Source organism: Engraulis encrasicolus, chromosome 16, assembly GCF_034702125.1.
Source record: "Engraulis encrasicolus isolate BLACKSEA-1 chromosome 16, IST_EnEncr_1.0, whole genome shotgun sequence".
NCBI classification, from domain to species: Eukaryota; Metazoa; Chordata; class Actinopteri; order Clupeiformes; family Engraulidae; genus Engraulis; species Engraulis encrasicolus.
In genome coordinates this window covers 28,365,634-28,482,634 of record NC_085872.1, presented here as the reverse complement: position 1 = coordinate 28,482,634, position 117,001 = coordinate 28,365,634, and the positions used below count along the sequence as shown (strand labels likewise).

Below are 117,001 nucleotides of genomic sequence, written 5' to 3'. Positions count from 1 at the left end.
GACCAAGAAGGCTTTATCAAAGGTGTGAAGACGTATTTTACTCATGCATGCGCCGTTGTATGTTTAGAGGAGATAGACGTTGAGCGGACAGAGAGAGAGAAAGAGAGCGAGAGAGCGAGATGCTCCGCCTGCCCAAATTCTTACACCAGCCTGAAATCGCCACGCTCTAATAAGGGAGTGTCGTAAGTCGGGCGAACGTTGAGGTCGATGTGGATATCTAAGCAGCATTTCTTCCCCGCATTGACCGCCAGCCTAGCGAAAACATGCTCCATTTCAGCCTCTGCATCCATGCGCGCTCTTGACAAAATGTCAAATCACAAAACCAAACAAAGGACAACGTGCATGTTGCATAGTGAGAACATAACCGAGGTTCATTTCGAGTTTTGTTTGTCGTGTGCGCGCTGCTGCACGATCAAAAAAGTTACAAAAACATTAATCATCAAAATTAAGTGTTGCATTTCTGTAAGTAACTTAATAGCCTACAACATGTTTCCTGACAAAATATGACCAGTGTTGTTTTCAGTTAATGTTTGGATATTAATTAGATAATGTTTGATAATGTGAGACAGTTGTTATAGGCTACCTATTGGAACCCTGACCCTTCTTTCTCCCTCTCACACACACACCCTCTCATGCATCTCAGCATGATGTGATCTAACCCTATTATTAATAAGCATATTTTCCCTTGGTGAACATCCCTTATTTGTCTGTGTTCTGCTTTGATGTCAACACTTGGGGAACAGATTGCAGTGATATATCTGCAATATCTAGGCCTAGACCTACAAAATTAATGTAGGCAGGTAAATGAAAAAGAAATCATATATGTATGATCTCTTTTTCATTGCATAATTTTTTACATTTATTATTTTTTAAATAATTTTTTTCCTTTAAAAAAATAAATCGTGGGGCGTATCGAACCGTGGGTCATATATCGTGATGCAAACCGAATCGTGGGTTGGGTGTATCGTTACAGCCTTAAGGTTAGATTAGACTTCAGCAACTGCGAGCGTGAAAAGTCGCGTGGGAGTGGCCACGAACCAATTTTGTATTCATGCATCTGCGAGCTCTGCGAGGTCCGAGGTCTCGTTGCCAGCCACATTTGAAATTGCGCGATTAGGCTACTTTCACTACATTGTAAGCACTGCGGTCATTATTAAGCAATGTTGCTTTCTATCCCGGTTAGCTAGGTATTTTCACACAAATTGCAAAGGCAATGCAGTGGTATCATTATTTGACATACCCAGTCTGTTTTCACGAGCAGAAAATGCAAGCATGTAAAGACAGTTGATTCTGCCGATGTGTGTTTACATTCGGTGGAGGAACGGTAGTAAAACCGCAGGCATTGTGCCACGAGTGTTCAACTGATGCATTGTTTGTTACTTAGCTTAGCTTCGTGTATTTACACACATTTACACACAAGGCATTAATAAAGTTTTTAACAGAATACAGCTCTGCTCTCGCAAACTACTGGCATTGCGCTGCCACAAGAACAGAACAAGGAAGTAGCGAGACGACCAATCATAGTGCCTTTTTGTCTGCGTACTCCGCGTCCGTCCGACGGATAGTTAGAATTTTTTCGAGGCGCTAGACGACGGGCGCAGAGCCTCTGAGAGGGGGGCGTGGACTCGCATAGACAGAAAACGGACGGACGCAGATTCTATGCGAGCGAAGCATAAATCTAGCTTTAGTGGTTACTCGTCACCACAGAAGCCATCATATCTACTAGAGAATTTAAAACCATACCAAAATGATCGTGTGTATATATGTGTAGTAAGAAGACAATGTGGAACTCATAGGATTACAAGAATGTGAAGATATGCGAAGAACTTGCGTTCGTTCGCGTTCATTTGTTTCTCTGTGTTGTCAACGAGGCGCGAAGCACAGCATGCTGGGAGCTGTAGTCCGTTTCCGACCAGATTGGCACAATTTCTATTTTTCTTAAAAGGGCAAAAAATGACTTGAGATTTTCACAGGTAGTAGTTCATGCTATTGCGTACGCTGAAAAATGACTTGTCTATGGGAGTTTCAATAGGATCACCCTGGTGTTTGGAACGTAACCGCTAGGATCGCTGTTTTCCACTTTCCCTCCCAATGCAAGTCAATGGAGAACACGCCCACCCCTGTCAAGAAATTAACTAAAACTGTGTAGATATGAAGTAACACTTTAATCAAAGACCAGATTTGAAATGTCAGGCTAAATATCTACTTAAATCATATGAGTCGATAAAATACATTTAAAAATCAAATAATATATTTTATGAACATAGTTAGCAACACACTTCAACTATTGTCCTTGTATAGTGTGTTGATGGACATTTTCACATGATTAAGCCATTTTTGACAGAGGTGAGCCTCGTTCTCCGTTAATTTCCATTTCTCTGATCTACCTACAGATAATGGCCGCTACAGATTGCCGTAAAAAGGGGGGCGGGGTCCTCTCTAGTGTTATTTTCTACCTCTATGCCTGATGCCCTGTAGCAACCCAATGTAAGTAAGCTGCCGGATGTGAGTGCCCGGATATCCGCCCGAGTATCTGCGTGCATTTGCATTCATTTCCACCATCAGGAATGCTTTGCGGCACCACAGCTACCCTATGTGAGTCGCGCTGTGTCATGAAGAACGTGCATCACATTATTTAAACAGCTCTCGTAAACAGTTATCCTGAGTGCCTGTGTCTTTTTGGAGATCGGAGGCTTGATGAGCAGAGAGATGGTAGAGAAATTAGTTGTGCGCGCGCGCACACACATCTGCACAATACCCACCGGACACGAAGTTACTGGCTCCAATATTTCAGCGTCCCGTTTGATTTTGTATTGACACTTTTAAGTTTACGTAGCACAATCAAATGAATAGGCTATGTCTAAATTATAGGCTGTAGTCTCCAATGTGCCTAGTTTCACGTGTGGTTGGCATCACCAAATAATCTGCACAATATGCGGCATAACTTTTCGAGTGCTACATTTAGACCGGGTAAAGTATCGAGCATGGTCTGTCCCTTCAATAATATTAAGAGTGTCCCGTAACAACTCGGTCTCGGCCCCCGCCGCAAGTAGGCTATCCTCCACCACGAAGGTCCTCTGATGTTGTGACCGTTTTAGGATATTTTCATACAGAAAGGATAGGATAGGATAGGATAGGATTTAGGATATTTTTATACAGAAATAAGAGCGTGCGCGCGCCTCTGACTGTATCTAGACACGGAGGGAGAATGGCTCCAATATTCAGTATTCAGCGCCCAGTTTAATTCTCCACAGCCACTTTTAAATGTACATGGCACAATAAAATGAGTAGGCTATGTCTAAATGTAGGTTACTAGGCAGGCTCTAGTCACCAATCTGGCTTTGTTGTTTCGGCATCACCAATAATGGCACAATATGCGGCATGGTTTCGCGTGTTGTTTTTGCACCACCAAATAATAACTAGCCTACAAAATATGCGGCATAGCTGCTGTTTTCCAACTCAGAGAGAAGGATATGCCCAGATATTCTTTTAACTTGTAGGATATCCTGATGTTATGTTTCACTAATGTAAGGAGTAAAACTCAGAAACTTCCAGAAACTAAACTACATTTAGACTGGGTAAACTCGTGACTTTAATGCCTTCCGAAACGGGCTATTCTGTCTGTGACAGTGTATCTATTTTAGGCTATAGTCTTGTGCAAAACCTTTTATTTAACATTGCGAATGGGCAGGATGATTTGCTTAGACACGCACGTGCTTCAGAGCAGCTAGAACTGTGCAAGGTGACTGCTGCAGTTTTCAGCTCAGTCCTCCTGGATAATAAAAACAAAATAATGCAGACGAGAAAGTAACGCCGTTATCTTTTGATGCCCTTTGGGTGCCCGGTTGAGGCAGTTTAATTTTCACACCCAAATCAATTCGGATTTAAGTTATAATTTCATTTTATTATTTTTTTTTATTATTTTGATGTTATTGGTCACCGGGCCTATTCTTTTGATTGGGAGATCAAGGAACTCTCTGGTGTCGCCGAAACGGCGATGTGCTGTGGGCTCTTTACGCACTATGTCCCTTCCATCTTCAGTCAGACTCAAATCGGACCGAAATCAAGTAGCTGAGGTTAAACTGTCGTAAATACACGACCGAAATCGAGTAGCTGAGGTAAAATAGACGTAAATACTCGGGCGGATATCCGGGCACTCACATCCGGCAGCCTACTTACATTGGGTTGCTACAAGGCCTAAGCACCATCCGGCGGTAGCAGGAAGTCAGCCATCAATGCATTTGCTCCATAGGGAAACTTACAAAGCATACCACGACGATCGTTTAACAAAACACACAAGTTGTTTTACTTCAAGACAAAGATATTGCCTTAAGAAACACGTTTTACTTGCGATTTTGAAAATGTAATGCAAAATGTTGAAATTATGATCTCGTAAAAAATGCATTGAAGTGAATGGAGAAATGGTCCAATTGTAGTAATGGACCCATATATTCAAATTACACATCAAAAATGAATAATGATCTATATTACACTCATAAATAGGTTGTTAAGCATTTGATCAGCTATGTTTTTACATAGATTTTAAAAAATTACCCAACCAGGCTGTGGGAAATGTAAAATATGGTCCTGCTAAAACAAGGATAGGCTTAAAAAAATGGCAGGATCTCACTAAATATTTAAAGATAATCCTCAAATTAAATTGTCTGACAACTTTTTTAAATTAAAAAAAAGATGCAAATGCATTAAAAGTCATTTTTCAATGGTCATGAAATTGGAATTTTCATTCCCTTTAAAGCCTGATGCATCATATATGATGCATCAAATATCTCAGTGACCTTAACAAAATTTTGATTTTTTTTTTAACATTTCTTATAAGGGACCAATATTGAAGCAAATTCCAAAAAAATATAATTTTCTCTCATTGCTTTCATGGTTCAGGTTTCACAGGGTTAAAATAATATCTGGGAACACCAAAAACACTTCAGTACACCTCAAACTAAATTACAGTATGTGGAATCAGTCTGTAAAATCACATTTCCCTGTGTGAATACACTTTTTCAAGCATCAGTTAATAGAAATTGTAATTCTTCCTTTTGTTATTTTAGATTTCCTTTCTTTAGCAGTAGACTCTCAATGTGCAACTATAAAAAAGAAAGCACTTTACATATTACAAAATAGGTGCGGACCACTCTGCATTGCAGACAACTCAGACAAAAGGGCTCGATGGACTAAATAGGGCAGAGGTGGAAAGAGTACAGAAAAATTGTAGGGCCTCAGGTAAAAATATCTTTACTAGCTTAAATTCTACTAATCCAGTGATTCTCAAAGTGTGGTCCGCGACAGAGCTCAGGTGGTCCACAGGGGGATTTCTACTTTTCCAAGACAAGCTAGTAAAAGGCTATATGCTATTTGTAAAATTATATGTCATATTTTCACCGCAATAAGGCATGAATAAAAAGTAAGGGATGTGTATCAAAATTAACAGTGCTGAATAAGCACCCGTCAACTGTCAATTCAGTTGAGAGGTGGTCCCTGAATATTTTTTGGGGGACAAAGTGGTCCTGAAAAAGTTTGAGAGTCACTATACTAAGGTAAAAGTATACCACATAACAATGGAGTCACATGTTAAGGGGCATGAGAGTCATTACAGGTACACTACCGGCTCACATCCGCCAGGTTTTATTTTTTCTTCAAATGAGATTATGAGCATCACTTGTTTATGTCATAGAGACACTCTGAGAGTCTGGATGTGTTCCTTCAAGGCTGTCCTTGACAAGAACTTGGGCATCTCTGCTGGATTTGCAAAGCACAGTATAGGTGGGAATAACAAGAAACCATGCAACTGTTATAGGCCTATTTCTTCTCTGAAGTTAAGCGCTGATAATATCTATTTTGCCAAAAGTCAGTTGAGTTGTGTGTGTGTGTGTGTGTGTGTGTGTGTGTGTGTGTGTGTGTGTGTGTGTGTGTGTGTGTGCGCGCGTGTGTTCTTTTATAGGCAGTTTGTCCATTTGGAGACGAAGATGCCATATTTATCCATAAATATTGGACTGAATAACTGCATGATCATTGCTATTTTAATGTGCTGCGATCCAAATAAAGTTACTAAACTTTGTGTGTGTGTGTGTGTGTGTGTGTGTGTGTGTGTGTGTGTGTGTGTGTGTGTGTGTGTGTGTGTGTGTGTGTGTGTGTCTGTTCAGCAACTCACATTTCAGTGTTTGTTATAGCCGAATGACATAGCAAATTTATTTGGATGTTGCACAACAAAAGACAGTAAAACCACCAGTTCTGAGTTAGTTGTGAATCAAGCAGTGGCTCTGACATCTGAGGATTTTCACAGAAATGAATACTTTGGAAGTTTTGACGTTTGCTTCCATAATCCTGCTGGTTACCGCTAGTGGACTGGATTCTTATAATGACAATGACAAGCAAATCATTAATCGCCTGATCAAATTAGCTAACGAAAAGTCCGACTTCAAAATGCATTTAGATTATTCACAACGCCTGGCACATGATGAGGTATGATGCTTTGTGATCATTTAAGCAATGTTTTATATACTTTATTATAAATTTGGCCAACAACTGATTTTTTTTTTATTGCAGCATCCCAGAGCACATTTGCGAATAGAGCTGAAACCAACCAAATGCCCAAAGAAAACTTCAGCACAATTCCACCACCATCCAGACTGTCATGTCCAGACTGGAGCACACATAGTAAGTATCATGAAAACGTGATTTGATCCTGTAAACTTGAGCCTAATTTTTTTTAATAGGACTGTGATTGTCTGGCTTTGCTCTTTTGTAGCCAGAAATTGACTGCATTGCCTGTCCTGACTTTGACCATTGTGTGCCTAAACCTCAACTGTCACAGGTGAGATTTATGACTGAGGGTTTCCACAATGAAGTGTTCATGATAATTAATTCTGAAATTGAAGATTTACCTTATGTCATATGCATAAATGTGGTCTGTCAACAAACACTAGACATGTTTTTATTGGCCTTCAAACCATGCTGCTGGACTTAATGGACTTCAGAAATATTCTCTGTTTTCAGACTTGGAGACAGAGAGCAGAAAGGTGTGGCAGCGACCTTATTGGAATTTATGGATCTGCACGGCATAGACAGAGTCTGAAGAATTAAAATTCAACCGTGTCTAATGTCCTCTGGATCATCAATTATGTTTTCGCTACCATATGTTCTTCTGTTAAGCTAATGGCAAGTAATAAAAGTATAGCAAAAGAAAAAGTGAGCCGTCTGTCTTCATGGTCTTGGTGTATGTGGTGAATGTTAGGCTATATAATGTATTGCCATTATGGCAGCCAGTCCCGTCATTATGCAGACGTCCACCAGTCAGTCCTTAAGTCAAGTCAAGTCGGTTTTATTGTCAATTTATTTACACATAGCATGTCACATATTACCCAGGGCACAACATGTAAACAGCTTACCCTCAGTGCAGTGCAGTACAAGCCTTTCCCCCAGCGTGACAAAAATGCATTGTGTGCCGTTTTGAGCAGCTATTAGATGTGCCAAGCAGGAGGCAGTTTGAATACACCTGTACTGCTAATAAAAAAGGGAACACCAAAACAACTCAGTACAGTAGCCTATAGCTTAAACTAAATTACACTATGTGAAATCAAGCCGTGAAATCACATTTCACTATGTGAATAATACACATTTTCAAGCATCAGTAATCTAGGAATTGTAATTCTTCCTTCTGTTATTTTAGATTTCCCTTATTTAGCAGTAGGCCTATTAATATAATGAAGGGCCTATATACTTTTGTGGTTTCCAAATGAGGCCCACCATTTCCCGGTGCGTCCTTTACAATGACATGGAGCACACAGGTCTAGAAGAAACTCAACTGTACGGTGAGCTGCCCATTTTTAAAAACAAATATTTTGGGTGGTTTAAAGGACGGAATTGGACATGCCCGACCACCGTTAATAACAATAATAATAATAATAATAACAGTAATAATAATAATAGATCAGTTTTATATATCGCTTTTCTTGGTACTCAAAGCCACTTTACTGAAAAAAAAACACACATGATTGCGCACACACACACACACACACACACACACACACACACACACACAAAAGCAGACAGACAAAGGTCAGCAGGGCAATGTGTTAAGTGTTATAGGCAGAGTTGAAGAGGTGGGTCTCGAGATGCCGTTTGAAGGAATGCAGAGAATCAGAGTCACGGATGCTCAGGGGGAGAGAGTTCCAGAGGGTGGGGGCAGCGATGGAAAAGGCTCTGTCTCCAAGGCAGGGGCGGTTCCAGACATTTATTCTTGGGGTGGCAAAAGGGTGGCGAAGTGTATTTCAGGGGGACATGCTCCTACACTAAGGAAAAATTATAAACACTATATAATCCACACACACACTTATGTGATACAGTGAATCCCTTAAAGTGAAACCCTGCAACCTAAAGTTCTATGTCTGAAATGATGTCAAGCATTAAGGTTATTGGTCACAATCAGGGCTCTTTAATTAGGGTGGCAAATCATATTTATGGGGGGGCAAATGCCACCCCTTAGAACCGACCCTGCTCCAATGGCCCGGTATTCGGTCGAGGTGGTGTAGGTGAGGAGGTTGGCGTCGATGGAGCAGAGTTGGCGGGGCGGTGCAGGAGGTCAGACAGATATGACAGGGCGGGGTTGTTTAGGGCAGTGTTTCTCAACCAGGGGTACGTGTACCACTAGGGGTACGCGAGCACACCTCAGGGGGTACGCCTACTTGAAAAAATGTATGTACAACAAATATAATGGAGTGTAGTGACATTGGGATAGAGGAACAGATATAGAGCATGGGGGAGGGGGGTACTCATCATGTGACAAAATTGCTTAGGGGGTACGCAGGACAAAAAAGGTTGGGAAACACTGGTTTAGGGCCTTGTATGTGGTGAGATAGCTGCGAATTTGCGAATAGAGCTGAAACCAACCAACTGCACAAGGAAAACTTCAGCACATTTCCACCATCATCCAGAATGTGGTGTTCAGACTGGAGCAAACATAGTAAGTATCATGAAAATGTGATTTTATCCTATAAATATTTCATTTCATTTTTTGAATAGAACTGTGATTGTTTTGCTTTGATCTTTTGTAGAAGAAAGAAATTGACTGCATTGCCTGCCCTGACTTTGACGATTGTGTGCATAAAGAACACCTGAAACAGGTGAGATTTATGACTGAGGGTTTCCACATTTAAGTTAATAATTTAAATAAGTCTGAAATTGATTCACCTTATTTCATATGCATAAATGTGGTCCAAAACATTTGCACACTTAATAAAAAAAAACATCCATTCTTCCGCAAACGCTAGACATGTTTTCGTTGACCTTCATATGTTTTGCTGGATCTCAGAAATATTCTCTGCTTTCAGGCTTGGGAAGAGAGAAAACAAAGGTGTGGCAGTGACATTATTGACATAAATGGATGGATAGTGGATCTGTATTAAAATTCAACTGTGTTTAATGTCCTCTGGATTACCAATTGTGTTTTCACTTATTCTTCAGATAATTGCAAATAATAATAAAGAAGCAACAGAAAAATAAGCCACCTGTCTTCATGGTTCTGATGTATTGTGGTGAATGTTATTGTCATGAACTGGACAGACGAGGACCCAAGTGCATCACTTTTTCAGAGTTTATTCAATATTGGGAAAGGGAGTTGGGAGCATGAATCCTTGAGCGTGTGTGTGTGTGTCCCAGTGGCAGAGGAGCGTCTGGAGCAGGTGGTGGAGGGTCCGGAAGTCCTGGGGGGGAACACACACACAACAGGGCAGATGAAACGCGGCAGAAGTACAGTTCTGGGTAATCGTGGTTGAAATGACAGAAGGCAGGTCAGAGTTACCGGAGCAGGAGAGCAGAGGTTGTCAAACAGGTCCAGGTCAATCACGGGGATTCAGGCAGAGAGGGTTTGGATGCAGATCGGGGAAGGAACAGATACTGGAACAGGAACAGGGTCAGGAGCAGGAATCGGATCAGGACAACAGACAGACAGAGAGAGACAGGCAGAGAGAGAGGGAGAGAGACAGGCAGACAGAGAGAGAGTGAGAGAGGCACAGAGAGAGAGAGCGACAGAGAGAGCGAAATAAGTAAAGGGTCAAGAGCTCAAAAGAAGGATGCCAGGGAGCGAGCTCATGACAGCTATATATAATGGATTGCCATTATGTATTGTGTGCCGTTTTGGGCAGCTAACAGATGTGCCAAGTATGAGGCAGTTTGATAGAAATACACCTGTACTGCTAATTTTAAAAAAACATGGAACACCAAAATAACTCAGTACAGTAAACCTCAATCTAAATTACACTTTATGGAATCAGGCTGTAAAATCACATTCCACTGTGTGAGTAATACAGTACACTTTCAAGCATCAGGAATTACAACTCTTCCTTTTGTTATTTTAGATTTCCCTTCTTTAGCAGTCGGCCTATTGAAGGCTCTTCATGTGCAACAATATAGAAAAGGAGAGCACTTAACAGCTTTACAGCAATGAAAAATATATATATATATTTTTTTTGGCTTTAAACAGAACCCGTGATGCCCTGGATTCATCATTAGGCCTACCTGGATTTGGAACACCGTTATGCATTTAGTAGGATCATCTGTCAATACACTCATCACGATACGGCTGCCAATAACACCTATAAATCAATAGGCCCTCTGAAAGGCATTGACACGCAGCAAGTCATTGCTTGGACATGGTCAGTGTATGTAATTGGGTCCATAAACATTGACACACTTTTCATATTTTTGTTTCTATACACGATGCCCATGGATTTGAAATGAAATAAACAAAATGTTTTATAACTGCAGACTTTCATCTTTAATATGATGATATTTACATCCAAATCGGCTGAACCATATACTCTTTTCTTCCCATGACTGTTGTTCAATTAGATTTTTGTCTCATCTGTCCATAGGAGTTCCAGACCTGTGTCTTTGTAGTTTGGCAAAACTGTGTCTGCATTTGCTATTTTTGATGCTCAACAGTTGTTTACCTCTTGCAGTGAACCATCTGATGAAGTGTTCTTCTTGATCTTGTTCTTGATTGTTGACTATGGCATGCATACCTCCTGGATTCTGTTTTACATCCAGCCAATTGTTGGAAAATGGGTTTTTGTTCGCTTCGACCGTCATCCACAACATTTGCTTTTCATGTTTGCTCTGTATTTTGGTGTTGCTCTGTATCGATTTTTTTCTCATCTCTTGAATGGGTTTTTCATCTCTCGAATGGATTTGTTTAGATTTTGCAATGATACTTTAATGACTGATGATGACAGGGGGACTTTGGATCTAGTGGAGATTCCGTAACAAAACAATGCAAACGAAACACTTACAATGAACTACAATAAACATCTTTTATTTAGGCCTACATCTTGTTGTTGGGAAAACAAGGGAATAACACACACCTGACTGCAGGAATAGCTGAACAGCTTGTCCAATTACTTTTGATCCCCCAGTACAAATTGGTGCTATTTCTATTCAATTTGATTTGGACGTAAACAACAGATTAATGCTGAGAGTCTACAGCTCTGTCCATATATTTCTTGGCCTAGCAGTAAGTCACAAAATGAAGCCTACTAACTGGCTTCAACGGGTGTGTCTGATAGTCTGGTGGTCCATCAAATATAGAACATGTAAAATATAGAATATAGGCCTATTTTGAGAGGAAGAGGCTGGAGCACACTGCAGGTTAGTTTTCAAGACTTGTGCACACACCCGACTAACATTTCGGTGTTGCTACAGCTTCTTCAGAGACTATATTTTATTTGTCATTGTAACAAGTACAACGGAACTGATTATAGCTTGTTGATTGAAGCAAAAAAAGAATTATATGAAAATTAGACTTTGGCAGCAGAATTGAATGCAGTAATGGCTGCTGGGTAAAAGCTGCTTTTCAGTCTATTTGTCCTGGTTTTCTTGGACCTGTCACTACTAGATGGTAGCAGTTCAAACAGGTTGTGACCTGGGTGTGATGTGTCTATTAGAATAGATGTCTGTTTCAGGCACCGGGCGCTGTGAAGGTCCTCCAGAAAGGGAAGAGGGCAGCCAACGATGTTCTCTGCTGCCTTTATGACTCCTTCTTGCAGAACATATCTTGGTGACTCCCCACTGCACGTGTGTGCGTGTGTGCGTGTGTGTGTGTGTGTGTGTGTGTGTGTGTGTGTGTGTGTGTGTGTGTGTGTGTGTGTGTGTCTGTGTGAGTGTGTGAGTGTGTGTGTGAGTGTGTGAGAGTGTGTGAGAGAGAGAGAGAGAGAGAGAGAGAGAGAGAGAGAGAGAGAGAGAGAGAGAGAGAGACCTGTCGCACGAGATGTGTCGTGTTTCCACGAAATGAAATTAATCTATAAATGGGCCATCAATCGTAAATCAACCCCCAGTTGGGCAGGCCATTCAAATGCATTGGCCGCGGAAGTGTGGCCCAACCACACAAAATGGGGCTTTATCGTGACGGCACCACGAACGTTATAGATTATAGATCGGCGATTCGTGGCCGATATATCGTGCGATACAGTTGGATACAGCACGCGCACGCGCGCGCGCGCGCGCGTGTGTGTGTGTGTGTGTGTGTGTGTGTGTGTGTGTGTGTGTGTGTGTGTGTGTGTGTGTGTGTAAATACTGCTTAATATCTGCAGTTATAAGGAGCATGTTCATCTGGAAAAGAATATGTTTCCTGTATCCGACCTTAATGATGCATTCCCATAACAGTGTTTGTTGGTCAAAATAGTTGTTGGATTATTCATCATATTTGGTTCCTATTGATATTAACTTAATATTAACTTATAATGTGGAATCAAATAAAGTACATAATGTGTGTGTGTGTGTGTGTGTGTGTGTGTGTGTGTGTGTGTGTGTGTGTGTGTGTGTGTGTGTGTTTGTGTTTCATATGAGCAAAGGAACCTTAATTGTTATTTTTAGATGAATTAATTAGCCATTTAATCCCACTTAAAATCTTTGGACACTTATCTTTAATTCAGCCAGTGTTGTGAGTGTCGCTTACAAAACACTGTGCAAAATGCTGAGTCTCATGTTGGTGTGTTCCACTAACTACCGTATATCGTAATTCAGAATAAGGGTGCATTCATGATGATTGCAGTAGTGTTGTCCTGACTCGTCACAACTTTCAGTAATCTCTTAGGTCATATAAGGCGGTACTCCACCCATTCCGGTCCTTGACAGGAACTTGACATTGACAGTTTTACGATCAATGCCCATTTCGAAATGGTTTCCAGCATGCAGACGGAAATACCTGATCATTGTCAGTTTTCCTCAGCAAAGTAATGTAGCAGCAAATGAACTAAAGAAGAGCCCTGTTTAACCTGATATTCAGCTCGGTTCACCCTGACTGCCAGGACACATGTTTGTACACAGGTGACTTTGGTTTCATATATGTGACGGAGGTCATCTTGCACCTGTTCACCCCCCTCGGGGATCGAACGTGCGACCTCGTCAACTACAACGGTTCGGCAATGGGAGACACAGTACGATACCGCTGGGCCAAGAGACTAGTCTCTCGGCCCAACGGCACGAGACTGTATGAGGCTATCGGAGGGAGGTTTACCAACGTTCCACGCCAACTCTGTGCTAGTTAGCCTCCGTTACATATACAGTAGTTCCAGAAGCTAGTTCATGCTGTTGCGGTCTTTCATTTACATGTGGTGCATAGGCTATACACGTGTGTTTTTGCTCCTTTTGAAAGCATCTCCCTTCCTAAAGTGCCTGCTTTTTTGCCATTTTCATTCTACAGTCCTGTTTTATCGCATCGGAATTTGTGAGTCAAAAATAAACTGAATTAAAAAATGTTCCTTCGTTTTGCCGCCGCAAATGACACTGTACAATGTATGCATACCCCCTTTTTGCGCCCCTGACTCAGACGCAGTATGTCAATGTGGCAGATAGCGACTACGCCAGGGGTAGAGGTGGAAATCTGCCAGTTCAGACTTTTGTCCCTCCATGGTGCACAGTGATCAAATACAATTTACAAACGTGCAGGAACCACGGGAATGACATTGCGAATCGAGGCGATCGCTCAGTCTACCTTTACAAAGACAAAGAAACAAACCCAAAATAACCCAAAACAACTGTTGTCAGTGGTTATGTACATCCTGCCAAGTACGCCAAATGTAGCAGAGTGGGGTATTGTAGCAACTACACCAGGGTTAGACATGGAAATCTACCACCAATAATTACTTTACTTGACAGAAGGCTACCAAATAGTCGGGTAAACTATGTTGAGACAGATGTGTTCGTTCAGTTTTTTGGGGGGATTTGTAAAACTAATGTCTGTGCACGCCACTGACTCTGAGAGTCAGAATGTGTTCCTTCAAGGCTGTCCTTGACAAGAACTTGGACATCTCTGCTGGCTTTGCAAAGCACAGATGGGAGTCACAACAAACCATGCAACTGCTATATGCTTATTTCTTCTCTGAAGTTAAGCGCTGATCATATCTTTGCCAAAAGTCAGTTACGTTGAGACCTCTGTGTGTGTGGGTGTGTGTGTTCAGCCCGTTCAGCAACTCAAGGTTAAGCGTTTGTTTCCTACAGCTCAATGACATAGCAAATTAATTTGTAAGTTGCACAAGAACAGACAGTTCAACGGTCAGCTCTGAGTTAGTTGTGAATCAAACAGTGGCTCCAACATCTGAGGATTCACACAGAAATGAATGCTCTTGGAGTTTTGATGTTTGCTTCCATAATCCTGGTGGTTACAGCTAGTGGACTGGACTCTTATAATGACAATGACAAGCAAATCATTAATAGCCTGATCAAATTAGCTAACAAAAAGTTAGCTCACTTCAGGATGCATCTAGATTATTCACAACGCCTGGCACATGATGAGGTATGATGCTTTTGTGATCATTTAGAGGCAATGTTTTGTATACTTTTTAAAAAAATACTTTATTGTTTGAAACAATGTATTCATTTAGCATTTTCTGTTGTTACATCTCACAGATATCACACATTTTCCCCCCTTTTTTATATCTCACCCAGAAATATATAACAAAATAACAAAACAACAAGAAACACATCCATGTATGTCTCACCCTATGTGTAGAAAATTGATAGCTATCAATGATAACTATCAATGTTTTAGGCTATATATACGCATAAAATTGGCAGACAATGTTTTTTTAATTGCAGCATCCCAGAGCTCATTTGCGAATAGAGCTGAAACCAACTTACTGCACAAGGAAAACTTCAGCACACTTCCACCATCATCCAGAATGTCATGTCCAGACTGGAGCACATATAGTAAGTATCATGAAAATGCAATTTTATCCTATGAAAGCTCATTTCATTTTTAACAGCACTCTGATTATCTTGTTTTGCTCGTTTGTAGCCAGAAATTGACTGCATTGCCTGCCCTGACTTTGCTGAGTGTGTGCCTAAAAGGCACCTGAAACAGGTGAGATTTATGACTGAGGGTTTCCACCTTAAGATAAGTCTGAAATTGAAGATTCACCTTATGTCACATGCATAAATGTGCTCCAAAACATTTGCACACTTTTAAATAAAAAAATAATCCCCTCTGTAGCAAATGCTTGTTTTCTTTGGCCTTCAAATGCATGTTGCTGGACTTAGTGGACTTAAGAAATAGGGTCATTTCACGTGAAATCAGACACTTTGGGACCCGACCGACCCGGATTTCAATCATACTTGGTGTGCCTTTTTAGTAGCAAGGTAGCACCCCAGAACTGCATTGGTTTGAATCTGACACTAATATTAAGGGAGAAACAGACTAGGAAAGGTTCACATGTGAGGGTAGGACACTATACATTCAGCATTGATTATATCAGTCAGTGTTAGTCACATGGAGATGCCTGTGGTGTTGTTTGAAAGCTCTTTTCTGGCTCTACATATTACACAATCAGCTTGGAATACAACAACTCTCAGAATATGAATTATTATTATTATTATTAATTGAAAAATTAAAAATTGAATATCTAAAAAAACTATATTTTAAAATGGCCAGTTCCTTGTCCAAACGTAGCCGGCAATGTCATTAGCAACACCTCAAATGCTGGTGTTCGGTTCTTTATTCATTTCAGAGAGAATTTGACTCACAAATATGGCATCATACAGACCACTTACTAATAATATGGTAATACCATAGTAGCATCACATGACAAAACAAAAACAAAACAAAAATGGTCAGTTTCCATGGTCCCAGGTTTCAGAAACTAAGGCAGATGTCCATTTATACACACCAAATGATGATATGTGAATGTTTGAACATTCCTTCTCTGTGTACCTGTGTCATCTTCCCTTTACCGTACTTTAAAGAGATAATCAATGGCTACACTCTCATTTTGTACTCTACCAGTGCATTTGAAGCAGCAGCTGTGTCTTTTGTAGATAATGTACAAGTACGTCCCGTTGCAGTTACAGGTTCCACTACCAGAAGCACATCCTGATGATCCATGACAAGTCTATCTGGTCTGAAGGGAAAAGTGAAGGATGGAGATGGTCCATGAGGATGGCAGGAAGTTCAGTTTCACCTCTCCAGTTGCTCGGCATACATGTCTCAACACATGCTAGCCACCAGTTGCCATCATATACAGCTACAACATACCCTTTGATGCTTGAAAATGTAACACATTCCTTTACTGAGCTCACTCTTTCAACTCTGCCTTCTCTGAATGCTGAAAATGGCATAACTTCCACTGTGTCCATTGACAATGGGCAGAAGCTGTGTAGTTTTTGAGTACCTGGAATAGTTCTTGCAGATTCCAACCTTTTCAACAGGTTCTCAGCTTCATGATGGTACATCTCTGTTGTGGCAAACTGGCAATGGATGTTCTTGAGAGAGATGCACCATCATGAAGCTGAGAACCTGTTGAAGAGGTTTGAATCTGCAAGAACTATTCCAGGTACTCAAAAACTACACCGCTTCTGCCCATTGTTAATGGACATTAGGCCATTTTCCGCATTCAGAGAAGGAGTTGAAAGAGTGAGCTCAGTAAAGGAATGTGTTACATTTTCAAGCATCAAAGGGTATGTTGTAGCTGTATATGATGGCAACTGGTGGCTAGCATGTGTTGAGAAATGTATGCTGAGCACTGGAGAGGTGAAACTGAACTTCCTTGCATCCTCATGGACCATCTCCATCCTTCACTTTTCCCTTCAGACCAGATAGACTTGTCATGGATCATCAGGATGTGCTTCTGGTAGTGGAACCTAACTGCAACGGGACGTACTTAAACATACAAAAGACACAGCTGCTGCTTCAAATGTACTGGTAGAGTACAAAATGAGAGTGTAGCCATTGATTATCTCTTTAAAGTACGGTAAAGGGAAGATGACACAGGTACACAGAGAAGGAATGTTCAAACATTCACATATCATCATTTGGTGTGTATAAATGGACATCTGCCTTAGTTTCTGAAACCTGGGACCATGGAAACTGACCATTTTTGTTTTGTTTTTGTTTTGTCATGTGATGCTACTATGGTATTACCATATTATTAGTAAGTGGTCTGTATGATGCCATATTTGTGAGTCAAATTCTCTCTGAAATGAATAAAGAACCGAACACCAGCATTTGAGGTGTTGCTAATGACATTGCCGGCTACGTTTGGACAAGGAACTGGCCATTTTAAAATATAGTTTTTTAAGATATTCAATTTTTAATTTTTCAATTTATCATAATTCATATTCTGAGAGTTGTTGTATTCCAAGCTGATTGTGTAATATGTAGAGCCAGAAAAGAGCTTTCAAACAATACCACAGGCATCTTTATGTGACTAACACTGACTGATATATTCAAGGCTGAATGTATAGTGTCCTACCCTAAAATGTGAACCTTTCCTAGTCTGTTTCTCCCTTAATATTAGTGTCAGATTCAAACCAATGCAGTTCTGGGGTGCTACCTTGCTACTAAAAAGGCACACCAAGTATGATTGAAATCCGGATCGGTCGGGTCCCAAAATGTCTGATTTCACGTGAAATGACCCTATATTCTCTGTTTTCAGACTTGGAGAAGGAGAGCAGAAGCGTGTGGTGACCACATTTATGGAACAGTTGAAGTTCTTGACGGCCTGGTTTGATAGGCTACAAATCCAACTGTGTCTAATGTGTCGTCTGGATCATCATTTTTTTCCCCTACCACATCTTATTCTTATGTTACACTGATTGCAAATAGCCTAATAATAAAGAAGCAACAGAAAAAATAAACCACCTGTCTTCATGTTCCTGATGTATTGTGGTGAATGTTTTATAATGGATTGCCATTATGTATTGTGTGCCTTTTGAGCAGCTAACAGATGTGCCAAATATGAGGCAGTTTGATTACAAATACACCTGTACTGCTTAGAAAATACAGGGAACATCAAAAAAACTCAGTACACCTCAAACTAAATGACAGTATAGAATCACCGACTGACAGAGAAGTATCAGGGAAAGGAAAAGAGAAATGGTGAGGTGGTACAACTGATGGGATGGGGTTATACTCAACTGCCGAGACCTGCCACAAATCAGTCATCAACAATAAGTAGCCTACAAAACAAAAAAACAGGTTTGCTTTAAAAAATAAAGAATTTGTTTTATTTGTCATTGTAACAAAACGAAACTGAGCTTGTTGATTGAAGCAAAAAAAAAAGAATTAAAATAAGATTGGAAAAGTACAAGTAAACCAGTGTTCTCTGCTGCCTTTATGACACCTCCTTGCAGAACACATGGTGCCTTCACAGACTCGAGAGCTCTTGGGACAGCTGACGAGACTGCTGACGAGACAACCGATTTCTGGGCTTTGGCGCTTGAACGACACAGATCCCGGAACACTCGGGAATCATGTGTGTTTTGTTTTGGTTCTCCTTTCTTTTTTTCACCTCCACTTGAGCCTCCATATCCACGACATATCATTTTAGCTTAACCCATTGACGCCTAAGGTACCTGCAAAAAAGGGATGCTGAATGCCTGAGCCCTTTTTAAGAAAAGCTGCCCTCAGCCTATAAAAACCTAAATATCTCAGCTTCTGAAGCACATAAAAATATGCAGTAAGTTGCATTTAAACGCTAAGACCATCATCTTTCATTAGAATGTGTTCATTCATCTCAAACAAACAGATATTTTAATGATTTAATGTCTCAAATCTCATGAGCCTGAATGTTGCGTAATGCAGCTCCAGGCACCAGGGCCAATGTTGCGCAATGCAACATCAGGCATCAATTGCTTAAGTATGCTAAATTAAACAGTCAGAGACCATTACTGACATACAGCATGTGCATCTGCAATTGAATGACATTAACTGGTGTTGTTGATAGTGAATACAAGAAGATATTTTAGAATTTGTGATATTGTGCTTACATGCCAGTTGCGTGCATGGGCACCATGTTGGTGATGCCGCGTGTGTTGTCACTGAAAACGTCAACTCGGAAACAGTGGCGGACTTAGCAATTTGGGGGCCTAAGGCGAAGTTAGCTAGGGGGCCCATCGGCCCATCGGCCCATCGGCCCACCGGCCCACCCAAGTGTGTACCCCCCCTTGAAAAATAATAATAGGCCTAATAATAGCCTAATAGGCTTGCTTAGAGATGCTTAGCTAACTGGATCATCTGTTAATCACAGATCACATTTCAAAAAACTAAGCTCTATACAACAGTAGAAGACTCCTGAACATATGTGCTTGGGCCAAGTTTGTGCTTTAGACATTTGACAGCATTCAATGTTGACATATTCAACATTGCAATTTCACAAGACATAAATCAATTACACATGGGCATCAAGGTTCTCTCTCTTCTCTCTCTCTCTCTACCCAGACATTGCAGTGGCAAAACACCGGTGGTTAGATGGGACACTCCAAACTGAGATCGCTCTACGGACGTGTAGTCCCAGGTTTTTTCTATCACTCCCGGAGTGTAGTCCCACCCGATGAATTGCAGTATTATTCATACACTGACACATCAAGAATTTAGGGTTTAGGTTTAGGTTTAGGGTTAGGTTTAGGGTTAGAAACAAAAAACTAACATCAAAAAAGATAACTAGCTCGTTATTGGCGGTGGGGCCTATAGTTGCTAGTGGGGAGCGAGCCGACGGGGAGGGCGTCCTGCGTTGGGAGGTCCAATCAGGGAATCCAAACAAGAGCAAAGTTCAACGACACAAATAAAAATAGGACGAGTAAGACTTGCAGTGTTTATTTTGCCCAATTGCACCACCGACCAACAACCACCAACTGGTGTGCACATGAGGTATATGGACGGCGAGCAGCATGCATTTTCAATGAATTGGCTACAAAACAAAACACCACGGCGGAGTGAATTCCCAAACAACCAACTGAGGCTAGTAGTACAAGCACACTAGCGCGCGCGCGCACACACACACAATCAATGTGAACTTACTAAGAGTAGGTTTTGGAAGTGCGCTGTTTTTTGTCACTCACGTCGCGTTTTCCAGGCTGAACTCCACATCACTCTAGTTAGCATCCAGAAACTAGCCAGCAATATCGCCACGTAACGCTGTTCATTATTAAAAACTCCGCATATCTACTGGAGCTATGGCTGCATGTCAGCTAATTCTGCGATTTTCTAAATCTCGCCCACTTCGCATCAAAGGTACAGAATGTTCCTTGAAAGCTGCATGATGTTTAAGCCTATAAAATTTCGGCAGCATGTTTCTGAAATCATTTCAGAGAGATTGAGATGTTGTTTGCTGATACAGTAACCGAATGCACGTCCTGCAAGCGCTTAAAGACTAGCTGTTCTTTTCAATGGAATAACTTACTCGAGCCTATTCCGTTCACATCTAGAGGAAATGTAATAACGCTTTTTGAAACCCAGATCTCAGAGGTATTCATTTCAACAAAACTTGTGGGGGTTCTCAGTGCGGGCTTCAGAGAACCATTCATTGGGGATAGACAGTAGTTGACCTGCTAGGCGTACAGTGTAGGGCACCGTTTCCTTGTCGCTGTCCGATCCACGGAGGCTAGCTCCTAGTGTTAATATCTCTAACCTTTCCAGTTTTGGTGCCTTCAGAGTCCCACTACGTGCACAAGAGTGACGAGTTAGGTAGTGATAGTGAATAGATACAAAACTGACAATCAGGGTGAGTTCCCGGACTGCCGTAAGGATTGACCAATCACCGTTTTAAGCTAGTCAGCATCACGGACTATTACGCTCAGCCTATGTTGTGTTGCTGTGTGACTCCAAGCGCAAACTCGATGTCTGTTCACCTCGTGATGCAGCCACTAGTCGAGGGTCGAGTCGCTCTCGCTTGAGCGCTTGCCTCGCTTCAGGCAGCAGTGTCAGCGGATGGGACCCGCTGCGATATAAGGGCGAGCAAGGGCGCACTCACAGTGCGTGCTCGCTCGCGCGCTCGTTCTCTGTGCAGAACCCCTCTCGAACGCGCGAACTATAAACCCCCCTTAATCTTTAGTGCAAGATAGTTGCGCCGATTGTTGGCTGACGTTGTCATGTACGCTTATGTCGCTCGCATTGCGTAGTCCGCGGTCCTTATTTGATAAGATGCCTATCCTCCTTTAGCCGCTTCATGCAGATGATGTCGCACTGGTAGTGTGTCGCTGAGGAACGTAAGGAATGTTTTGGAACTGTCTGCGCACATGGCGATGCATGGGTGGAATATTCCATTTTGAGACACGAAAGAGAGGGGCAGAAACGATTTGCACACAGCAATGTGGGCTGATATATTGTATTGTCTGCCAACTAGACCATTTCATCTGAGTGAGTCGTCGTTAGACCGCATTTCTTTCTAACGGCATTGATGCCAATAAACTCGATACAGACACATACACACGCACGTCCTACACAGCATACGCACACACACTGTAGCATCTTTCCTCTGTGTTCTGCTCTCTCTCTCTCTTCTGCTGGTTTTGGATTGGCGAACTCCTTGCTCGTCTCTTCTCTCTCTCTCTACGTCTGTCTTCTCTCTGCTCTCTCTTCCTTCCTCCTCTCTCTCTCTCGCTGTTCTTCTCTCGTCTTCTCTCTGCTGCTCTCTCTGCTCTCGGCGTAGGGCTGACTCTCTCTCTCTCTCTCTCTCTGTGGGGTCGGCGGTGGAATGTCATGGTTTGTCTGGTTGCTTCATTCTCACTCTCCAAGGTTTTTGCGTGACGCCATCTCCCCTCTGCTGCTCTCTCTCTCATTCTGAGTCTCTGTTTCCTCGTGAATCTAATAAGGATTGATGAGAGTTCTTTGCCATCATCATTGCTCTGAGGTTATAGTGCTGCGGTCTCTGCAGCGATAAAGTGGAGAGGAGATTGCTGTGCTCATATCGTGCCGACTTACAGCTTCTGCTCATTTAGGGTCCCCCAGTGTAGGTGGAATGGGCGATCATCATGCAACAACACCCGCATCGCACTGGTGTATGGTGCGCAGGTTAGTTTGTGCGTATCGCTATACAAGTATTTGCTGTTTTTGTGGTGTGTGCGTGTGTGGTGTGTGTGATGTGGGTGTGTGTGGTGTGTGTGTGTGGTGCAACGGAAAAAAAATAATCTGTATTTGTTTGTATGTATTGTGTGTTTTTTCCAATTAAACATACAAAATTCATTATTTATGAAAATTACAAACTTATGTTGTGAATTACTGTCCAAAGGGGCCCCAATTACTATGTGAAATTTTCCGCTCCCAGTCAGAGGGGGCCCCTAAATTTGGGGGGCTAAGGCGGGGCCTAAGGCGGTTGCCTAGCAACGCCTCTATGCCAGAATCGCGCCTGCTCGGAAACCCGTTGTTATACTTCCGCCTGAGATCAACCTCGAGAAATCTCGACCTGACTTTGCGTCACCAAATGTTCACGCCCACTTTTCCTGAGTTTAAGGTCGGGTTTCTTGGGATTCTCGACATTTTGAACGAGCCAATAGTCCTGGTGATTCCCCACTCCGTGTGTGTGTGTGAGTGTGTGTGTGTGTGTGTGTTTCAAATGAGCGAAGGAACCTTAAAACGAAGGTTCTTTGGAGTAGATTCACCCTAATGCCATTTGAACCGTACCACGCACTGATTTAGGCTTGATAGCCGAAACGCGTTTGCTTTTTGGACATGGTGGTAATATAAATAAATAATGAGACGCAGTTTTGTGAGTGCGGATTTTTCTTCCTTAATTTGAACCGTGACATCCATCCAGTAGTCAACCCGAAGTGTTTTCTGGCCTGGGCGAACATTAGCAGAGTTACAGAGTTATTATATGGTTATTCCGACTAGCTTGGCACAAGCACGAATGGATCCTGGCAGTATCTCTAAACTTACTCCACAAAAATCACGTCATGACACCAAACGAAGCATTTGGAAGTTACTTCCGTTCCGTCATCTGAGACAAGCCCGTAAAAGTCCTCAGATTTGAGATGTTGAGGTGACAAAATTAATGTCTCATGGCCACACATGCTATTCAGAGATTACTACCCATCAGTCATGACTGAAAGCGTAATTTTGAATGCTGAATCCACCAAACAGTAGGTAGGCCTACACACAACACAGTCATTTTTGTAGCGACCACAATCAATGGTAACAACTCATGAACTAAAATAATTGGAAAGATAATTATTGCAAAGGTGGTTTTGAATGCGGTTTTGAGTCGTGGCCATGGGGCCAAGTTGGCCTGGCCCTTTGAGACCTTTGCCTTGGCCCCCTCACCCTCAGACCTGACTTGGCCTATATGGGTTAGCACATGAAGCACCAAAGAGTATTATTGCAAAGGTGGTTTTGAAGGCCGGTTTGGGTCTTGGCCGCGGGGCAAAGTTGCCCTGGCCCCTTGGGGCCTCTGACCCTCTGGCCCTCTTGGGGCCCCTGACCTGGCTTGGCCAAGGGACTAAACCAGTTCATTGTACATATTGGCTGGCACAGCACCTTGCAAAGATTATTATTGCAAAGTTGGTTTTGAAGGCTGGTTTGGGTCCTGGCTGTGGGGCCAAGTTGGCCTGACCCCTTGGGGCCATAGGCCCATGCATTAATCCACCCCTGTGTGTGGGACGTTGACCATGTTGGCTTGTTTTGTCTACAGCAGTGATTCTCAAAGTGTGGTCCGGGGACCACTAGTGGTCCGTGACAGAGCTCAGGTGGTCCGTAAGGGAATTTCTATTTTACCAAGACAAGGTAGCTATATTTGTAACATTATTACAAAGCTAAGCATAACATTTTCACTACAATAAGACAGGCTTGTAAATGTGGATGAAAAAGTAAGTGATCTACATCGTAATTAGCAGTGTCAAATTAGCACCCATCATCTGTCAATTCAGTTGACAGGTGGTCCCTGAACATATTTAGGGGGGCAAAGTGGTCCTCGGTCTGAAAAAGTTTGAGAAACATTGGTCTACAGTAAAGCTGGGTTAATTTAACCTTATTTCATCCAAAAAGCGTGGTGCTCGGCCAAGTTGTTGCGTCATCATGAAAATGTGTTACCATAGCCTATGATTCTATATTAAAGGCTTTGTATGTTACAATTGCTTTATGGATAGCCTGCGAATTAATTTCCATTCATGGAAAATCAATGATTTCACTGTGCCAGTTTTGGCGAGGATCGTGAGTTTGATCTGGGATCATTTTCCAGGGACCCGATTGCTCATTTTCGCGCGAGATCTGGCAACACATTGCCCCTATCTGGTAACCCTGTCACACCGGAAAGATGGCTGACACCGGGGACCCTGGCTACAGTTTCAAGTACTGTCAGTGTGGATAATCGTCGTTCGCAAATATTCTGAGAGCATTGGAGGTTATGACGGCACATGCGTTTCATGACAACTTTTTAGGCTAGGAGTTCTTTCCGTTTCTAGCTTGCTGAGAGTGATTTCGCTCGCGCACAACGTTGGAAACGCTTGCTATAACACTGCGCCCAACGAACTGTCTACTTTGCATTCAGCAGTGTTTAATGCAAACTGTTAATACATGCTAGCTAACATCGTTTGTTTTAAAAGTCGTAACATAGTTTAACTATGTAACCGTAGTCTTGTGTGTCGTAACACTTGCACGCTAATAGTGGCTGTGTGCGTTTGTGTGCAATATGTATCAACGGTTGGCAAAGTAACGCAATATCGTCAGTGTATATTTTGCAAGGTTTTCGTCTAAATTGGTGACCCTTAACCTAGCTAGCATTGGCTAGCAACGCTGCGAAAGTATCATTCACTTGACTACATAGCTTAGCGTGCAGTTGGTGATACAAGTGAACTGCCGAGTGAGCTGCTAAGCCAGGGCAACATTTCTTAGCATGCTAGCTGTGCTGGACTGTTGTCAGGCCTAAATAGAAATAAAAATCAAAACGGCGACGATGACATAAGACATATGTGTATGTAACATTTAGTTCTACACCTTAAATGTTTGATTTAATTATGTAATCACTAAATGTTGCTTCAATGAGAAGTTGGACTCATTTGGCCAGTTGCCGTTCTTGACCATATATCTGCATAGCAAGCAAGCAAGCTAGCTGGATGTAAAAATGCTGTAGTTTGACCAGTTGTGTTTGCAAGACGTTCATCCACCCTGGACTTTACTCCAAAGTTACTATCGAAGATGTAAGTACAAAGCCAAGACTTACTTGGCAATGCATACGGTAACTTGTTAGCTATCATCTGTGAAGAGGGCGTAGTTGTGTCGCGGTTAGATTCCTACACTAGGTGTGTGTTTCAGACATTACCCGAAAGACTGTCTGTCAGACTAAATCCACTTATAAAACGAACATTTATTTAAATTAACGCAGAGATGTTACCTCCGCCATACCCAAAACTAGAGAATCAGATTAAGGCGGTTGTTTAAAATGTCACCACCCCACCCCCCAAACGACATGCTTATGCACCCCTGTGTGCAGCATTAGCCACAGGTGTGCTTGTGTGTGTGTCATCATTCAACACATTGCTGTGCGACTTTTTATATCCGTCCAACGAAGCCTCCATCCTTGATGACCTGCTACACATATCTTTAGTTTGAATAGACAGCAGGCCTATTTCATCTTTTAACGACATTTTTGCTGGTGAGGTGGTCCGCCACGCAACACAGCTGCGCTTGCCGAAAGCGTCAGCGTCAAGAAGGACTCTAGAGGAGTATTTTGACAGACGGTAATAGCTAGAACTAGTCAATTCACTATCGCTGACAGCCGGTGACCTGAGGGTGAGGGACCCAGAGCTACACCTCAGCTGTCCAAAGACAATTCAAATATGTTATCAGACAAACTCAAATTAACTTCTACCCCATTTGTCTAACCAGGTTAGAGTCTACTATTTATACTTGATGTGTTAACTCTAGTTTGTGACTGTACATGAAAAAAACAACCGTCAACGTAGATATTGGCATTCAGTGTTGTGGTCCGGTTTAAAAAAAGCATACAGTAAGTGTATGAGCATGGCAGACAAAACTGGTGTCATGCGACATGTACACACGTCTGGTCATTTCGCATTTACATGGCAATTCCTCTCAGCTTAAGAGTGGGGAAGGGAGGCTGTGTGTGGTGAGCAGTATTTGAGTCTTTCGTCCAATATGAAAAGTCATAGATGTTGTGTACTTGGATATATTGGAGCTTTTAAATAAATAGTATAGTGGAGCAGTAAGTGTTCATCTCCCTCTTTGATGTGGCCAGTATTGCTTTGGGTTAGCTGGTATAAAGCTCTGAGATGTACATGACCGTAACATTATGTATTTTACTTGATAGGTGTGATGTCTTTTGGCTCAGTGCTGGACCACCCTACGTACCATGCTGTGGCTGCCTTCCCGACTTGGCTTCATAACGTTTGGCAGACTCTGCTTGTCCCTCCAGGACCGTAGCCTGCCTACTGTTCTGGCCCCAGGTCTCAAAGCCAGCATGTACACCACACGTCTGTACAGCGGTAGTGGGAGCAAGCCAGGGCGGCGGATTGGCCTTGTGGGGGCAGGAGGACCACCCATGCTGGAGAATCACCATCACCACCACCACCACCAACAACACCACCATCCACTTCCCCACCATGCCACGGTGCCGCCCCCTCAGACCTTCCCACCTGTGTATCCTGGTCGTCTGGAAGGGCACCGGCCCCACTACCAGGCCCTCCACCAGCACTACCACTCTCACCTCCAACCGCCACACCTGCCCTCTCAACACTACCAGCAGAGTGCACACATCCACCACGGAAAAAAGAAGACTTGGAACTTCATACACGAGAAGATGAGCTACGACACCTTTTTCACCATGAAGCGACTCATCGACCGGTCGCGAGGTGTGGACGAGGTCCTCCGCTGGGTCACCCAGAACCCGGGCAAGATCTCGCACAACCATTACCCCATTGCTCTGCAGAAGATTGGACAGCTCCTGCTGGTGCAACAGGCTGGGGCCGCGGCAGCTGGGCTGGTGGGCGCTGGGGCTGTGGAGGGTTCCCTGGTCGCCTCTCCCACTGCATCGAATGGGGAAAACCCCTGTCGTCAGATTCTAGACAATCCCGACTTCCAAGCACTCTGCAATGCTATCGTGAACGAGTGCTCCAAATTTGACAACTTCAGCATTGTTAACTGCCTTTATGCGGTTGCAGCACTAGGTGAGTGAGTGCTTCATGAAGTTGGATATCTTGGGTTTGTTGCTGTTGTTGGGGATGTTTGGCTCAGCGGCAACTTTTGCTTTTGCAGTAATGTCCTATGCTTTTTGAGGGCTGAGTTAAATGTCTACATTAAACATTTTTCTAGTTGCTATTATTACTGCTACCTGGCATCTGCCTGAATACTCCATGAAAGTACTGTCTCTGTCCTTGACACTGTGTGTGTGTGTGTGTAAGTGTAATGTAACGCATTATGATTCTGATCAGTCCTTACCGACTGCTATGAAATTTGCTTCCACCACTCTTTGGATCTGTAATGCTGCCCTACTGATGAGATCCAAATAAAAGTATTAAACTGTGTGTGTGTGTCCGTCCCATACTACTGATCTTTTTCCAGGGTTGCCCAGTGACTCTCAGATCGTGCAGGTTCTGGAGGCAGAGTCTCAGGGCCGTCTGTCCCAGTTCAACCAGAAGGACATCTCCATGGTGTTCAGCAGCAGCATGAAGCTGCACCCCTCCAGCCAGCACGCGCTGATCGAGGCCTGCCTGGCCAGCCTGGAGAAGAACATCGAGCGGGAGCGGCACCCCCAGACCCTGTTCCTGCTGCTGTCCTACTACCGCACCAAGTGCCGGGCGCTGCAGGCGGCGGCGGGGGACGCGCCCGTGCCCGTGCCCGTGCCCTCCCCAGAGCAGCTGCTGCTGAACCGCAAGATCCTGCGACTGGTGAAGCACACGCTGGCCAGCGTGAGCAGCGTGCGCGACCACGAGATGGCCCTGCTGGACGACATGCTGTCGGCCTGTGCGCGCGAGGCCAGCAACAAGAGCCTGGAGCTCATCTTCAGCTCGCACCTGTTCTACCAGAACAGGCAGGAGAAGTTCATCGTCAGCCTCGCTGGTGAGTGGGTGCATGTGCATGTGCATGGCAGGCATGTTGTAAAGGGGAGTCCGTAATTCATCATTCATTCTGCCCAAAAAAGACTCAACAGGGGTCCAAGTGTTTATTGTGGATTTAACTTTATTTTATCTGGAGGGATGTGTACACATTTACTCATTTAAAAAAATACATCCTGCCCGGGAGTATTGGTGAAGTCTGATTGTGTCCTTTTTTTCCCCCCCACCAACAGAGGAACTTCCCAAAAAAGCAGACAGCATTACGCCCTATACCATGGCGCTCATCTCCAAATATGTTGCACGTCACCGACTTAGAGAGACCCGATTACTTGATACCATTGCCGATTTCCTCGTGAAGAAGGGCGAGTATCTGGACAGCAAGGTCAGTGATTTTTCTTATTCTTTACTAGGATAAGTACTTGGATAAAGGCTGATAGTGAATTAGTTTCTGCTTTTTCCTTATCTTAGTCATTCTCTGTATGTATGTCGTCTGCTTTTAGCACAAGCTGTATGGATGTTACTGCTGCAACACATGAATTTCCCCACTGTGGGATAATAAAGGGCATACTTACTTACTGACTCAAAGGTTTTTAACTTTTTAGAATGTATTGATGTTAAAAAAAGCGTATTTAATCTCTTTCTTTATATGGTTGCTAGTTTTGTAAATGTGATATGTTTTTTTTAGGACTGGGACTCGATTAAAATTTTTAATCGCATTAATCTATAGTCTTTGAAATTAATTAATCGAATTAATCGCATTTAAACATCTGACTTGAGAACAGTGAAAAATATATTTTTTCACATGGTATTTGAATAATTAAAATAAATAAGCTTAATCTAAAAATATTATTCATTTTTAAAAGAGAGAACTCCTCTCAATTTCAGCAGGCTGTTCACCATCAGGCGTAATACTGCCCTCCACTGGTCTGATCCAGAACTATGTAGCTATATTACACTGTGATTAATTTTTAAAATTGCATTAATTAATTAATTGAATCACGCGATAAATTAATCGAAATTAATGCATTAATGTCCCAGCCCTATTTTTTTTCTATCTGTATTGGCCTTGATATAGCCATAGCTGCTGAAATGGCAGTAAATGTAAACAATCACTTACTCTCTCAACGTGTGGTGATCCATCCTTATTCATGCAGGTCATCCAAAAGCTGGTGTTCCCCTTCAGCCGCATGAGCTACAGGCCGGCCAACGAGGGCCAGTTCTTCTCCAAGCTGGAGGCGGTGCTGGAGCTGAAGGCTCTGAGCTCTCCACTGGCGACGGTCAACATCCTCATGTCGCTCTTCCAGCTTGGACATTTCCCAGGCCTCGTGCTGCACCGCGTGTTCTCCACACCTTTCATCAGCAACGTTACTAGTAAGATTATAAGCCTTGACTCTTTTTTTTTGGGGGGGGGGGGTATTTGAATTTCCCACAGTAACCTATGCTGGTCACTAAATGTCATGGGACCACTGGTGTGGTCAAGTGTTGTCATTCTCATGGTATGGATGCAGCGCCAAGGTAGCCAAATGTGTCTTTGTGGTTCAAAGGATAATTTTGAGTATTTCTCTGGGTCGTAGAACTCCATCCTCCTCATTTGATTACTGTATCTAGTTAGTATATGGTTTCCTAAATTCATAAGCCTCCTCCTTTCTCGTTTTGCTATTGACATTTAAAATGATGTCCCTTTTTTAACCTTTATTTAACCAGAAAACCCATGTCCCTGAGGTTAGGCAAATGAGCTCAGTAATCAGAAGTGAACTTTTTTTACATGTTTTCCTTTTCTTTGTTTGTTTTCTATAGACAGCCCCTATGCGCTCATTGTGCGGCGGTACTTGTCCCTGCTGGATGCTGCTGTTGAGCTTGAGTACCGGGACTACAGTGGACCGCGCTTGCAGGACACTCACAAAGTACTCATGTTCGACCACGCGTTAACAGCAGATGAGGTCAACCGCAAGTACAGGTCAGTGTCCCGGTCACGGGTCACTGTCACCCTACATGGCCAGTCACGGTACTCAAGCAATGGGTTGTTAAAAGCCTAATTTGCCCTGTCTGCTTTGTGAAAATATGATGACTGAAGAAGAGCGTCTTCCTCCTCCTCCTTTTTTCAGAGGATTTCATGTAATAACTTGATGTGCCTGAGGATCATGCAGGCAGTATGAAATGTCCTAACCTGTCAACATAAGTGCCAGCCATGAGGAAAATTAGAGCAGGAGATTTGTAGATATACAGTGCCCTCCATAATTATTGGCACCCCTGGTTGAGATGTGTTTTTTAGCTTCCAATTATTATTATTTTTTTCTAAATAATATGGGACCTTAATGGAAAAAAAGAGAAAAATCCAACCTTCAATACAAGTGCATTTATTCAGTGGGGAAAAAAATCCCACATAAAGAAATAATTATTTGACATCAAATAATGTGTGTCACAATTATTAGCACCCCTGTTGTTAATATTTTGTACAACCCCCTTTTGCCAACAAAACAGCACCTAATCTTCTCCTATAATGTTTCACAAGATGGGAAAAGACAGAAAGAGGGATCTTCAGCCATTCCTCTTTGCAGAATCTCTCTAAATCATCCAGAGACCTGGGTCCTCTCCTCTGTACTCTCCTCTTCAGCTCGCCCCACAGGTTCTCAATGGGGTTGAGGTCTGGGGACTGAGATGGCCATGGGAGGAGCTTGATTTTGTGTCTGGAGAACCATTTCTGTGTAGATTTGGCCATATGTTTAGGGTCATTGTCTTGCTGAAAGACCCAGTGACGGCCCATCTTCAGCTTTCGGGCAGAGGGCAACAGATTTTGATTTAAAATGTCCTAGTATTTCAAAGCATTCATGATGCCATGCACCCTAACAAGCTTCCCAGGGCCTTTGGAAGCGAAACAGCCCCACAGCATCACTGACCCACCCCCATACTTCACAGTGGGTATGAGGTGCTTTTCAGCATGCGCATCTTTCGTGGCACACCAGACCCACTTAGAGTGTTTGTTCCCAAAAAGCTCAATCTTGGTCTCATCTGACCAAAGCACACGGTCCCAGTTGAAGCCCCAATACCGCTGGGCGAACTCCAGACATTTGCGTTTATGATTGTGGGTGAGGAAAGGTTTTCTCTGTGCATGCCTCCGAAACAGCTTGTTGGCGTGTAGACAGCGCCTGATGGTTGATTTGGAGACTTTGTGGCCCCAGGATGCTACCATTTGTTGTAATTCTGTAACAGTGAGCCTTGGAGATCTTTTGATTTCTCTTACCATCCTCCTCACTGTGCGTGGTGGCAAAATAAACTTGGGTCCTCGTCCAGGCTTGTTTACCACTGTTCCAGTTGTTTTGAACTTCTTAATTATTCCTCTCACAGTGGATATGGGCAGCTGCAGTTGAGTGGCAATCTTCTTGTAGCCTCGACCTGACCTGTGAAGGTCGGCGCACATCTGCCTCACTTGTATGCTGTGTTCCTTTGTCTTTCCCATGTTTAAGAGTGGATAAGAGAAATGGCCTCGGTGTCGCATCATATTTATACCCCAGGGAAACAGGAAGTGATGAATTACTAATTAAATGTTCCTACATACTCTGGTAAACTTTGTAAACTACTGTAGAAATGACAGAAATGCTTCAATTATATTTATTTCCTGGGAATTGTTAAGGGTGCCAATAATTGTGGAACAGGTGATTTAATGAAAAATAATTATTTTTTAGTCAGGGATTTTTTTATTTTCCTACAATTCATTTGAGTTGAAGGCTACATTTTCCTAACATTTTCAGTGTGACAGTATTCTTCTGCAATAAACACTGAATTTATTTTAAGGCTTTTAACACATCTCAACCAGGGGTGCCAATAATTATGGAGGGCACTGTACATAACAGGCTATGAGTCTGGGCTGCGAAAATCACATCAAATTTCTCCCCACACAGAAAGGGTAGTTGGAATAGTAAAATTCCGGATACAATTATATCTGTAAGATAAGATATGAAACTTCATTGTCTGTTTGCACAGAATTTTGTCTTGACACTTCTCCACAATCCACATGCAAACGCACATTAAAGACACACAAAACACAATATGACCTATAGAGTCTAGTCATCGAGGTTTATAAGGTTTTAGGGCAGCACAGTCCAATAAAATGTAAAAGTTACTACTTAAGTAATATTATAGCAAAATGTTCATTTCTATAATGGCAGTGTTGTGCTGGTGGAATAGCTGTGACTTGACTCTGATTCCTACAGCTACAAGGGGCTGGTGGCTGAGGCACTTAGACAACTGGTGGGAGAGCATGGCTACAAGCAAGATGAAGTGTTGGCCCCAGGATACTACACGGGTAACAGAAAACAACCAGCTCATGAAGCACAATATCAGTTTATGTCAGTGGTTCCCAAACTTTTTTTCCTTGCGCGTCCCCTTGTACATTTCAATGTTGCACATTTCAGTGTGGTTCATGCACCCCCTAAGCGAATGTGTTGGTGTGTTGATTGCCAGTCAAATATGGCTTCACTGCACAAATCATTGCACATTGTGCAATATGTAGGGCCATGTGGGGAATTCTCATTTCCAATTCAACTTGATGTTTTTTCAAATATACAAAGCACCATACAATTAAAAACTAATTAATGTTCATGAATGCTGTATAAAAACACACATATTCGCCATTGCTCAATTCAGCACGCGCACGCACGCCAGTTTGGGAAACCCTGGGTTATATTAATAGATTCTACAATTGTCTGTCTCTTCCTTCTAGAACATATTTACAGTAACTCTGTCACTTTGCTTTTGCTGTTTTGCAGATTTCCTCTTGCTGATTGACCACTCGGGTCGGGTTCTCCCCATTCGAGCGTCTGGGAACGTGACTCTGGCCGTGGCCTCCAAGACTTTGGAGGGTTCCAGCCCAGTGGCAGTGCTCACCTCCGACTTCCAGAAGTTCTCCCCTTTCACCGCATCGTTGGAGGACGGGGGCGACCAGCAGCCGGGCGACGAGTCGGCGGCGTACCTGTCTCCACACATGCGCCCCGCACCCCAGCCTGCAGGCGCCCAGCGTGCCGGTGGCGCCAACGGAGGCATGCCCCTCGAGTACACCCAGTACTACGCGCCCACAGATTACTACTCCAGCCTGGCCAAGGAGCACTCCCTGGAGAGTCAGGACAGCTCCACCCTCAGCAGCCCCTCGGACTGCCTCACCCAGGCGGGGCCCGTTAGCACCGGCCCCGCTGGCGGCCCGGACTCCCTCTTCCAGTTCTCCATCGGGAAAATCCTGGATGACGAAACGGGAGGAGCGCCCATCCCAGCAGGAACTGCCCCTGGGGCAGACTGTGAGCTGCCAGCTTTCTATGAGGGTGTGGCATACCCAGAGGGGGGCGAGGGGGAGATGGTGCCCACGTCTCAACCCCAGCTACACCCCACGGACTGCCCAGACGCGCAGAGAGGGGCTGCAGATCCTCAGGTCAAGAGGTGTGTTTGGGCTGCAGCAGTCTTAGACAGTTTTGACCTACTATGTGGTCAGCAGTTGTATGAGAAAACTTTGCCTTGTGTTTGTGCTGACTAATTTTTCTATTCTTTGTATCGTCATCATCAGGGTCATCATGTCGGTTAATGACAAGTGGCACTACTGCCACAACTCGGACGTGCTGGTGGGCTCGAGAGCCATGAGAGACCGTCACCTGCAGCTGTTGGGCTACATAATTCTTCAGGTGGGCAAAGCCAACACACTCTAAATCAAGCCTACTTCAAAGCAGTGTTTCTCAACTTTTTTTGTGTTACGGGTGATTCCGCCGAATCGGTACATATTCCCTGTCCCTCACAATAAAAAGTTATCTTTCATTCTTTTATTTGTTGATTATAGATGAAATCACATTATTTTCACATTGTTATGTTGTTCTAGGAGTAATGTAGCAGTTAGCAATGTTGTCAACATGCAATATTCTTTCAAACTTTATGGCTAGGAGCAAATAAGCCTGAAATTGTCCTTCCTGTTACCAGGTCCCAGCTAGCTAATGTGCAAGGTCACAAGAGCAGACATCATATAGTTTGAAAGAATATTACTTTTGAACTTGGTGAACATCAATATAGAAACTGAAAAGGATTTGGGAATATTTACCGATTCGGCAGAATCACCCTTACATATCCCCTAAGCCTTTTTTGTCATACTTGAGTAAGTCAAGTCAAGTAGGTTTTATTGTCAATTTCTTTACATGCACTGGTCATACAAAGAATTTGAAATTACATTTCTTGCTTTCCCATTAGACATAGACTAATCTAGGTAAGGACATAGACAGTATAGACATAGACAGTACTTATACATGGACTTAAGACAGTATGGACATTAATGAGTAACCACTCACTATTGCAAGTCTTCATACATTTATCATCATTTTTTCCTCCACCTTCAACCTTGCAGTGTGTACTAGTAAATCTTTTGGTACACATACACCTGGTTGGGAAAGACTGCTTTAGAGAATTGTGTATTCTGCAAAATCGTATCCCTTTCCACCCTTGAGGCCTTGTTCGACGGTGCATTCTTCTACATTTAAGGGTCTGTCACCCCTGTGTATTATGCAAGGCTCCTGATGGCTGACATGTTTTTTGTACTTGGATCACTTGCATTTAAGTGCCCCTACAACATGGATCAAGTTCCAAAAAGAGGGATCCCAAAGGGAAGAGGGAAGTGATTGGGATTGGAGGAAGGGTTTGCTATCCTTTTGTGCCAGACCTCCAACAGTGCTGTACTAGACTAACTTGTCAGGCAGAAGTATTTTTTGCTGCTGGGCAGGTTCATCTAGTTTACTAGGCTAGTCCACCAGTACAACTCCATCAAACAGAAAGGAATTGGATTTAGTTATAAGGATTTTAGGACTCTACTTTTACTACTCTACTACTTTTTTATTGTTATTCAAATGATGAATGTTTTCTCAGCAGTAAGCTTAGACCTGATTCATGTGGTAGTTTCACTTTGATCACCCACCTTCTCTCTCTCTCTCTCTCTCTCTCTCTCTCTCTCTCTCTCTCTCTCTCTCTCTCTCTCTCTCTCTCTCTCTGCTTTGCAGCTACCCTATCTGGAGTTGGAGAAGCTAAATGGAATTGAGGAGGTGAAGCAGTATCTTCACAAAAAGCTGCTGGAGGTGCCCTTATGACAGTGGAGATCAGAGAGGGCTGTGTGTGTCCGAGCGTGTATGAATTAGAGACACCGGGTGAGAGAAAGAGAGAGAGAGAGAGAACGAAAGAAAGAGAAAGAAAGTGTGGCATTGTGCTTTGAGAGGAACGTTTGAGTTGAAATCATTTATTATTTGGGATGACAGTGTGAGATGTTTGTGGGAATGTGTGTTTGAGAGTGGGGAAACTTGGTCCTTTATATGGCCAACAAACTATTTGGTGCCAGGACACTAACTAGCCGTTACACTAACATAGTTGTAGGGCCAAGCTGTTTTTGTTTCAGAATGGGTATAAAGCAAGCCTTGAAATGATTTTTTATGTACTTTCTGATTTTTACAGTTTGTCTATACAGTGCAGAGGTTATGTTACCAAGTCATCATAAGAGCCAACTAATGGCAACTGTCTAAGAAACGAAGCAATCTCTGACACTTTTGACATTAATTTTTTATTTATGTCAGACAAGGTACTGTTACTTAATGCCTTTGCTATAGGGAAGGAATGGGTGTATACAATTTCTGGTGGTGCTGTTTCTTTTTCTTTTTTTTTCTTTCTTTTGTCGTCCATCTAGAGAGCATGGAGATGGGAATTGATGATGCTGCTTTTTGATAGGCTAAAGGGATATCTACTCCTGTGCACCACAAATATTGTCTAAGTTGCAATTTATTCTAGTAATTTCTTCAGAATACTTGACCAGAGAGAAGAAAAAAAAACAATTGGCCACCAAGACTGGCTTTGTAACCAAATATTTAGTGAGTGGGGTGTAATGACATTATTGATACAAAAATGAATTTCCTTTTGCAGGTTTAAATGAGGAATCTGCAGCATAGACTTTCAGAATGTTTTATGTTGTATTATATAGCAGAGTGCCACTTTTATGTTTCAAAAAAATGGATGATATTTATTTTAATTTCCTCAGAAATGCATTCTGCACTCAGCTGTCATTTAAAAGAAAGGCTCAATAAACCACCCAGTGGATTATAGAACTGTCACCCAGCCTTCTCAGTTTTCAGATCCTATTATAGTTCTAAGCTTTATAATTTCCTTAAAAATCTTGGGTATGTGCACTTCTGTGCAGTGACGTGTGCTTGAAATGACTTAAAAGTACAACACATACACATGCCTCTGATATTAATCTTGTTCGGGTATATGTGAACATTCGAAGTTCTTGGAATTTGAGTTTGCCTTGTACCTGGTAGGGTGGCTGACTGTGTTATCCATAATGAGGAATGTGTTAATGGAGAGGACACAGTATGTACATGAACATCCTTGACAAGACCCAATGGCCATGTATACAGACATTGTTAAATCATGTACATGAATCATACAATTAGTGTCAAGTTTGCCTTTTGTGTACTTTGACAATAAATATGAGAGTCGGTTTTAAGACTTGAGTAGAAAAAGGAAACATTTTCCTGCCATTGTTGCTGTTTGCTTTGCTTAGCGTTGCTTTGTTTAAAGGACCTTTTACTCAGCTATGTGGGAAAGAGATTATTTATTTGAAGATGGTGTTCTTTTGAATGTATGGTCTGGGGCTGGGTGTATGTGTTGGGATGAAGGCCAGGGTGGGAAAGTTTGTTTATACATATAAAATGGATATGTTAAAAAAACAAAAAAACATTATTAAATAATATAAAACTCAATCTTGAAACCTTTTCTCTTTTGTCATCGTGTTTCTATTCAGCAGCACACAAAACTTACCACATAACTGCTAGTTGAACGGCTCATCCTGTGGCATAACATACTGAACTACATTTCCCAGTCAGACTCAACTTTGAATCACTTCCGGCCTGGCAACAATCAGGAAGTGCTACCAAAAGTGGAGCAGAGAGAAATGTATTTACGATGATGCGGCTTGAAGTGTCAACAGTAAGTTGTGATATTTATTACACTGTAGTATTATTTTACTAGTCTCATAGCTTTGTGATCAAATGCATCAACTGTTGTCTAGAACGTACGTGTTTTTACTGCACACAACTGGCTTTAGGGCGCAGCAGTGAGCTTTTTTATTTTTGGAAAACTGTTCGACTACGTAGCTAGCCAGTTTGCTAATTAGCTAGTTATTACTCCGATTCTTTCTACATCAAAACAGTGTCCTATGACATGAAGTAAAGGATGCAATGTACATTTTGACATTAGCCATTGGTATGCCAGTGACACACATCACCAGCATTTCCAACAGAATGCATGTTGTGATCCCTGTGCGTTTACCCGGCTAATTTTGTGTTCGTTGCAGGGCTTCTTGAAACCATAGTAGGCAATGCCTTTCTGACGTTTTTCCTTTTCAAGTTTTTTTCTCATTGCGTTTACACAATTTATCAACTGCTTGAAGGTCAGGCTTATGTGGTTCAAATGGCCAGCTTGGGTGTCAGTACACCTGTCATGACGCCGCTTCGCATGATGTCCCTCGATAACCAGCTGTGGCTGGCTGGCTCGCAGTTGAGACGGCATAAATTGTTTGAAATATGAATTTAAACAAGGTGTTTGTCCTGCTGTCGTCTTTTGTTTCTGTAAGCAATGCTTATACACATTGCAGTTGTAAGAACCTGGTAGGATACTGATACGGAAATGGATTTGTGTTTTTGTCAAACGTATTTGTACAAAGGTGGGCTGCTTGAATCTCAGCAGATTAACCAAACGATTAATGCTGACCTAGTTGCTGACGCACAGAAAAGGTTCATTCAGTTGAAAATGTCACTTATTACCCAAGCAGACTGGTTTCAGGAAAAGTTTTCAAACAGACCACTAACTCTAATGTTTATATATCTGCCAGATGACAGGCCTAGCACTTGTGCTTGGAAGGATCAGAACGCTTGAACCCATTTAGGTTCTTGCTTCATGTGAAAGCTTGTTTTATTGCTATGAGTTTAATGTTTTGCTTTACCGTACAGGTGCCTAGCCTAGCGTTGCCTTAATCAGGGGACGCAGCCAAGCATGGCTCTGATTGAGGGTGTGGGGGACGAGGTCACCCTGCTCTTCGGGGTGGTGTTCCTGGTGCTGGTACTGGTCCTAGCCTGGGTATCCACACACACGGCAGACCCCCCGGAGCACCTCCTCCAGCCTGGCCCCGGCATTGCCTCCCCCAGAGAGACTGAGAGCCAGGAGCCCCTCCCTCCCAGCGACATCGCCCCTACGCCCAGCAGCCTGACGGAGCAGGGGAAGCCGGAGCGAGGGCTACAGGCTGGAGCCGAGGGGCCGACGTCCAGCAGCACCGGAGAGCAGGGGGAAGGGGACACGGGGCTCCTACAGGAGGGCGATATCGGTAGAGATGGGCTCAGGCATAGGGAGACTGCCACCTCGCCCCTCTCCTCCTCGGTGGGAACTACAGCAAGTGCCTCTGTTCCCGGGCAGCCACCACCAGCCAACACCCCCAACAATCACACCCAAAGAAACATGGTTCTGAGGCTCAAGTTCCTCAATGACACAGAGAGGACCGCTCAAGTGAATCCGGATGACACTATTGGGTACATTAAAAGGTAGGCCTAATAGGCACCACTCTTTTGAAACAACAGACCAGGCACCTTCCACCAATGGCAGTCATGAAAGGTAGTTTAGGTTCAGTTCAAGGCAGTTCAGCTTGTCTAATGTATGCCTTTATTTATAAAATTCTTCTTTATTCTCTTGGAGTATCCATGTTAACAAGGGTAGAGATATACTAGCACTTTTATTTCTGGTAGGGGCTGGGTTTTGTGCCCAGAACAGAAGGCTGTAGAAAGATCATTTTAAATGATAAAACTAGCATGTGTTTTTATGTGTTTGCACCAGTGCTCTAAATTAACACCTGCCAACCAGCCAAATGCTGGTGAAATTTCAGTTTGGCTGGTAGAAGACAAAAATACCAACTTACCAGCCACTTTAACCCATTAGTGCAGAGGTGGTGGGGAACCTTTTTCATTCGAGGGGCCACTTCAAATTCCTCCAAGGGCCGTAAAATTCCTCCAAGGGCCATACTATGAACACAAACCAGGATTTCCCCCTGCACTTAATGCCTGTATGGAAGGCAGCCACCTTTAAAGGTGCTGCCTATGTCCCCAAAATATAACTTCATTGTATTGTGAATGTAATTTCTAAGATTCCTTTACAAGATATGCATAACATTACAATTATATCGGGGGCTGGATAAAACGGCCGCATAGGTTCCCCACCCCTGCATTAGTGAGGATTTGGAGAAGTTAATCCATGCTTTTTATTACCTGTAGAGTTGACTATTGCAATACGCTACTTATAGGTCTCCCCCAAAAGTCACTCAGGCAGGTGCAACTAATCCAAAATGCTGCAGCAAGAATTCTGACTAAAACAAAGACAAGAGACCACATCACTCCAGTATTTAGGTCATTGCACTGGCTTCCAGTGACACTTAAAATTCAGTTTACTCTTCTGATAGTTTATAAGTCACTGAATGGCTTAGGCCCTTAATACATTGTAAATATGCTTGAGCAATTGTAACCTGCTGACGTATTATTGCGCACTGCGTCCCCCTCGGGGGTGCGTACTCGCCATCATGTCAATGGGAGTCACAGTACGATACCGCTGGACTACAGGATCAGTTCCCTACCCCAGCACTACCGATACTGTATGAGGCTTCGGGAGGGAGGTTTACTAACGTTCCACACCAACTGTGCTAGTTAGCCTCCGTTACACAATATCATCCTAATAGATGTCTTAGGTCTTCAGAATGTCCTCTACTGGTTGTGCCCAGGGTCAGGTCTAAACAGGGTGAAATGGCATTTAGTCATTATGCTGCAAAATGCTGGAACCAACTTCCTGTCCAAATTAGAACTACCCCAACAATATCTTGTTTTAAAAGGAAATTAAAAATGGCTTTATACTCATCTGCCTTTGGTGATGGTTAATTACACACTATCTATAACACAATATAGTTTTTTCTTATCTTTTCTCTATTCTTTAGCACAGTGGTTCCCAACCTATGGGCCGGGACCCACCTTATGGGTCGCCAAAGATCCACAGGGGGTCGCGGAGCCCTCTTGAGTTTTAAGGGGTTTCATTTTAATACCATATGTAGCCCATGTTGAATAAATGACAAATGCATAGAAGCAACAAAATGTAAGTGCTACATTAAACATTTATTCTGTTTTTGAACAAAGACGAATTGAGGAATAAAATGATGACTAAAATGAGTTTTCGGAGGAGACAGAGCGTATCAAGTGACTTCCTCTCATGTGGGCGCTGGGTCACCAAAGCTTACAATAGTAAAAACATGGGTCCCTGAAGAAAAAGGTTGGGAACCACTGCTTTAGCACATTGAATGACATTTATGTATGATAATGTGCTATATAAATATTTTTGATTGATTGATTGCTTTTAGCTAGTAAGATTAACATCTACCATTTTGGCTGGTGATGGACAAAAAAATAATAAATAGCCCTGGTTTGCAGGCAGGCTATATTATTATTGCTCCTTTTTATGTACATACCGTATGTATTTATTTGGCTTCCTTGAATTTTGTTTAACTTTCATGTTTGTTTTCTGTGTGCCCTGAGAGCAAAGAAACAGTAGCTTTGGCCACTTCATATTGCTCTGTCTTGTGTGTTGTTCATGTTTACTTGTACCTTCTGGGCCCCAACTGGCCTGTAGAAAGGAATAAGATGATGTCAGAGACGGTCTATTAGGACTAAGAAAATGTGTATTACAATATGAGACATGTAGGCAGCCGTGGCCTTGTGGTTAGAGAGTTGGTCTTTCAATCTAGGGGTTGCAGGTTCAGATCCCCCCTGACCCCTCCCTACATCTCCATCCATGGCTGAAGTGCCCTTGAGCGAGGCACCTAACCCCACATTGCTCCAGGGATTGTAGCCAATACCCTGAAAAAATAATAACTCTTAGTCTTAGTCTAACTCTTTGAATAAATGAAAGTGTCAGCTAAGTGCAATGTAATGTAATGTAATGTTGATGAGGAAAGTGACGGACAGTTGTGTTTGATGGGACGTTTGTTGCTTGCCCCCACAGGACGTACTTCGCCGGGCAGGAGCACCAGGTGCGGCTGATCTACCAGGGCCAGCTGCTGCAGGACGACGCGCAGACGCTCTCCTCCCTCAACCTTGCCGACAACTGCGTCCTGCACTGCCACATCTCCCAGCATGCAACGCGAGCGATGCCAGCCGGGGCCAGGGCGGCAGACCAGGTGCACGTGGCACTGAACCTGGGCAGCCTGATGCTGCCGATGTTCGTGCTCATGCTGTCCGTGCTCTGGTACTTCCAGATCCAGTACCGGCAGTTTTTCACGGCACCCGCGACAGCCTCCCTTGTGGGCATCACCATATTTTTCAGCTTTGTGGCATTTGGGATGTACCGCCGTTGAGGCGAGTTCTGTTTGTTTAGTGATCCCTCGATGCACGCCACTTAAATATATATATAGTATTCACATAATTACATACACACACACACACACACACACACACACACACACACACATACACACAGACACAAATTCACAAGTGTATCCACATACTCACCTCCGCCTACACATGGACTTTTAAGATGGATCTCTGAACTCTTGAAGCTGTTTCCGATTGAGATACCGGATAATTTAATGAAGTGTCTGAATTAGTTTTATTTTTTTCCTCAGTGTGCTTTCAGTATGTCTGTCTGTCATTTTTGTCATTTTGTCTGGCTGAGCACATTTTTGTGTTTCTGTTATCCAGGTTACTTGCCATTACTGTCAGACGTACAACACATTTTTATCCGTCAAAGACTAACCGTGTAATTTCCTAGAATTCATTTTTTTGTTTGTTTTTAAATGAGATGCTTATTGTGCCTATCCCAATTGCTCTCTCGTCACACACTCACGCAAGCATTCAGTGAGGAGCTGAAGCTTGCCCCCGGCGCGCGGTTAGGTGGAAGTGGGAAAGATGGCTGGTCCTGTGACTGTCTAAGCTGCTGGAATGCCCATCTGCCTGTCCGTCTCACACAGGGTGGTCGAGCAGTCAAGACAGCATTACTGTTGAAATGTCAAGACAGTAAGAATAATTTGTGTAAAATACGGCTTTTGAAACAAAGACAAAATCTATTAAATCATTGTTTTATTTATCTGTTTTCTGGGTTGTGTTTTGTATTGAATTTAGTGTCTATCCACTGGTTTAGATTCAAAAAAGTTTTCACCATCTTGTACCTTTACAATTGTTTGAGGTAGCCTACTCAATGAGCAGTCTGAAGCTCTTATGCTTTTACTTTCTTTTTACTTTTGTAACAATGGGGCCATAGCTCTGATAGCTGTGTAGTCAGTCGGAACAGTCTTCCACGTCTACATTTGCTGGCTTGCCATAGCAGTGTAGAAAGCAAGCGTGACGACGTTCCCTTTAAACCGACTAAATAAATACACGGATGGGGATTGCGCGTGCGCCGACAGGACTGTCGCACTACAACATAACTGTAACCGGCTGGTCTTGGAGACACGGGGCCTTTGTGGCCAGCATCCTTCCATCCCGTTTTAAGTCCTAGGGGAGGGGTGTCACGGTGTTTGAAACGCCGAAGAAGTTCTGCGTACCGGACATAACGGTGCTTTTATTTTTTTTCCACTGCAGATTCCACTTTGCAGCAAACTCGCCGCAATGGAAAGAAAGGTAGGATTATAACGCCAGCGCATCAGTTACCGCGTCATCAACCGTTTCCTCTTGATTTCCTCGCAAGAATCTACCAGGGTGGCAGGAATGCGCGCGGTCTGAGCGCACCTGGCCACGACGTGTGAGACTAGCATCTCCGGGGGCGGCTGAAGTAAAGAAAACCAAACTGTTTTCCGTTAGGCTGATACTGGATACGTCCAAATAGCAAAGCTATTCAAATAGCTATACATTATTTTGGCCTCGTATTGTATTTGCACTATTTCTAGTTTACCAAAATACAATGGCAGACACTGACGGTTCGAGAGAACCTCCATAGTGTAGGTTCTATCTTAAACTATTACAAGAGCAAATGTCTGCCTTAATCGGGGCCAGACATAAGTAGGCTATATGTTATGCCTACTTCCATTCCATCCATGGAGATGCAAGATGCAGTCATCTGACATCCTTTTCTACACTTCAGGATAAAGGTGGGCAAACAAAGCTGCCTTTCTTGGCCAAGCACACGTCTCTGGTCAAACGCTGTCTGGCCCTTGCTAAGATAGCAGCACCTCATAACATTTGGAGTGATTCATATGCTCACGTGTACTCTCGCAGTTTGGTTATTGCCAAAACGGGCTTTTCCACAAGGGGGCAATATTGACCCAGTTTAGACAGCCGTGAATGTAGAGGAAAGAAGACTGTTGAGCAGAGGCATTAGGTAATGGTCTATGGCAGTGATTCTCAAACGGTGGGCCCTGAAGGTAGTCCAAGTGGACCTTGAAATCCTTTTCTAAAAATCAAAATACTATGTGTGTGTGTTGCTGTTGACTATGCATTTATTTAATGTTTATTGGGCCAGAGGTGGCGGGCCCTAAACATTTGTGAAATTTCAAGTGGGCCCCAAATTGGAAAAGGTTGGGGAACCCCTATTCCATGGGAATATAGCCTATATGACTGCTTTATGAAAACAATTAAAAAAATGAAACACTATTTAAAAAAACAACAATGCAGATGTGCTATTGTTTTTAATAAGTCAAAACACATACTAGGCCACAAGTTGTGCGCCTTTGTATAGGAGCGGCTTCAAAATAAATTGAATGGACAGAGTCGCACTGGGATTTTCAGGAGGACTTGCAGCCCTGAATTCTCCACCTTTTCTTCTGTTTCAATGGGACATTCCCATTCCTCATTTGCCTTTTCGTTTGAAGGGGGTCTTCTACATTCCAAATGGGTCTTTCACTCCAGATTCAGAAGCATGTTCATGTACTTGAATATAAATAAAATGCACAGAGAACTGACCAAAACTCAGTGCCATTTAGGAAAATTGACATTGTTCCATTCTAGGGGTGTAAATAATAATCAAAATGTATATATATATCGCGATATAATCTGACGATTGAATCGCATCGCATCGTGGGGCATTCTTAAGTGTCGAAAATAATCGAATCGCTGGCCCCTGCCCAATGCCCTATCTCCATAACATAATAGAAGTGGAAAAGTAATTGGAAAAAACTTGTATCGAATCGTATTGTACCATATCGTGAGGCATTTTTAAGTATCGAAAATAATGTAATCGTATCGCATCGAATAATAAGATATCGATATTGAATCGTATTGTCTTGGAGGCTGTGATTTACACCCCTATCCCATTCCCTAACCCCATGTGTGTTTGCAACAAACCATGTGGTGTGTGTGTACAAATAAATCCCCAGGCGTACACTAAATTGTCCCATTTTTGCCCCATTTCCCAGATCGGACCCTTGGCGACCATTCAGTTCAAACTTCCTGTGTCATACCCCAGGGTCCACCACTCCAGTAGTATACTCATTTCAAATTAAACCTCATTTTAGCATGCAGACACAGTAAATGTTGCAGTGTTAATTCAACACTTAAAGAGTTCATTTGAGTCCAAATGATGTCAAATCAACTCTCCAAGTGTTAAATGAGCACTGCAGAATTTACTGTGCAGGCCCTGGTGTGTATGTACAATGTTTTTTTGTGTTGGCTAAGGTGTCATCTAAATCTAATCCAGCGTTCATGCTTCGTTTCAGTTGTACTTTTTTCAAGACAGCAGAGACTGTGAAGCAGATCGTGGACATTGAATAGTTCTGTACCACCAATCAGAAGCATGCATTCTAGTCGTTGGAGGCGGTTGCTGTCTCTCTGGCTGGTCGGTGAGAGCTGTTGCTGTTTTGGCTCTACTCTGCTGCCTGCTTATTAATGGTGTTGAGCAGCTGCATGCTCGTGTGTCTGTGGAGTGGGCCATCAGAAGCCTCCTCACTGGACCCCCACCCACTTCTCCCTCCACTCTCTGTGTGTGAAGTAGAGTAGTGAGAGAGCGAGAGATAGAGAGAGAGAGAGAGAGAGAGAGAGGGAGGGAGAGGGAGCATGTGCAGTCATAGACTTGACTTGGACCACACGCTGACTCGGTTTTTGAAGGGAGAACGGAGAGAGGGTGGGAGCAGGACTATTGCAAAGCCAGGGCCAGGGAGGAGGGTCACTTCTTTAGAGAAAGGGGAAAGTGTGTGTGTGTGTGTGTGTGAGAGAGAGAGAGCGATAGAGAGGGGGAAGAGAAGCTGAGAGGAGAGTGAATTCTGGGAGAGGTGCCTTTTTCTTGTTCTGATTGGAAATGGAGGATTCCGCCGGAGGAGCTCGCAAAGCAACCAAGAGTAAACTGTTTGAGTTCCTTGTCCATGGAGTGGTAAGAGCATGACCAATGTCTTCTCTCTCTCTCTGTGTGTGTATTGTCTCTGCTTGTGACTGTGCATGGGTATGTACGTGTGACAGAGACAGAGAGAAAGAGGGGAAGGGGACAGACAGTGAGAGCATGCCTGTGTGTTTATAGATTCTGAAAGCTCTGGGTGAGGCACACAGAGATAGATTGTTGCTTGGCAGCCTTAATGATAGAAGAACAAGGAGGAAGAAGATGAGAATGGAGATGTATACTGCTGCCACCTGTCTAACTGTTTTAGGGTGGAAGGGAGGGAGTTTGATAGACAAGAAGGCAGGAAAGGAGAGCAGAAAGCAAAGAAGCAAAGAAGAGGGGGAAGCGTTGTATCCTTTGATGCAGAATAAGCAGCATGCGAAGGAATGGGAGGGAATCCTGAAGAAGAGCTTTTAACCGTACATTTATAATGCTTGTACAAGTGGAGCCTCCTTTTACCATGGTCATCTCAAGCTCGGTCTTTATATTGTATCACGAGAGGGCCTAAGTAGTCAAAAGGAGTTGAGATCCAACTGCCATTGTTTGGAAGGACTTGTGGGGGGGAGAACAAGGACGTGCGAAAATCAGTTGACCTGGTATTGAGATGCTGTTGAAACTGAATGGCATCGGCAAGTATGCACTTTAGAGCTTGTTGACGGGAGATGTCAGTGAACTCCAAAGAATTCTTTATCCGTAGCTCTCATATTCAGATCCTGCCATAATGGCACTATTTCATCAGTTCATCCTTCTAGAGGTCATGCCTGGCATTCGGCAGAGCAAGCTCTCAGAGACCTCCTTATATTTACTATGCCCTATATCTTCCCAACTAAGTTGTAGTATCTGCTCTCTATGTGACTACATGACACTTTCACTTTGCAATTTCAGGTATTATCCAATTGAACACAGGTCATGGTAGCGGGTCGTAGACATACCCACTGAACGTATCAGCAGGTCACCTGATACTTCCCCTGGCAAGCCTTACTGTTTAGTCTGGTTTGAATACAAACTTTACATCTTAGTGTCCCCCTTAGAACAAAATAGAACTGATTGGGTAAAAAAAAATATATCGTGGCTATGTTTTCTGCTCTAAATGAAAGTGCAGATTTATTATTAACATATTTGTCTTCACAAAGTCAAACCGTGCCTTGCCTTAATCCTCTTCGCTCCGAGTGGAGCATAGGGCTTCTACTAACTGCCTATGGAGGCAATGTCAAACCGTATGTGTTCAAAATTTTGTCTAGTTTTATAGACGATGTATGGTGTTGTATGGTGAGTGAGTCAGTGAAGCATTTTGAAAGTAGCTCCGTTTGGAATGCCTTCGTTTGACTCAGGGAATTTGTGGACTCCTGTGCTCATCTTTCATTACAGTGGTATGCTCCGCTTTTTCACGATGCCAACCAACAAAAGGGCAGGCTCTGTCTGCGCGCATAGCACACAAGTGACATTGAAACAGAAATGAAAAGAATCTGTAACAAGCTTCTCTCTCCCCAACAGTAAGGAGAGGATGTGGAGGTGTTGTTGCCTTTGACAGTATCGTATTGGCACTAACCTTCGACAAAGAAAGCAAGTCCCACCAATTTGGGTTTTTACAGGGATTATCTGTGCCGTGGCTGCCGGTAACTCTGGATGGCAGACAGACAGGCTGTTGCAGCCGCAGCCGCAGCCCATGTTGTGGCCTCCCTCTGTGGCCCTTTACTCCTCCACTGCGACCTTGAAAGCGAGAGATAGCCGGACAGGTGTTGGGAGATGTATGGCTGCCCTGTTCCCAGATCCTGCTGTGTCCACATGTTCCTCTCCAGATCCTGCCCACCGGCCCAGGGCTCCCCCGTGGTTCGCCCGCTCTGAGACCAGGGTCGAGAGGGGGACTGACTTCGCCCCCATTGACCTAGGGGTAGGGCTGGGGGGCTAAAGGACTTATTGGGGGCAGGGGTTGGCAGTTGTGCAGGGTGATGAAGGGAGGTGATTGGAGGGTTGGGGGGTGGCAGTTGTGGAGCTGATTGTTCATTGTGACTGGGAAGAGCAGGTGTTCCAGGGGAGGTTCTCTCCTGACAGGCAGGCTGCTAGTGGCGGTGGCTTAGTGCTTGTGTGATCCTGCTCTGCGCTCGTGTCACATGGCACACTCAGCAGCTGTTGGCTCCTGACTGACAGGCACAGGTGTACGAGGGGCTCTGGTCTGGCCCACATTTACAGTAATGCTGCTGGTGCAGTGGACCGCAGTGTACCAGCCACCCTGGACATGTAATCTTCTACCAGATGGTGTTGTGTCGCTGAACTGCATACTGAATTTGTGTGCATGTACAGTGTGTCTTATTTTTAATCAAATAAAAAAACAGACATGATGGAATTATATTCTTCTCGTTTAAATATTATGGGAATATTAATGTTTATTTACCGGCATACAGACTTAGTTATGGTCAGCCTCACCTTATAAAATATTCATTATGTTTGAATTGTGTGAAATTGTTCACCTTTGTCACTGAACACTTCACAAAATAGTTTGAGATGATGAAACAGTTAGTCATTGCATATAACTAAAACAAAACTGTTTTTTTGTTTGTCTGTCATTCACCCGCAGCGGCCAGGGATGGCGTCAGGGGCCCGGATGCCGCATCAGGGGGCACCAATGGGGCCGCCAGGCCCGCCATACGGAGGAGCGGCCTCTGCACGTCCTGGGCTCCCCAATCCGGCGCTGGACCCCAGCCGGAAACGTCCAGCCCCCACCCAGCAGGCCCAGCAGCAGCAGCAGCAGCAGCAGCAGATCCAACAGCAGCAGCAGATCCAACAGCAGCAGCAGCAGCAGCCTGCTCTGCCGCCGCCGCAGCCAGCCATGCCGTCCCGGCCCAGGAAGTGAGTGAGGCCAGCAGCTGGCCGTCTCTCTGCTGCCCTCTGCCCTTATCTCTCCTTCTAGGGCTGCCGAGTCCTCCCTCTCCCCCTCCGTCTGCCGCTGACTACTCTGTCAGTTGCTGTGCCAGAGCAACTGCCTTCCCTGAGACACGAGTGTTTATTCCAAACACTTCCCTGCCCTATAGCACTCTTGGCAGCAGACAGTGGTTTAGTAGTGTGATGATGATTGCTATCGGTTTGCACTCCTGCAGTCATGTTGTGGTGCCGCTGCCGCCTGCTGAGGTGACCCCTAGTGGCAGTACTGTGTAGTAGCCATCCCCCCCGGGTCTTCCTGGTGGAAGTACTCTGTAGCCGCCCCCCTGGGTCTTCCTAGTGGAAGTACTCTGTAGCCGCCCCCCCCTGGGTCTTCCTAGTGTCCGTACTGTGAAGCCGCCCCCCCTGGGTCTTCCTAGTGGAAGTACTGTGAAGCGCCCCCCCGGGTCTTCCTAGTGGAAGTACTCTGTAGCCGCCCCCCCTGGGTCTTCCTAGTGTCCGTATTGTGAAGCCGCCCCCCCTGGGTCTTCCTAGTGTCCGTACTGTGAAGCCGCCCCCCTGGGTCTTCCTAGTGGAAGTACTGTGAAGCGCCCCCCCGGGTCTTCCTAGTGGAAGTACTCTGTAGCCTCCGTAGTCCTAGTGGAGAGGCATGCAGCAGACAGCAACACGATTCTATACAAAACATTAGCGATGCATGCTCTGAGAAGCGTAGCAGTACAACACTGCTATACCGTATCCTCCTGAGCATTGGTGGTCCATGTAAGAGACTTCAGCTGTTTCACCTGATAAATAAGGATGTACCTTGTTATCACAAGTCTTTCATAATGAAATGTGCTGTGTATGTGCGTCACTGTTTGTCTTGTTACCCAGCCTGTTTTGGTCCTTGTTTTGCTTCATTGTTATTATTGTGCAGTGTGTGTGTGTGTGTGTGTGTGTGTGTGTGTGTGTGTGTGTGTGTGTGTGTGTGTGTGTGTGTGTGTGTGTGTGTGTGTGTGTGTGTGTGTGTGTGTGAGAGAGAAGAATAATGGACAGTCTAAACATAATGATTTCCCACCAGAGAGAAACAATGTCCCTCTCCCCAAATAAAAGCATCTTACATTCTTGTGAAAGATGGATGCACATGCCAGTGATTGCTCTTAAACCATGTCAAGCCATTACTTACTTAGGACTCCTTCAAACCCCTCGACCTGTAGGAAACCTGTGGGATTTCCAGGAGCCAATGAGATGGCCCCGAGACAGATCGACATGCGAGAGGCCCAATCAGATCCGCCAATTGGATCCAAGTAGGCGTTTTCTTGTGCTGCTGCTGCATGCCACTTAATAATGCGTGTGTATCTGCCTGTGAGATTTTGATTTTATAAACCCAGCCCTTTAGCTTAGTCTCACATGCCCCCTGTCCCAGTAATCATTCTGCATGTACAGCATGTAATGAAAATATGACTTGGTGTGGACCCAGTGCTGTCATGTGGTGACGCGGCCAGGTCATTTCCAGTGATGACCAGCAGCTGCTATGGCAAGTACGTAATGTTGAGGAGAGGAGATGAGGAGGCCTGTGCATTGTGCATGTCTACTGGTGTGTGTGTGTGTGTGTGTGTGTGTGTGTGTGTGTGTGTGTGTGTGTGTGTGTGTGTGTGTGTATGTGTGTGTGTGATGGTTGGGTTGCATGAACTTTTTACATCTCCCAATCTGTTTACGTTTCCTTTTCTTTTACTTTTTTACATGTGCGCCCATCACGGTTTCTTTAGCTCTTTTGTTTATTATCTCATTCGTGAATAATGACTTGCCCCCAAATACTGCAGTTGTCAAACTCTCTCTGTGTTTTGGTTTTGTATGGAATGATTGGCTCCATCTTCGTCATACTGCCCTCTCATCATCATCATCGCGACCCCCATCACCCTATCCCCCACCCTATCCCCACTTCCCCTGCCCTCCCCCATGGTCCCCGAGGAGCAGTGTGGTTTGAGATGGAAACAGCTGACCATGAGAAAGTTTATCCACAGCTGAAGGGGGCACTTCCAGATCTCAGCGGCAAGAAAATTGTTCAGCTGAGAATTTCATGTCTGGAAGCCCTTGGTGGTGGTACATGACTGGTTAAAAGAATATCATTTGCATCCGGGGAGGAAGTTTGGGGTAGGGGTTGTGTTGAGGGGGGTGGGTGGGAAGATGAAGGCAGTTTCGGGTGCAGGGCACAGAGGAAGGTTGACTTTGCATTGTGACTGGTACGGTAGATAAAAGGTTGGTTTAGTGCTTTTCTTTTGCTTTTGATTACATTTTGATGAGTACCTGGGTGTGTGTGCCTTAAATCTGTGTGAGTGTGTGTACAGTATGTGGAAGGCAGGGCACTCATACACAAAAGATAGTTTACTGTAATGTAATACTATTACTATGTGTCACCACTATGTATTCTGATGCAGGGCTCTAAATCACCGTTTTTTTAATTACCAGCCAAAATGGCTGGTGGATGAGAATATTACTAACCAAAAACACACTCACCAATGGCTTAAAATGGCTTGTAAGTTGATCTACTCCACCAACCACACTGACATTTCTCCAGCATTTGGCTGGTTGGCTGGTGTTAAATTAGAGCCCTGTTTGTATGTTATGAATTCTATTTACGAAATTAAGTTAAGTTATGAAATGTAAGTTAGCTTCACCTTTATGTCCTTATAACCCGTTAAAGCACGGTGTAATAAATTTGTTCTTACCAGAATGGCAATGACCAAGTTGTGGTGCATTACGAAAGGCCCTGTGTTGTCATAGTAAAGTAGTACTGTGGTAATTAACCTTTCAATGACTGTTACAATGTGCCTCAGATGGTACGGCGTGCATTATGGGGCTATGTTTATATTGGAAATAGTGACATTATTTATGATAATTAGTACATCATTTATAGTGTTTCACCGTATACTGCGCATACTCTAAGTGCTCTCAAAATGTCCATGCACACACACACACACACACACACACACACACACACACACACACACACACACACACACACACGCACACACGCACACACGCACACAGGCAAACATCTATCTGAAAAAGGTCCCAAATACTAAGCAGAAGACCTGTGGACTCCTTTATCGGTCACCATAGTAACGTGGCATTTTCTCTCCTTCTTTCCCTCTTCGTAGCGCCAAGAGAAGGAAAATGGCTGACAAAATTCTCCCTCAGAGGGTGAGCAGCTTCACCTGCCATTGTTTATTTATGCTATTTGTTTGTGTGTGTGTGTGTGTGTGTGTGTGTGTGTGTGTGTGTGTGTGTGTGTGTGTGTGTGTGTGTGTGTGTGTGTGTGTGTGTGTGTGTGTGAACATCTGTGTGCATCTGTGCTTGCACTGGGCGGAGGTAAGTAGCATAGAAGTGAGGAAGAGGAGCAGGTGAAGGTGGGGGAGTAGCAGAATTGTGTGTGTGTGTGTGTGTGTGTGTGTGTGTGTGTGTGTGTGTGTGTGTGTGTGTGTGTGTGTGTGTGTGTGTGTGTGTGTGTGTGTGTGTGGGGAGGGGGGTTACATCACATGTATGATTGGCTATTATCGAGCACCTCAGATGGTTTTAGGCGCATTCTTTGTCATTTTGAGAATGGAAAGCTCAGAGTGCTACAGTGTCTTAGGATGCACTGATATATTTGGCACTAAAGATGGGGTTTTGGTTATTTAGCAATAGGGAGTCAAAGCTTAATCAATTTGTTTTCAGAATACGGCTTTGTGCCCTTCTCTGACAAATATGTAAATAATAGGATCATGGTCTAATATATTGATGTCGACTGTCTGAGATAGTAGGCTACTCGCTGGTAGTAGTCAAAGCATTCTATGTGGCAATGCTGAATGCAGGAGCTACAAATCAACTAGGTGGAAAGGATTTGAATGATGCAACAAAATGGAAACCGGCTGCAGCAGTACTGCCTTCATTCAGATGATTAAGTTTTTTTGCATGGATTTATTTTGAGAGGCTGAAGATAGCATGGCATTAGATGGAGAGTGGATAAAAGGGAAAAGGATGGATGTATGGATGGATGCATGCATGGATGCTTAGAAAGGGATGCATGGATGGATGGTGTGTGATTTGACCTTGTCTCTTTCTGTCATTGATCAGATCCGTGAGCTTGTCCCAGAATCCCAAGCCTATATGGACCTGCTGGCTTTTGAACGCAAACTGGACCAAACCATCATGAGAAAAAGAGTGGATATTCAAGAGGCTCTTAAAAGACCCATGAAGGTGTAGCAAGCTAAAATAAAACATGTTTGTTTTAGACTTGTGACTTGTATTGTTTATGACAGATGCCATTCAAGGGCTGACAGTCAGACATGTGAACACTTACAATAATATTAAATCATATTAAATATATGTCTATTCTTCACACAGCAAAAGCGCAAATTGAGGCTGTATATCTCCAACACATTCAACCCTGCAAAACCTGAAATTGAAGATTCAGAGGGAAGCATCGCATCCTGGGAACTGCGCGTTGAGGGAAAGCTACTGGACGATGTATGTCAACCACACATTCATTTTACTATAGCAGCTTAATGATATTTTCCCTGCTCGTTAACGGGGCCTTCTCTTTATCAAAACCCCATAAGTGCCTATGAATGCAATGCATTTATTATTGTAATTGGAACAGTTGAACCTGTAGCACATGAACAGCCACTGCCAGCATTTTAACGGCACAAAAAGTACATTCATTGTGTAGAGATGTGTCCTGTCTCACAGTATCGCCGTGTGCATGAATGGGTGTGTGGGAGGACACTTGCTTGAGTGAGCCCTGGCTGTGCCGACAAACTGAATGCATTCCAATGACCCATGATGCTTTTCACTCCCTCAGCCGGCAAAACAGAAGCGAAAGTTCTCTTCTTTCTTCAAGAGCCTGGTCATCGAGCTGGACAAGGACCTTTATGGTCCAGATAACCACTTGGTTGAGGTCAGTTGCACTTGACACTCTTGATTCATGGCGTCACCTCTCCTACTGCCAGGCAGTGTAGTCAATAGAGTCAATAGAGGACGGCTATATAGTACTAATTCATAGTTACACCTCTGCCTCTTCTCATGAGAATGTATTATATTAAGGATACTACATGTGCGATAAATATCATCAAGTAAGACGGATACACACTCTGACCATGACACACACATGCAGGGTCATTGTAAACAAACTGCAAGTACACACAACATTAACAAGTTTCACTTCAACATTCGAATCACACAATTTCTGAGGGACCATAACCTTTTTTTATGCGTGTTAAGGTAATGTTAAGGAGTAAAAGGCAATGACCTTACTCCCAAACATGAGGACTGGAATATGGCATTAAAATGAAGACGTTATGAACAGACTGAATGATTCTTGATCTTGTGATCATCATTTTGTAAGACTTTTATAAAACTATACGTTTCGACACATACGGTAAATAGTCCCGAAATCAGCAGTTTTTTTTATTCCCTACCCCCTCCATTTCAAACGTCCTTGATGATTGTTAATAATTTTGAATGCCGTCTTGAATAGAGCAGTTGAAGAATTCATCATAAAAAAATTACTGTAATCTTCCATAAAATCCTCCAGCCAATGTCAGGCCAAGATGAGGTTAATAATGAAAAAATCTTTTTCATTGTGTTGCTCAAAATGATAGAGGCCTTCGCAAGGTTTTTGAAAGACTGTCAAAAGCAGTGAAATGATTTTTCCACATAGCTTTTCAGTCATCATTACTGCGGCTTTGCTGTTTCTCGGGCGCATTTAAACTGCATTAGTTGTAGGATCTAGGGTCAAATTGTGTTTGCATGTATGGTTTAACCCCTTACAGTGGCACAGGACACAGACCACACAGGAGACGGACGGTTTTCAAGTGAAGAGACCTGGCGATGTGAATGTACGCTGTACATTACTACTGATGCTGGATTACCAGGTAATTTAACACAAGATATGTGGATCCATGTCAGACTATCCAGTCATATTCAGCTACACTTGCAATCACACATTTACTGTATGTGTTAATATACACTCACCGGCCACTTTATTAAGAACACCTGTTACAACTGTTCATTGAGGCAAATTTCTGATCAGGCAATCACATGGTGGCAACTCAATGCATTTATGCATGTAGACATGGTCGAGCTGATCTAATGTAGTTCAAACCGAGCATCATAATGGGGAAGAAAGGCTATTGAAATGACTTTGAACATGGCATGGCTGGGCTTGATTTGAGTATTTCAGAAAAGACTGATCTACTGGGATATTCACACAACCATCTCTAGGGTTTACAAAGAATGGTCCGAAAACGACAAAAAATACAGTGAGCAGGCAAAAATGCCTTATTGATGGCAGAGGTCAGAGGAGAATGGACAGACTGGTTTGAGCTGATACAAAGGCAACATTAAGTCAAATAACCACTCATTACAACTGAGGTATGCATAAGAGAATCTCTGATTACACAGAATATCAAATCTTGAGGCAAATGAGCTACAGCAGCAGAAAACCACATTTGGTGCCACTCCTGTCAGCTAAGAACAGGAAAATGAGGCAACAATTTACACAGGCTCACGATGAACGACTCTAGAAGATCGGAAAAATGTTGCCTGGTTTGATGAGTCTTGATATCTACACTCAAATGGAATGGTCAGAATTTGTCGTCAACAACATGAAAACAAGGGTCAACCCTGCCTTACATCAACGTTTCAGGCTGGAGATATAATGGCATAAGGATATTTTCTTAGCACAATTTGGGCCAATTGGTACCAATTTATCTATTTAGGAATGCCACAGCCTACCCGAGTATTGTTGCAGGCAGTTCAGGTAGTTCTGAAGGCAAAAAGGTGCCCAACACAGCACTACAGTGTTCCTAATGAAGTGGCCGGTTAGTGTACTTTCTATTTCTTTATATTAGTCAGATCAGCCATCTTTCCACTAACTGAATTCATTTTTTTTTAGATTTGCTTGTGTCTCTCATGTCTCCCTTTAGCCCCCCCAGTTCAAACTGGATCCACGGCTTGCTCGTCTCCTTGGCATTCACACACAAACACGCTCCTGCATAGTCCAGGCACTGTGGCAGTACGTCAAGACCAACAAGCTGCAAGACCCTCACGAAAAAGAATACATCAACTGTGATAAGTACTTCCAGCAGGTGATTCTGTTTTTCTTACCCTGAATCCGTACCATTTGTTTGTTTGTACTGTACGTCTCTGTTCATGTTAAAAACTGTACAACCCTAATGGCTCATTTAAGTTTGAAATCAAGTTTTTAATTCACTTATTTTATTTTCATGTCTTTTGAGCAGAGTGCCACTTCATTACCCAGTTTTGATTCATTTGTCATTTTGTCCTCAGTTAGGCCTACTGACAGTCTCCGGGAGCCACTTGGCTATCACACAATTACAAAAAAACTATTACTGACTTCTTTTGGTTTTTTTTCTTACTTGCCTTGGCTACTTGCCATTTCTTGTTACTTGTTTCTTTTCTCAGATATTTGATTGCCCGCGTTTGAAGTTCTGTGAGATACCTCAGCGTCTCACTAACCTGTTGCTTCCACCAGATCCCATTGTGATTAATCACATCATCAGGTAATGCTCTCTGCTTTGCCAAATAGCTTATAAACAGTACTCTTATAGACTGCAGTACTGTATATTTCAAAGGTGATTCAGATTAAATGTCTGATATAATAATACTAGGTACTACTAGGAAAGTAGACCTTCATGGTATGACTCTAAGGAATATTTTCCCCTACAGTGTGGATCCAAATGACCAGAAGAAGACAGCCTGTTATGACATCGATGTGGAAGTAGATGACCCGTTGAAGAATCAGATGAGTGGCTTCCTGCTCTCAACAGCAAACCAGCAGGAGATTGCCCTGCTAGACAACAAGGTTCCTAGATTTCTTTCTGCCGTGTGGCAAAAATGAGATTTAATAAACATTAGATTTAATAAAACACAATTGGAATGGAAGAGGATGAATTGCCTCCACTGTCCTTTTGTCCCTCTTCTGATGTCTTTTTTCATGTTTTGACGTTGTTGTTGTTTTTTTTTTTTAAACAATTCTTTGTTCTAAATATCCTCAGATTCATGAGACTATTGAGTCCATCAACCAGCTGAAGATCCAAAGAGACTTCATGTTAAGCTTCTCCAGAGACCCCAAAGCCTTCATTGAGGACTGGATTTGCTCCCAAAACAGAGACCTAAAGGTGCCCAGCTAAGTATTGTAGTGGTGCTTCCATACACATGTCAAACCCTCTCCTGTGTTCATTCAAGCTTTTCAGGAGTTTTGCACAAACTATTGTGGGTTGACATAATCTTTTCACACAGAAAACCACACCTGATGGAGACAACATAAACACAATAACATGTTTAACTCTTCTGTGGGAGTCATGACATAGTATACTATACTGTAAGTCAACCAGTGGTCTCCAAATGGTGGCCTGCGGGCCAGATCCGGCCTGGGCGTGGCAAACCTTTGGCCCGCCATGAAGTTGGAACAAATGAAAACATATATGCGTGCTATTAGGGCTGGGCGATATGGAAAAAAAAACAATATCACAATATGGATTACTTTATATCACGATAACGATATACAGTATATCACGATATAGCACAATTACATACATTTTCAGTTATTCTCTTTATCTGCTCTTTATTTTTTCATGTCGCAAAACAACCTTTCTTTAAAATGGATCTTTTTATTCTTATTTTTACAGTTACATTAACTTATAGTGTGTATTGTGACAACATGAAATGTAATTAAATGATATTCAGTTGTATAAAATTGATAAAATTACTATCACGATATAAATGATATAGGAGAAAGGTATAACGATGTACACTTTTATATCACGATAACGATATATATCGTCATATTGCCCAGCCCTACGTGCTATCTGTGTCCATATGGTCGAGTGTTTTGTTTGGCCCTCAGCCTCATTTGCACTGCATAATTTGGCTCTTAGGGGAAAATAATTGGAGAGCACAGAAGTAAACCGACATGATATATGTAGGCCTACTGTATTTAGACTGTCTCATGTTCAGTTTTATTCATTTTTCTCCATATCTAGTTAATGACGGACGTGGTTGGTAACCCGGAAGAAGAAAGAGGAGCAGAGTTTTATAATCAGCCCTGGTCACAGGAGGCTGTCAGTCGTTACTTCTATAGCAAGGTGAGTCCACATGTCAATGTTAGGAAATTATCAGATACGTATCCCAACTCTTTTGACTGGTAAATGTACAAGGCACAAAACAACTGGTTTGAGACAGATTAACATGTTTTATTCTGATGTGTTTTCAGATTCAACAAAGAAGAGTAGAACTTGAACAGGCTTTGGCGATACGCAACACCTAAAATGTTCCCCATGGGAAAATGTGGGTTCATCATTTGGATTGTGGGAACGACCAATATTGAGTCCACCATTCATGGCCGTTTTCATCGTCTTTGGATCGACAAGACAACTATTAATCATCCATCATTTCTCCAGCAATTTGACAACATACAATTTGAAGAGTTGCTGAGAAGGAGAATGTTGTGCAGAGAAAATGTAGAGCCAGAAAACAGAACTGAGCTTCATATGACTCTCTCACTTGCTCTAGTCTGAAAGACTAATTGAAAGTATTGTCTTAACTTTTCATGTTCATCCAGGGACTTCTTTCATTTTGATGGCCTTCTGCAAAGCACTGATAAAAACAACCAAATCTTGTTTTATGTTTGTGTGTCTTTAGTGTCTGGTAGTGTATAGATGTTTCTCACTGTTTTGTATTGTGATTTTACAGTGGTAAAATATCCAACAGAACCTGAAATACACCGTTTTAATTACAGGTGTTTAAGAGATATGTAAATGCTGTGTTCCTATGTGCCCAAAAGCAAATCACAACACATGTTTGAGATTGTAAAAATCTAGAATCCTAGAAGCAAAAGTAGAGGCAAAGTAGTCCAACAAACAAAGACCGCATTGTGTCACTTGTCTAAAGAACGGAGAGACTTGGTGTCCTTAAATGATAGTATATGACAAGTACCATTCATACAGTGTAAATGCTGGATGGTTTTGTACAATACTTTGTGTATTCAAGTGATTGTTCTTGTAGTCTACCATGTGCCCTGTCCTAAAGAATAACTTCCTGATAAGGATTGTGACATCAAATGATGGTCATTTTTTGTAGACCATCTCCGTGTGGACATATGGAGCATGTCTCTAACAAAATACTTCATGAAACTGTGTTGTATTTGTTTCCCTTATCCACATACAGTACCTTCAAAGAATGATGGATCAACTTGATAAAAATGAAAGACAACCAATAGTTTGCACTTTTTCATATTGTTCAGCACCTTACCCATCTTTTCTAACCATCTTTACTGAGCCTTATGAACACACACCAGGACCGGCAATGTTTTATTTGTAACCCCCCCCCCCACACACACACACACACTTCTTTTTTAAAAAGACTATATGCATGCTGCATGGGTAACTTGTCCGTTGTATGTGGTGTTTTGCTTTTAAAGTTCTGCCAAAGCTCAAAAGGTTGAACACAATGAATAGGCGTTACTTAAGTTGGATAAAATGAGAGATGTACATGCACAGTAAACAAGAAATTACCAAAGTGTTTGCTTGGAAAAAAAGAGGCTTATTTGTGTACCTGTCTGTAGCCCTGTACCAGATGTTGACTTTGTGCAAAGACTGTCAAATTTTGTTAATTTTAACCAAATCATTCAGCATCAGCAGAGAGTTATTGGTGGACTAATATGGCAGCTAGGTTTGTTTTTCACGTAAGACACCAGCAAAATGTGTGGATTGATCAATTAAACCGTTGAAGAATGTAATGAATGGCCTGGCCTTTTTTGGTGTATCAGTTTATCAGTTTTAGGCTATGAGTTGCACCATATAGCCTACCAGGGGTGGGAAACCTTTTTCATTCGAGGGGCCACTTCAAATTCATCCGAGGGCCGTACTATGAGCACAAACCAGGATTTACCCCTGCCCTTTAGGCCTATATTGAAGGCAGCACGTTTACAAAAGTCCCAACCTCCTCTATGTCCCCTGAATATAACTTAATTGTAGATTAATTGTAGGTTGTAGGATTCAATGACAAAATAAGTCATATTTCATGTGAAGCTGCATGTAGCGAAGGAGAGTAGAGTTGGCCAGCCAGAATACGAACTTTGACCTTATGGAGTAGTAAACGAGGGTTCTGACCGCAACATCAAAGAGCCAGGCTTGTTGGTGTGGCAGTCAGAACACATCCACAACCGTAGTGATGGTCACTCCATCACACTGCATAACATTAAAATTACATCGGGGGCGGATGCAAAGGCCGCAAATGGCCCTCAAGACATAGGATCCCCAGCCCTGGCCTATACAATGATGCACTTTGACTTACGTGTACATTGCAACTAAAAATAATGATGTAGTGTGCACTGAATATTATCACAGCTCATTCTGTGAGCATTTCGAACAAAACTGGACAGCAACATCATTAGTTTGTTTACATTCATTTCACTTATTAGGCCTACCAACTTCCGTCGTGCCAAACCCAATTCTCTTGTTAGTCATCTCAGTCAAGATTTCTCAAAGGAGTTTGGAAAAAGAACCCAACTGATTGAGTTCATCTTGTATTTCCAGATCAAATACGTATCTACTGTAATCACAGCTCTCCAATTGAATGGCCACAGTTTATGACAGCACATCATGGCTTCGATAAAAACAGAAAGACCAGTAGCATTTATGAAGCGTATTAACTTCATTGTATTCAACATAAATACATTAAAAAAACTCATTATATATCGCAAGGAAGATTAGCCCTGGCAGCTGAGGCCACAGAATAGGCCAGACCTCCACTGCACACTGTAGGCCTATGGGTCTTATGATGAGGATTTAAGATGAAAGGTTGTGAATAGCCTTGAAGGTGTGAAGCAGGATTTTGTAATGAACAGCCAGTGAAGGAAATATGTAGTGCTGCAGACAGGGGCAATGTGGTGAAATAAAAGGGTTAAGCCGGGGTAAAGGACTTTTCATCCCTTGAACATGGGGGGGAAACCATCTACACTTTGTCGTAGAATTGCCTGCATGACTCATGTCCTGTTCTTTTCCAGGCCTGAGAGCAAGTTGCAAAATTCGACTCTGCTCTGGCCTCTCCCCTTGTGGGTGGAGCTAAGAACCGAATTCGTAACGCCATTGGTTTGCGAGCCGGTATGAGGACACGCGCGATTCTGCGGCGCCTCATTCCTGCTGGTTTACCGGTATCGTAGCAGGAAGAAGGTGAGTTTCTTTCACGATGTAGAGTTTTAATCGGGTCCTGCCGAAAATGTATTTGTATTAGAAAATAATGTAGACATGCATGGACATGGATTTAAAGTTTATATTGTTTTCTGCGGTTTTGAGGCTGAAATGGTATTAAGCTGGGCGAATTTCCTTACCGCGTGAGGCCTGTGATACCGTTAGCTAACAATGAATTGTTGAAACTAGAATTGTACAGGCCGATTTTCCTTAACTTGCTGTTCCCATGACTTATCAGGTACCATCCTGTCTAAACTAAATGTAGATATTTTCGGTCATTTTCTTGCATTGTTTTGGAAGGATGACTACGGACACGACGTTCTTATGTTGAATACCGGCGGCTACCTGGCTAATGAGTTAGCTAGCGATAGCTTGCCTTTCATTCTGTCCCATGTTGCGCTTGTTAGAGGCCTCTTCTCGCCATACAATGTAAAGTTATTTTTATGGACCACATAACCTGAAATGTGACCATGTTTTGACCACTCACTCATGAAAGAAGACATCATCTAGTGCGTCTAAACGGCTTGTTACTGTCGATATGGGTTTCTGAATTCCTGATGAAATTGCTTTAGCGACTTGTTCGCTGAGATACACGTGATCATTTTTTTGGCTAGTTCTAGCCGCTAAGTCAGCTGGCCTCTGATAGCATGTAGGATGCTATGAAATTCCAAAGATGGACTTGGTGATCCCTTATTTATACCGAATGACGGCGGCTATGCGAAAATGCCGAATTGATACGAGGTGTCTTGGTGGCATCTCGACATGAACTGTTTTTCATCCAAATTCTGATTCCACATCGTCCTGTGTTAGGTGTGTTGAATTTCTTGGCCTTGTGCGCTTGGTCCGTGAGATCATTTCTAGCGTGATGCGGCGAGAAGTTACAGTATCTGCATTGAGGTTTTCAGACTTTTCTACGCTACTTGATCGGAATTGTAGCCTATTCTGCGATTCACGAAAGCGGTATTTCTTGACATGCGGTCTTTAGCCTCTCAAATGTAACATTTTGTCATAGAACACTACAGCTGAATCTTACCGGCGTGTGGCTTTGTTTGTTGATTCCCCAGATAGTGTTGACGTCATGCCGTCCGATTTAGCGAAAAAGAAAGCGGCAAAGAAGAAGGAGGCTGCTAAAGGCCGTCAGAAGAAGAAGCCAGAGGAAGTGAACGGCGAGGGCGAGAAACCCGAAAGCCAAGAGAACGGAGCAACGGCAAATGGTAAGTCTGTCGTCATACCCAAGAGGTGCAAGTTTAAATCCCCTTTCCAAACTACACGTGAAAAATCTGTAATGCACATTCTCTCAAACATTGTCTGTGCTAGATGTTTGCTACGGTGTATGATGGGAGTTTTTCATTATTCCATGTAACAGGAGTGGACAGCTTGGCCAAGCAGCTGGATGAGTTTGAGTTGAAGAAGACTGAAGCGCGGGCAGTGACCGGAGTGCTCGCCTCCCACCCCAACAGCACAGATGTCCACATCGCCAGCTTGTCCCTCACCTTCCACGGCCAGGAGCTGTTGACTGACACTAGCCTGGAACTCAACTCTGGCCGTCGCTATGGTCTCATTGGACTCAATGGAACAGGTGCGATCACTAGTGTGGGCGATGGGAGTAAGGAGTGTTGGGTGTAGGACTGGGTTTGCTGCTCAAACGTTGGCATTGCATTGCATTAATCAGAGTATTGGGTTTAATAGCAGATGCATTTTAAAACCTGCACAACAGAAGTAGATTTCATGAGTGTCTGTGAGAAATGCTCACCCTCTTGGTGTACTTAACTGTATTCCGGGTGCACACGTCCCAACTAACGAGTTATTTCTTAAATTCTCTTGTAGGGAAGTCCATGCTGCTGTCAGCCATTGGCCACAGAGAAGTACCCATTCCAGAGCACATCGACATCTACCACCTGACGCGGGAGATGCCCCCCAGCGAGAAGACGGCCCTGCAGAGTGTCATGGAGGTGGACGAGCAGAGGATAAAGCTGGAGAGGGAAGCAGAGAGGCTTGCAACAGAGGATTGTAAGTGCTTTCAGACATTAAAAAAAAACAAAAACATGATGAACATTATCATTCACACACGTTTTCATAGGCACTGTACGTGTAGTGACAGTTGTCTTTCCTAGGCGTGGTAAAGCAAACGTCATCCTTGTTTGACTACTGACCTCACATCTGTGCAGTCATATGAGGCCATGTCGAAAAAGGAACAGCTCTACTGACACAAACTTTTGTGACTCAACCTTTTAATGTCAAAATATTACGCAACTTGTGTGTTGTGCAACCTTTTCACCGGTCTACTGAGGGAGAAAAATCAGTCGTTAAACATTACCTGGAGTGATATCCTAATATTTTTAATGAGTCATTGTCATCTTTACGGTTGTGCTACCCCATGTCATCTGAGTGCGAGTTAACTGTTGTCCAAAACAGTTGGCCATTTCTCAGCTGTGCAGTCCCTCAACCTGTCTCCCAAAATGGAGAAATTTAGTCAGTAATCTAGATTATTTTTACCTTACAAAATACTCTCCTTCCGAATTTGAGGTTATGCTTTCACTGTTAGCAGAGTGATCATTCTACACGTGTGTGTGTGTGAATGTGATCACTCATTGTGTTATCTTCTCTCCCTGGTTAGCCGAGTGTGAGAAGCTGATGGAGCTGTACGAGCGTCTGGAGGAGCTGGACGCGGACAAGGCAGCAGTGAGGGCCTCACGCATCCTGCACGGCCTGGGATTCACCAGTGCCATGCAGCAGAAGAAGCTGAAGGACTTCAGCGGAGGATGGAGGATGAGGGTCGCCCTTGCCAGGTGGGTACCGTTAGTCCCTGGCATCAGCTTGTGTGGTAGGGTGTTTTAACCTGGCTGTGCCCTCCTAGTGACGCAACACTAGTCAGGCCAAGAGCAATACAAATACCGTTTCTGAGCACCTGAAATAACGGGAACTCCTCCCACTTTGTCGGGAAGCAAACAACCATCAGCGAACTAAGGGAGGGGTAGTCAACCATGCCGTTGGGGAAATGCCAATTGTTATGCTCTTGCTCAGACCAAGTCTTTGAGATTTGAAAGTCAATGATAATCAGGCTAAGGGTGTTATGGTGTCACATGCCTTTGCAAAGTGGGTTCTGGGTTTCCCTTTCTCATGAGTATGGAAGTGCCCCTTCATGGTTTGGGTAAAGTCAGTGTGCTCAGAAATGCCCTTGAGCAGAGGGCTTTTGTTACTTCTTGCTTCGTGATTTGAGAGGCATTAAAAGGGAATCTATTTTAAAATGTGTGTAGAGTTTTATGACCCGTATCTGGAACTGCTGTGAATGATGAAATAAAAGGCCGAATGAATGTGCAGCTGCCAAGCAGTGTGTTCACAGCGCAGCTGCACGGTGACAAAAACTGTCCGAAGCGTTTTTCTGACCCAGACGGTTCTGGTAGTAGTCATTTTCATATAGCTAGTTACCCGTGTTTGCTCTGTTCCCTTTTTGCCTCTGTATGGGTAATCTATTTGGAGTGAGCATCAGCCGTAAGCCTAATGCCTCTCCTTTGTGTTCCTCAGAGCACTGTACCTGAAACCGTTCATGCTGCTTCTGGATGAGCCGACCAACCACTTGGACCTGGAGGCCTGCGTGTGGCTGGAGGAGGAGCTCAGACAGTGAGTATCTATAGTGAAATGAGGAGATGTGACTGAGGTGTTCCTGCACAGTTCGTCCCCCTCGGGGAGCGAACCTGCCACCTCGTCAACTACATCGGTTCAGCAATGGGAGTCACAGTACGAGCGCGCTGAGCTAAAGGGCCGGTCCGATAGCCCAACGCTACCGCACTGTATTGAGGCTGCGAGAGGGAGGTTTACTAAAGTTCCACACTGAACTCTGCTAGTTGGCATCCATTACAGAGGCCTTGGGGCCCTATGACGGCCTTTATTATTACCTAATAATACAAAGCCCAGTTAGGAATTTACGCAGTGGATGATGTGGTGATGGGGATCCAGGCAGTCCTTTCGTTCTGTTGTGTCATTTTATATGCTAGTGCTGTAGTTTGTGGTTGGTGGAGAAATGATGTAAACAAAAGGCCGAATTGTAGTGCCACCATTGAGGCATTGTACTCGATGTGTTGGTGCTTTGACAAAGACTAGCTGAAGCGGTTAGCTGATCTCCAAAAGAACACACCAGACTAGACTCCTGCTCTCTGTCTGGACAACTGTTGACGCCCATTTCTTTGACAGGTTCAAACGTATTCTCGTCCTGATTTCACATTCCCAAGACTTCCTTAATGGCGTGTGTACCAACATCATGCACTTGCACCAGAAGAATCTGAAGTACTACACTGTAAGAAATCACTCTCACTACTTTTCAAATTCTCTGTATAACCACATGCATATAAAACCCTGTTTGCCTTTGCCATTTCTGCTTCTCATGTGTGTCTCCTTTGCTTCTCAGGGTAATTATGACCAGTATATCAAGACCAGAGAGGAGCTGGAGGAGAACCAGATGAAACGCTTCAACTGGGAGCAGGATCAAATTGCACATATGAAGGTAAGCGATTAGCCTCTTTCCTATTCCTGTGTACATGCATGGGTTCACCACTTGTCAGAATTGGTAGGTCTGCAAAATGGGAGAAATGATGTAAACAAAAGGCCGAATTGTAGTGCCGCCATTGAGAACTCTGTACTTGATGGGATCGGTGCTTTGACAAAGACTAGCTGAAGCGTTAAGCTGATCTCCAAACTAACACACCAGATTAGACTCCTGCTCACTGTATGAAGAACTCCACCACCACACCCCAGGGCTCTTTTTGCGTGTGGCCTGCCTGTGTAAATTGTGTGTTTTTTGTCTTTTTCAGAACTATATTGCACGGTTTGGCCATGGCTCTGCCAAGCTAGCCAGACAAGCTCAGAGCAAAGAGAAAACTTTGCAGAAGATGGTGGCCTCAGGACTAACTGAGAAAGTTGTGAATGACAAGGTTGGTGAACACATGGATTTTGGAAAACAGCACTCTGGCCAATCTTTTAAGAAGATTGGCACCTGACGGGAAACTTGTATTAATTACCTACTTTGCTGTTTTCTGTCCACAGTTATGATTTGAAAGGACATTATGCAACTAACGGATCAAGTGCTTAACCTTTTTAAAAACACCAATTTGGCACGATATGCTCATTGCCTGCCCAGCCCCCCACCCCTTATTCCAGCTATATAAGAATGAGTAGTATACATGTCATCACATATTAACTTGCGGGGAGAGATTTAGCTGTGCTGTCCCCAAGTACTCGCTCAAAGCATATTTCTGAAATGACCGTATATTGTGGCAGGAACCTAGAGAGGTTGTGGCCAATTTGTAGTATCGTCACTATGCAGTGTTCTCACTGTAGAGGTGCAGTGACAAAAAACAGTCTGAAGCGTGCTGATCTATTGGCACAACCCTTTTAGATATTCTTACTAGGCCTGTCACGATAACAAATTTTGCTGGACGATAAATTGGCCAAGAAACTATTGCGATAAACGATAATATTGTCTTCTCGATCATTTTAAAAAATATGACAATGGGATAGAAATGCGAATACAACCTTTCTAATTTTGAAAGCGTCGCAGCAGGGGGTGCTAGATAGAGGGGTAGATGGAGAGATAGACAAGGTAGACAGACTGAAAATTAAAAGTACACCAACGTTTAAGCATCATTGCGCTGAGTGAAATGTGCCTATCGATATTCAGTCTAAAAGAGTGACGAGGAAAACAAAGAAGCATGCAATAATTTATTGTGGCAAAAAAGTTATCATGCTTGTAAAAATTTATTGTACGATATGTTGACTTATTGAATATTGTGACAGCCCTAATTCTTACACTCGCAAGTTCTCTCATTGTCTATCATCACCCTGCTAGTCTCCTAAATAACTGTTTGTTTTGTGTCTGCAGACCCTGTCATTTTCTTTTCATCCCTGTGGGAAGATACCCCCTCCTGTTATCATGGTGCAGAATGTCAGCTTTAGGTATTCTGACGACACGGTAAGGATCCATATGTCTGATATGTGCTCTCACTTGTGGTATTTACCAAACAAGTTCACCTTTTTAAAGACTGCTGCTGTGCATTTCAATCCCCTAGTCACATGCTTTGCCCTACTGTGGTGTTCTTGTATTGCAGCCATGTATTTATAAAGACCTGGAGATATGTATTTATTTCCCTTATGTGCTCCCACTTTTGATATTTAATACACAAGTTCACCTTTTTAAAGACTGCTGCTGTGCGTTTCAATCCCATAGTCGCTCACATGCTTGGCCCTGCTGTGGTGTTCTTGTGTTGCAGCCATATATTTATAAAGACCTGGAGTTTGGGATTGATCTGGACACGCGGGTGGCACTTGTGGGACCCAACGGTGCTGGAAAGTCCACATTGCTGAAGCTGTTGGCTGGAGAGGTACGACTTGATTTAAAAATATCATTTGTCTAGACTTTGGTCATAGATTGTGCCCAAAGTTCTTTGCCATAGCAGTTAATTAAGAATTGAATGGAGATTGCAGAAGTGTGGTTGATACTGATTGCAGTTGTTTTGGCTCTGAGAAGCCCTGAGATTTAAAGGTGTTTTTGTAATATATATAGAAAGATGGCTTCTGATTTTGGATGAAATGATTAATATAATGCCTCAGTTATGAGCCGCTTGTTCACATGGTAATCACTGGGTAATTCTCTTTCCCCCCTAGCTTGTCCCATCCAGTGGAATGATCAGAGTGAACTCTCATGTAAAGATTGGCAGATACCACCAGGTAAGCCCACACCAATGTTTTGAGGGGTGTAAAAGTAAACAAGTTGGCCAAACTTAACCCGGATATGAAACTAGACTGTTCAATGTACATGCTTACAACAGTGGTGTCAATTTCAAATAGTACTGAGGGCTACCCTCTAGATTTAAAAAATTGACTGCAGTTGTGCATGCGCTTAAAAATAAGTCACACACTCTTTCCCATCAAGATTGTTCAAATATGCCTTCATATACTCAGTTGCCTATGACTGGCATGGGCTCACTCGTATTCTTAAATTGGCCTGGGCCGACTAATATTCCTGTAACACACCAAATAAAATGATCTCGAGAGCCAAATAAAATGATTTAGCGGACCTCGGGCCTGTGTTTGACATCCCTGGCTTACAAAGTAGATTTAACGGTCAAGTTAAAAGGCCCTTTCCTGTCTCTCTCTCCACTCGTATCCTGTCACCATCTTCACTGTCCTATCATAAATAAAGTCAAAAAGACCAAAAAAGAGAAGAATTGTCGATTGTGTCTGACCACCATCTTCCTCCCCTTTGCAGCACTTGACTGAGCAGCTTGAGCTGGACTTGTCACCGCTTGACTACATGATGAAGTGTTATCCAGACATCAAGGAGAGAGAGGAGATGAGGAGGATCGTCGGCCGCTACGGCCTCACGGGCAAACAGCAGGTGAGTTTGGGTGTACAGAGACAGACGACCTGTGTCTCAACAATTCTCTACAAGTTATACGTTAGGCGATGATGCAAAGATGGTCATATGAACCAGACAGTTGGATGTAACTTTTTTTTTAACCCTTACCGTGTCTCAGGTTAGCCCCATCAGGAACCTGTCTGATGGCCAGAAGTGTCGCGTGTGCTTCGCCTGGCTTGCCTGGCAGAACCCCCACTTGCTCTTCCTTGACGAGCCCACCAATCACTTGGACATCGAGACCATCGACGCCCTGGCAGACGCCATCAATGAGTTTGAGGGCGGCACGATGCTGGTTAGCCACGACTTCAGGCTAATCCAACAGGTACAGATCACGTTATGGTGAACCTGCCAGAGCTTTTTCAGCATTTTGAAAATTGAATCCTATGCCTATATCGACACACCACTGCCAGAGCATTTTCAGCATTTTGAAAACTGAATCCTATGCCTATATCGACACCACACCACTGCCAGAGCATTTTCAGCATTTTGAAAATTGAATCCTATGCCTATATCGACACCACACCATAAGAGAACTGAATTGACATGCTCACGCATCATTTGCACTGAACACTAGGATCCAAAATGATACGCGTAAGGGTCATTGGCACCTAGTGAGTTATGCATGTGCTTAGTCAGAAAGTTGACCATCATGAAATGCAGTGTTTGTAGCTGTTCAGTGAAGTCTGTAAATGCTGCACATTCTGTATATATACACTTCTGCTATTTGCACTTCTGACCAGATGTTTAACTGCTTTCATTACACTGAGTTCCTTTCGTGTTGAATCCAATATTGATTCTCTCGTCTCCTTCCAACAGGTGGCTCAGGAGATATGGGTGTGCGAGAAGCAGACCATCACCAAGTGGAACAGGGACATCTTGGCCTACAAGGAGCACCTGAAATCCAAAATTGACAGACAAGCGCATGACCTCTAGGATCCAGACAGTCCAGATGGGGTTGTGTCCACACTCCGTGCAGTGTCAAGACAAGAGCACCTCTCCTCACCAGCTGTGCATGCTGAAGTTACCTACAGAGGAGCATTCTGTACTGATGTTTTCTAGTAATTATGCAATTCTCAATACTGACCTGCATTTTCGTTTCCCCCCTTTCAAATTTTCCGATGGAATTTACATAAGCAGTCTTATGTATTGTTTCAGGCTGCCGATGTTTTGAGTGCTTGATGTCTCAAGTCTCGAGCTGGCAGAAGGCTGTGCAGATAATGTCGTCAAAGGCTCTTAAAGAGCTATTTATTATGTCATGTATTATTTATCTTCATCTGCTGTAATGCATTTGGCTGAAATAAAAGATTCATCACCCGGTCTAAGCTGTTGTGTTCATGCGAAATACCTGTCTCTGACATCAAGCCTGTACTTTCTTCCTACATAATGGATAAATGGCAAGCCGAATGGGATGATTGTGCTGGAAATAAGCTGCACGATATATGCAATTCTGTGAAACAGCTGATTACTCAATCGTTCTCATGCAGACATGATCAAGTCGTCTACACAAGGTGTAGAATTGGCCACTCTAGACTCACCCATGCTTTTTTGCTAACTGGAACTGAACCTCCCCTCTGTGATTTTTGTGGACATCTCTTATCAATTAAGCATATTCTAACTTGCCCTGCTCTCAGAAGGAAAAGAACAGTTTTTTAAAGACACTATTTTTGGAATTTTTAATAAAGTCCCACCTTTAAAGGTTTTGAACTTTTTAAAATGTATTGATGTGACCAAACTTAATCTATTTATTCAATTATTTATATGATTGTAGATTTTTAATTTGAGGCGAATTCTATTACCTGTACTGGCCATGAAATAGCCACAGTTGCATATTTTACATTACATTGCATTTGGCAGACGCTTTATAACCAAAGCGACTTTCAGAAGAGGACATAATCAAGCCAACATAACAAGCAAATACAAAGTGCACAGGAGATATACAGAACAACAAGTGCAATTACAAAGAGGGGTTCGTTTTTTTTTTAATAAAGAGGAAATAACTAGAACACACAAACACACACTCACAAACTAAACTAAACATCATGTCAGGATTCTGCCCTGGGGCAAGGCCAGTTCAATCATTAGTCTAGTAGATTCTCTCGAAAGAGGAATGTCTTTAGTTGTTTCTTGAAGGCTGCAAGAGAGGTGCTTAGTCTTGCTGCCTCTGGGAGACTGTTCCACCACTTGGGAACCACAACGGAGAACAATCTTGACTGGGAGTACCTAGAGCGACTGGATGGCAGAGCCAGACGGCTTGTGCTGGATGAGCGCAGATCTCTTCCAGTAACATAAGGCGTTATGGCCATAAATGTAAACAAACAAACAAACAAGCTGTTGTGTTCAATACAATCCACTGTAGCCTACATGTCTTGTCAAGCAGAAAGTTAAAATGTGATCTCATGAGTTCTAAGTAGTGATTTTGGATTTTGTCAAATATAAGTGTAAAACTGTAACCCTTGAGCCGTGTTGGCAACTTGAACTTGGCAGGAATCTATAAATGCAACATTGTTACAAACGTGTCAATAGTCGTGCAGTTCTACAAAAGCCTAATATATCTACTGCAAAACGTCTTGAGGTCTGATCAAACTTCGCAAGACTGGAAGCAAGGAAAATAAAATTATTCCAAAGATGTACGACCAGGAGGCGAGCTTCAACGCTCTCCCGTCAGGATCCTCCAGGATGTACGTCATAGCATACTGTGGTGTGTGTCGGGTCGGGTTCTGTTTAGGCTCAGCACAAAGGCTGTCATCGTCTGCTGTCACTTCTGCAGGTAAAGCTAGTGTCCTCTAAGCTAAATTGTGCAAAATGTCCCTTAGCGAGTAGAAGTTACCCTTGATTGTTACAATCTGACGGTTCAGTGTATCTATGTTACGTAGGTTGTATGGTTCAGCAACAGATAAGCTACTCAACGTGGAATAGATTGGTTTGGAGACCTAGATAATCCCATACTGTGAATCCTTGCTATGGCTAGTTCTAGCGAAGCGTAGTGTTTACTAGATTTGCGTCGAGTTTGAAATACTTCGTTGAACGCTTCATAATTGCTTTGCTTCAATTAAATACATGTTGTGATGCATTCGAAACGTCACGAACAAAGGGCATCTGGTACTTCAAAGTCACCTGAATACTAGCAAATAAAATAATCCCGGGATGATCTACCGGGCAAGTTGGCTACCCAGCAATGGCACGAAAGACAAGTCCCTGTGGTATTGTAATTGCCTTTTGTTCCGTAAAGCTAACAATTGCTCCTCCCTATAGCTGAATTTTGTTATGAAGTCTGCATCTGTCGTACCCTTTATTGTGCAGCGCTGTAGTAGCCTACAATAGACACAGTAATTTAATGCGCGTGTTGCAGGAAGTTGGTGTTGCTGCGCTTATTGTACAAATTCAATTCATATCCACAGCAGCCTTGTCCTTGTCCTTTGTCGAGACATCGGAACTGCTCGATAATGAGTTTGCCACCAGCTGCTCCCCCGAGTTATGCAGAGGCCACTGCAGGAGATAAGGAGTCCGGGATCTCCTGTCCTCGTTATGGAGCAGGTCCGCCGCCAGTGATGCCTCCCCCGCCTGCCATGCACGCAGGCTGGAGTTACGTGCACACCGGACCTAGTAGGTCACCTGCTCGATCTTTCATAGTTTACGCTACGGAGCCCGCAATGACGGCCCTAGTGACTGACAGAGTGGAAAGCACCTTTGTATGCCACTCTAACATACAATGCCTGTAATGTCGGTCTATGGATGTCTCAGAATTGCATATCTAATAGACTGATTTTATTTCTCTGTGAGGCCCCGGTTACAGCAACCCCTACGCGTCAGACATGTCATCCCCCTTCTCAGACCCTAGCACCAGTGGTAGCTTTGATGGACTTGGTGGAAACAGCTGGGAGGATAAAAATGTCCGCCGCATGTTCATCAGAAAGGTTACTTGGGCCTCTATATTGATTATACAGCCCACACACACACACACACACACACACACACACACACACACACACACACACACACACACACACACACACACACACACACACACACACACAGGATTTAACATCCACAGTGGACTGAATGCATAGGAAGTTCATGATTAATATGCATGTTTCTACATATTTTGCATAAAATGTCTTTGAAAATTAAAATCTTGAATCTTAAGACTGCTAATAATGTGGATTGTGTTCTCAGGTGTTCAGTATCCTCATGGTGCAGCTTTTGGTGACATTTGCTGTTGTGGCCCTCTTCACATTCTGGTAAGAAGCAAACACAGAAGCAATATTAATTGCCTTTATTCAATAAGAGCTTGGGCCTACATGCATGGCACTGAGGACATCCATATCTTTTCTGTCCCCTTCAACAGCGAACCGGTTCGGGAGTTTGTGCGGTACAATCGGGTTGTTTACCTGGCGTCATAGTAAGCACTTAGCTCTTTTCACACAGATCATTGCCCTCATTGCAGAATAGATTGGACATTTTGTGCTTATTGTGTTTTTTTCTCCCTGCACAGCATGATGTTCATGGGGACTTACTTGGTGCTGGTATGCAGCACAAGTGCCCGGTAAAAGCAATACTTCACTAATTTTCTCAATTTTGTTTGCCTCTGCTCTTGAAGCACTCTGTAGCTTCTGAATTGATTCCTCAGTCTCATGTAGACCCTCTTAAAATAGTAATGTCAATAAATGGCAGTAATGATGAGGAAACTGCCATGGATAATGCTACAGTTAAGTTTTTTGAAATGTGGAAAGTTTCCGTGCACAGTTCTGAGTCTACCCATATCGAGACTGTGTGTGTGATCTTTCCCCTTTTTTGTAGACGTCAGTATCCCACCAATCTCATCCTGCTGTCCATCTTTGTAAGTGAATTGCTTTTGCTCAGTGATTATAGCCGTTTTATATGAAACATTGCATTTAATAATTCCAATTTCCTCCAGTCCTACATTTATGTATATGAAATTTGTAGACATGCATGTAATGTGTTTGATTTTCTCTGTCACAGACTCTTGCAATGTCCTACATGGCAGGGATGTTGGCCAGGTAAGTTCCAAGTTTTCACACTGATTTGTATCTGTATGCCATTGTTTCCACTCTACTGATTGCCTTTCAATTTTAAATTGTAACCTCATGTTGGGTTATGCCCCTGTGCTATTTTTGCAGTTACCATAACACCAAGGTGGTAATGCTGTGTGTGGGCATCACGGCTGTGGTCTGTCTAGGCGTCACTCTCTTCTGTTTCCAGACAAAGGTGAGTCAGGTCAAATCAAAAGGCTAGCTACACAGACTGCATGATTAACCACAAAAGATATGATTGGTAAAATATCCTGTCAAGTGTACTTTGAGAGTTATTTTAAGCCAAATGCTTGGGTTGAAATGACTGAAATTATATTTTTCTGTTTTGTAATACTTTCTCTTCCACATCTCCAGCTCTTCCGAGTCACAATAACTTGTGACCTTGTATATGTTACTGACCCTGGAATCCTTAGCAAATCAATGTAATTATCCAGTCACTCTTGTTTGATATATGTATATTTTGACTGTTTGTGTTAAAAAAAGGTTCGGTAACATGCCACCATGTCATCTGATAAACATTCCCTATGTTGAGGCCCCAATGTGTTTAGTGTTAACATGTGTTTATGTGGGTGCCTGCCTGTGCGTTAATGTGTGCCCGTGTTTACAATACTGTATGTGTTTGCTGTGTTGTTGTGTGGTCTGGCTACAGTACGACTTCACCTCCTGTCACGGCCTGCTGTTCTCCCTCATGCTGGTGCTGATGATCACAGGCCTGGTGCTCCTCTTCACTGCCCCCTTTGGATACGTGAGTCGAGCTGCACTACACCTCCCCCCCACACACTAGCTAGCTAGTCACAGTGGGGGCACTACTTTGGATGAAAGATTTCACTTATTGTTTGAAAATGAAACGGGTGGAACTGATGCCTCCGTGGACATATAGGAAGTCACCCTGCAAAGTTTAACCAGTTCATGTACGTAGCTTACCTTTTATTCAGTGTTATTATATGGTGTGACGTCATCGGTCGAATGCTCCATTCATTTCAATGGGGCTCCCCAACGTTCGCACGTCTGATATTTGAGATAACGGACGGGTTGGTCTATATCAGACCGCTGTCAATGGCAACAAGACTTTTCACTGCTAAAGCGAATGTTTCATATCACTCCGCAGGGGGTACGGTCTTTTGTCACTCTAATCAGCTGCTGTGATAGACAACACCTGTTGTCTAGGCTACCTGTTGCCTAGCGGTGTTCCACAACGGCACTGTTTTGTTTTGCACAGCAACAATCTTTTGACATGAAAAATTATAATAAACTTAACATTAAATAAAGAAATGTCCCCGCCATGTGTGAATCATTTAAGTATATCCATATAATAAGCGGGTTAACATTCGGCGAGTCGGTCGCTTTGTGGATTAGCAGCACTTCAGAGAGAACAAGACCCCTCCGCTCCGCGTCGGGGTCTAAAGATTCTCTCTGTCATGCTGCTATTCCACGGTAGCGACCTTCTCGCCGAATGTTAACCCTTACTTAGCACACCAGATTTACCCAGTGCACCTGTTAAAAAGTTATTGTGCAAAGAACGTTCTGGGAAAGACAGGTGTAACACTCATGGCGTGTGTACATAGTTTGACGTTCCATTCTTGTTCATGTATAACCGCAGAAATACAACAGCGGCGATGCGATTCAAGCGACAGAGTGTAGCAGCAAGCGATACAAGCGATTGAGGAGACAAGAGTATGTCCGTACAGGCAGAAGGCAAAGCATTCAAGCATTCCCATTGGCTGTGGTCACTGACCTCTATACAGTCATTGGCTGTCGCGGCTTGTCGCCGAACCGCGTCATAGAAAGTTGAAAAGATTTCAACTTCAAATTGTCGCGCTCGTCGCGCAAATCGCTCTACCGCAGAAATACACCAGCGGCGATGCGATTCAAGCGACAGAGTGTAGCAGCAAGCGATACAAGCGATTGAGGAGACTAGAGTATGTCCGTACAGGCAGAGGGAAAAGCATTCAAGCATTCCCATTGGCTGTGGTCACTGACCTCTATACAGTCATTGGCTGTCGCGGCTTGTCGCCGAACCGCGTCATAGAAAGTTGAAAAGATTTCAACTTCAAACTGTCGCGCTCGTCGCGCAAATCGCTCTAGTCTCCAGAATCGCTTTTGTCTCTCGACTCAATACAAAGTCAATTACTTCCGTCGCTCGACTCGCTCAGATCGCCGCTGGTGTATTTCTGCGAAACAGTCTGTACTTTAGCTTAAAGTTAAACCCACACCTGTCCTCATACTGCCAGTGATTTTATTCAGACAGACGGATCAATTGAACATGTATCTCATTTTCACAGATACCCTGGTTGCAGACCGCGTATGCAGGACTGGGGGCATTTGTCTTCACTCTGGTAATTCTGAGGAAATCTTCTACCTCTTGTTTTACAACATACTGTATAAACACTAATATACATTTAATCTTACCCTCTGTGAGGTGCTGGTTAACCCATTGTGTCCTGGAAACACATACGCTGCATTCAGGATTTTGAGATTTGAGCTGTTTTATTAAAAATGTGGGTAAGATAGAGCTGAATGGACACAATCTAAGGCAAAGCGAGGGTCCTAGCTTTTAAATGTAACTCATTTCATGTTTGTATGTGCTTCGGATGCTGAAATATTTAGGATTTAATAGGCAGAAAAAAAATTGGTTAAATTAGCATCACTTGCTGCACAGATGTTCACTCTGCTTGTCTGCTACTGCATGTCCTGCTGCACATGGAGTACAGACGGCACCTGTATCTCACCCACCCTGAAAAGGAAGAAAGGAGTTGCACACTGGAGCTGAATGCAAAATCAAAAACTGTATTCAACAAAGCCGAAAAAAGTAAATAAAACCCACAGACAAGGGACAAACGTTTCGGGTCTAGCCCATCATCAGTGTTCCCAGTTGATGGGCTAGACCCGAAACGTTTGTCCCTTGTCTGTCGGTTTTATTTACTTTTTCGGCTTTGTTGAATACATACGTTTCGGGTCTAGCCCATCATCAGTGTTCCCAGTTGATGGGCTAGACCCAAAACGTTTGTCCCTTGTCTGTCGGTTTTATTTACTTTTTCGGCTTTGTTGAATACAGTTTTTGATTTTTGCATTCAGCTCCAGTGTGCGACTCCTTTCTTCCTTTTCATTATACTGCTCTTGGAATTACGCACAGAGCGAAACGCTCAGAATAAAGACATTGGCGCGGACGCCACCCCACCATTACTTCTCACCCATCCTGTGCATCCTCCCATGTGTTTTCCTTCTGTGTAGTTTCTGGCGTTTGACGTGCAGCTGCTGATGGGGAACCGGCGCCACTCCCTGAGCCCGGAGGAGCACGTGTTTGGCGCCCTCTGCCTCTACATGGACATCGTCTACATCTTCTTCTTTTTGCTGCAGCTCTTTGGGAGCCGTGAGTGAGCCCCACAGCCTGACGCTCACCGCTAGTCTTCAGTCAGCACTGACACGTCTTTTGACCCCCCTCCATCTTCAACACAAAGACACACACACACACACATACACACACGCGCACACATATTTACACACACATTCAATTTTTGGCAGCCTGAGAAGTGCAGGAGGTCTTCAACCTCTTGAACCGTTTTATGATGTGTGGTGTGCTGGACTTAAGACTAATTAATAGCTGTGTTATCTCTTCCAGTATGTACGAGTGTTGTCGTTCCCGTGTCAGCAAGGTCATGTTTGAAAGGCAGGCAACGTTTGAAAGGCAGGCAACCTTTATTGAGAAGGGGTGCACTGTGCATCTGGGCTTTAAAACAAACATGCATACGACTGTGTGCACACTTTCACATTCAGACTTGCCCAGTCACACTTGCACCCCAAACAAACTCTGGATCTCTGCTGTATTAAGACAATCATGGAGGGTTTGAAGGTCAAGGGGAGGATATGTTATATATATATTTTTAAAAAGGAGTGAACGGCTTAGTTCTAAATTAATCATGTACTTGGCATAGAGATCATCAGTAGGTGTGGTAGAGTATTTGGTGCTGTCACCACCCCTTACCTGGTATGCTATTGCTCGTCATGGTTTGGATGCCAGAAGTTACATACTTACGGCAGATGACATCAGTAGGTTGATGAACAAACCCAACTTTTGTTGCAAGTCAGAGTGCTATCATTCCTTGTTTGAGCCTAGATTGTTGTTGTGTGTCCTGTCTAGGCGTTGATCTCAGACAGAGACTGGAAAGACTTTCCAGCAAGTCGGGTTAAATTCTTGATATGTGAAGGGATTGATGCGCAATGCTGCTGTATGAAGAGTAGTCTGGAACTATGGAGCCATCTAGACAGCATAAGTACCCTCCCCTCTTAATTTCTCCACTCACTTTTATCCTCAGTGTGAGCCCAGTTTTGGATGTGACTGATGCAAGCGTCAGCCTGAAGGGGGCAATATCTCGCTTACTATAGATGACGTTCATTAACACTGTCCAAGCTCAAGCCAGTTTTGCAGACATCCAGAGTCCTTTTGAAGATGCACTTTTGAGCTCCTTTATATACAGTACAAAAACACCATCAATGACTTCATACTGTAGCCCTCAGGTCCATTTGTTTCAACTGTAAAGTAGGTGATACTATAAGGGAACACATGAAACGAATAAGATGCAAAACCTCTATTGGCAGAAAGTTGGAGGTGGCGAGATTTAGAATCCCTCTCACTTGACTTGCAGATGGCTTCAATAGAGCCCTCCCCACAAGTGTTAAAAACAACACAAGGTTATGGGACACAGTAGTTAAAAAGGTGCTATCAGACATGATTGGATATTGCATTTCACAATGTTTTAAGTTATGTATGAGTTTTTCAGCAGACATTGTCCACCGTTTCATGTTTGAAGAAGGAGATTGCTCACTCGTAACTTTATTGGTCTCATCTCTTAGGGGGAAAAAAAATAATTTTAAGGTATCAGATTACAATTCAAACTAAGAATTATTTGTTTGTCGATGCCTGTAAGATGGAGTTTTGAAAAGTGTTGTCTGTAGAGCAATAACACGTCCTAGCCTTGCCTTGCATGCAAACTTAATCGTTAAGTATTAGACGGAGCCCATTATTTCAGGCCCGTAGACACTACTCTTGACGTCACATAGAGCATGGCTGGGTAAATGCCCCTAAGTGTGTGAGGATGTTGGGTGTCTATGCGCCGCCGACCAGAGGGGAGAGTTTTATGGTAGTATTGTATAGTGCCTAACTGTGAATGTTTTGGCATTAACCAGGAAATTCCCTTTTTTCCCTTTTTTGTCTTTTTTTTTTACATGACCTCCATTATTCTTGAAGGTCTTTAAGGTTCAGTAGAGTAATTTGAGTTATTCCAAAGCACTTGGTGCGGTTTATTCTAAATAACCTTTTAATGTAGTCATTCCATCTCTGGATTGCAGAAGTTGTTGGATTGTTTTAATGTGTTAATGTGTATTTTATCAGTCAGTGGCAGAAATTACACAAAATGAATACTTTTAAGGGCTATTTCTCTTATTTGCCCTTTGCCACTGTGTCTGATGTCTGATGCAGACATCCAGTGACTTGCTGTATTATTTCCTGCCAAGGATGGCGGTCCTGTTCAACTTTTTGACCATTGTTACTGACTGAGTATGTTAAATTAAACAGTGACACTGTGCTGCAGATATTTATCCGGACAATCATCTAATAAGGACACCGGGAAAGTCGTGCGATTGCCAGAAACATCCCTCAAAAGGTTTCTTCATGTATCACCTCTGTATGATAAATGTTGATTTTGAATAGCGGCTTATACATTAACTGCTAATAGCAGCATCAACAGTTGACATGGATATTCCTAGTTCTTTTCGCATTTACAGACATGCTATATATGTTAATTCTTTGTCATTTCTTTATGGGATGTTGGATCATGTAGCAGTAAGATTGAAATCTTTGTATCTGTGACCTGCTGGATTTATATGCTACTCATAGAAAAAAACAAATGATTGGCAGAAAGCGATACTGTCTGAATGGGGTATTGTATTTCCTTGAGTTTCTATTATGCATATAAACACGGGTCTAATTTGTATTACTCTCAATGATGTGTTTAAAATTATGGGCAGGTGTAAAATAATCTTTTGAGACTTAAAATTCCATTCCAGATGTGGACTAAGAGTAATATTTTGTTATAAACGTGTGCTCTTAATGAAATGTATTTTGGCTGTTGTGCAGGTCTCCCTGTATAAATGTGCATTATGTGGGGGTTGAACACATAAATTGTATTTCTTTCTTAGTCTCTGCACTAAGTCAACCAAACCACCAGTTTGTAGTAGGCTACCAAAGACTAGTGCATGAAGAAGTGTGTTTATCTAGTGTACCCTAAACCAAGATGATCCGTTACACCAGGGGTGGGGAACCTCTGTCTTGAGGGCCGTTTGCGGCCCTTGAGGTCGTTTTATCCGGCCCCCGATATGATTTTTATGTCATGCAGAATCACATGAAAGATGACATATTTTGTAAAGGAATATTAGAAATTACATTTGCAATACAATTAAGTTATATTCAACGGTCCTAGAGAAGGTGGGGACTGTTTTAAAGTTAGCTGCCTTCAATATAGGCCTAAAGTGCAGGGGGAAATCCTGGTTTGTTTTCATAATACGGCCCTCTGAGGACTTTTACGGCCCTCGGATGAATTCTAAATGGCCCCTCGAATGAAAAAGGTTCCCCACCCCTGCGTTACACAGTGGAAGCAGTCTGATGAATTTCACTTGGTCCAGAAGCAAGTAATGCAGAGGACATGAGGAACTATTTTTGTAAGGGCCTGTTTCTACCCGTTGGTCCTGTGGCGAAATAAAAGAATGCTTCACAATCAAGGTTGTGTTGTCATCACTATTGCCTATAATGTTCTGTTCAAGTTGTACATTATGCAGAAGACATTATTTTTCTTTTACACACACACACACACCACACACCACACACACACACACACACACACACACACACACACACTCTTCGCTCTGCCTTGACTCACATATGAACTTAACTGCCATCCCATTCTTAACCCATGGGCTTCAATATGATATCGGTCAACCTTTTGCAGCTATTACAGCTTCAACTCATCTGGGAAGGCTGTCCACAAGGTTGAGGAGTGTCTTTATAGGACTTTAATTTGTTTTATTACGAATTTTCCAAAATCACATTGGTGAGGTCACACACTGATGTTGATCGAAACGGCCTGGCTCTGAGTCTCCACTCTAATTCAGTCCAAGAGTGCTTCTTAATATGCGACCTTGCCTCCTCCACTTGCTTCTCGTCATGATGACATCACTGACAACAGCATTATATTTCAATATCTTGCAAAAGCTCAATTGTAGAGTCTTTTTCTCTTTTGCAATTGGAATGGTGAATGAAAAACAGTCCCTCAAAAGTTGTTGTGGTTAGGCTGACTGCTGGGAAACTTTATCGTTTTCTCCACGGAGGAGGGGCCAGGAGGCGGGACGAGGAGACAAGCGCAAGTGGAGGAGGCAAGGTCGCATATTAAGACGCACTCCAAATCTGATCTGCCAAGTTCAGATGTGCACACCAGTCCAGTTCATCCCTACCATATTCTGTCATGCATGTCATTATGGACCTTGTTTTGTGGTGTACAGACAGTCATATTGGAAGAGGAAGGGACCCGCTTTCAAATGGTTCCCACAAGGTTGGAAGCATGGAATTGTCCAGAATGTTTTGGTATCCTGAAGCATTCAAAGTTACTTTCACATGAACTAAGGGTCAAAGCCCAACTCCTGAAAAACAACCCCACACCATAACTCATCCACCAAATTTCACACTCGGCACAATGCCGTCCGAAATGTAACTTTCTCCTGGCAATCTCCAGATGAAGAGGCGTGATTCACCACTCCAGAGAACACGTCTCCACTCCAGTGGTTGTGTGCTTTACACCACTGCATCCGACGCCTTCCATTGCACTTGCTGATGTTTGCCTTTTTGCAGCTGCTCAGCTATGGAAACCCATTCCATGAAGTTATCTGAGTATTGTACTTGGACTAATCTGAAGTTGGTCACATGAAGTTTGGAACTCTGGCAATTGACACAGTCGACCACCTCTTTGCTGACCTCTGTCCATCAGTGCACAGTTTGGTTTAGTTTAGTTGGTTCATTTCATCAGGGACCATGTGCAAAGTACCTTAATTACCTAATAAAAAGATTACCTGCACCAAATTATATCTTAAAAGCTCACTTCCATCTGCAGTCCCTGGGCAGGTAAGAAAACATAAAATACAGTAAAACGGGAGTAGACACACACACACACACACACACACACACACACACACACACACACACACACACACACACACACACACAGAGTTGTGCGTGTGTGTAAGAAAGATACAAAGAAGCAGTGAACATTAACGCACACAGGACCCCAGGGCAAGACACTGATAGGGCCTCCCATATGGCTCCATCAGAGGAAGGAATGAATGAACTGACCACTCCTCTCAAAGTTGTGTTATATTATCTACATTAACAATTTATAATAAATATATTTAACTCTTGTTACACTATATGGGCCAACTGTATTTTATACACATTTGAATTGATATCGGCCAAATAAAATCACTCGGCCAGATTTGACCCCTGGGACTGAGTAATTGTGCTGCTACCCGCCCCCCCCCCATTAGCATTGATTAATGTGTGCCTATAGGCTGCTGGTAAAGGAAATAGCTAGCCTTCTGGTCTATGCGATAAAACCCATGTTCAAATATCACTTAATAGGCAATGGGTTTACATTATGGGTGGGTTGTTCTTGTTTACATTATGAGGTAAATTCAATGTAGTGCTAGATGTTTGGACATCTTTGGTGCAACGCAGTGAATGGTGTGTGTGTGTAGCTTTAAGAGATGTCACGTGGTTTCGACCAAGATATTCTACACGAAATATGGCGCTACACATTAGTTGCCGTCGTCTTGTGTCTCGCACATCTATATTTAATTCATCTATTTTAGAATCAGCTCGTAATGTAAGTCCTAGCAAGTCACTACTTGATAAAAGGCTGTTGACTTATGTACAATCACGAAGTATTTCGCCGCCCTTGGCTTGGAGAAACGCGGTGAGCAGAAGGTCATTCCGACGTTGTAATGTTACCAAAGACCTCATCAATGGGAAAAACCAAACAGGGGACAGTTCCAGCAATGGGAGTTTATTATGGGCTGCCGCCGGTAAGATCCTGTTTTTTTATTTGCAATATTTTAGAGGTTTAGTTCCAGCTCTGAGCTGGTGGAGGCAGAAAGAGACTTGTACAGGGGAACGTCAGTCAGTGGGCGTATGTTGAAATGTCAATTGTTCCACGTGTGACCGCGTGTGGCTGTAAACACTTATTCTTTGCTGCTGTTGTTCCATTCCATAGCAGCGTTCTCCTTCTTCGGCAAGGCTGAGGATGAGAGAGATGAGGCGCAGAAAGCAGAAGATGAAATCATTATGCTCTTGAAAAGAGCCAAGGTAACGATCACGTAAAAGAAGCAGACCCGTGTGCATGCAGTGCTGCATTGTTTTGCCAGGTGAGGTGATGTTTACCTGTTGAGAAACCAATGCTGCTTGTCAACAATCTGTTTCAAGATTTGACATACCGGTAATGCAAACTGACATGTCCAAATGGTGAAGAGCCGTATGGTGCTATTTATAGGTTGATAGTATTATGAGGACATTATAAAGTTTAGTAAAATTAGGGTCAGAGTACAGAAACATGCTATGCACTTACCTATACCTAATGGAATTTCTATCATGGTGGTTCTCAGCTCAGTATGATGCGGGATGAGCTGGAGGCAGCAAATGGCTATTTGCATCAGGCCATCAGACTGGCTCATCAGACCCACAACACACAGGCAATCATCTACACCTACAGCTTGGTAAGTTATCACTGTGGTCTGATATGAACTATGTCCTCCAGTCATCCATCACTAGGTTTTATGTAGAAAAGGCTCAGAGGTGGTGGGCTGGGCTGGTAGTCTAATTTTGGCTTCTCTCATTAACCTTTACAGATGGCAAACCTCGCCTTTGTTCAAGGTCAGCTGACAAACGTGAGTAGACCTGACGAGCACTCTTCAGAAAGTCTTTTGGGCCGGGAAGGTCAGATGGTGGTGCTGTATTGTATATATAGGTCAGGGGTGAATTTCTCAAAACCAAAGTTGCTTACTACATTAGCTACTTTGTTGTTTTCAATGCATTTTCCCATTGGCAACTACCGAAGTTGCTAACAGGCTAACAACTTCTCTTTTGAGAAACTCACCCCAGGTCAGAATGTGTCATGTAACAGTGCCATTTTGAGTGACGACTGTTCTCTCCTCCTCTTGCTGTTAGGCAGAGAAGCTCTTCAAGGCAGCTATGAGTTTCATGCTCTCTGGAGGGATGCCACAGGTGAGGATTTCACCAGAGAAGGGTGTGTGTGTGTGTGTGTGTGTGTGTGTGTGTGTGTGTGTGTGTGTGTGTGTGTGTGTGTGTGTGTGTGTGTGTGTGTGTGTCAGAAAGAGGGAGAGAGAGATGGGGTTATTTTGTCACTCTTATTCTCATAACCCTTATGGGAGGGGAGTGCAACAGTTGTTTACAATGTGGCAGCTGTTTACAATTAGTAATTTTACAAATTTTACTCCACACCTATCTCTGTGGTTAGGATCACAATGCAGTCATCGAGATGTCTCTGAAGCTTGCAAGCATATATGCCTCAATGAACAAGTAAGTGCACAATCACCATTGCCATGGCATGGAACTAAACATGAGAAGTTAAGGCTGCTGCTGGGCAGTTTCTGTCTGCTTTAGTTGTAGACACAGCAGTGTAGTAAAATGACGTATAGAACATAAATGTATAGCTTTTTTAATTGCATGTAATATGTAATGCAAATGTATGTCTTTTGCTAAAGGAATGAATTGGCAGAGCACGGGTTCCAGTTCTGCATGGAATCCTTGGAGGGCAAGATTGAGAGACACAAGGAGCTCTCGGTAGAGGAGCTGCCAGGTACTGAACCAACTCAGTCTCGCTCAGTTTGTTTCTCTCATTCTCTCATTCATTCATACCCATCATTCAAAGGACACCATGCAGTAGTAGTTTCACTCTAGTGTCCCCTGAAAAGCTCAGCATGATGTCATGACTGATGTCACGAGTGATGGTGGTTCATGACTGGTTCTGGTGTTCCCTGTGTTAGGAAGTTACAGACCCCTGTCTAACTCCTAACGCTGTGAGTGCGTTACAATATGCGACCTTGCCTCCTCCACTTGTGCTTGTCTCCTCGTCCCGCCTCCTGGCCCCTGGTCCGTGGAGAAAACGATAAAGTTTCCCAGCTGTCAGCCTAGCCACAACTACTTTTGAGGGACTGTTTCATTCACCATCCCAATTGCAAATGAGAAAAAGACTCTACAATTGAGCTTTTGCAAGATATTGAAATATAATGCTGTTGTCAGTGATGTCATCATGACATATTACTTCCTGGTATGAGGAGACAAGCACAAGTGGAGGAGGCAAGGTTGCATATTGTAACGCACTCTGTGTGCAAAGACATGTCAATAGGAGTGTGCAAGTGTACTTGCAGTTTCATCCTTGCCTCACATGCAGAGTAGTGCTGCGTGTAGACCAGAAACGACCTATGCTACCCGGGTAGCTGAGCTCGCTGAAGAAGTTTCGCCATGAATTTGCTTCATTTGTGTCATTGACATGATTGATTTAGCTAAACCACATAACGGCTCTGGCTTGACAGCCTGGGACATTTGGAGATATAAACATTCCAATTGGTTTTCGCCGAACCACGTCATAGCTCATCACCACGTCATAGCCCATTATCTTGACTGTAATCGCTGAAATTTGCTCTGGTTGCTTTGCTTCTGACGAATTCGCTTTAGTCGCTCTAGTCGCCAACCCTCCATAGAGAAATGCAGTAATGACTTCCGTCGCTGAGGTTGCGTAGGTCACTCTTGATATATAGACAATAGCTTGCTGTCATGAGTGACTGACTAATGGTGGTCCATTAATTGCTTGTTCCCTGTCTTTCCAGACGAGGAGAGGAACGACAATCAATCTAACTTTCCTGAGTCATACTGATCACCTTCAGTGTGTCATAGGACTGTAATGATATTGTATCGAACCAAGAAATCGTGATACACAGAGTCACGATACTGTATTGTGATACAAGGAGGCAGTATCGTGATACACCCTTTCAAAGTTTTGTTACCCATTAGTCCAGAGAACACTTATGATTCGATGTGATGGTGTTTCCAAACTTCAATGGAAATACATTTCAGAAATCGTGGGGTGTATCGAACCGTAGGTCAAAAATCGCGAAACGAACCGAATCGTGAGTTGAGTGTATGGTTACAGCCCTAGTGTGTCATGTTCTTGCAGTTTCATCCTTGCCGCTTATGAAAGGCAAGGAGTGCTGTCTCTAGTGCCTGATGGTGGGCTGGCTGGCCCATGACTGGCTCTGGTGTGTTCTTGTCTCGGCAGATGAGGAGAGGAAGGACACTCGGCTGCTGCTGGGACTGTGTCTGGATGCCAGGGCGCGGTACATGGCCGCCACCCATCGGCTGGTCCAGGCCACAGGAGACTACCGCCGAGCACTGCAGATATGCGCCGAGGAGCAGGGCGAGACACACCCACAGGTGCAGCACCATGCATTTACATATGATGCTCCATGTACAGCTTTAGGGTAGGATAAACACAGAGGAACAGGACAAGACACACCCACAGCTGCAGCATCTTTTGGATTGTTTCATTTGCTGTTTTCGTTGCACTTTAAGTGGGTGGGGGGGTCAACCACTGGTGTCACTTTTACCTCTTATTCACTTTACTTGAAAGCCTGCTGCTACTAAGTATTGTACCCCAAACACAATTTCGTTGCCTTTTGACAATGACAATAAATTCTTGAATCTTGAATCTTTGAATGTGTGGTAGTAGAGTGATACAGTTATGCATTTGTAGGAAGAAATAGAAGTAATCAGACTAATACTATCAATAAATGAATAGTTTATTGAACAGATGCATATACTTCATACCATTGTAATTAAGTCTCAGAATATTAAATATATGATGTCCAAATAAGGCAGCAATAAAGCACATGTGGTACGTCATGGATTTTCACTATCTTGGGGGCCGCTGTGGCGCAGCGTGCCAAGCCCTCCAAATTTTAGCTTACCAGTACATTGCCCACGGGGACCTTGGTTTGAGTCCGACCGGGGTCATTTCCCGGCCCTGCCCCAATCTCTCTCCCAATCATTTCCTGTCTACTCTCACACTGTCCTGTAATAATAAAGGCCAAAAAGCGCCCCCCAAAACACCTAATAGATTTTCACTATCTTACTTTGGCACATCCAATGCTATGTTTGATGTCATTGTTAAGAATTAAATGATGCATAGTCTAGGGGGCAGCTGAATGGAAAAATAATACCTGCTGGAGGCCATTTGATCTGAGATCTTTATTAAAGTAACCTGAGTCGGCTTCAGCACACAGGCCAGTGGACCACACTGTGGCTATCAAAATAAGGCCAGAGATGGCACGTTAGTCTCATAGCATTTCCCCAATACAATACACCTAGCATCACCTTCAGTTGATAAGACCAGGTTTTTTCTTTCTTTTTTTCTTTCTTTCTTTCTTTCTTTCTTTCTTTCTTTCTTTCTTTCTTTCTTTCTTTCTTTCTTCTTCTTCCGCTTCTTCTTCTTCTTCTTCTTTCATTGTGATGGGCAGTCATTGGTAAGTGGATAGAGCGTCAGACTTGTAGCCCAAAGGTTGCCGGTTCGACTCCCGACCCGCCAGGTTGGTGGGGGGAGTAATTAACCAGTGCTCTCCTCCACCCTTCTCCATAACTGAGATACCCAAAGCATGTTGCTGTCCCGTCCCGCCGCGCTACTCCCTTTTCGGGCGCCATTGGGGGCTGTCGCTTGCACGGGTGAGGCATGGTGCAGTGTACACTTATGTGCTGTGGAGATTCCCAGGTGGTCTTTCACTTTCACTTTTCACTTTCTTTATTCATTGTGATAACCTAAATTCTTCTTCTGTGCCGTACTCCACCAGACCCTGGTGCTGATGAGTGACTTGGCTACCATCCTGGACCTTCAGGGGAAGCACGAGGAGGCCCTGGGCCACGTGACCAAAGCCCTGCAGCTGGGGAAGGAGGCGGGACACCCCGACCAGCATGTGCTACTGAGCAACATGGCGGGCATAGTGATGCATCAAGGTAAGAAACGGGGGTTGTGTCAAACTTTAACAAAAAATATACACCCGCAAACATGCACTATATGCATTATGTATTAAAGATGCAGTGTGTAGTTTTTTTTCACCTGGTTAAAATCACTCCTCTTCACATTAGGAGTCCAGGGAGTCCTGGCTGCAATGTAAAATAATAGATATTGTTATTGATACAGTTTGGCACGTGTATTCTGTCCATAGGGGCAGATGGCAGCAAAGTAATGGCACAAACATGCTCCCAAAAAATAGTTTTCCATAAATCAGTGCTTCAGATATAATAAAGTACATATCACATTAACTATACCCTATATACTGCAGTTTTAAAATTATTATTGATACGTTGACATCAACTTTTGGAGAATAGTGGGGCTGTAGTTGACTTTACTCTGGCCTTCAACGTTAGGGCATTGGGGCTTAAAGGCCAGAGCTCGTCCGTACAGTATATTTATCACATAAACCTGAAGGCCTTAATAGGGATTACAGCCTGTGCCAGTGGAGCCTCGGGAAGTACTTCCATGGACCATGGCCATTTTTATGGTTGCTTTAACTTAAGTATTCAGCCAATATGTTTTGTTTATTCATGAGATACCGATGATGGTGTTGGATTGGTGACGCTTAAAGTTTCTGTAAAAAAAAAGAAAAGAAAAAAAAAAATGTTTTGAGAGGTGAACATAGGAAGATGTTAGCCATCAATTAACTTGGACCAGAAAGATCGGACATAAACATTGTCCAACAAATAAAGGACTCGGGGAAATCTTACAACAGAACAGAACAAGTGTGTGCAGAGGACAAGTGAATATAGCAGCTGCAGCAGCAGCACAGGGGTGAGAGATGTGAAGAAGTTTTCAGAATGAGGTAAGAGAGTCACAGCAAAGCACATTTACACTGAATGAAGCTATACACTGGATGAATAACTCACATTTATCCTATGTCATTTGGTTTGGGTTTATGGTCATTGTTGACTGGTGTGATATTTACATTATAAACCCGACATCCAACCAATATAAGTGTTGCTGCAGATTTTAGTGCTGTTTTGTCTAGCGTGTTTTAATGTATCTTAAAAATACACATTGAACGTATGAATTGGGGATCTAGTCTCAAGATAAGACTCATCATTCACTACTGCAGTTTGGCGCTCTGAAATATAGCACTGCTGAATTTAGAGAGCTATATAGTAGACCTCTAGTAGCAGGACTGCTCTGGTCGCTTGCCATAAGGAGAGGATAGTTTATCGCGTGTCTGTTGCAGGAAAAGTTGCAAAAGTCAATACATAGTAATAAACATGTGTATTTCCATTTTCCCCTTTGAGTGTCCTGCAATGCTTTGTAACTGTGTATCAAAATGCTAAGCTTTGTAACTTAATAAAGGTATGCAACCAAGCTCTGAATCAGAAGATGACCTGCTTGTGTGAGACCGTGTACGTCTACGTCTACCTGTTTTCCCAGGTCAGTTGGACGAGGCCAGAAGACTGTACCTGGAGGCCATCGCTCTGGCTCAGGCCATGGGAGACGTGGAGGCGGTGGAGCAGATCGAGGAAGGCCTGAAGGAGCTGACGAGCAAGAGGAAGGCCCAGGCCAAGGCCCAGGCCGAGAAGGACGGCAAACCTGACCAAGAAACGGAGAGTCAGGAAGAGGAGGAAGCAGCAACAGGCTGATGGGAGGAGGAGGAGGAGGAGGTGTCTCTATTGGTTTCAGACATACTGTACCGGTGGGAATCCACTGGTCAGAATTCCTCATTATGTGTTTAAAAAAACAACCCTTTGCCTGTGCCCAACCCTGGCCACCTCGACGTGTGCCCTGTGTGCCATTTGTGGTGTGAACATCCAATAAACTGCCATTTTCCGAGTGACGTCGTCCTACGCACTGTTCACCCACCACCTGTGACTTTGCCGTGGTCTCCTGGCACCCTTTTGTGTTGTGACTCCAAATATTATTTTTTCTTTTACTTTTACTTTTACTTCTTCCTTACTCCCTGTGATCCACTTTATGCAGTTGTTATTATTTTATTTTTTACTTTTTTTGCCTGGGTTTAGTAGGCTAATTTATGTGACGGTGGAGGAGACTCAGGGAGACGATCATGCAAAAACTGCATGTGAAGTGACATGCTGAGGACTAAGGGTAGAATGTCTTCGGTTTGAAGTGCTGCTTGCCTATGGCTGAATGAAACACAAGCATATATAAAACAACAGCCATGCCCATCATGGTTTTTTAAAAGTCTTTCTGGACCTACAAGGTACTGAGTTTAATTGGCCCTGCTGCTCATCCAAGGGCATCAGACTGGTGGAAGGGAAAAAGCCTGATGCTGTAATAAGCACAAAAGAATGCCAGACTCTTGGGAGTCCACACAGTGTTGTGTCATGTTTTGATGTATGGAAGATGTGACGGATTAAAAAAAAAAGAACCACCTGGATATGGTTGTCTTCCTTTGTTCTCATTTTGTTTTGCACACATATCTTTTTTAAGGGGCCATCTAACCTGTCTAAGGGACAAAAGATGGAAATTAGCCCTACTACGGCTACAATCTTGTATATTGTGCATTTTGAAAAAATGCTATTAATATATGCTGTCCCTGTGTTAAATAAATAAACTTTCAAACACACCATCTCCCATCATATATCGGCACAATACATTTCAGTTTCAGTGTTCATTAATTATTTAGAATTAAGGATGACATTGATTTATAATTTCATGATTCTGCACGGATAAAATGTGATAAGGTCTTGTGATATTAAAGTCCAAGTCAGCCAAACTTGCAGGAATTTTCTTGTCCACAGGGTGGCGGTGTTGAGGCAGTATTTATTCACTGGGTCTGTTCTTCGGGTGTGTGGATAATAGGGTTGCCTTTACCATTTGGTTCTGAATACTACAGCTACTGTAACAACTTGTTTCATGAGCTACGGAGGTAAACAAGGAAACTATTTTGCAACAGGATTCTGCTACTCTTGTAGAATATTAGGGCTATACTGTTCTAATTTTAATTTAGAACAGTTACATATATATTTTTTTTTGTACGACAGTGTATTTGCAATATTAAAATCCAAACTATTTTGTTGTATGCTTAAGCTGAATTCATTCTGTGCTTCAAAAAAGTTGTGGAGACAAAAACGATGAGAATAAAATTAAGTTACAATGTCATATACCGGTAGTTATAAATAGAATATAACGACAAGAGGAGAAGATCAAGAGTAAATCTTTTTGGGCATACACTGTACTGATATACTGTAGTGTACATCATCTTATTTCTCTGCCCTGGGAAGTAAACAACCCTAGATGGAACAGATTAATCAAAACCACTCAGACATGCCAGTGTGAAAGTGTGACAAGCTGTCCCCTTTTGTCTCCTTAAGTCATCATAATGACATGCTTGCTGATGGGAAATTATTGGGCATTGCGGTGTCGTGCTCTAATTTACAGAATTCTCACAGCTGGATGTGTGGTCTGCATGTATGCAATGCTGCATGGTGGTACACGACACAAGGCCAAGAGTTAGAAATCAAAGTTTCTTTGTGACTTTTGCAGTGCCACATGTTGATTTACTTGAAGTTACGGCATTTTACATGTTTAAAGCTATGACACTTAGGGCACTTCAAAAAAATAATGAGTGGCAGGTTGTTCGATTATGACGTCATCCTAGGTAAGTAGGCTACATCAATGAATCGTGTTGTTTATGGTTTTATGTGTATTTCCATTCCGTTTCAGATGAAATGTAATTTCAAATTGAGCTAAGGCAGAGACAGAGTGGGATTCACTGTTTGTGTAGTGGTAGATATAATTCATGAGTGCTCCTCCATCCTCGCTATCAGGGGCCCAAAGGAAAGGGACATACTAATTATGGGTTCTTAAGAAGAGCGGAGGGTAAATAGAAAGATTTATGAGTTTTCAAAACACAGGAAGGCATTAGTGCACCATTTTCTCCCACACTGTGGTTTGACATCTTCCAGCGCACTTACGCACTGTTTGTTTGTGACATAGTGTGGTGTTTTCTGGGAACTGATTCCATTTTGGTCAAAGACAACCTCAGAAATGATTACAATTTCTAGTAAAGTTGATCACCTTGAACCAATCTAGGATATAGCAAGTGCACTTTTTACAGTACCGTCATACAGAATGTATTCTGATTTCAGACTGTACAGTATAACATCGCCTTATAATTTGCTGTAATGATTGTGACGCTTTTATGTTCCCAAATATATATTTTTTAGATATACTTTAAAAACACATACATTTTAACCGCTTTGGAAAAATTGAGACCCCATTAAACATTGGCAGAATCCTTTGGATCCTTTACATACCTTTAAGTATGGCCGGAAATGCCATCATGTAAGGGAGTATTAGTGAATCATGGATGAATGTCTGCCATGTATTTTGATCAACACATGCCCCATACATCCCTCAGGGGATATCAGTATAGGCACCCTGTACCGCGCCTAAATGAAATAAATGCAGCGTTCAGATCTTCTAAAGCTTTGCAGACAAAACACTCAAGGCTATGGTACCTTCCCATTATTAAATTCCTGTACAATGAAAATATGGCTGTTATGTTCTTTAACTCTTTCCAGTTGCTCTGTTCCATGGACGGCTTCCCTCGCAGACGTATCTCTCAGGTGACTTCAGTTTCAACCCCCAGGGCCAAGTTTCCAATGCAGCTGTTTGGCAGTGCTGGGAAGGGAACGCTCATCCATATATCGCCTATAACTGAACACCAGGCTTGGTTTGCACACACTGATAGAGAAAACAAGCCAAGGTGGCTTTAACGGGGCGCCCTGCCGGCATTTGCGAGATTTCACTTGGCAATAACAGGCCATGTTTCTTAGTGGTGCCGAGAGCTGGAGAAGCCCCTAATCGGGTCTTGTGGTGCATCAGTGGTTATCGTCCTCTTCTGGGCCGGCGGGATGGGTTAGTAGTTTGTCGTGAGACTCTCGTGGCTGTGTGCTTTTCTCAGAATCCTCAACAAATCAAAACCCTCAAATCCGACTTCTGGCCTCTTCAGAAATTTTAATTTGGTGGAACATCTGGAAGAGACCAGTGCAAGACGGTTGTTGTCAAACCATATTTAAAAAGAAACCAATAGTGAGATTAGAACCTATCCACAAGCCACTCTGGGCCTGGTTGGAAAGTTCAAAGTCAGACCATGACGACAGTGTCTTCTGTGGGAGCACTGAATGACCGGCCAATGTTTGTACTTAGGATCTTGTTCAAGATATTAAATTAGGAAATGGATTTGTCTCTGGTTATTAGATTAACCTCACTGTGGATTGTGGATCTTGTGTTTTGCCTGCCGCTTCCATTAAGGTTGGTTCACTGATTTTTCAGTGGAAGCTGATCAGATCAAACAATTCTCTCTTCATGGTTTTGTGCAGAATAAACAGCAACAATGATAAATGTTACTTCAGACAAATGTGATGGTTCATTTCTGTCTTTTCAAGCCTGTCTACAAGGATAATGATATTTTTCTTTATATTTGAGAAAATTGAAGAAACTGCTTGGACATTTTTATTCAACACGTCACCTGGGTTATTGGGGGCATTTTGTTCTGTAGCAATGACTTCAAACAGCTGTTCTTCGTGAATGTGTGTGGGGGCCTGTGTGCGCGCGCATGCCTGTGTGCATGCGTGAGTGTGTGCGTCATTGTATCTCTGCGAGTGTGTTTGTGTCCTGAGCCACCCTGTCAAACCCATCATCACTGTGCCGTGTGAAGCTGGCATATGAGCCTGGCATGCTACGCAAGTGCCCAGGCTCCTGCTCTGGCCTTCCATGCTGGGGCCTTTTATTTTCAGAAATCTTAGTCAGGAGAAGCCAACCGTGATCATTGTAATCCAAACTCCCTCCCACGACTGAGAGGCATTGTTCCACCTGACCCCAAGCTCTGATTTGCGGCATTAAGGCGTGCCGAGCTCATGAGTTTTAGCCAGGCCTCTCCAGATGGCAAGCCATCACAACTGCTGCAGGAAGTGAGTGTATTTTTGCACAGGAGGGCAAAACAAAATTTAAGGCAATTGCTGATGATGTGGAAATGTCCAATTTTAGGGGACTTCAGAAAAACCCTCTAGGTTACATTGGTGGCATTTGTGAGACAAGTAGCACACCTACTGACAGGTCGCTGACAGCTTTGGCCAGGCCCAGGACAAAGTACTCCAAAAGGGCCCCCCCAACCCAATACAATGTAATGATCAACCAATTATGGGCCCCCTCTCTCCCTGGGCCCGGTACAACTGTCCCCTTTGTACCCCCCTGTCGGCACCCCTGCCTACTGAGGAGAAAGTATCCATACACACATCCTGGTGTCCCAGGGGGATTAGCCGAGTACGTACACCTGCTTTCTCATGCTACCAAAAAGCACTTAGGTCTGCCAAAACAATGAGTACTCAATGAGTATTGCTATGTGTACGGTGTGCATGTGTATGCCTGTTGGTGTGGGATAATTTTCTCCACTGTTATTACCCCTGTACGTTGACGCTCCAAAATCACCTGTTCCCATAACAGCCTACACAGCTTCTGTGTGGTCGTAAGCAGCGCTAAATGATTTTCTCACCGTGCCAAGGTCAACGAGGTGAGATCTCACGTCTTGGAGCTAAGCAACAATTTATCCCAAATTTATTGGCCTAAGGAGGGGTGGGATAAGTGGAAATGGGCTTTGTGTGGCTTTCTGATATTAAGGTGCATCATGTCAACGTCATGTTTTGCTTGTAGAGCAATTTAACGTAAGGGAGAAAAAAAGTGTCTGCAGATGTGAACGGAGTAAACTTGATTCCACTTGATTCCACTCTGCCACTTTTACATGGACATGAGTGAAAAACATTGCTGGGGCTGGCACACACCATCAGTTCTCACGTCACACCTGTCGCGTAGTCACACTGAGACTATGAACAGGAACTAATGGGTTTCTCCAGGGAAACAGAATGACTTATGGTTATAAGGGCGTGAGGTTTATTTTATTTATTTATTATTTATTTTAAAAAATATATATTTTTAGGGGCTTTTTATGCCTTTATTTGACAGGACAGTCGAAGTTGGTGACAGGAAGCGAATGGGACAGAGAGATCGGGGAGGATCGGGAAATGACCCCGGCCGGACTCGAACCGGGGTCCCCGTGGGTGGGCATGCAAGCCCAAATGTGGGGGGCTTAAGGGCGTGAGGTTTATGTGTAGTGGTGGAACGCCTGTTCCTTGCTTCTTCTTTTTTTTTTAACCTCGACTGAATGAAACTAAAATAGCTTGTGGTGTCAAGCTGTACAGTTGTCCTGACCGCTGCATGTTGTACTCCTCGGTATGAAACAAGGAGATAGAGACATAACAGGAAATAGGCAGAGGATACATAGAGCCGCAAAAAAAATAAAAGTCTCGTGCCTGGACTGCATCCCCCTGCCCCATGCCACAGGCCTCGGCAGGCAGCATGTGTCTGACTCCACACAATAGCAGGAAGATTTCTCTGGTCAGCGTTTGCTGATGATGCTGACTTCACCAATTAAAACGGCAGTGGCTGGCCTTTACATTTTAAAGATTTTTGTTTTTGTTTTTTTCTGTTTCGACTTTATTTGATAGGATAGTGTGAGAGGTGGACAGGAAGCGAATTGGGAGAGAGACCGGGAGGGGTTGGCAAAGGACCCGGGCCGGGAACCGAACCCGGGTCAGTCACATGGCAGGCGAGTGCCCTACCGGTTGGCCTCGGCAGGGTTGGCTAGCCTTTACATTTAATGCAATAAACAAGGTATTTGGTCTTCATGAGGAGTAACAGATGTCTGTAAATTAGAGTCCCCCCAGACCAATCAAGTCAAAGGCCGCTTTTGAGGAATGTGGTGATAAATATACGTGTATATGTACACTGTAGGAGGTTCAAAATGAGTCACATCGATAATGTGGCATCGTGTGATTTTCACATAGAGAGAGACGTGGTCATAATAACTTCACAGATAATTACACTACATCCTCCATAAATGACATGCAGGCTTACATTATTGTGTACCATAAAAATACCCACAAACCATCTATAATTATGCTCCATCATACATATCCATCAGCACACACACACACACACACACACACACACACACACACACACACACACACACACACACACACACACACACACACACACACACACACACACACTAAGCTGTGTGCAGAGTGCTAGCGTGCTTGTGGAATGTGACTGCCGTGCCGTGTTGTTCTGCTGTTCTCGTTGGTCACCCACCTCTTCCCTGAGGATTTAAACGCTAACCAATTAATCCCTGGCACTCTCACACAGGCTCCCCTGCATACCCATCACGGCCCCCACCCCACGTCACTCCTTCAGACAGAAACACACACACACACACACACACACACACACACACACACACACACACACACACACACACACACACACACACACACACACACACACACACACACACACCTCCCCTCTCTCTCTCTCTCTCTCTCTCTCTCTCTCTCTCTCTCTCTCTCTCTCTCTCTCTCTCTCTCTCCCTCTCTCTCTTATATAATGCGTCGCTGCCTTGTGCAGACCACTGCTCTGCTCTTGTGATACAGCTCCTGGAATAACACTGTGTCTGCCTTGGCTTGGACTTCCACAGGGATGCTGGGTGATGTCTAATGCTTAACATCTGGCAGCAGATAGAGCATCCATACTACACACAAGCGTCAGACCTGCTCCGGCCAGCAGACAGACAGACAGACAGACAGACAGACAGACAGACAATCTCTTCACAGAACTGAAGAACAAAGTTGGATGTTTTTACAGAGGTGAGTTACCCTTTTCAGTGTTTGTTCAGGCGGATGGAGAGGGGGTCAGGCGCAGGTGAGGTGCTCTTAGGTATTTGTTCAGTCAGGTGGAGAGGGGGTTACGACTCAGTAGCTCATTGATGACATTTACCACATACACATAGTGCTTCTTTTATGAGCTGTGTAACTCATACCCAATGTATTGTGGGGGATTTTAATGTCAGGGGTCTGCTGTTATGGGATTCCTAATTAAGAAAGGCCAACCACAATCCTCAATCTCTTTGGTCTTTTTTTAATAATGCAATTGAATAATCCATCGTAGTTTTTTTATTTGAATTTTAAAAAATACAATGTGTTTTTTTGCAAATAAAGTACTGAAATGCTTATTTTAAATACTCCAAAGCGTTTGTGTGACTTTGGCCAGGCCTCTGCACACATTCTGGTCAGAATCATTTAAGTACCTGTGGAGAGAGCCTGTGCTCAGTCAGGTGTGTGTGTGTGTGTGTGTGTGTGTGTGTGTGTGTGTGTGTGTGTGTGTGTGTGTGTGTGTGTGTGTGTGTGTGTGTGTGTGTGTGTGTGTGTGTGTGTGTGTGTGTGTGTGTGTGTGCACTTGCATGCAGGGTCAGGCTCCTTGATTGCCTGCTGGAGGGATGGAGGATGGATGGAGGGTTAGACTGGCTTTTTAATTTAAGTTGTAAAAGTTGTGAGTTGGAATTTTGCTTCACTCTTCAGAAAATGTAATGTGTTGGTCTAGATGTACAGTACTTGGTGTTGTGCATGTCATGAAATGTGTATGTTTTACTAGTGTCAAGAACTTTCCAAATCTGGGCATCATAATACATTAAAAACTTTCCAAATCTGTGTACCATAATGCAACAATGTCAGCCAGGTTTGTAGTATAGTGGTGGTCATTCCTTAGTTAAGACAGAAGAGTGTGGTAGTCTGAGGATGTGACATTGATCTGAGGATGCTGGCCCTCTTTAGCCACTCTTTGGTTATAGGCCAACGAGGCTTAGATTGCTTTTGTTTTTTTCTTTATATCCTTCTTCTTAGACTGTTTTTGTTTTTTTCTTTATATTCTTCTCCTTAGGCTGCTTTTCTTTCACTGTGCGTGTGTTTTTGTGCTTTCCTTTGTTATTTTGAGTATCACTTCAAAATCAATTGTTCTGATTTGTTCCTGACAGAAGTCAAGTCTTTCAGAACATCAAGCCATTTTCGATCATCTTAGAAAAACACATCACAACATATTGTCGCTCCCAGATATTAAATACTTTCTTGTAATAATGCAGCATTCCATCATTATTAGGGTTATATGGATTACAATAAGGACAACAAAAAGAGAAGTGTAAAGAAGGAATCTCAAGAACCCAAACTTAATTCATGTTTACTTCTGCAAGTTTCAAGTGAAGGTGACGCACAAAAAGAAGTAATGAAGATACTTTATTGCATGTGTTACGTTCAGAATTGTAACATCAAAATATCTCTCAGCAATTCAACGGTTGTACATCTAAGATTATTGTCTGAAAAGATTATTGTCTGATATTAGAACATTCCTTAACTTGATGACTATATTTTAATCAAAATAGAATCCCTGTCTACAGTTTTAGGCACCTCAAATGATTAAAACTGATAGTTCGTTCAAAACATTGTAATTATATCATAAAATCCCAAAGTGCTGATTGATTTGGCAGTGTTCGTCAGTTTCCCCCCAAACTGTGGCTTGGATATGCATCTCACTCAGACTCATCAACAAAAAATGGCTTAAATTGATTGCAGTTGTTATTGCTGAAATGTTGAAAGGAAATTGGCAATTTAAGGTCAAGTTCACTTAAATGCCAGATCTTTTTGACCCACTGAATTTCTTAAGGCGGCTCACTATTAGAGCCACCTAGCATACAAGGAGCCAGTCATAATCTTTGTTTGACGCTCACAAAGCCGTTATGTAAATAAACTTTGTTGTTCAGAGAAGGTTATGTGTTTTCAGGAGATTGTGCTTGACCAGTGATTGGGATTATCCCTGGAGTCAGTGAGACCCTATTGACTTTTGCATTCTGAGTAACCACTTCAAAGAGGGGATTGCAGCACAGCAACTTAGAAGCATTCTTTAAGTGTTGTTTTCAGGGAATATATGAAATATATCAAATCTGAGACAGATACAGCCCATCATTTCCTCCATAGGAACAGAGTGCTGATATGATTCATGAACCGTATCCTTTTCCATGGTACATTAGCAATATAGGTCAAACAATGCAAAACAGATAAGAACAGCTCCACGGTAATGAGATACTCCGAGAACACAGATACCAACAAATCTGTGAGTCAGTTACACTATGGGTGTAAAGTGATATTGGATGATCCAATTGGGCATACAACAGCCTGATAAGGCTGACATGACAATGACATGACATACTGTCTTGTCTGGTTATCCACATGTAATATCTCGCTCAAATTCTTGGCATTGCTTGGTCACTTGATGTGTCTGTCGGGAGACTTGAGTGGTGCACTGCATTAGCAGTTCCAGCAGTTCCATACCGTACCTCTCCATACCTTTCTGTATCCACACAGATGGCCATCTGCACAGCACAACACAAAGTGCTTCCTGCCTATCACAGCATGCTGTGCTTACAGTAGTCCTCAAAATAAATGTTCCCACCAGTCACTGTGTGCACTAGCTAACCTGATACCCAACCATCTGAAGCTCAGTGGATGAGGTAAACTAACGGTTGTTGTGATGCAGCTTTCTTGTAGCATGTGCATTACGGAGGTCCTCCCGGGGTCCCTCAAGTATGACAGTGTCTCTCTGAGTCTCGGAGCGTCTGTGAGCTCCCTCAGTCCAAATGCCTGGGGCTGTACTGTCGAGTCATGTCCCCGCGGTCACATGTTTGTCAGAGGGCTAAAGGAGGAAACCTAATAGAAGGGGGAGGGGAGTGATCACTCTGCTCTCTCTCCAAGGTTGTGAGTGGAGAGAGAGAGAGAGAGAGAGAGAGAGAGAGAGAGAGAGAGAGAGACACACACACATAGAGTCAGAGCAAGTGAGGCAGAGGAGGGAAAGAGAGCGAGTGAGTGTGTGTCTGTGTATGTGTGTCTGTGTACGAGAAGGAGCGAGAGAGACTGACAGAGAGAGAGAGAGAGAGAGAGAGCGGGGGGAGTTTTGAAATGGGAGGGGGGCAAACAGAAAGAGGGGGGTGCTTGTGGCTGAAAGAAAAGTGGAGTCTTTAAGCAGAGCTCAGACAGACACAGCCTCTAACAGCAGTCTTTTGCACTCTCTCTCTCCCTCTCCCTCTCTGTCTTTCTGTTTTTCTGTTTTACTGTCTGTGTCTCCCCTCTATTTCCCTCCACCTTCCCTACCTACCTCTCACTGTTCCTCCAAATCTTCCTGGTTTTACAGGACATATTGCCGTTGCCTTACCATGACTGCTGTGGCTTTAGACTCCTCGCAGTAATCACTGAAAGGTAGGTGACATCTCTTTATCTCTCTCTCTCCCGTTCTCTCCTTTCTCTTCCTTCTTTCCCTCCTTTTCTCTATCTCACTCTCTCCGTCCCCGGCCCCCACCCACCCACTCCTGCTCGTAGTGGCCGGAAAGGCTGTCTGCAGCTGTCTCCCCCGTCTTTTGGTAGAGCGGCAACCGTCATCCCGCTGCCTGCACAGTTGTCCGCCACACGGGCACGGGCACGGGCACGACTCACCATCCCTCCCTTCCTCCCTCCCTGCCGCCCCTCAGCTGTGTCTCTAGGCTGCCGTGGTGTTTTGTTGTGTGTGCGCACCCCCACTCTCTGGCTGCCCTGTCACTCCAAAGATATCTCCACTCCTGACAGGAATACATAGCACTAAGCCCTGCTCGCTTGCCAGAATATTTTTCGAGAGACATTTTTTTTTATTTTTGTATATTCATTGAGGTAAATGAATGCAGTCTTTTCACTGTCTCTCTCACTCTCTAGCTCTCACTCTCTCTCTGTCTGTCTTTTCATCTTTATTGCGTTAAAGTGTTAAGCGTTATGAGAGATGTTTAACAAGAATGTGATTAGTAGCACCGTGTGCCTGTGTGCCGTTTGTACACATGGAGCTCCAGGAATGTCTCTCTCTCACTCTCTCTCTCTCTCTCTCTCTTTCTCTCTCTCTCTCTCTCTCTCTCTCTCTCTCTCTCTCTCTCTCTCTCTCTCTCTCTCTCTCTCTCTCTATGGTATCTGTCTCTTTCTATCACACACACACACACACACTCACACTCTTTCTGCCCCTCTTTCTCTTACAATCATGTTCTCTCACTACTGCCCCCCCCCACACCCCCCATCTTTGTTTGTCCATGTTCGAGGGGGAAGTGCTGACATGGTCTAGAGTTACGGATGGCACTCATGTGACAGTAATGATGACTTTTGTTTGAACTCCAACATAACTAAGTAATCACGGAGCTACTTTCACTGTTTGAACTTGAAAAGTTAGCCAGAGACATGAGAGTAAAGTTTTTCCTCATCATTCCACCTTATTGTTGGAATAACATACTCATGTCCCCACCAAATACTTTTCATGCATTATGGCGGACTACTGTGCACAGATGTGTTAGCAATGTACGGAGAAAAGTACACAAACGTAAGATAAGCTTTGAGGCATTTATTAAGGTGCCTGGGCACAATGGCTTCGATTCAAACAAGCTGACCATGTCCACCACCTAGTTCACAGCAGCATTCTTTCCATTTAAAAGGGCAGCAGTGAGGTAGGGCGAGGGGTTGGCGTGGAGGTGTTGTGGGGGAGAGTGATAAGGGGTCATGCCCAGACTCTACGCATGCAGCATGCCAGAACTGGCATTGTTATTTATTGCCTTTGTTTAATTTATTGTCTAAGTAGCTCTACTGGAGTTTATTTTGTTTGGCGGAGTAAAATGTATCTGTCTCAAAGACTCAGCAGCTCATGTAGATGTGTGTTAGTGGGTGGAATTCGTTGTGCTTATTTAAAGTTTAAAAACAGAACATCATGAGATAAACCACTACTTCAACCTATGTAATAATACCATACTAGAAAATAGCAGAGTTTTAGTTTTCAAAGCACAACGAAATCGTAGGAGTTAACAACTAGGTGGCTGATTCTATGCTTTGGTTTGTCTTTCCCCCCACCACTGCCTTGATTTGCATTGATTTAGTCCGCTGCCAAGACTTATCCAGATTGGTCTCTGGGAGGTGGGTGGCTGACTGATGCTGGGCCTGAGGTCCTGTGTGTGGGGGTATCGCCACACCACAGGTCCCTTGCGTGTAGGTAGGTGGTGAGTGGTTGACACATAAGACATACTTGGGACACGTGTTGGAGGCCATGCTATCATGTAGTCTGACAAAAAGTGCTGCGACTTGGGTTTCTATCCTGGGATGGGCGCACTTGCCATGCACATGTGTAGGAGGGGTGCGGTTGCATCTGCAGCAAAGTGAAATGCAATGTACCCGAGAATGTTTTCCCTGCATTAGTACATACACAGTGCAGAGGCAGCACCAATGCCTGCATTTGTATATAAGAGAGGCAGCTCCAATGTTCGGCTTTTATGCCCACTCAGAGTTTATACTTCCTTCCTCTTTGGGCTTTGTGTTTCTGACCCAAGTCTCTCGTCAAGAGAGTCAGCACAGAGTCCTTAGTCTCCTTCATGGGTGGCATCACTTCCTTCTCTGTTTAGTGGTTTCGAATAAATTCTGTACAGCATAATAAAGCATTTATTGGTATTGGCAGAGTGAACCTGATGGAAGCGTCAGCGAAACGCGTTGTTCACCTAAATGAACAAAGTGTGCAGTGATTTATCACTGCTTTACTTGGATTACTTTTACTGCACACCACCATCATTCACAGTGGCTGTGCACAGGAACTCTGCTTTGAGTGTTTATTGGTATATTTTGTGAAATTGTCATCATTATCAAATTTATCATATTTCATATTCTCATATTTTTTGAATGTGCGAACAGACAAGAAATAGTAGACTAGTAATAATGCATTTTAGGAAAAAGCACAATGCTCTTTGCTCTTTGGAGCGTATCTGCCCGCTTCCCTGTTCGCACAGAGGAGCACACTGTTGTGTCTGTATAGCCACACTGAGAAATATGATGAGTTCACCGCACCCAGCCCAGTGCTTTTCCTGCCGAGTCATGCACTCACCTGAGTCACTCGCAGTCGCAGTAATGTACCACTGACTGTCCACATTTGTCAGGCTGTGCCATGCTTGACATTATCAGACGGCGCCTGGGGAGTCACACAGCGCATCATTATTCAGGGAGGACTCCACTCCTTGGATGGCGCGTGGCTCGGCTGTGACATTGTGGCTGCATCCGTGACCTTGAGATGAGAAATTCTCATGCGTCCCTTTTTCGCAAAGATGCTGCTCGGAAATGAAGCCTTTTTTAGACTTAGAGAACCAGAGATGGCTCACAGAATCAAATATGCAAGATTGCAGAATTCGCAATATGCACTTTCATTTTGCCCTTCAAACCCCCGTTCAGCATGACAGCTGGATAATACTGTAAGGGCATTTCTGAGAAAGCAGGGGAATAAACAGCACCAGTCAGACACTAACACAGATGCGGAAGATGTGTAGCAAGAACATTTTTGATGTTACTTTTCTCTTTCCATGTAATCTCTTTTTATTTAATCTAATCTAACAACTGAGCAGGTAATATGCTTTGTATTAGCAATACACAGTATTCTTCTGAGCATTGTTTCAGAGAGACAGCGATTCCTTGGAACTGATCTATCTTTTCTGTCTCTCACTGTCCTCTCAGAAGTAACTCCCTCAGAAGTAACTGATTTCTTGTACAGTAGGCGTCCCATATCTAGGTCCTTGAAAAGATACCCCCTGCTGCGTGATTATGGTTTCTGACATCTACAGATGACAAAAAAAAGTCTGTGTGCTTCACATCCTCCCATTAGGTTATGCTGCCCAGACGCTCCACGCTGAGTCTGAGTGAAAAAGAGAAGGGCTAGTAGAGACTGCTCTCCACTCCACAGAAAACACCTCCTTCAAGCAGAGACGACACCCTCTCAAGGGTAGGATGACTGACCCACAAGATGTCAACAATACCAAGACTGTGGTGAGTGTTTCATTGGGGTCAACACACGGCCAATGCTTGGCTTTGGTTATAAAGCGTCTGCCAAATGCAGTGTAATGTAATGCAATGTAATATAATGATTGGAGCAAGGGGACATGTTTAATGGTCATTTAGTCAAGCCTACTGTTTGGACATGCTGTCAATAAGTGCTGTACGGAAGGAAGCGCTCTACTAGGTCCTAATGTGGTGAGGTGAGGTGAGGTGGGAATTATTATTACACTTTCACCTCAGGAAACCTCTGAACCTTTTTTTAGCCATTAATTAATAGCAACCATCCGTCTCTCTCTCTCTCTCTCTCTCTCTCTGTCTCTCTCCCTCTCTGTGTGTGTGTGTGCTTGTGTGCGTGTGTGCGTGTACGTGCGTGTGTGTGTGTGTGTGTGTGTGTCCGACCTTGTATAATAGGCCAAGTTGGCACTGACTTGATCTATTCATGTTATTGCTCCCTTGTTTTATAATGTGTCTCTTCGACTTTCATTGGTGACCGTGACATCCAACTCACCTGTCCCCAGAGTGCAGCACTGTCCTCTGCCCTGCTCCTCTGGGACTGGCCCAAGGGGAACAAGCTACTTCCTTAGCAGGACCAGAGGCAGATCGTTGTGTGTCATCAGTGTTGATTTGTCGTTTTCTTTCCACCATAGTAGCTTGATGAGGGGTTTTTCGTGTTTGTGTGTGTGATTTGTGTTTGTGAAAACGGTTGTGATGGTGATCGGCTCTAGTTTTGGCAGTGAGGTATTTTGTAGTCCGGTTATAGTGTGTGTGTGTGTGGGGGGGAGGTTGGCTGAATGTAGGGGGTGGGGCTGTGGGGTCAAGTCAGCTTGTGCTGTGCGTTACTTGTGGTGGTAGGAACGACGCCAACACAATAGCATTCCTCTCCAGATTTGTGCTTGTAAACCCTGCTTTGACTTTTTGCTGTGGTCACAGGGTGTTTGTGAGAAGGTAGAGGCCCGCCACGTCTGCTGGCTTTAGCACACTGTGTATTTGTGAGTCCAGATTTGTACTGTATCTGTCTGTGCCATTGACCTCTATAAGTACTTAGTGCTGTATCGTTGGTCTGTGCTTATGATTGATTCTATACAGATGTGCTAGGTTCAGTAATGTCGTGCCCTCGGAGGAAAGTATGTGTGTAGATCATGTGTCTCCGTCTTTTATGTGACCACATGATTGTGGTCCTGTGTGTGTGTGTGTGTGTGTGTGTGTGTGTGTGTGTGTGTGTGTGTGTGTGTGTGTGTGTGTGTGTGTGTGTGTGTGTGTGTGTGTGTGTGTGTGTGTGTGTGTGTGTGTGTGTGTGAATGTGTGTGTGTCTGTGTGTGTGCATCACAACTTGTTGCATGCCAGTGTAGAATACTGGCAGAGAGAGAGAGAGAGAGAGAGAGAGAGAGAGAGAGAGAGAGAGAATTCATGTCAGTGTTCTATGTTTGTGTACCGCACATGTGTGGTAATGTGTGGCAGTGCAGCAACCAGTCCTTACCACTGCCATACTGTATCCCTGTGTTGCCGCTCTAATCTCTTGGATTACGCCACACTGTAATCACTGGCTGTGAAACAATAGCCATTGATTGGCTATGGGCTCCCTCCACTCTCTCAGAGATGCTGTCGGAACACGCTTGTGGTTGTCATGGACACCAGGCGGCCACTGGCTTTATCATTCTAGTCAAGTTATCATTATGCAGCAGACCCAATGAGACCTGTGCAGATGTTGCTATGGCTTTTATATTGTCCCCTCGCTGATATTTGCTCTTTTCCTCCGTTGCTCTGTGATATTTGCTCCGTATCACATGACATCACGTCACATCAGATTTGAATTTAATAACTAGCGTATGAATTGGTATTGCGAGTTGTGATCTTGAATCGTAGGCAGACAAGCTGATTAAAATTCACTTTGTCACGCCATACTTGAGCAACAGCATTTTTTTCTAAAACCTTCTTTAGTCACTCAATTATCTTCTGACCTTTATTCAAAGGCAGATCCACAATCGAAGAATGTTGGCGTGTGTGTGTGTGTGTGTGTGTGTGTGTGTGTGTGTGTGTGTGTGTGTGTGTGTGTGTGTGTGTGTGTGTGTGTGTGTGTGTGTGTGTGACTGTGTCCTTATAAGTGTGTGTGTGTATGCGTGTGTGTGCGTGTCCATGTGCGTGTGTGTGTGTGTGTGTGTGTGTGTGTGTGTGTGTGTGTGTGTGTGTGTGTGTGTGTGTGTGTGTGTGTGTGTGTGTGTGTGTGTGTGTGTGTGTTGATCCACAATCGAAGAATGTTGGCACTGTTGTTCTTTATACGTGTGTGTGCGTGCGCGTGCGTGTGCGCGTGCGTGTGTGAGTCTGAGTGTGTGTACTGTACAGTGTGTGTGTGTGTGTGTGTGTGTGTGTGTGTGTGTGTGTGTGTGTGTGTGTGTGCGTGCGTGCGTGCGTGCGTGCGTGCGTGCGTGTGTGCGTGCATGCTTGTGTGAGTGTGAGTGTGTGTACTGTACAGTGTGTGTGTGTGTGTGTGTGTTTGTTGGTGGATGGTGGTGACCTGTGCTTAGTCTGGAGATTTGTGGCATTATTTCAGGTCTTCTACAGCGGGCCACTGGCCCTGTCTGGCTCCTGTCTGGCTCCTGTCTGGCTTTCACCAATTCCGTCTGGGTGCATACAGAGCCTATTCAGCTATGTGAAGGAACAAAAAAAGATTCATAGAGTGGAAACAAATTTTTCCATTTCATTCCCTCATACTGTATTCCCCAGGGGTCATATTTTAGTCGATACAGCTGATTGTATTATCGTTCTCATGCTAAGGCTTTGGTCAGTTCTTGCCATCTCTCTGATTTTGGATTTGATGCTGTGGAAAGCAATATGGACTTCTTGTACCACATCAAGGTGAGTTCAACTGCTGTTTGAAGTCACTTGTTAAAAAGAAAGTAAGACAGTAGTTTGTCCTTATTTAAACCATTAGGTTCCTGTGTTCTCTGTCTAAAATGACTTATCTGGATATAATGGATGTTGCCTCTTTACTGAACCAGGAGCTGTAGAGGCAACGAATATTCTGGAGCAATTACAGGTTAACTAGTGAGTGACAAGGTATGGAAAATACTTGAGTACTGTTTCAAGTATGGTGCTAAAAACTGTGGGAAGCAGTGGGATGCACTAGCCTAGCGTGTAAAATGCCGAAGAGAAGTACAGTCTATCTGAACCTCATAAGGGATTTCTGTGGGAAAGTCAAACTCAAGAGCTCTCGCTCTGCAGGAAACCACGGGCACACGTGGGGATAGAAGCAGCATTGCGTTTCACCCTTTGAGGAACAACAGTGAATGTGATTCCCTGTCTTTGAATCCCACCCAGACGGTGTTTGTTGGTTTGAACGGTATGGGTTACATTGGGGTCAGGTGTCTCTGTTTTAGCAGGACTACAGACAGAGGTGGTAGCTTGCGACTGGCTGGTTAATCTGTGTACGTATGTTCATGTTTGCATGTTTGTCTCTCTCTGCTGATCCTTATCCTTGTTCTATCTGCCTTCAGGAGTACCTCTCTTTAGACTCTCTCTCTCTCTACTCGCACTACTCCTCTATTACCAGCTATCATGTGATACATATAAGGACACAGACACACACACACACACACACACACACACACACACACACACACACACACACACACACACACACACACACACACACACACGCACACGCACACACACATGCACACACACGGTGCCTTACTGACGCTTTGTGAGAACATTTATCAAAATGCAATATTGCATAACTCAGAAGTAAGTACTTTGAGCTTCTCATATGGGAATGCACTTCTCTTGCCTATATCACAGTGCATCAAGCTTACTTCAAAATCACTTCAAAAATATACAATGAGGTCAAACAGAAATTTCATGCTAGCATGATGCTGGCTATTCTATTCTATTCTATTCTATTCTATTCTATTCTATTCTATTCTATCCTGTATTTCCGCCTTGTTCCTGCCTGTATTTATGTTCACACAAGTGAGAGCACATCATCCAGATGAGCCGACTGTCGTGTCCGGCGCCACAGTGGCCCTGGTATCGCCCCTGGAGAGCGGGCTGTGATCTGCCCAAAGTCTGGCATATCATATGTTGCATCTCCCGTGGCTCTTGTGTGTGATTTCCATGGTCATCCCCTCATCATGTGTGCACGCTGCGCCGCGGTTGCCAACAGTGGGGATGTTGAAACAGTGGAAGGGTTAGAACATCAGAGAACACAAAGAATTAGCTTGCCGCCAGGGGTGAAGTGATATGAAAAGGTGCAGCATGTGCATCTCCTATTGACGGTTTCTAGGGGTGTAACGGTATACAAAAATCACGGTTCGGTACTCCTCCAATCGGGCACAGGTCCTCCTGCTGCTGTAGCGGCGGCAGCAGGCAGTAAAAACAGAAACATAACATATTACTGTACCGTTCGGCACAGCACTGTACCGTACCGAAGGTCATTTCGGTTCGATTCGGTACGAATACAGTGCACCGTTACGGGTCTAACGGTTTCACATTCAGGCTCGTTAAACTGCCAGTAAACTGCCTAATAAACTGTCTTGACACTGAATGCAGAGCTAATCGGGAGCTGGAAGGAGACATTGGAGAAGGGCATTAATGATCTCAGAGCTGTCTGAGCGATGCTCCAGAGACCAAGTTACATGAGTTGCATTGATCAGTGCTGATCGATGGCAGCAGAGCACAACAGATAGACTTACAGTACACATGCATTTGGACACATGCATTAGGACGCATGCATGTTTTGTTGTGTGTAGTGTGTTGTGTTGTTGTAGTGTGTTGTGCTGTGTGTGTTGTGTTGTGTTGTGTTGTGTTGTGTTGTGTTGTGTTGTGTTGTGTTGTGTTGTGTTGTGTTGTAGTATGTTGTGTTGTAGTGTGTTGTGCTGTGCTCTGCTGTGCTGTGCTGTGCTGTGCTGTGCTGTGCTGTGCTGTGCTGTGCTGTGCTGTGCTGTGCTGTGCTGTGCTGTGTTAGGACCATAGTCGCGACAGTGTTTTGTTGTGTGGTGTTGTGTTGTGTTGTGTTGTGTTGTGTTGTAGTGTGTTGTGTTGTAGTGTGTTGTGTTGTGTTGTGTTGTGTTGTGGTGTGGTGTGTTGTGTTGTGTTGTAGTGTGTTGTGTTGTAGTGTGCTGTGTTGTGTTGTGGTGTGGTGTGGTGTGGTGTGGTGTGGTGTGGTGTGGTGTGTTCTAGTGTGTTCTAGTGTGTTCTAGTGTGTTGTGTTGTGTTGTGTTGTGTCGTGTCATGTTGTGTTGTTATGTGTTCTGTTGTGTTGTAGTGTGTTGTGCTGTGCTGTGTTGTAGTGTGTTGTGTTGTGTGCTCCTCCCAAAATGGCTGTGTCTTGTGCACACAAGATAGGTAAACAACACAGCAGGAGGTTCTTGCTAACAAGGTAGCGGGCTTTTTTTGTCCAGCAGTGCCCTGGGAGCAGTTGGGGCATCTCGTGGACACGTGTACATGCACACGCTTACGCCCCCACGAGGGGCCTCTTCCCAAAACATTTTCACTTGACTGCACCAGTCTGAAGGATTTCCTATGATAACATACCAAGATCAGCAGGGGGTGGGGGCGTGGCGGCGGCCAGTTGTGTCCCTCTCAGGAGCCTCCGCACCTGGCATGCAGTCTGCTTACGATTGAGATTTCTGAGATTTTGACATAATAAATGAGGGAGCAGGTATGACCTGCGTGGGTTTCAAAGGATGCTCATCATTCTTTGAACCAATATGAGACCCTTTCCTGTCTGCCCTAGGCTGGAGTTCAGGGCTTTTACACAACATGTCCGTTGTTGTTTTTTTGGGGTTAAGAGGCTTAACTTTGCTCCATGGCCCAAGTATCAGAACAGCAAAGTCATGCTGCAAAGTCTGAGTCATTAATGTCAGTAGCCTATAAAATGTATGGTGTTGCAGTAGGAATGCTCGAAGCAGTTAGAAGAGAAAGCATTACGGAATGAATTTTAGCTTCACGCCAAAACCTCTCCAGTTTTTTTTAAATTTTAGTAGATATACTGGTGATGTAACTATTTTCCATCCAATCCTTTTTAAATCCTGAGCGAAGCAATGAAAGCAGAAGGAAGATTGTGGAAGAATGTGAATATCTTTGAGGTAGGCTGCTGCACAGTGAACTAGTATCAGGTTTGATACAGCACACAGCGCACAGCACAGTCCCTCTGTTCATGTGTGAAAACAGCAGTTGCATTAGGGCGCCCAATGATCAAATAACAGCAGCTGAGACGGAAAGAACAGAGAACCAAAGAATGGACTTCTGTTCTGTGATGTGGCCCTCGCTGGAATAGCTCACTTTCTAACATGACTCCCTCTAGTGTCGATTCACTTTAATGCATTATCAATGCAGAGATATCACTAAAGGATTGTCGCTAAATATGGTTATATGCTGGGCTCTGCTTTGACTTTTTATTCATCAACAGCCAAAATCGCTAGTAAATGTTAATCTTACTAGCCAAACACACACTCACTAATGGGTCAAAGTGGCTAGTAAATTGGTATTTTCTATAAGCCAAACTGAAGTTTCACCAACATTAATTTAGAGCCCTGGTGATATGTAAGAACAAATGTGGAAAAAAATAGAAAGGAAAAACTCTATCCAAATTTGATTAAAATGTGATACCATAGCCAAACGTGATACTTCAATCACACATTTGTTAATCCCTGTCGAGCTAAATATAACTCCACCTGTTGTCCCTTGTTGTCGCATCTCCTGTAACCCCCCCCTCCCCCTCAGCCGGCCTCGTGCCCACCTCGCTCACGGCAGAGGGACGATGACGAGGAGCGTGACCTGAATAAGACCCTGGGTGTTGAGCGCTTCCAGCAGATCCTAAAGCCTCCACCCCGCCTCCCATCCGAGCAGCACCGCAACTTCAATGAAGAGGACTTTGAGTGTGAGTTGTTGCAAACTTCAGCACCTGCTGTTAACCCTACACCCGTCCTGTCAAAAACAGCTTGACGCTCCTACACCCCTCGTACAAATCGTACAAATACAAAATGGGTACTGCTTTCAATAATACTATGCCTTCATGATTGGGTCCACTATAAATATTAAAAATCATTCTGATATTGCTTTTTCAGGACAAGCTGATATTTACTGTGTTATCCTCTGCAATGTAACCTAACCACACACCTGGTCATGTTGCGGGGTGTTGTCTGTGCTGTGTTGCCATCCACAGACCACCGGCACTCCTCTATGCACACCCACCACCCGCTGTCCAAGCACCTGCCCTCCGATGGCCGCCGCAAGAAGGGCAAGCAGAAGAGGAAGGGCTCCAGCTCTGGCCACCGCAAGGGGTCCACCGCCAGCTCCAACGCCGCCCCCACCATCGAGGAGGACGAGGAGGATGAGGAGGGGCCGGGGGAGGACGAGCCCCTCAGCCCACAGGACCAGGATGCCAACGCCAACACCATCAGCGCCACCACCACCACCCCCACGCCCACGCCAACCACACCCACCACCACGGATACGGAGACGGACGGCCACACAGAGGAAGTGCAGGTGGGATATGGTATTTGGTGCCTAATGTACTCAATAGAGATGCACCGGATCCTGATTTTTAGGATCCTGCCGGATACCGGATCCACTGCCTAAGATCCTGCCGGATCCGGAACCGGATACCGGATCCTACAAAAGGGTTGAAACATATAGTCTACTCGCACACGTGGGCCCTTTTTATAACGTTTGCTCAAGCTATTTTTTAGACTCATTGGCTTATTGCCACACTACCTGCAACGGCTGCTTCCAAAGGGCTTTCACTATATGCAGTGAATGGGGTTGTGAAAGTTGTTTTAGGTAACATGCCGGATACCGGATCCACTGCTTAAGATCCTGCCGGACCCGGATCCTGTGAAAAACCCGATTATCCATCCGGATCCGGTGCATCTCTAGTACTCAAGGCTAAATATTTGCACTGACACGGCTAGGGGTAATGTATGAATTCACAGCATTAAGCATCATGAGATCACAGTACTATATACACAGTATATAGTATTGGGTACTACTTTATTTTCACGGTACGGTAATTACTTTGTACTTTGTGTAACAGCAGGCTAATAGAGAGAAGTTACATGGTATTTAACGGGTAAAAAGGGGGGAATTAAAAGGTAAACACCATCCAATTAAAAAATGACAATGAAACTAATGCATATTTTCTAATCATCTTATCATCTAACTTCTCTCTGTTACTCTATTATTACCCAATTAATGGTATTAACTTTGTAATTACCCCCTTGTTGCCCTTTAGATACCAAGTGACTTCTCTTTGTAACCCTGTTGTTACCCAGAGAGTACACAGTAATTACGTATGGTAACTGTACCGTAAAGTAAAGCGTTATCAAATATTGCAGATAGAAAGTACATACAAACTTTTAAAAAGTCACTCTTTTTTCAACCACTATATTCCTACAGTTCTTTGTGTCTGATGAGGACCCAACCAGCAAGTCCGAAAGCAGTGCCTCCCAAAGCAAGTCGGACAGCAGTGCTTCACCTCGGCCAATCACCATCCTCCCCGAGTCTGCTGTGGGCCACAGGGCCAGTGATGTGCCACAGGACGAATCCACAACTGAGTCAGTACTCACTGCTGCACCACGTTTGACGCGCATCATATGATCATCATATAGACACACACACAAGACTCAACATTTGTATTAATATTTTTTGGTCTGTTATTATTTTATTTATGATTGGACAGTGAGATATTTGACAGGAAACAAGTGGGTAGAGAGAAGGGGAAGGTTCGGCAAAAGGACCCGGGCCGGAATCAAACCCGGGTCGCCGGCGTAGCAGCCCACTGCCATACTGCTACAGCCACGGAAGGGCCCACAAGACTCAACTTAAGTGACGTGCACATTAACACTGACTACTCTTTATTTCCCATGATATGCCTGATGAAGATCCAGGGGACCAAAAACATATGCAGAAGTACAGTGTGCAGACCGGTCTTGTTCTTCAGGATGTGCCCGTCTTTCTGATCATCTCCTGTGTCCATTTCTCTTGTCTGCAGTGACGTGGAGCGTGGTGGACCAAAGGGCAGGAACGGGGGTCCTCCTCACCCCTGCGTGTTCCCCCTCAGCTCCCCAGAGTCGCCCCCCAGCCCTGCTGTCATGGCAACCGCCTCCTCCTACTCCTCCCACCATCGGGGCTCCAGGCCCAGCCTGTCGTCGGCACCTGGTGCTGGTAGCCGTAGCTACGACCTGCAGGACCGCCGTCGCTCCGGGAACCAGACGGCGCCAGGCAGCGCCCTGTTCCAGTGCGTCCCCACGGACGAGAGCGAGGCCCAGATGCTGGCTACTGTGGATCTGGATGGCATCAAGAGTGAGTAGTGTAGGGGGGCGGCGTGGTATATGGGTAATTTGGAAAAAAGTCAGAGAGTGCGCGCACATCAGTAGCACAGGTGTTGGACCACCTGTAGACACCATGGGTCATTTCACGTGAAATCAGACACTTTGGGACCCGACCGACCCAGATTTCAATCATACTTGGTGTGCCTTTTCAGTAGCAAGGTAGCACCCCAGAACTGCATTGGTTTGAATCTGACACTAATATTAAGGGAGAAACAGACTAGGAAAGGTTCACATGTGAGGGTAGGACACTATACATTCAGCCTTGAATATATCAGTCAGTGTTAGTCACAAAAAGATGCCTGTGGTGTTGTTTGAAAGCTCTTTTCTGGCTCTACATATTACACAATTACCTTGGAATACAACTACTCTCAGAATATGAATTATGATAAATTGAAAAATTAAAAATTGAATATCTAAAAAACCTATATTTTAAAATGGCCAGTTCCTTGTCCAAACGTAGCCGGCAATGTCATGAGCAGCACCTAAAATGCTGGTGTTCGGTTTGTTATTCATTTCAGAGAGATGTTGACTCACAAATATGGCATCATACAGACCAATTACCAATAATATGGTAATACCATAGTAGCATCACATGACAAAACAAAAACAAAACAAAAATGGTCAGTGTCCATGGTCCCAGGTTTCAGAAACTAAGGCAGATGTCCATTTATACACACCAAATGATGATATGTGAATGTTTGAACATTCCTTCTCTGTGTACCTGTGCAATCTTCCCTTTACCGTACTTTAAAGAGATAATAAATGGCTACACTCTCATTTTGTACTCTACCAGTGCATTTGAAGCAGCAGCTGTGTCTTTTGTAGATAATGTATAAGTACGTCCCGTTGCAGTTACAGGTTCCACTACCAGAAGCACATCCTGATGATCCATGACAAGTCTATCTGGTCTGAAGGGAAAAGTGAAGGATGGAGATGGCCCATGAGGATGCAGGAAGTTCAGTTTCACCTCTCCAGTGCTCGGCATACATTCCTCAGCACATGCTAGCCACCAGTTGCCATCATATACAGCTACAATATACCCTTTGATGCTTGAAAATGTAACACATTCCTTTACTGAGCTCACTCTTTCAACTCTGCCTTCTCTGAATGCTGAAAATGGCCTAACTTCCACTGTGTCCATTGACAATGGGCAGAAGCTGTGTAGTTTTTGAGTACCTGGAATAGTTCTTGCAGATTCAAACCTTTTCAACAGGTTCTCAGCTTCATGATGGTACATCTCTGTTGTGGCAAACTGGCAATGGATGTTCTTGACATTATCCTTGACTGACTCCCTTGAACCAGGAACGTTTTTAAAACTATAGTTTTGTAATTCAAGATGCTATTCAATCATTTCACTGGAACAACCAGTGCAGGCCAGTGCATGTACCATCATGAAGCTGAGAACCTGTTGAAAAGGTTTGAATCTGCAAGAACTATTCTAGGTACTCAAAAACTACACAGCTTCTGCCCATTGTCAATGGACACAGTGGAAGTTAGGCCATTTTGAGCATTCAGAGAAGGCAGAGTTGAAAGAGTGAGCTCAGTAAAGGAATGTGTTACATTTTCAAGCATCAAAGGGTATGTTGTAGCTGTATATGATGGCAACTGGTGGCTAGCATGTGCTGAGGAATGTATGCCGAGCACTGGAGAGGTGAAACTGAACTTCCTGCATCCTCATGGGCCATCTCCATCCTTCACTTTTCCCTTCAGACCAGATAGACTTGTCATGGATCATCAGGATGTGCTTCTGGTAGTGGAACCTGTAACTGCAACGGGACGTACTTATACATTATCTACAAAAGACACAGCTGTTGCTTCAAATGCACTGGTAGAGTACAAAATGAGAGTGTAGCCATTGATTATCTCTTTAAAGTATGGTAAAGGGAAGATGGCACAGGTACACAGAGAAGGAATGTTCAAACATTCACATATCATCATTTGGTGTGTATAAATGGACATCTGCCTTAGTTTCTGAAAACTGGGACCATGGACACTGATCATTTTTGTTTTGTTTTTGTTTTGTCATGTGATGCTACTATGGTATATTACCATATTATTAGTAAGTGGTCTGTATGACGCCATATTTGTGAGTCAAATTCTCTCTGAAATGAATGACAAACCGAACACCAGCATTTTAGGTGCTGCTCATGACATTGCCGGCTACGTTTGGACAAGGAACTGGCCATTTTAAAATATAGGTTTTTTAGATATTCAATTTTTAATTTTTCAATTTATCATAATTCATATTCTGAGAGTAGTTGTATTCCAAGGTGATTGTGTAATATGTAGAGCCAGAAAAGGGCTTTCAAACAACACCACAGGCATCTTTTTGTGACTAACACTGACTGATATATTCAAGGCTGAATGTATAGTGTCCTACCCTCACATGTGAACCTTTCCTAGTCTGTTTCTCCCTTAATATTAGTGTCAGATTCAAACTAATGCAGTTCTGGGGTGCTACCTTGCTACTGAAAAGGCACACCAAGTATGATCGAAATCCGGGTCGGTCGGGTCCCAAAGTGTCTGATTTCACGTGAAATGACCCCCATAAGACAACTGAAAGGAAAGTAAAGGTCTTCAACTCTGTTTGATTCTCCTAAAATGTAATGGCATGAAGTTTCGGACTACCAGTCCTTCATCACAGTGCAACACGATTTTGAAATTTTTATTTTTAACTTGAACAAACTCAGCACACTGGCCATTTAGCTGTTTTTCTTTAATAGTCTGTCATAGACCTTCATCAGGTAAATGGCCAGTGACCGGGAGTTTTTTTCAAATAGTCTGCTGAGTGACCCATGGGCCATCTCCGCCGCACCTGCCAGTTGAGGTGTGCGGAAAAAAATCCAGGTTTAACGAGGTATACAGTATGTGGGTAACAGAATACTAACAATGTGTTTGTGTGTGTATCTTCCTGTGTCACTGGAACAGAGAATAGCACAGAGGATGTGCTGGCGGTCATGGCGCACCACTTAAAGTTTTAGTCATGTTGCCATGGAACCCATAAATGTGTTTGTGCGTGTGCACGTGTGTTTGTGTGTGTGTGTTTGTGTGTGTGTGTGTGTGTGTATAAGTGTGTGTATAAGTGTGTGTATAAGTGTGTGTGTGTGTGTGTGTGTGTGTGTGTGTGTGTGTGTGTGTGTGTGTGTGTGTGTGTGTGTGTGTGTGTGTGTGTGTGTGTGTGTGTGTGTGTTAGTCTGTCTGTCTGTGCCTGGCAGAGAGGATGCTGCTTTGCTGGCTTCATCTTCGTCAGGTGACCACCATAGCGCATCACTAAACATTTTAGTCATGTGACTATGCAAGCCATGCACTTCTGTTAGTAGGTGTAACAGGTCCCCGTCCTGTGACTTCTCTCTAGGGTTCCTGTTCATTATCTTTTGATAGTATTTGGCAAATAGGAATTACTGATTGATTCAGATCAATATTGTACGATGTATGGTCTACATGCTTATTGTTTGTGGCATATAATCAATAATAATGGACTCTGCCAGAAGTATTTATTGGTTTACGTACAAAACATAAATATAATTTGTGTACAAGTGATTGCTAAAAAGCACAGCTGACAGCCAAATTTGATTTGATCCTGCTGACGTCATCAAACAGGACCACTGTGTCTTCCTGAATAACGAGAAGAATATGTCATTTGTGATACAGTACATTTGTTTTTCTTGTCAGTACACCAAAAAGGGGTATGGCCAATGTGTTTGTTTCTCTTCTCCAATGAAAGAGAATCAAGTGATATCACTCTCTTAGATCAAACTCCAGTAGGAATTCAGATCATTTTGTCAGGGTCCAAGAACGCCCACCACCATAGCTGTTTTCCATATCTCTATTGTTTGTGCCCTGAATGTGTGTTTGTGAGTGCGTGTGGTGTATGTGTCACGCTAATTTGAAGTCGGCCCAAACAATCGGCCACTTTGATGCAGATAGACTTACTATTCTGCAGGGAACCGTGAAAGCCTCTGGGGCTTAGCTAAAATATTTGATTATCTTGAAAACTGGAAGTAGGAGTTTGGGTGAGTTCTACAGATTACTTTCATACAGTATGTTTCATCTGTTTTTCCAATCTTTAACAACATTTTGCTGCCTTGTGGTGCGCTTTTGTGTCCCCATTCTTTAGTTCTTCAGGTCTTCATTCGAGTCTAATGACTCGGCCGAGAGCTGTTTTGATTTTGGGGGGTTGTGTGTTCATCTGTGTTGTTGTCCTCTTCCTCCTCGTCAGGTCACCGCTTTGAGGATGTGCCGGGTGTGCGGCGTCACCTGGTCAGGAAGAGCACCAAAGGTCAGATTGTCCACATCAGCAAAGACCATAAGGAGCCCAGCGGTCGCAGTCGCAAGCTCGACCGCACCCCGCATGAGGTAAGGGGCCGACTGACTGATGTCTATATCAGGGTATAAGGTCAATTCATGACTCAATGTATTGTATCTATTGAGGGTCGATGTTACGATGCACTCAGACACAGGCAGTTCAGTAGATTGTAATCTGAAAAGATGAATCTCACCAATGCTTTCCCAAGAAATTATTC

General features: G+C 43.6%; 7 protein-coding genes across 17 annotated transcripts in view; all 7 read left to right on the top strand.

Moving 5' to 3' along the window:
- The first annotated feature begins 24,494 nt into the window (after positions 1–24,494).
- On the top strand, positions 24,495–37,062 carry fastk (Fas-activated serine/threonine kinase). 3 transcript variants are annotated; one of them, XM_063219266.1, is made up of 10 exons: positions 24,495–24,614; positions 26,541–27,396; positions 27,791–28,288; positions 28,518–28,666; positions 29,439–29,655; positions 30,082–30,241; positions 32,496–32,587; positions 33,051–33,711; positions 33,836–33,950; positions 35,304–37,062. In XM_063219266.1, the coding sequence occupies exons 2-10, from the start codon at positions 26,583–26,585 to the stop codon at positions 35,388–35,390; spliced, it is 2,793 nt and encodes a 930-aa protein (XP_063075336.1). In that variant the 5' UTR covers positions 24,495–24,614; positions 26,541–26,582; the 3' UTR covers positions 35,391–37,062. The 3 variants fall into 3 exon arrangements, with proteins under 3 accessions (XP_063075336.1, XP_063075335.1, XP_063075337.1); XM_063219265.1 differs by having other exon boundaries at positions 24,495–25,410; XM_063219267.1 differs by having other exon boundaries at positions 24,507–24,562.
- A 97-nt stretch (positions 37,063–37,159) lies between these two features.
- On the top strand, positions 37,160–42,453 carry tmub1 (transmembrane and ubiquitin-like domain containing 1). 2 transcript variants are annotated; one of them, XM_063219268.1, is made up of 3 exons: positions 37,160–37,275; positions 38,298–38,882; positions 41,374–42,453. In XM_063219268.1, exons 2-3 carry the CDS (start codon positions 38,341–38,343, stop codon positions 41,723–41,725), a joined length of 894 nt encoding a protein of 297 aa, XP_063075338.1. In that variant the 5' UTR covers positions 37,160–37,275; positions 38,298–38,340; the 3' UTR covers positions 41,726–42,453. The 2 variants fall into 2 exon arrangements, with proteins under 2 accessions (XP_063075338.1, XP_063075339.1); XM_063219269.1 differs by lacking the exon at positions 37,160–37,275 and adding an exon at positions 37,290–37,360.
- A 2,847-nt stretch (positions 42,454–45,300) lies between these two features.
- On the top strand, positions 45,301–59,323 carry smarcd3a (SWI/SNF related, matrix associated, actin dependent regulator of chromatin, subfamily d, member 3a). 2 transcript variants are annotated; one of them, XM_063219262.1, is made up of 15 exons: positions 45,585–45,666; positions 47,164–47,560; positions 48,245–48,516; positions 49,740–49,829; positions 51,684–51,726; positions 52,639–52,761; positions 52,909–53,031; positions 53,366–53,461; positions 54,336–54,437; positions 55,491–55,652; positions 55,990–56,087; positions 56,254–56,389; positions 56,583–56,705; positions 57,570–57,671; positions 57,800–59,323. In XM_063219262.1, the coding sequence occupies exons 2-15, from the start codon at positions 47,336–47,338 to the stop codon at positions 57,851–57,853; spliced, it is 1,749 nt and encodes a 582-aa protein (XP_063075332.1). In that variant the 5' UTR covers positions 45,585–45,666; positions 47,164–47,335; the 3' UTR covers positions 57,854–59,323. The 2 variants fall into 2 exon arrangements, with proteins under 2 accessions (XP_063075333.1, XP_063075332.1); XM_063219263.1 differs by lacking the exon at positions 47,164–47,560 and having other exon boundaries at positions 45,301–45,666.
- Positions 59,324–60,684: 1,361 nt separating this feature from the next.
- On the top strand, positions 60,685–69,509 carry abcf2a (ATP-binding cassette, sub-family F (GCN20), member 2a). Its single transcript, XM_063219261.1, has 15 exons — positions 60,685–60,758; positions 61,841–61,990; positions 62,143–62,355; positions 62,604–62,786; positions 63,394–63,565; positions 64,302–64,397; positions 64,968–65,070; positions 65,182–65,277; positions 65,585–65,704; positions 66,652–66,741; positions 67,040–67,150; positions 67,434–67,496; positions 68,038–68,166; positions 68,306–68,509; positions 69,004–69,509. Exons 2-15 carry the CDS (start codon positions 61,855–61,857, stop codon positions 69,118–69,120), a joined length of 1,833 nt encoding a protein of 610 aa, XP_063075331.1. The 5' UTR covers positions 60,685–60,758; positions 61,841–61,854; the 3' UTR covers positions 69,121–69,509.
- Positions 69,510–70,236: 727 nt separating this feature from the next.
- faim2a (Fas apoptotic inhibitory molecule 2a) lies at positions 70,237–80,012 on the top strand. Its single transcript, XM_063219260.1, has 12 exons — positions 70,237–70,954; positions 71,586–71,790; positions 71,968–72,101; positions 72,361–72,425; positions 72,533–72,586; positions 72,680–72,730; positions 72,985–73,024; positions 73,168–73,205; positions 73,326–73,413; positions 73,888–73,983; positions 75,521–75,574; positions 76,470–80,012. The coding sequence occupies exons 2-12, from the start codon at positions 71,631–71,633 to the stop codon at positions 76,614–76,616; spliced, it is 927 nt and encodes a 308-aa protein (XP_063075330.1). The 5' UTR covers positions 70,237–70,954; positions 71,586–71,630; the 3' UTR covers positions 76,617–80,012.
- Positions 80,013–82,076: 2,064 nt separating this feature from the next.
- Positions 82,077–89,966, top strand: ttc19 (tetratricopeptide repeat domain 19). 2 transcript variants are annotated; one of them, XM_063219259.1, is made up of 10 exons: positions 82,077–82,361; positions 82,553–82,641; positions 82,938–83,048; positions 83,181–83,219; positions 83,500–83,556; positions 83,810–83,871; positions 84,057–84,151; positions 85,631–85,785; positions 87,195–87,357; positions 88,814–89,966. In XM_063219259.1, the coding sequence occupies exons 1-10, from the start codon at positions 82,082–82,084 to the stop codon at positions 89,020–89,022; spliced, it is 1,260 nt and encodes a 419-aa protein (XP_063075329.1). In that variant the 5' UTR covers positions 82,077–82,081; the 3' UTR covers positions 89,023–89,966. The 2 variants fall into 2 exon arrangements, with proteins under 2 accessions (XP_063075329.1, XP_063075328.1); XM_063219258.1 differs by having other exon boundaries at positions 82,550–82,641.
- A 5,996-nt stretch (positions 89,967–95,962) lies between these two features.
- Positions 95,963–117,001, top strand: part of slc4a2a (solute carrier family 4 member 2a) — a 38,201-nt gene continuing 17,162 nt past the window's right edge. For 4 of the 6 annotated variants that reach the window (XM_063219250.1, XM_063219249.1, XM_063219247.1 and 1 more), the window contains exons 1-7: positions 99,287–99,540; positions 102,980–103,140; positions 109,870–110,026; positions 110,312–110,634; positions 111,544–111,701; positions 112,139–112,449; positions 116,698–116,834. In XM_063219250.1, coding sequence (XP_063075320.1) covers positions 103,102–103,140; positions 109,870–110,026; positions 110,312–110,634; positions 111,544–111,701; positions 112,139–112,449; positions 116,698–116,834 — 1,125 coding nt within the window. In that variant the 5' untranslated portion in view covers positions 99,287–99,540; positions 102,980–103,101. Of the gene's footprint in view, positions 96,109–99,286; positions 99,541–102,979; positions 103,141–105,624; positions 106,003–109,869; positions 110,027–110,311; positions 110,635–111,543; positions 111,702–112,138; positions 112,450–116,697; positions 116,835–117,001 lie in introns of those variants that run through there. The other 2 variants (XM_063219246.1, XM_063219248.1) reach the window with 2 other exon arrangements.

Coding starts and splice junctions, on each gene's coding strand:
- tmub1 (XM_063219268.1), top strand. CDS start 38,341: ATGGCTCTGATTGAGGGTGTGGGGGACGAGGTCACCCTGCTCTTCGGG. Junction 38,883..41,373: donor ACTATTGGGTACATTAAAAG/GTAGGCCTAATA, acceptor TTGCCCCCACAG/GACGTACTTCGCCGGGCAGG.
- ttc19 (XM_063219258.1), top strand. CDS start 82,082: ATGGCGCTACACATTAGTTGCCGTCGTCTTGTGTCTCGCACATCTATA. Junction 83,557..83,809: donor TCTCTGGAGGGATGCCACAG/GTGAGGATTTCA, acceptor CTCTGTGGTTAG/GATCACAATGCAGTCATCGA. Junction 87,358..88,813: donor GGGCATAGTGATGCATCAAG/GTAAGAAACGGG, acceptor CTGTTTTCCCAG/GTCAGTTGGACGAGGCCAGA.
- smarcd3a (XM_063219262.1), top strand. CDS start 47,336: ATGTTGTGGCCTCCCTCTGTGGCCCTTTACTCCTCCACTGCGACCTTG. Junction 53,462..54,335: donor CAGATAACCACTTGGTTGAG/GTCAGTTGCACT, acceptor AACCCCTTACAG/TGGCACAGGACACAGACCAC. Junction 57,672..57,799: donor GTCGTTACTTCTATAGCAAG/GTGAGTCCACAT, acceptor ATGTGTTTTCAG/ATTCAACAAAGAAGAGTAGA.
- fastk (XM_063219266.1), top strand. CDS start 26,583: ATGCTGTGGCTGCCTTCCCGACTTGGCTTCATAACGTTTGGCAGACTC. Junction 27,397..27,790: donor TTATGCGGTTGCAGCACTAG/GTGAGTGAGTGC, acceptor ATCTTTTTCCAG/GGTTGCCCAGTGACTCTCAG. Junction 33,951..35,303: donor TGGGCTACATAATTCTTCAG/GTGGGCAAAGCC, acceptor TCTGCTTTGCAG/CTACCCTATCTGGAGTTGGA.
- faim2a (XM_063219260.1), top strand. CDS start 71,631: ATGAGTTTGCCACCAGCTGCTCCCCCGAGTTATGCAGAGGCCACTGCA. Junction 72,426..72,532: donor GTGGCCCTCTTCACATTCTG/GTAAGAAGCAAA, acceptor CCCCTTCAACAG/CGAACCGGTTCGGGAGTTTG. Junction 73,414..73,887: donor TCTTCTGTTTCCAGACAAAG/GTGAGTCAGGTC, acceptor GTCTGGCTACAG/TACGACTTCACCTCCTGTCA.
- abcf2a (XM_063219261.1), top strand. CDS start 61,855: ATGCCGTCCGATTTAGCGAAAAAGAAAGCGGCAAAGAAGAAGGAGGCT. Junction 65,071..65,181: donor AGAATCTGAAGTACTACACT/GTAAGAAATCAC, acceptor TTTGCTTCTCAG/GGTAATTATGACCAGTATAT. Junction 66,742..67,039: donor TTAGGTATTCTGACGACACG/GTAAGGATCCAT, acceptor CTTGTGTTGCAG/CCATATATTTATAAAGACCT.